Source organism: Martes martes (assembly GCF_963455335.1).
Source record: "Martes martes genome assembly, chromosome: 1".
Lineage (NCBI taxonomy): Eukaryota > Metazoa > Chordata > Mammalia > Carnivora > Mustelidae > Martes > Martes martes.
This window is the reverse complement of record NC_137888.1, coordinates 154,508,216-154,632,711: the sequence shown is the minus strand read 5'-3', so window position 1 is coordinate 154,632,711 and position 124,496 is coordinate 154,508,216. Positions and strand designations below refer to the sequence as shown.

Sequence of the window (124,496 nt, the reverse complement as noted above, 5' to 3'; positions counted from 1 at the left end):
CCTGGCTGCAGGCACAGGAAGTCCTGTGCACAAAACCTTTGGCTGAGACCTATTTGAGGTTCCCTTTCCCTTTCCTCCGCCCCTTGTATATAGTTTAAACTCTCCACACTAGGTCATTCAGGCCTGCAGTCACCAGAAAAAAGGAGTCACTGTTCGGGTGATGGCAGCCGATCAAGCGTGCAGACAGCTGTGATGAAGGATTAGTTGTGGGTTCTTCTCCGGCCTCGCTGCAAACTGGGATGCAGTTCCATGTGCAAACACTATTAAATGAGAATGTTTTCTCTGGCACTGGCCCACCTTTCCCCCACAGTTTCAGTATTGAATTAAAAAAAAAAAAAAACCGAAGTAGCTTAGGTTTATAGCTCACATTTAAAACTTAAAAACATTATTTCCATAAATGCTGGCAGAAACGGGCTGCTGTTTATCCCAACAGCAGTCATAATAAACCCTTCCCCGTTGACAATCTAACAGATCATTTTCTGTTCGCCACTGAGTTTGGTTCAATAAAACGTCTGTGCTCTTAAAACTCCCTTAGTCAGGACTCCTAAAAGCAGCATTTCCCAAGGCAGCCTTCGTGGCCAATGGACCGCTTGGGTCTCTGTGGTCCCAGAGGTGTGCACAATGGGTTAGTGGCAGTCATCAGGAAGGCTCAGAACCCAGAAGTCCCAGCACACTGAACATGGTGGTGTGTGAGACATTTCAATTAGTCCCTTTTACACCCGCGTCACACAAGCCTTCCCTTGGCGCTCCACTGCTAGCACAGACTGAACATTAACGGGGCCACAGTGGGTGGCCTCTGCACCCTTCCTGGTGGGTGTCCCATCACTGGCCGCCCAAGTGACAAGATGGCTGGACAGATCACTCCGTCCCCGCAGTGGCCTGCCTCCCTGCTGGGCTCCATGCAGATGGGTCAGAGGACAAGCAAGGCCGGGTCTGGAAATTCCCACAAAGCTTACAAATGTGTTTGTTTTTTCAAAAGACAGGCCCAATTCATGCTGAACCCATGAAGTCTCAATCCAGGAATCTTCTAGGCTCTTCCAAGAAACACGCTCAGGAGGTGCTGGGTTGAGGTCGTTGAGTGCAGCCTGTGTACTGGGTTTCATGGTAGGTGTGGAGGAATCAGCCCACCTTTTTTTTTTTTTAAGATTGGTTTGGTTTCCTTTGGAATAAAAAGATCGGTATCTGGGTTCTACAGCCTTCCATCAAAGCAAAGAGCTGACCATGTCGGCCATCCTGCTCTCAGGGCTTCTTCCAGGGGTATTGCTAGGACGGGGGTGGAGGTGCTTTTCGGCGTCCCCATAAAGAAGGGCCAAGGTCGGAGAGTGGATGAGGACCCCTCCCACCACAACCACCACCATTGCTCAACCCAGTGTGAAACCACATCACCCACTAAGAGCGTAGTCTAGGCTCAAGGAAGAGGACAAAATGGAAACTCTGCAGGGCACCCAGAGGTGGAGTGGGTCAGACAATCCCCCAGCCTGGTCCCCGTGGTGGTGTCCTTGGCTGTTCTCACACAGCTGGGAAGGACAGCTGCAGCCAAGAGCTCCCCAGGAAGCTAACCAGCTGCCAGGTGCACCGTCTCCACTGACTCGGGCATCCCGGGGCAGGGCGTCCACTCACTGGGGCCCCTCCACTTTAGAGTTCTGCCCTATGACTCTCCACCCCACTGACTTCAAAAGGAAGTTTCTCTGGTGGAGTGGAGGGCAGGGGGAGAGAAGGAGGACCCAGTGTTCCAGGGGCGGAAGCTGGTAGGATCTGACCCGTCTCTGGGCTGCAGGGTGCCCTGACTGGGGGCTGCTGGGGACACCAGTGTGGCCACCACAGTGCCAACTGCACAGGCTCCTTGGCCACACAGCCCCTGGGAGTGTGGGCTCTATAGGAGGGCAGGTGCAGCCAAAAAGAGTAAGTAGCAGCCAGTTGTGTTGAGTTGAGTGCCCCAGAAGGAGAACCTGGCAGAAGGATTCTTGTGCAGGTAAAGGAGGAAGTGGTCTTGGGATAAGGCAAGCAGAATGGCACTGAAGGACTAACAGAAGGGCCCAACTGTGTTCCCAGAGCTTGGAGTAGTGAGATAGGGGGTAGGAGGAAAGACAGGAGTTTTGCACCCCCAATTATTCTTTAAAGACCCCAAACTCTATCTCCCTTTGCTCCACACCACTGTAAGAAAAGTCCTGTCTCCCCAGTGCTGAGCCAGCCTCCTCCAGCCTCCATCCCCAGAGTCTCAACTCGACTGGGCAGCTTACTGGAGGAGGGAATAAGGTTGAAAAAAGAAACTCAGATTCCAAAACACCACTTTCCCGGGGTTCTCCAACCTCAAATGTGGCTCCTTCTCAGTGTCTTTGGTGGGTTTCTCATTTCCCAGAGAGCCCCAGAGCTCTGTCCTTGGCCCTTTTCTCTTGCTTCTCAATACATACACGCAGTCTGGGGGACCCCATCCGGGCTCGTGGTTTTCCATACCATGTACGTGCTGACGATTCAGCGGGGGCTTGGCGGTCCTCCCAACCCCCCTTCACAGAGCCAGGACCCACATCTCCGCTCCCAGCCCCTCACCGTGCCCATCCACTGCCAGTGGTCACCGTCCTTCCAGAGAACTGCCCTCAGCTGACCGAGCTTCTTGCCTTCAAAGGTACCCCGTGCCCCCTACAGGACAGTCAGTAACTATGCTTAATGGAGGCCTTCACAGGTTTCCTCTGAATGTACCCCCAAAAGAAGCCCATGCGTCTGAACCAGGCTCTTTGAAGACCTGATCTGAAGTTGCTCTCAGATTTTTATTTGCAGCCTGAACCTTCCATCCCAGCCTCAGAGAGCCTACTTTGCACCAAATTCCTTACTTACCGCGCGCAACCAACTTCCCTATGCTCAGTAATAGCAACTCCATCCTTCCCATCACTCGGGACCCTTTGAGGTCACTGTTAACCCCTCTTTCTCTTGTGCTCCATTATCCAGTCTGTCACCAAATCCTACAGGCCCAGCTTTCAAAATAAGTCCAAGTCTGACCACTTCTCACCATCTCCGTTGCGACGGCTCAGGTTCAAGCCAGCACTCCCTTTGCCTGGTGTCCCTGCATCTGTCACAATATGGCAGCCAAGGCACTCCTCTCCCCAAACCTTCCAGTGGTTCTCATCTCAGAGTAGGAGCCAGAGGCCTCACATGGGCCTAAGCCACCTGTCCTCTCTCCCACCTCCGTTACCTAATCTCCTTCCATTCTTCCCCTTGCCCATTCCTCTCCTTGGCCTCTTTGCTATTCCCCCACCACAGTGAGCATGTTCTCACGCATATGCTGTTCCCTCTGTCTGGAATGCTTTTCCCTGAGAACTGCTTCCTTAAAGTCTCTGCTCTAATGTCACCTTCCCAGTGAAGTTTTCCCTGACCATGCTATTTAAAACTGTAGCCTCATCCCCAGGCTTCCGTACCCATTTCCCTGCTTTATTTTTCTCCATAGCAATTAACACTGTTGATAGGTTGTATATATTTATTCTTATTTATTTGTTGTCTGTCTCTCCTTATAGAATGTAGGCTCCAGAGGGCAGGGTTTGGTTTTTTTTTTTTTTTTTTTTTTTTCCTGTCATTCTGTACAGCATTTCCAGTGCCCAGGTCAATCTCTAGCATGTAGGCAGGTGCTCAATAAATATTTATTGAAAGAATGAATGAAACTAGACCCCCTCTGCTTTCTTCCATTTGGAACTTTGAGACTTGTAACTGACTATAGTCCCCAAGGGGGACCGACCAACCATTGTAAGACTTCGGAGAGGCAGAAGTGTTGAGCAAAAGCCCTATTTCTGTAGCCTGCACTATCTACCCAAACTGTCTTTCAGTGGGGGCTGGAAATGGTGCAGGTCAGACCATGTGTAGGCTGTCAGGGGGCGAGGAGGAATTTGGCCTTTGTCGTCTGCTTATCTTTTCTAGATCAGGGCATGGGGATAAAGGAGGCCAGAATCTGGAAGAGCGAAAACCCAAAGTAGGTTTTCACAATTACTTAATTTTAGGAGTATTTTTCTTATTTAAAAAATAATAGTGATTTTCCGGGGGGAAAAAAATGGAAGACTGTCCTTCCAACGAAAATGGTGAGAAAGGCAGTTGTGAACATGGGCAAGGCAGGTTTGAAGATAGGGAGGGAGATAGGTGCGGATGTGGGCAGACCATGGGGAGGCAGACCATGGGGAGGCAGGCTCACCCCTTACTGTATGTAGTGAGAGCTGAGGCTTCCCTTTCACTTCACAGAGCAAAGAGAAGGCTTTGAGGTATCAACAACATGGGCTACTGGGGTAAGGAAGCTGAAGAATCTGGGTCTCCTGAACATCGAGGGGCATCTCTCCGCCGTGGACTAGCCAGTCTCCTCCAGCTCCAAGAGGTCATCCACATACTCCAGAACCTCTCCCTGTAAGAGACAATAGGACACTTGTGTTAGGTGGGCTACCTGACTTTAAAAGGGCCAGTAATGACGTGCCTGGGTGGCTCAGGCGTTAAGCATCTGCTTTCGGCTCAGGACATGATCCCAGCATCCTGGGATCGAGCCCCGCCTTGGGCTCCCTGCTCCGTGGGAAACCTGCTTCTCCTTCTCCCTCTGCCTGCTGCTTCCTCTACTCAGGCTCTCTCTCTCTGTGTCAAATAAATAAATAAACATCTTAAAAGTGCTGGTAAGCAGAGACTGTCTCTAAGATGCCCCTGCTGGCTGCCTGCGAGGGCTGGAGCAGCCCGTCCCCACTGCCCTTGCGCCCAGAGGACCTGACGTCCCCCTGGGAGGGACGTGGCCTCCCCTCCATGTGAAGGTGGAGTCACGAGCTCTGAAACCCCCGCAGATGGCCCGAAGGGAGGGGGCAATCCAGCCACCCTCTTAAAGACCTGCTTAGTGCCCCCTCTTCTGGGTACCCCCGAACCCTTAGCAGTTATTCCACAGGAGCATTCTCTATCTGTTCCCCTTCTGCCTTGATCAACAGACCATGAGTTTCTCCAGGACCAGCACCTGGGTTGCTTTTCTTCCCCGGAATGTGGCACCCAGAAGGTGGGAAACCTGCTAAAGGAAGAATGATGGAGAGTATTCGTGCACAGTGCTGGCGTGCTCAAGCAGTCACTCCCTTTACAAGACAGTCTCCTGGGTACAGTGGGACCCACTTGCCCACTGTCAGGACTGGGAGCCCACCTGCTCCCTCCTTCTGCAATCAGCCTTAAGCCTCAACCTGGAATAGCCCAGCATACTTTCTGATTTCCTTCTCCGCATTGATTTCTCTCCCACAACACACCTGGGCCCAGCTGATGACACCCATTCTCTTAACTGCCAAGAATGACTGAACCACCAAACAGGCCATGTCCTGCTCCCATGAGGGTCAGCCCCACTGATGCTAACCACCCCTGCTAAAGCTCGGCCTCCTTCACAGAAGTCAACCTCCCAGGCCACGAGCCTATTTGCTCTTTTTGGTATTTTAACACACTTCCCATTATAAAAATCTCAGCATCTGAGGATAGTTAGGAAATCTCCCAAGTATATGAGACACAAAAAGGGTCTTATTATTTTCACCAAATACATCTACCTTGTCATGCCTGAGATTAGAAACTGAAGTTATGGAAGTGGAAGACTACTGATTGAAAAAACGATGTTCTGGGGTGTCTGGTGGCTCAGTGGGTTAAGCGTCTGCCTTCAGGTCATGATCCCAGAGTCCTGGGATCGAGCCCTGTGTGAGGCTCCCTGCTCAGCGAGGAGCCTGCTTCTCCTTCCACCTGGCTCTCTTTCTCTCTCTCACTCACTCTACTCTCTCTCTAAAATAAATAAATAAAATCTTTAAAAAAAGAAAAAATGATGCTCTTCGGTTGCTTTCTGGATCCCAAAAGGAAAACACAGTGGAAGGATTATATGTATGGCCCTGACAGCTGTCTCCAGAGTTACTGTTTCCTGCTGTGTGGCTGCTGTGACATGGGGATGATGGTATTGTCTGCTCTTAGCTCACTAATAAGTACCCGAGACAATACAGATGGAAGAAACACAACCCCCTCTGTGGCTTGTTAGAATGGAGGCACCAAGAGCCTAGCTCAGATCTGCTTGGGGAATGCACCCATTCCCCAGCTGTTGGAAGTGTCGATTACTGACGGCTGATAGCTGCCCCTTTTCTGGACAACCGATCTTGAATAAAAGGAGCAGCCCCAGCAGGGAGCTTAGACACCAACCCCTCTGGGCTGCCAACAACCAAGGACAGAAGGATAAGATGCCTGTAAGATGCAGGAAGAGCTCTGTGGTACAATCCATGCTCCAGAACTCCCGTGGGATCAGGCTAAGCTTGACTCCAGCTGAGACCATACATCTTCGTGGCTCCTTCCCTTGCCCCTCGCTTCTCTCCTACCTGAGAGCGCTCCCTCAACAAATCACTCCTGTAAATTATAATCTATTTCTTTTAGACCTTCCCAAATCAAACAACCATCGGAACCCGAAACTTGAAGCACCTATTTCAGCCTGCTTTATAAAGTTTCTGAAACCGTAATAAGTGTCTGCAAATTTTTTAACCAGTGTGCGAACTTTCAGGAGCTCTTACAACACATTTCAACCCCAGGAAGATAATAATAAAGGCGAATGCCCTAACTTCAGTAGCTAAATCGTATTGATGTTTTGTTTCAATGTAGTATTTTGTCCTTTGGAAATTTTAAAGATTAAATTAGGAATTTTATTGTATTGATGATACTTTGTTTTAAATAATTACTTGCCATAATTTGATATCTAGAAAAGAAAATAGCTTGTTCGTTAGAGATGGATTAATTCTTTCACAATTCTAAAGCTTTGATTAATAAGTTAATTTCTCCCAGGACCTTTGATAGACTCCTTTTTTTATCTTGACTGTGTCAAGTCCAAGAATACTAGGAGTTTTAAAGCCCAGAATAAGCCTGGTGTTCAACGGGTGATTACTAACCAGCTGTGTAACTTTGACCAAGTCACTCCACCTTTCTGAATTTATCTCCTCATCTGTGACATGACAGAGCATTCCTGAATATCATAAAAATTCTCTTGTTCTAATATCTATGATTTTTTCTAAAGATATTGTCTTTGTACATCAAAAGCGTTCAAAACGTTCATAGTCCTAGACCCAGGAATTCCACCCATGGGAATTTATCCAAAGGAAATGACCAGAAAAGAAGTAACCAATTTAGTCATAGCTATGTTATTTGTGAGAGCAAAAAGTTGGAAGCAACCTAAAAGCCTGCAAAAACAAAAAGCTTCACTTAAAAAAAAATTGATACCATGGAATATTAGTCATTAAAAAGTCATGTTTAGGGGCGCCTGGGTGGCTCAGTGGGTTGAAGCCTCTGCCTTCAGCTCAGGTCATGATCCCAGAGTCCTGGGATCGAGCCCCGCATCGGGCTCTCTGCTCAGCAGGGAGCCTGCTTCCCTTCCTCTCTCTGTCTGCTTCTCTGCCTACTTGTGATCTCTGTCTGTCAAATAAATAAACAAAATCTTTAAAAAAAAAAAAAGTCATGTTTATAATAAACATTAACAAGGTTACAAAAAACACACAATCCTCTCAGTATGCGCAGAAGACAGCAAATGAAAAAATTCAACACCACTTCATGATAAAAACACTTGACAAATTAGGAAGAGAAGGGGAACTTTCTCAAACTGACAAAGGGCATCTACCAAAAAAACACACAGCTAGTAACATTCTTAATGGTAACACAGAATGTTTTTCTACTAAGACTGGGAACAAAACAAGGATGTCCACTCTCCCCATTTCTATTTGACATCTTAGTGGAGGTTTTAGTCAGGGAAATTAGCAAAGAAAAATAAACAAAAGTCATCCAGGTTGGAAAAGAAGAAGTAAAATCACCTCTATTCATAGCTAACATGAAACTCATGTTTCTTGCAGAAACTCCTAAGCAACACACAGTCACACACACACACACACAAACACACACACACACCTATTAGAATAAACAAGTTCAACAAATTTGCAGAATTGCAATATCGATATACAAAAATCAATTGTATTTCTACATACTAGCAATGAACAACTGAAAAGAAAAATTAGAAAAAATTCCATTTGCAACAGAATCAAGAATAATGAAAATTAAGAAAACATTATTGGAGGAAATTAAAAAAGACCTCCAGAAGTGGAAAGACATCCCATGTTAATGGATCAGAAGACTTAATACTGTTTAGATGTCAATACTATCTAAAGGATCAAAAAATAGATAAATAAAGGATCTTCAGGTTTAGCACAATTCCTACATAAAAATCCCGGCAGCCTTTTGCAGAAATTGGCAAGTGGGGGCGCCTGAGTGGTTCAGTCAGCTAAGCATCTGCCTTCAGCTCAGGTCATGATCCCAAGGTCATGGGATAAAGTCCCACATCTGGCTCCCTGCTCAGTGGGGAGCCTGCTTCTCCCTCTGCCTGCCACTGCTTCTGCTTGTGTTTTCTCTCTCTCTCTCTCTGTATCAAATAAATAAATAAAATCTTTTTTAAAAAGAGAAAGAAAGAAATTAGAAAGCTGATCCTATAATTCCTATGGAAATGCAAGGACCCAGAATAGCCAAAACAACCTAGAAGAAGAATGAAGTTGGAAGACTCACATTTTCAATTTCAAGATGTAGTACAAAAATACAGTATTCAAGATAGTCTGGTACTGGCATAAGGATAGAAATCTGGATCAATGGATTAGAATTGAGAGTCCAGATATAAACCCTTACATTTATGGTCAATTGATTTCCTACAAGGGTACCAAGACAATAAAATGGAAAAGAAAATCTTTCAACAAATGGTGCCGGGAAAACTGGATATCAATATGTAAAAGAATGAAATTGGACCCCTACCTCACATCATATGTAAAATGAAGTCAAAATAGATTGTAGAACTTAAGTTTTAAGTTATAAAAATCCTTCTCAAACTCAACACACACAAAACTGATAATCATAACAAAAAATGGGCAGAAGATATGAACAGACACTTCTCCAATGAAGACATACAAATGGCTATCAGACACATGAAAAAATGTTCATCATCACTAGCCATTAGGGAGATTCAAATTAAAACATCAAGATACCACCTTACACCAGTTAGAATGGCCAAAATTAGCAAGACAGGAAACAACGTGTGTTGGAGAGGATATGGAGAAAGGGGAACCCTCTTACACTGTTGGTGGGAATGCAAGTTGGTGCAGCCACTTTGGAGAACAGTGGGGAGATTCCTCAAGAAATTGAAAATAGAGCTTCCCTATGACCCTGCAATTTCATTACTGGGTATTTACCCCAAAGATACAGATGTAGTGAAAAGAAGGGCCATCTGTACCCCAATGTTTATAGCAGCAATGGCCACGGTCACCAAACTGTGGAAAGAACCAAGATACCCTTCAACGGATGAATGGATAAGGAAGATGTGGTCCATATACACTATGGAGTATTATGCCTCCATCAGAAAGGATGAATACCCAACTTTTGTAGCAACATGGATGGGACTGGAAGAGATTATGCTGAGTGAAATAAGTCAAGCAGAGAGAGCCAATTATCATATGGTTTCACTTATTTGTGGAGCATAACAAATAACATGGAGGACATGGGGAGATGGAGAGGAGAAGGGAGTTGAGGGAAATTGGAAGGGGAGGAGAACCATGAGAGACTATGGACACTGAAAAACAACCTGAGGGTTTTGAAGGGGCGGGGGGTGGGAGGTTGGGGGAACCAGGTGGTGGGTATTGGGGAGGGCTGGTACTGCATGGAGCACTGGGTGTGGTGCAAAAACAATGAATACTGTTACACTGAAAAGAAATTTTAAAAAAAAGTTATAAAAATCTTAAAAAATAGGAGTAAATTTTCATGATCTTGGATTGAGAGTTTCTTAGATATTGACACCAAAAACACAAGCAAAAAAGAAAAAAGAAATTGGCAAGCTGATACTGTAATTCATATGGAAATGCAAGGGACCCATAATAGCCAAAACAACCTAGAAGAATGAAGTTGGAAGACTTACATTTTCAATTTCAAGATGCAGTTTCAACCAGATACGTTGGATCTCATTAAAATTTAAAACGTTTATGCTTCAAGACACCATTAAGAAAATGAAAAAGACAACCCACAGACTGCAAGAAAATATTTGCAATTCATATATCTGATGGAGGGCTTATAACCAGAATATATAAAGAACACTTACAATTTAACAATAAAAAGACAAGTATCCCAGTTAAAAAATGGACAAAGAATCTGAATAGACTAGACATCTCTCTAAGGAAGATATACAAATGACTAATAAACTTATGAAAAAATGCCAACATCATTAGTCATTAGGGAAATTAAAATCAAAACCACCATGAAGTATTATTTCACACCCACTAGAATGGCTATAATAAAAAAGACAAACACCAAGAAGGGCTGACAAAGATGTGGCAAGTTGGAAATGTCATACACTGCTGGTGGGAATGTAAAATTGTGCACCCACTTCGGAAAACAGTCTGGGAACTCCTCAACAATTTAACCAACTACAGAGCTACTATCTGATCCAGCAATTCCACTTCCACATATATAAGAGAATTAAAAACTTTTGCCCAAACAAAAACATGTACACAAATGTTCATAGCATCAATATTCAAAATAGTCAAAAAGTGGAAACAACCCAGTGCAAATGTCCATCAACAGAGGAACACGTAAACAAAATGTGATATATCCACAAAGTGGTATATTATTCAGCCATAAAAAGGAATTTTACATGTAACACAACATATATTACAAGATGGTTGAACCTTGAAAACATTATGCTCAGTGAAAGAAGCCAATTGCAAAAGACCACCTACCATAAGATTCTATTTATATGAAATGTCCAGAACAGGTAAATCCATAGAGACAGAAAGTAGATTAGTGGTTGCCAGGGGCTAGGGACAGAGATGGGGGAGGGATGGTCAGAGGAGAAGGAATGGGAATGACTACTAACAGGTTTGGGATTTCTTTTGGGGGTAATGAAAATGCCCTAAAATTCTTAGTGATGGATACACAACTTTGCACATACACTAAAAACCACTATATTTCGTACTTTATGGTGTGTGAATAGTATCCCAATACAGGTGTTCTAGAAAAACATCACAAGGGGAACTTCTCATATTACAATTTCAAATGGAGAATCCATGATACCTATTACAGTTGGGTTTATTATAAATAGATAACAGAAAATATATAGAAAACATTGGAAGTACATATCTCAAAGTATCAAGAGTGGCTTGCTCTGGACCATTAGGAACTCAGCTCTTTCTTTTTCTAAATATATTTTTCTCCACTCTCCAAACTAGAGCATCCAACCTTTCTTGTGTGTAGCCAGCACTCCTTTCTTTGCAGTGTCCTTGTGACCTTATGTCAGGCTCTGCTTCTTAACACAACCTAGGACTCAGGACACAGTGATCACTTCCTACTCTATAAAGCCTTTCCACGTGCAGTGTGATACTTCATTTTCCCAAACCTGTGAGGTCAACATTGTTAGTCCCTTTTTATAGATGGAAAACCAGAGCTCTGGGGAATTTAGTGCCTGCCAGTGATGGGTCCACCCCATGCAAATTTGTGCATGGAAAGCAAATTCCATGATCATAACTTGTTTCAAAGTGCTCCACCAAAAACCAGGGCAGTGGAAAGAGAAGACCCGGAGGATCAGGGCCTCTGGGTCTGGCCAGGAGTTCACAGAACTTTCCTGTCCCCTGGCTCTTCGTCTATGAAGTGAAGGGTCAGGCCAGCAAGTCCCTCGCTGCCTTAGGAAGCATGTTCTGGTTTGTTTCAAACACATCTCTCTAAATACCCCCCATAATGAGGACTTTTCTGTGAGTAGGCTGCCCCACCCCAAAATGACTCTTCCATCAGCAGTGGAGTCTTCGTCAGCTGAGGGGCACCTGGCTGGCCCAGTCAGAGAGCATGTGACTCTTGATCTCGGGGTCATGAGTTCAAACCCCACACTGGGAATAGAGATTACTTAAATAAAAACTTATAAAAAAGAAAAAAAGGAGGCAGCTGAATGAGAATCAGGAATTTCAAGCAATCTCAGAGAACGAGAAAATGACTCACAGCAAGGACTGAATTTACAAAAAGAAAAAGAAGAAAAAAGATAATAATCATAACCCAGAAAAACTGGGATGAGGCTTTCCAAGTGTGTTTGGAGCGCTGAGTCATTGAAAATCCACTGCATTTTTATAAAGTTAAAAAATTATCACTGGATGACTTCAATGATAGGTTCCTCCATATTCACCTTCAGGAAATGTGGTGCTATGACCTGGGTTTCCTAGAAAGCTGTGTTCCCCCCTCCAATGCTCTTTCATTAAAATGCCCACAGAAATTGTATTTCTCAAGGTTCCCTTCTGTTTCAGGGATGGCTTGGCCTTCCAGTGATTTCTGCAAAGATGTGAGTAATATTTCCTCTTAGCCAGACATGCGCTCAACATGAAAACTTACCTCATCATCATCCATTATATTTTCCTTCGCAAAGTCATATAGCTCTTTCTGGAGTGTAGTCACGTTAAAGAACTGAACGGCTTCCTGTTCAGACACAAACACGGAACAGTTTCTATGACCAACCCTTTGATGTCAGAACTGGAGGGAGGGGGAGACAGGGTATGGACTTCTTTTGGGGGTGATGAAAATGTTTAAAATTGGACAATGGTCATGGTTGTAAAACTCTGTGACTCTACTAGAAACCACTAAACTGTATGTTTCAAAACATGAATTTTACTGTATATGAAACATATCTCAATTGAAAAAGAATGGCTAACCCCAAGTGAGTGAGAGAGTGAGACAGAAAGAGAGAGCGAGTGTGTGTGTGTGTGTGTGTGTGTGTGTGTGTGTGTGTTGGCAGGGGTGCGAGGTGTGTATGGCAAACTGGGACAGCATATAAAAATCCCAAGGAAAATACAAGTTAAGGGCAAAGACCAACTAGAAAAGATCTTTTAAAAGTAATATATAATCTGTGGAGTTCCCTGAAAACAAACACATGCAAAACTGAGCTTGTCCATCAAGTGAATTAAATGATGGTCCATCCATAAATGAATCTATCTTGGAGGTGTTAAAAAATAAGTAGGTGTGTGAGTGTGACATGGAAAACGTTCCTGATGAATTCTTGGAAAGACAAAGCAAGTTGCACAACAGCAGGTAAAGTGTGACCCTGTTTCTGTAAAAATAAATAAATACAATCTGTATATACTAGCAAATGCATAGCTATAAGGCAGAGGGTAAAGAAAAAGTGTGGGATTTTGAGGGAATTATATTTTCTAAGTAAAACTATTTTGTAATGTTTGAAATTTGTAGTTTTTACTGATTTAGGAATCAGAATAGAGCAGTAAAATGCTAAAAGACCAAAAAACCCCACAAAAACCCACCCAGAAAAAAGGGGCTCCCCTTCGTTTTTATAATAATGCTTTCCCCTAAGAGGCAGAGCAGTCCCCTAACGTGAGAAGGAAGAGGCCCGCGAACGTGGTGCCCCGCGCCCCGCCACCTACTGGTCTGGGCTGGAAATGCTCATCTGAGAGGCCCCACTTGTCCCTGTGGTACTGGTAATACACCAGGTTCTGCCGCATGACCTTGTCGTCGTGGTCAAAGAGCAGGTAGCTGACCGCGCAGGGGGCCGCGTTCTTCAGGTCGTTCACTGAGGCCGGGGAGAAAAGAGGCGCAGGAAATCAGCAAACCGTGCCCTGAAGTTCCCCTCAGCCGCACTGGCTTCCTAAAGAAATCATCCAAGGGCAAGCCCCTTCCCCACAGCCCCTCCTTGGGAAAGCCTGTGACCGGCCAGAACCATCCCTGGGTGGGCCGGGCACAGACTGGGTCTCCACAGCAGCCCGGGGAGTGGTTCTGAAACACGGAATTTGCTCGTTAGGTAGATGCCTTTGCCGAAATGTCTACTATGTTCTTATCGGGCTCCAGGGACCTGAGCGGGGACGGCTGGGTCCCCTGGACTGTCCTGGGGCTGAGGGATGTAGGGAGGAGATGCCCGGGTCCCATCTGGATGGCACCATAATCCCCAGATCCACGCAGCCCTCCTACAGCTAACCTAACCCTAGAAGACGCAAAGGATGGTGGGCCTTCCGGGCTGGAAGAGAGGTGAAGTCACCCGGTACCGACGTCTCCTTAGACTTGCCCCACCTATGACCGCACCTTCAGCACAGGGGATCTGCAGGCGTCGGGATTTGTTTTGGAGGTGGGGGCAAGGGGAAAGAGGTGATTAGCCGCAAGCCCTTGGGTATTTGTCCTGGCACATGACCCTCCGATTTACAACCCACTTCCTCTGCTAAAGCTCTAGTTAGCCCGAGTAACCAAAACGTGGGTATGAATAAATTGTGCCACCCAGTGGCTGTCTCCTGTAACAACAACCCTAAAAACCGAGGGCTTCAGGGCGCAGGTTATTCACAAGGTCTGCAAGGTGGGGAAAGGTACTTATAGCACGGCCTCCGGGGCTGGGCTTCAAGCATAAATAACACCTGCGCTCAAAAAATTGAGTGTGGTAGATAATCTCAAAAGAGTTCGCAACAGGGCTGACTTTCAAGAAGCTAGTTTCAAGAAGTATATCTTACTCATACTGTTTACCTATAAACCCAGAAAGCAAAGATCTCCCGTGGAGCTGAGGGTAGAGCTAGAGGTTTTGGTCCACGGGTATCTACAGGTCACAACCACCGTCTCTGATACGCAGGGCGATCTTCAGAGCGTGTGAGGATTCCAAGGACAAGTGTGCTGCCAGAGCCTGGATGTATCTGGAATGCTTCTAAAGGCCTAGTGCTCTGGCTTTGCGCAGGCAGAGCCATGCCCTGCTCAGAGGGCTAGAACACCTGCTGGATTCTTTCCCTTTCAGAGTCCAACACGGGCCTAGCTGGGAAGGTGCCAACACAGGTTTTCAGGGAAATGAAATAAAAACACCAGCTTATCAAACAACAACAGTAGCTTGTGTTTTCATCCACAGAAAACTTTTCTTTTTTTAAAAGATCTTATTTATCTGAGAGAGAATGAGCAGGGGGAGGGATAAAGGGAGGGAGAAGCTGACTCCCTGCTGAGCAGGGAGCCCAACGCTGGGCTCGATCCCAGGACCGGGGATCATGACCTGAGTCAAAGGCAGCTGCCTAACTGACTAAGCCACCCAGGCATCCCAAGAGAAAACTTTTAAACTGTAAATCCCAGACTGGCAAAGTGTTGACAAAAGTTCAAGTTGGGTGATGGGCATACTATACAGTTCATTATACCATCATCTCTAATGCACACTTTAAATTTTCCAGAGTAAGTTTTTAAAATATACATGACTTTCCATAATTCTCATTAAAACAGGGCTCTTCAAAGCGTGGATGAATATAAACACAGAGTTAATACTTAGTGGGGATAAGTAGGGGAGATGGGAATGGGTGCTCTGCTTTGGGTGTTTTTCTGTACATCTCTGAGATGCTCAGTTTTCTGTAACAAGCCTATACTACAAGTCTTTTCATAAGAAAGCACTGATCAATCACTTAGGCTGAAAAAGAGGGCTCTTCATAAGCAAAACACTGTCTAGGAGAAAACTGTCCCCCGGCATTAGAATGCAGCCAAATAAATATTTGCTAGGGACCCATCGTGAGCTTGGTGTGTCTCATGTGAAAGCTGCTGAAGGTTCCTAGATTATATAAAATAAGACTTGGGGCGCGTGGGTGGCTTGGTCTTTGGGCATCTGACTCTTGATTTCAGCTCATGTCATGATCTTGGGGTGGTAGGATCGAGCCCCATATCAGGCTCTGTGCTGACCATGGAGCCTGCTTAGGATTCTCTCTCCCTCTGCCCCACCCCCACCCCAGATCACTCTCTACACCCCACCCCACCCTCACCCAAAAGAATAAGACTATTGTCCTCTATGCTCAATAATCCTTTACCTAGTACCAGGATTACAGTGGCAAATAAAATGTCATCCCTGCCTCTGTGCACGGGAAAGGACACCTGCTGAAGACACACCTCACCCTCCTGTTGATCTGAGGAACGTCCCAACCAAGGGACACTTCAGGATATCTCATCGCATCCTTAGATGAGGTTCAGGCTGTCATACTAGCAGGTTCACTGCTGAAAGGGGCAAGTTCCCCTACTCACAAAGCTCTGCTGTAAATGACAGCTACAGGGCCTTCTCAGGAATAATCCTGATGAGCAAAATTAAATACACACACACACACACACAGAAGAAAATTTTTTTCTTTTTTTTTCTTTTTTGGTCCCTTTTTTAACCTTCAGCAGGCACATCTTTCAGTCCTGAAGAGGACAGGAAGGGAGATAAAAAGGCAGGTGGCTATTGCAAGAAGAGGAAACTCAACAAAGAACATAATAGCCACACTGGGGAAAGAGGGCTGTGGAAGTCAAGGTCGCTGGTCCCTTGACAGCATATCCCTGAGTCCCCGAGGACACCCATCCCTGAATGGGAAGGATCCTCTTGTGCTTGCCACCGCAAGGTTCCCACCACTCAGACAACATCAGTTATGGCGAGAGGAGGAAAGGGCAAAAAGACAGACTCTGAAGCCTGAACTCTGACGAACTTTCTCTTACATTTGTTTCCCTTCGACTCCTTGGAATGTTCTGATAGATTAACTCGAATTTCAGGCCCAAGAAGGACAGAGTGGAATAAAACTCAGTCTGGAAGGGAAGGCTGATGATAGGGAGGAGATAAGGCCATGTGCTAGTGTACAAATACCCTAAGAATTCCACACATATCGGCTCACAAGGTTAGAACAATTATCTCCAATTTACAGATGAGGAAACTGAGGCACGGAGAAGCTAGGAAGTGATAAAGTGGAAACATAAACCCAGGTGGTCTGGCTCCAGGGTCCATGCCCTGAATCACCAGGTCTTGCTGGCTGGCTTTCTGTGCAAAGCACGGCACCAGGGCTGTCAACGCGACCTTGACGAATTCTCTCAACAACCAGAGGTAAGTGTTGTTACCCCCGTTTTTACGGATGGGGAAGCTGAGTCTCAGGAGAATTAAGGACCTTGCCCAAGAGCTGGTAGAAGATAATTACTTACATTTATAATAAGCAAACTGCAAGTAATGATACATGGTAGCCACAAATTTCTCCACTGGGTAGCCTCCTATAACGGGCGTGAGGTTCTTTTCACACTGTAGTTTGCATTCCAGGACCTCGACGTAATGATCTGAAAGAAGCCACACAAATTCTCAGAGCAGCGCATTCATCAGCCTCTCAGTACTCCCTCTGCCCCCCTCGGTGATCCAGGTAAAAGGTAAAGATGATACGGGGAAAATACTTGCAACACTTATGATGAAAGGGCTAAAATCCTCAATACATAAACTTCCCTAAAACAGTAAGAAAAAAGACAAACACCCAATATAAAATGGCCAAAGGATGTTCACGGAAAAGAAATCATAAAAATGGCAAAGACACATTGTGAAAAGATAAACCTCATTTGCAATGAAGAAACACAATCCCACCTAAAATATTTTAAATTGCTAAATTTGCAGACAACAACAAAAGTCCTGTTTCGTTGAAGTAGGGTTGACACACACGTTACGTTAGTTTCAGGTATACAACATAGTGATTCAACAAGTCTATACGTTTTGTTTTGCTCCCCACCAGTGTAGCTACTGCCTGTCATTTAAATGGGCAAAATTTTAAAAAATTTGGTAACACCCAGTGTTAGGGAGAAGATGGTGAAACTTACACTCTCCTATTCTGTCGGTAGAAGCAAAATATGAACACATGTTTTGGAGAGCCATTTGGCGAAATGCATCAAAGGTTAAAATGCACATATCCGCTGGCCCAGCAGTCTACTTCTAGGAAAGTTTCTTTAGACACAGGCACATATAAGCACTGTTGCAACAACAAGCAGACCTGGAAATAACCTGAATGCCAATCAACAGGTGATTAATCAATTATGGTACAAACAAAGAGTAGGAATCTAAACAGCCATTAAAAGAGAATAGGTAGACCTAAATATAATAATAGAGAAAGACATCAAAGACTACATTTCCCAACCTCCCTTGCAGCTGGGTTGGCGCCCTATGATTAGTTGTGCCAATGAAATGTGGATCGCAACAACTAATGAAAGCTACCTCCACTGCTTTCAGGACTGGTCACTAAAATTCTCCCACATGAACCTCGGCCCCCTCCCTTTCCTCCTTTCGTGCAGCTACCAGCAAAAGACTCCAGAATGATGGTACACATTTTGTTGGCCAGACTGTAGACGACAGGTACTCTCACACATTTTTGCTAGGAAACAACATGATAACTTAAAATACTAAATAATTTACAAAGACATTTTCTCTTTGAACTACCAATCTGACTTATGTTGACTCTGAAAACACACCTCCACACTTAGCCAAAAAAAGAAAAAAAAAAAAAAAGCCTGAAGTTCTCCACTGAAGTATTACATGTAATAGTAAAAGATTGGCACAAACCAAATGTCCATCAGAGAGTTGAATAAACTGTGGTGCCTCATTCCCCCCACCCCTCAGTGGAGTAGTCAGCAACAACAAAAAAGAATGACTCTCTCTATGTGCTAGCCAGGATATATTGCTAAGTGGAAAAAACAAAGAACAGAACAGTGTATAAAGTATGGTACCTATTCAGTGTGAGAAAAGCAAACAAAAAAATACAGAGAAATAGAGGTACATATATACAACCTTTATAGAGAAAAAAGAAATCAGGCAAGAATCCTCAATATCTGCTCATTTGCTATGTGTATGGTCGTAGGGGAGGGGATGGAGACAATTAGATGAACAGCAAATTGTCCTCATCATGAAGTATTTTTTTTCCCAAATTATTTATTAGTATCAAAAGGAAAAATAGTATTGCTGAGAAGCTGGGAACTGGAAATTACCTTAACCAAATGCTTAAAAATCAGCGTCACCAGTAAGGGGCAAACAGGTACCATGTACATCTGAATGGGATACCCCGAGAAGCATACTTCTGTAATGTTCCAGCCCAACATGTACAACCTAAATGTAATAGGAACCCATATTGAGGAATATCCTATAAAGTGACTGGCCCATGTTCTTATCTATTTTTTTTAAAGATTTGACTTATTTATTTGACAGAGAGAGCACAAACAAGGGGAGCGGCAGTAGAGTGAGAGGGAGAAGCAGGCTCACTGCAGAGTAGGGAGTCCAGTGTGGGGCTCAATCCCAGAACTCTGGGAGCAGGACCTGAGCCGAGGGCAGATGCTTAACCGACTGAGCCACTCAGCCGCCCCTAGCCTATATTCTTAAAAAAATATGAATGGCATAAAAAAAATTAATGGCATAAAAAGAAAGGCCAAGGAACTTTTCCAGATTAAAGAACACTAAAGAAAAATGACAAATAAATAGGAAACATGATATTGGACTGGACTGTATCAGGAAAGAAAAAGTTGCTAGAGGGCATTTATGGAATAAGGGACAAAAGTGGAATATAAAGTATGGATTGGATAAAAGTATTGTCTCAATATTAAGTTGCCTGAATTTAATAACTGCATTGTGGATTTATACAGAATATTGTTATTCTTAGGAAATTTACTGAAGTATTATGGGGTAAAGGGTCATAATGTATGCAATATACTCTCAAGTGGTTCTGTAATAAAAATAACTACATACACATATCCAGAGAGAATGATGAAGTAAATGTGGCAAAATCAGTGTGAGAAATTGGTGAATCTGGATAAATAGTTTATGAGAGTTCTTTGTACTACTCTTTCTACTTCTTTATAGGTTTGGATTACTTAAAAATAAAAAATCAAAGTAAAACTGAAAATAAAAAACTTATTCTAAAATAAAATATAAAATTTTAAACAAAAAAAAATTTCTCAATTATCCATCTATCTACTTATAAAGATATAGAGATATACCTTCGGTAGATCAAAGATAAACTGATCTTTGCTTATTTTTGTAGGAAAAAAAACCTTATAGAGGTATAAGCTGGAAGGTAATAAAAATGGTTACCTTTGAGGTCAGTGGAATGGGTAGAAGAGATGTGGATAGAAGCCAGACTTCCTAATAACTGCCTGTAACTCCTTCCTCCCCTTCAGCCTAGGAGATAATAACTCCGCTATTAGTAGCCCGAGGGTACCATTTTCCCCCTTTGGGGTTCACCTTCACCCACATTTCTATGAACAAATCCATCTTGAGGTATCCTTGTGTATGTCCGCCATCTATCTCCAGTCAGGACCCCGACTATACAGAAGGAGACTTATTTTTTACAGTGTATCCTTCCGTGTTTTTCACTGTTTACACTATATGCATATATGTTACCTATTCTAAAAATATAATAAGGTTCCAGATTAAGTATAATGTAGGTGAGGTGAGACGATTTCACTGGGGTAAGACTCTAGTCAAGACTGCCTGGGTTCAAATCCCAGCCCTTCCCCAGAGAACAATAAGCACAGTACTTAACCTCGCTAGGCCTCGGCTTTCCCAGCTATAAAATGGGGAGAATGCTAGTACCTTTCTCATAGGATTGCAAACTCAAAGTAATACCCATATAGAGCATAGAACAGGGCCTGGCATCTAGTTAGAACATAATGTCACTTTTTCTAGCAACTGTATAGTCAAAACATGGTAACTCCAAGGAAGGTGCCCCTCCTTTGGTCTGAGTGTGGGGAGTACTTCCTGACATTATAGGCATGAAGGGATGTGGGAAAGGAACACGAGAACTGAGCACCAACTAGGAAGCTGTCTTGTGCCCCCACCTCCACAAAAAAAGAAAATCAACCCTGAGCCTGATCAAGCCTCACCATCCAGCTACCAAGTTATAAGAAATACAGGGAATAGAGGACCAAGGGGGTAGAGTCGGCAAAATCCAGACTATGGGAATCTCTCGGGGGCCAATGATCTCATTTTTTCAATAGCCAAGGGGAGAAAAAAGATGTAGAGGAAAAACCTCTAAGATGGCTAAGATGGACAGTGGTGGTAGGGGCACGTCAATGCGCATGCATTATACGCCACTGGAATGCACCCTTAAGGGGGGCTAAACTAGTAACATTTTATACAATGTGAGTCATGAATTGCTCTCAGACCCATTTTTATTTTTCCAAAAGCCTGCAGGAGATCTGTAACCGGGCAGGGCTGATCTGTGAGACCCCCTTTCCAAGCCTATGCTTGACTGAATACTGTACTCAGGGATTTTTTCCAGAAATCCCTGCTAAATCAAAGGCTGGACATGTGGGTTACATATTACCTCCCCAGCCACCATTCATACTGCAGCTCAACAGCTCCTCAGCGGGACACCTGGGTGGCTCAGTCAGTTAAGCGTCTGCCTTCAGCTCAGGTCATGATCCCGCGGTCCTGGGATCAAGTCCCATATTGGGCTCAGCGGGGAGTCTGCTTCTCCCTCTGCCTCTGTCTACCACTCAGCCTACTTGTGCTCTCTCTCTCTCTTTCAGATAAATAGATAAAATCTTAAAAAAAAAAAAAAAAGGGGGGGTCCTCGGAGTCCCTCAAGTCCCCAGGAAGGCACGCAGATGGCACAGGACAGCTGTCCCATTTACATGTGGAATACAGCCTGCCACCAACCTGCGATGGAAAGATAGAAATCCTTGAAGTCCTTGATCTCCCTGGAGCCCTCACAGGCAGCGAGACACTCGTAAAAGGCTTTGAAGAAATCGGGAAGGGCCAGCTCCATGTCCGTGACGGACGTCCTCCAGTTCTCGCCATTGTAGGCCCGCACGGCCCGGATGAACAGGCTCTGGAAAGCAAGGAGAGCGGGTGAAGCTCCCAGACATGAAGGAGCCAGGCCGTCCAACCGAGAGGAGTCAGACCATCGTGGAGCTCCGCTCTCACTAGTCCCCAAAAAACCACGCCGACCCTTAATTGAATAGGAAGCCGCCCAGGGACTGACTTATATCTAGCTTTTCTATCCTATGTGCAATGGTACGCTTCTTATTTGATTCAAGAAGTAGGAGGTGCTTGATAATAAAATCAAATTCAAGTCAAGAAAAAAAGAAAAACTATAGTGACAGAAATCAGGGCACTGGCCGCCAAAGGTCAGGGGTTGGGACAAAGGTGTGACAGGAAAGGGGCCTGAGGGAACATTTTAGGGGAGATGAAAATAGTCTATGATGTGACTGTGATGGTAGTTACACACTCGCATACCTTTACCAAAACTCATTGAATTATACACTTAAAATTAGTCAATAAATTTTAAATAAGTTCTATGTCAATAAAGCTGGTTTTTATAACTGAAGCACAGAAGAGATATACGCTTGACAGCAGGTGGCAGACACCCTTCCCCCAACAGTTAAGTATAAAATAGGAATGCCAAGCCTTAGTCCTAGTTCCTGGGGAGGGCGGGCACCTGCCAGATGGTGGAACGTGAAGACACTTCTGCTAATTGCTGACTGGACCAGATAAAAGAGGAATAACTGAGGCTGAGGAAGCCGCTGGGTCTCACGAGAAATGAGTAGAGACCTTGGGTACATGGACGACCCCGCTCACCTGGAGGGTCCTGCGGAAATAAGCACGGCATGCTCCACTTGGAGTTTGCGTTCAGCTGCTACAGAATGGGGTTGTCTAAGGACCACCCCTCAAACCTGAACCCCAAGCTTCAGGTGTCAGGTAGAGAGGCTGATCTCCCTGAACCTCTTGAGCATGCAGCATCCCCCGGAAATAAAGCAGGCAGAGAACCGAACCGCATGCCCAGAGGCCTGGAAAACGAGCGGCAAGTCCAGGCAGCTGGCTCTGCAGGGACCGCGGGGCGGCAGCAAGAAGAAAGCCACACCTGGAGGCGGAAGCCCTGGGCACACAGCCAGGCAGCCCCAGCCCACCCAGCAGGACTCCAAAGAGGGAGAGAATGGTCTAGCCCACCTGCAGTTAGACACAGTGCACTGACCACGAGCTCTCAGCTCTGCTCCCCAAGCCCAGTGAAGACCACAGTGAGAAAGGTACAAAGGCAGAAATCCTCTTCACTGAGAATGGAAAAGGAGCCAGCAGCAGACAGGACATTTCAACAACTTTGTAAGGACCGAAAGCCAAATTATCACAGAGGAGGGTCTGGGGGGAAGTGATCCCCCCACCCGCCCCCACCATGCACTACACTATGTCATACACCTGTTGGCATTTGCACGCACTAGCGACCACAGAGACTGGTGGTAGGCACAGAAGAGAAAGCAGGGCCAAAAGTCTGAACAGCATTGTTGGAGCCCTAGGTTTCCTTGCACACCCACCTGTCCACCCAAGGGATCATACCTCCCAAAGGCGCTCCTCACCAGAGACTGGTGATTTATTCTAGAGACTCCATCTATAAGGGCTGGCGGGTCAGGGATCAGGCATAGCAGAGTGGGGGTTGAGGCATGAGGCTAAGAACCAAGAAGCAGATAAAGTCTCTGACTCAGCTGTGAGGCCCCCACCGCTTTCCCCAGACTGGCTCTCAGACACAGGCAGACAAGCATGATATTTCACAAGTCCTGCAAGAGCCTGGAGAATGCTTCCCTGGAAAACTGATCAAGACTCTGTACTCTGTATCTGAGGGTCACCACCAATGACAAAGTGAGCTTGCAGTCTGGTCGCACGACAGGTGGCCCTAAAGTCAGTCCTTGGCTAGGATCTATCAGCTCCTCATGGATACTTCCAACACATCCCTCTGTTTTTCAACCGTGCCCTAAGCCTTCCCAGGTACCCATACCCCTGGCTACCAAACTCGATAGGTCTGAACAACAGTAAGTGCTCAAAGGAATTAGATGCTTCCTCATTCATTCCCATCAGACTCCCCTTCACAGATGCATAGATTTCAGTACCCTCTAATCTGTCAAGTCAGTCCTCCAAGCTCCTCGATTCCCTTTCCACCTCAATACATACGGGTGTGTGTGTGTATGTGTGTGTGTGTTTGTGTGTAAAAAGATGTGTCTTCTAGTTTCATCAGAAATGGAGACTTATGCTCCTGTTTCTTGTGGTTTTGGTCATTTTTGGATGATATCAAAGATATGTGTTTATTCCTCTATCTTAAAACTAAATGATCCAATGACCTGCTTAAAAAAAAAACAAAATAAAACAAACAAACAAAAAAAACACATCTCCCTCCTTAGAGAGGGAGAGAGAGTAGGAGTGGAAGAGGGCATAGAGGGAGAGGGAGAATCCCAACCAGACTCCCCATTGAGAGAGAAGTCTGACCTGGGGCTCAATCTCACAACCCTGAGATCATGACCACAGCAGAAATCAAGAGTCAGACACTTAACTGAGCCACCTAGGTGCCCCCAAATGACCTTATTTCTAAAATACAGCATTTAGGGGCACCTGGGTGGCTCCGTGGGTTGGGCCTCTGCCTTCGGCTCGGGTCATGATCTCAGGGTCCTGGGATGGAGCCACGAGTCGGGCTCTCTGCTCGGCGGGGAGCCTGCTTCCCTCCTCTCTCTCTGTGCCTGCCTCTCTGCCTACTTGTGACCTCTGTCTGTCAAATAAATGAATAAAAAAAAAAATCTTTAAAAAAATACAGCATTTAAAGGAAATGTGGCTTTAAGTGCATCATAGAATGTAAAATCTCATTCTCAAATGGGTCAATTGTGCTAAAAAGTCAATCATTTCCATTGTCATAAAACTCAACAGCACCACCAAAAATCATTAGAGGTCCTTGGATGTCAATAGCTATTCATCAAGACCCGCTTCTGCAGCCACTCACACTGCAACTGGCTGGCTGTGTAAAAACCCAAATATACCTCATATGACTTTGTTTCCAAGTCCTTAATGTAGTCCTCAGCATCGGGCAAGCTCTTGTAATACGCCATGTTTCTCTTCATCATTTCGTCATCGGGGTGCTTCAGTAGAAAGGTGTGAGCGGCAGCAATGGCTTTTGGGAGATTATTCGCCTGAGTATGACAAAGAAAGGGGAGATCTGCTCAATGGAGGATGAGCAGTGATTTTTGCAAAACCTTCAAGTAACTCTGTTTCAACACGATGCTTCCCGCTGAGGGTTCCGTGACTTCCATGGCCCATCCAGACTTGCACTCTCTTGCCCTCCAGCTTCCAGTGGGGTTCACCAGTGAGAAGCCCCCGTGGGAGCCTGAAGGAAGGCAAGAGGGTAAAGTTGGGTTACTTACCTCCTCGCTCCCTCCCTTCAGTCCTCTTGGGCCACTACTGGCCCTTATCTGAAGGTCACAGCTCTTCTCGAGATGGCCTTCTCCCTCCTTCCTGCTTCCTGGAACTGTCCTCTCCTGAGCCTTTTTTGGCCCCGGGGCGGGGTGTCACCCCCCACCATTACTAGCCTTTGTAAATAACCACTTTCCACATTCCTCCAATTACCCAGTGGGACTACACCACACCTTTTCTGCTGGAAAAATATTCTAATATTTTCCAACATATAAATATATTGGAAATATATATATAATATATAAATATATATAATATATAAATATAAATATATAGAAAATATATAAATATATAAACAAATATATATAAATAAATATGTATAAATATATCATATATAATATATAAATATACAAATTTATGTTTAAATTTTTTATTTAAATTATTTATTATTTATTTATTCACTTATTTATTATTTATTCACTTCAACTTGGGCCCTGCCCTCTGGAACATGGAGCTACATCTTGGCAGCTAAGCCTCCGACAGAAACCCAGGCAGGTTTTGGAGAAAGCGACTACCCTCCCAGGTGCTCTTGAGAGACAGTCACCTACATGAGAGGACCCCAGCCACCTACCAAATGAGCCACTCCTAAATCAGCCTCAGTGTGTGGCAGAAGCAGACAGCTTTGTCTCCCACACCAGCCTCCAGACTGTAGGTGCTAGGGGGGTGTATATGCATGCCTCCAATCACGTCCTCCCCCACCCCATACACCGAGATTGACAAGAGAAACATCGTTAAGGAAAAAATAATCCACACAGTAACATCACCTCAAATCACTTCTTCAGTGACTTTCTGTTGAAGCAACTAAGTGAAGATCCTGGCTTCCTAATAAAATCTTGAAACTTTCCTGTCCTTTGGGAGATCTCAAAATACCAAGACAGATGGTATTTCACCGACTTCTAAGTAAGTGATTGTATCAAGACCTGTGAAAGGTTTTTTGTTGTTGTTGTTGTTGTTTTAGAATGATCAGTTGACTTCTTTTAGTCTCAGTTTCATGGAAGATAGAGATCACAAGTAGAGGCAGGCAGAGAAAGAGAGAGAGAGAGGAGGAAGCAGGCTCCCTGCTGAGCAGAGAGCCCGATGTGGGGCTCGATCCCAGATCCTGGGATCTTGACCCGAGTCAAAGGCAGAGGCTTTACCCACTGAGCCACCCAGGCACCCCGACATGTGAAAGGTTTTGAAGAATAGGTGTGACCATCCTGACCTTTGAGGCCACCATCATGAAGGAGAAAACCTTTGCCTTCCAGTCACATTAAGTAAAATACTCTTCCCCTTCCCTCTATATCACTTGTTTCAAATTCATCTGTAGATGAATCAGCTTCTACTAGTCTCCACTTTTAAAAATAAAACATTTCCCCCTTGATTATATGACTCAAATTTGGTTCAGACTGTATCTGGCAAAAACTAGGCAAAAAAGAGAGAATTAAAGGAGTCACTTTTGTTAAAACATAGTCCTTTAAGAGCCAGCCATCATTTTTCAATGTCCTGGAGCTTTATTAATCTTATCCCCCGGTTCTATTTTAAACTATTTTTTTATTTCCAGGACAAACATTTACAAAAGTGATACTTTATATAAAAATATGAACACAGAAATAACTCAGTTTTTCACCTATTTGGGGTTTTGTGCTATTTTACTGTTCTTATGAATGCAACCTAAGGTGGCTCTGTTTCAGAAATATGAAAAACAAATCTTGCAATCCAAAGACTCAAAGCAAAGTTTCAAAACAAAACAAAACAACTTCTACCTCCAGAGTCTGGAATGCGCCCTGAATCTATTTTTGTAGTCATGAAAATGAATGCAATATATTCCCTTAAAAATCATTTTCAATTAGCTAAAGTAGAAACTGGACTTTGAGAGGACTTTCTTGGCAAAAACTGGTAACGACCCGCGAAGTTAAAGTCGCTTTATCCAGTTACGGCATTCAGCCCATTCTTAAAACTTGCGGGTCCCCAGAGAAAAGACTCCAAGGATCAAGAACTGCCATTTGTGGCTATTTTTAGCCAGCAATCACAGAGTCTAAGCAGCCACAGAGGAGTATGACGACTGTGTTAAATTCTAGATCAAAGGGCCGAGAGCGCCAACCTTGATGAGTCACAGCGCACAGTTCTGCTCGTCTAGGCCGGGGTGTGCGCTCCCGAAGAGCCCTTGCCCTGGCCAGGCCTCAACTTCCTTTTCTTTAAAAGGAACTAGTCGGCACCTCAGGTCCTCTTCCCCTCTGTTACTGAAAGTCGCCACTTACTTGAGAAAAGGGGGTTTTAACGGTATGCACAGAAAAGAGGAGTCTGTCTTCAAATAACAGGTAACATTTATCAGGCACTGTTGGGTGGCTAGACGCTCTGTGTACGTATTCTCTGCCCCAGAATAACCCTTCTAGATAAGTATTTCATCCCTATTTAAGATGAAGAAGCGGGGACAGGATTTGGAGGCGTCCTTTGGCAACGCTGGGTGGGAGCAGGCTGCACGGGGGAAGGCGGTGCGAGGCCACCCCAGGCGGAGGGGCGAGGCCGGGCCTGGGGGCGGGGCCGGGCGGGCTGACTTGCCTTGAAGTAGGCGAACTGCAGGAACTTGTAGGGCTCGCGGCGCTGGAAGTCGGCCAGCACTTCGCGGCTGGGCTGGGACTGGCGGAAGGCTGGCAGGCCCTGCTTGCAGCGCTTGAGGCAGTGCGCGCGGCGCAGCAGGCCCCCGAAGAGGCGCAGCTCGGGGTAGTGGGCGAGGCCGGCGGCGGGCTCGGGCTGGGGCACCGCGCTGCAGTTGCGGTGGCAGAAGGCCTCGCTGTCGCGTAGCAGGCGGTGCAGCCGCAGGCTGATCTCCAGGTAGCCCACGCTCTCCGCCCAGTGCTCGCCGCTGTACTGGTCCAGCGCGTGCCGGTAGGCCGACTCGAGCGGCATCAGCTCGTCCCGCGGGAAGCTGCGGAAGCTGTAGCGCTCGTACTGGGCGCGCCCGCAGCGCGGCACACAGCCGGCGCACAGCAGCGCCAGCAGCGCCGCGGCCGCGCGGCTGCCCTGCTCCATCGCGCCCGGCGGAAGGAAGGAAGGAGGGAGGGAAGGAAGGAAGGGGACGAGAAGGCAAGGAAGGCGGAGAACTGCGCTACGCGGCGAGCCCCAGGCTTGGGAGGCGGGGATACCAGCCTCCGGCCCGCCCCGTCCTGCTGGCCGCCCCCACCCAGCGGGGGGTCCGGGAGAAGCTCCCGGCTCCGGGAGGGGGCCGAGGGGGTGCTGCGCTGCCCTCTGGTTCTGCACCGTCTAGCCCGAGCTCCCGGGCTCCCCTGTTCATTTGTTTGGAGCTGGCGGTCTGCAAGCCAGGCGCGGCGCTAACGGGTCACAGCGCAACTTAAACTTTCTCATCACTCTGAAGACTCGTGGAAGCACAGATTTCTGGGCGATGCTTTCGGAGTTTTTGACTCTGCAAGTCTGAGGTGAGGGTCTGAGGATTTGCGTTTCTAACCGGCACCCTGGTGAGGCTGCTGCTGAGGGCCTCAGGCCTGCACTTTGATAACACTGCCAACGACCTTACGTTTCAGTGAGAGGAAGAAAAAATAAAATTAATAAGGATGCCAGTGGCACTTTGTAAGCTATTTAGCCGATCAAGTTGAAGATGCACACACCTGGAGTCTGCGAGTTTACCCTTCAGAATATGATCAAGAAACTTGTATGTGTGCCTCAAAAGATACAGATGGAGTGTTACAACAGAGCTGTTATTTTCCTAATTCTTTATACTTTTATTTTCAAATAATTTGCAGAAAAGTTGCAAGGATAGTGCAACTCCTATGTATCCATGATCCACATTCACAAATAGCTAATATTACGCCAGTTCCTTTCTTTATATTTTTTCCTGAATCATTTGCGAGGAGGTTGCGTATATTAAGCCCATGTGACCCTTAATCTTTCAGTTTGCAGGTCCTAAAAACAAAACTAGACAATGATCAAATCCAGGAAATTTCATGTTAATAGAAGAATTTAATCTAAATTCCCTATTCCAGTTTTGTCAACTGTCCTAATAATGTCTTCTATGTACATTTTCCACCCCTCTGGACAGGATGCTGTCCAGGGACATATATTGTATCAATTTGTCTCCTCAATGTAGTGGTCTCTAATCTTTTAGCTTTTCTGTTCTTCAGGTTTTCTCATTATGCCATTGACACTTTTCAAGAATATAGTTCAAAACAATGCCAGCCACTATACAACTAGTAGAATGGCCAAAATCCAAAATACTGAGAACGCCAAATGCTGACGAGGATGTGGAGCAAGAGGAACTCTTACTCACTGCTGGTGGGAATGCAGAATGGTGCAGACACTCTGAAAGACAGTTTGACAGTCTTACCAAACCCAGCATACTCTTACCACACCATCCAACAATCAATTGCACTTGTTAGTATCTATTGAAATGAATGCAAAATTTATGTCCACACAAAGACCTGCACAGAAATGTTGACAGCAGCTTTATTCATAACCACCAAGACTTGGAAGCAAACAAGATGTCCTTCAGTAAGTGAATGGATAAACAAACTGTATAATTTATCCAGACAATGGAACATTATTCAGCATTAACGAGAAATTAGCTATCCTACCATAAACAGACATAGAGGAAACGTAAATGCATTTTACTAAGTGAAAGAAGGCAATATGAAAAGGCTACATACTCTATGATTCCAACTGTATGATCTTCTGGAAAAGGTAAAACTCTGAAGGTGGGCGCTGAAACGGTCGATGATTGCCAGGCACTGGGGGGACACAGGGATTAATAGGCACAGCACAGATGACTTTTAGGGTAGAGAAACTATAATGGTGGATGAGTGTTATCATACATTTGTCAAAACTCATGCAATGTACAACACCAGGAGTGAGCCCTAATGTAAGCTGTGGACTTTGGGTGATGATGTGTTAATGTAGCTTCACTGATTGTGACAAATGTGCCTTCTGGTGCAGAATTTTGATATTGGGGAATGCTGTGCATATGCGGTGGCAGGGGTGTTGGGGGAGGTCCTCAAAAAACGTGACTGCCTGTTAGCCTGTGAGTTGAACGCAGAAGGTGACTCACTCACTCCCTTCTCTTGCCTCTTCTGCTCCCGGAAGAGACTCCAAGGACACAGCCTTGAGATAGTGATGTGGTTGGTGTTGAGAATACCTCTACAGTATACTTGACTAAGCCCATGGTAGACCTCTTTATAAACTTAAGACATGGCAGGCAAGTGTGGAGATCCAATGAGGCTGCCCAAGACAATCACTTGTATGTAAGTTCCCTTTGCTGTTAAAACTGCTGCCCACCAATGGAGAGGCCCGCTTCTTTCTTCCATCTCTCCCTGCCCCCTCCCCTTGCATTCAGTGTCAGATTTCACTCAAGAAGCTCCCGAGAGGGTTGTGAACCAAGGGGGGACTGGGCAGCATATGGAAAATCTCCCTACCTTCTACTCCATGTTGCTGCAGATTGAAAACTGCTCTAAAAATAAAGTCTATTTTTAAAAAGAATACAGGCCAGTTATTTTATAAAAGGTCTTTCACTGGTGTTTCTCTGATGTTTCCTCAGGATTAGAAACATACTAAGTGCTTTTGACTTGAACACCACAGAAGCAATATTGTCACATGGAAGGAACACAATGTCTGCCTTTATCAGCGATGTGAATTTTGATTACTTTGCTAGGGTTGCGTCCATTTTTCCACTTCATTTTTTTTTTTAAGTAATAAGTGGTTTTGGTAAGATACAGCAGCTAGCAGAAAGCAGAAATAACCTATCCAATAAACAGAAGAGTAGATTTTTTTTCAAGTATGTGCTCATAGAAGAATATTTTACAGCAGAAAAATATGAAGGAATCAGAGTTACACCATTCAATTTAAACAATCTCTAACAAACAAATGCTAAGTGATTCCATTTGTCTAGAATTTAAAAATACGCTGACGTACCCAAAATATTCTTTAGGAATGCAAAGAATATAGTCTGGTTCATACAAACACACAGAGAAAGGAACCGTAAACCAAGCCTTTGGAAAGTGGTTTCCTGTAAGGTGGAAGGAAGGGCATGGAATTGGGAGAGAGTCCCATGGGGATGAGGGGATGGGAATGACTATGAGGATGCCCACTGTGTTGTTTTTTTATGCCACATACTTTTTAAGATATTATTTTATAGTTACTTGTTATTTGAAAAAAAAAAAATGTGAACTATCCCTTCTGAATGGAGAGAAAGAGGCTGTGGAGAGAGCTGAGCTGGGAGTGGAGTTTGCCCGGTCCCTTGGGGGCTGCCTCCCATTAAGTCCAATGGATGCTGTGACCTCTGCTGAAACATTGTTTGGTCCTGGTTGGTCACCATTGAGGAGTCATTTCTTGTTACCCTTGCCTAATCCCCTCCAAGTCCGGCAGCTCTATGCCACTTCCAGACCACTCTGCTTTGACAGTGGGGTTTGGAAAATCTTTGGGAGCCACTTGGATCCCAAGGCTACTCCCACATATTGCAAGCCAACCCACCAGGCCCAAAGAAGGTAAGTCTACGGGAGGAGCCACGAAGGGTATGAAAGACTGAAAAAAGGCCACCTGGGGCTTGAGTATGAAGAGTGAGGGGAAGGGAGTGTGGAACAGTAAAGGTTCAGTGCCTTTGAGAAGCGAGATTGTGTGTGGGCAGGTGGAGGGAACAGTTGCTTCCCATAATAATTCAACACAACTTGTAGAAGGAAATGAAACTGGACAGTTTTGTGTGGCTGACCACAGCTTATGGGGCTGTTCAGCCTCAGCAGACCTATGTCTAACAGTGTCTCCTCATTAAGAGCCAATGTTCCCCCATGTGACTTTAATGACAAATTCTCTTTTGTATCACGAATTTATTCATTCTTTCAAAGCACCATTCAGCATCTACTCTATAGCAGGTCCTGCCCTTGGTGCTGGAATGCAAAGTTGAATCATATATACATCCTTGACAATGAAGAACTTCAAGTTGAGTAGAGATAAGACATCTATTGTTTTTTATTTGTTACATAAACCTATAGTGAACTGTTGCATGCTAGGTACCTATTAGAGAAACGATTATCAACTTTTCCCTCAGAGAACTCAAAGGCTGGAGAAGACAGAGAAGTAAGCCTTCAATGACCCTCCCATTAGAGCTGGAGTGGAGATATGGACAGAGTGCTGTGTGGGCTCTGAAGAGGGCCGGGTAACCATCTTAAACTGTTCTGGCTGCTATAACAAAAAAAATGCCACAGAATGGGTAGCTTATAAACACAGGAATTTATTTCTCACAGTTCTGGGAGCTGAGAAGTTCAACATTAAGGTGCTAGCAGATTCGGTTCTGGTGAGAGCCCACTTTCTGGTTCGTGGATGGCCAGCGGCTCACTGTGTCCTCACATGGTGCAAGGGACCAGGGAGCTCTCTGAAGTCTCTTCTGTAAGGGCATGAATCACATTCATGAGAGCTCTGTTCTCGTGATCTAATCATGCAAATGACCAGAGAGTCTCCACCTGCTAATACCATCACATGATGGAATATCTTCCAACACAGGACTTTGGGGGTGGGGACACCGACATTCAGTCTATGGCACTAATCTAGTCTACAGCAGGCAGCCCAGGGCTCAGGAGACTGGTGGTTGGTGAATCTCTGGTGTCACTTAGATGGGTTTGATAACAGCAGTTATAATAGATCGTGATCACATTACCGCTGATATTCTCTGACCTAGGAGTTACAAATGAAATATCTCATGGGGATGTTCAGTTATATCAAAAGTGAAGTGAACCAGATGGATGGAGATTGTTGCCTACTAGAGGGGCCAGGCCTGCCTAAAGAATGTCCCAATGCCGGGCACCTGGGTGACTCAGTCGGTTAAGCATCTGCCTTTGGCTCGGGTCATGATCCCAGAGTCCTGGGATTGAGCCCCGCATCAGGCTCCCTGCTCAGTGGAGAACCTGCTTCTCTCTCTCCCTCTGCGTGCCACTCTTCCTACTTGTGCGCTCTCTCTCTCTGTCAAATAAATAAATAAAATCTAAAAAAAAAAAAAAGTTCCAATGCATATCTCTGACTACCGTTACCCTGAAGGGGCCCAAGGATCTGGTGTCATGAGACCTTCTGATCTTTGAAGAGAAACTGGAAATCCAGATTACACAAATTCTCCTGATTAAAGGTTGACAGCTCTAGCAATAATACAAAATGTAAGACACTTTATAGACCAGCCATTTTGGCCATTGCTGGTTGCAACCTTTAATTGAGCTAGCAAATGACTCTGATCTTTCAGAGAAATGAGCCACAGCCACAGATCAGAGACGGTGGGCTGACTCCACCGTCCCCTGAAGAAGAAACAACAGGCTTAGAGCAAACAGGAGAGGGAAAGAAACACCCCGAAAAGTGCAGCTGAGACATCATGGGGAAGCAGATGCTGTTGACAGTAAGGCGACAGAAAGAAGATGGGAGAATGGAGTGTCTAAAACAAAGTCATCAAAATAAATTAAATTAAATTAAATTAAATTAAACAAAGTCATCAATTTTTCCCCCTGAAGTCAGGTCTCACTTGGGACATTTTGTTTTTAGACATCTCAAACTCCCAAAAGGAGGATAAGGGACATGGGGACATGGGAGAAGGGGATGTGGGGACAAGGATATCCTAACACTTATGACTGCCATATAGCATGATCCGGTTCCTGATACACAGTTGCTGACTTTTATTGGAACTGTGGACAAACTGTTGGCCAATTATTTCACAATTTTATCTTTTTATTGTTTCATAACCGTACCCATCAGTTGGTTGCACAATCCAGCCCCAGGATACAAGTCTCAGGACTTTTTATGTCAGAAAACTCAAAGACATGGGAAAGATAAGGATTTGCTGCAAATTAGAACTATCTACATCTGTAGGCTGGAGACTTTATTTTTCTATTTTTTAAATAACTTTGTATTTTGACATAGAATTCCTGGATGCCCTATACCTAATTCATCAATAGTTAACATTTTGCCTTATTTGTTCCATAATTTGCTATTTGCTCTCTCATCATGGACATGTAAATGTATACATTATGTATAACATATAATTATATATATAAATAGATACACATTATTATTACCATTTGAGAGTAAGTTATGTATCTTTACCCCTAAATGTTTCAGTGTATTTCCTAAGAACATAGCCATTATCAAAATTAGGTATTTTAATATTGAAAGTACCATTATCAAAATTAGGAATTTTAAATATTGATATAATATTATTATTTTAATCCATAGTCTATATTCAACTTTGGTTAATATTCAACTTTGGTCCCAATAATGTCTTGTTTAGTGCTCCCCCACCCCCCGCCTTGGTCCGAGATCATGCATTGTACTTAGGTGTCATGTCTTTTCAGTGGAGGCTTTGTTTTTTCCTTGCCTTTAGCACATATCATTTAAAACTCCTAAAAGCTATTCCAAATTACAAGTATTATATTTTTTATTTTTATTTTTTTCAAGATTTTATTTATTTATTTGACAAAGACAGAAAGAGCACAAGCAGGGGGAGCTGCAGACAGAGGGAGAAGAAGGCTCCCTGCTAAGCAGGGGGCCTGATGCAGGGCTGGATCCCAGGATCCTGAGATCATGACCTGAGCCAAAGGCAGACACTTAATTGACTGAGCCACACAGGTACCCCCCAAATTACAAGAATTTTAATAGAATTTTCTAAGTACTAGAAAAGTAGGGGCGTCTGGGTGGCTCAGTGGGTTAAAGCCTCTGCCTTCGGCTCAGGTCATGATCCCCGGGTCCTGGGATCAAGCCCCGCATTGGGCAATCTGTTCAGCAGGGAGCCTGCTTCCCCCTCACCCCCTGCCTGCCTCTCCACCTACTTGTGATCTCTGTCTGTCAAATAAATAAAATCTTTTAATAAATAAATAAATAAATAAATACTAGAAAAGTGAAGTTTGTTAAATTTTTATGCTGAAATACAGGTCAGAACTGAAATAGAGGCTTGAAATTTGCTGAATAGCAAAGCTTTGTTAAGACCATAAGGGGAACTAGATTGGTCAAAGGGGTTGAGATTGATTCTCTTGTGCACGAAGCCCTGTTAACATAGAAAAACAGGGTTTTCATCGTTTTACCTGGCCACACATCCCTCCTTCATTGTTCTCAGGCTACAGATGAGGCCTCTGTACTTCTCAAACTACCTTTGGTGAAGGATCAGTTTTCTGTGGCTATCAGTACTTTTCCCCATGTTTCAAGTATTGATCCTGACATAAAAATCCAATAAAAATAAATAAGAAAGGACATAAAATAGTCTTACAAAATTCACATCTTCTTTTTTCATTATTTGATTCACCTGACAAAGTTCCTCAAGGTTTCTAAAGACGTACTTTGAATTTCTGAACGTACTTCATGCCACTGGTACTTGGACCACACTGAGAGCTCTGGTCTATATTAGAGCATGCACTATATTTCTTTTTTATTTTTATTTTTTAAAAGATTTTATTTATTTATTGGACAGACAGAGATCACAAGTAGGCAGAGAGGCAGGAAGAGAGAGAGAGGAAGGGAAGCAGGCTCCCCGCTGAGCAGAGAGCCCAATGTGGGGCTCGATCCCAGGACCCTGGGATCATGACCTGAGCCGAAGGCAGAGGCTTTAACCCACTGAGCCACCCAGGTGCCCCTATATTTCTTTTTTAAAGATTTTATGTATTTATTTGTGAGAGAGAGTGAGCACAAACAAGGGGAGAAGCAGAATCCCTGCTAAGCAGGGAGCCCGATGTGGGACTCAGGATCCCAGGAGTCCGACTCAGGACTCCATCCCAGGACCCTGGGATCATGACCTGAGCCAAAGGCAGAGGCTTAACTGACTGAGCCACCCAGGTGTCCCTAGCATGTACTGTATTTAATTGTGTATGTGAACATCTTTCCCACTGGAGACGAGTCCCTATCTACAGGGCAACAGCCTTCTCGTGGTCATTTCATATCCTCCACAACCTGGAGCAGGAGGCTTTATACCCCAGCAAACACTATGTGCACACTTGGACAGGAACTGAAAAATAAAGTATAGGCAGAAGCCTGTCTTTGTTAAAATAACTCATGCTCTAACGTCAGCCAGTATGACTTTTTAGAGCCTCCATTTCCTTCTAGCTCTGCAGTGAGTCATTTAACTCGTCTGTGCCTCAGTTTTCTCTTCCGTGAAATGTGGATAATAGTATGCAACTTGGATTATGAGGCAGAAATGTAACGCTGCTGACAAAGCATTCAGCTCAACTACAAAACAAAGGCAAGTTCTCAAATCTCAGAGACAAACTACAATCCATACGCTTCGGGCAAGTTTTTATGGTAAAGTGCCAGATAAAAAATATTTTAGGTTTTGTGGGCCTTAAGGTCTGTGTTTCAATGACTCCTCTCTGCCAGTATGCAAAAGCAGTTACACACAAAGCGCGGAGGATAGGAAGTGGCTGTGTTCGAATACAATTTTATTTGTGGACACTGACATTAGAATCTCATGTTGTTTTTGAATGTCACAAAATACCATTCTTCTTTTGATTTTTTTCCTCCAACTATTTGAACATATAAACTTAATTCTGAACAAACAGGCCATACAACAATAGGCAGCAGGCCAGATCTGGGTGGCTGGTCTTTGTCAATCCCTGGGCCTCAGTTCAGTTAAGAATGCCTGCTGTGCATTATCACTTTGGGTCTATAGCTGGGAAAGTGGGAAAAACTTGATCTGCCATGTGCTAAGGATTTAAAAAAATTTTAAACTTCATTTTGCAATAACTCAGACTTAGAAAAAAGTTGAAAAAAAAAAACAGTACAAAGAATTCTTTGTTGAGTCCCCAAATGTCAACACTTTACTGTATTTGTTTTATTGTTTTGCATGTACGTAAATACTCATTTTTTCCCTGAACTGTCTGAGAGTTGTAAAGGTGATGCCCTTTTGTTTCCTAAAAACGAAGACACTCTCTTATGTAACCATAGTGCGAGTATCCAAATCAATGTTAATACAAAGTATTATTTAATCTTCAGACTTTGTACCCTTATCAAACTCAAGAAATTAACTTACAGGCCTAATTCTGACTCCATCGACTGTCCTACTAACGTTCTGTATGTGCCAAATGTCTTGCAGTCATCACCTCTGCTAACTTCCCCAACTACCCAGTGAGTTTGATATTATTTTACAAATGAAGTAAAATGATTTACCAATTTACCAATGAAGGAACTAAAGGCTTGGAGAAGTTAACTAAGGTACTCACAGTCACACAGATATTAAGTGGCATAGCTGGAATTTTAATTCAGGTGTGTCCACTTCCAAAGCCCTTGCTTTTCCGTACCGGTTGAGGGTTGCAGAGTTTGAAAAGGACTTCACCAAACAAGGGGAAGCAGTTGGTGTTTCAGGCATGAGAAGAACCTGAGAAGGGAGAGCCAGCGACTATTTCTCAGTTTCTCAAGGAAATGCCCAGTGGGAAAAGAGAAAGGTATGAACAAATGGAACTTCAGCTATTTTGTTACATAATAGAAAAGGTTTTTGACATTTTTTAAAGTAAAATGTAACTTTAAAAAAATTTTTTTTTTTAATTTATTTATTTGTTAGAGAGAGAACGAGCGAGCACAGGCAGACAGAGTGGTAGGCAGAGGCAGAGGGAGAAGCAGGCTCCCCGCTGAGCAAGGAGCCCGATGTGGGACTCGATTCCAGGACGCTGGGATCATGACCTGAGCCGAAGGCAGCTGCTTAACCAACTGAGCCACCCAGGCGTCCCTAAAATGTAACTTTTTAACTTATTTTAAAAATACAGAAAGTGACACAAAATACATGACTTAATGAGTTATGTATTTGGAGAAAACCCTTGTAACCACCAGTTCAAGAAACAAAACGCTCTTGCCTCCCAACGCCCCAAAGCTGCCGTGCATGGGCTGAATCCCAATCTCAGCTCCCCACCCATAAGTAACCACTATTTTTGACTTTTTTTTTAAAGACTTTATTTATTTATTTGACAGAGATCACAAGTAGGCAGGCAGGCAGAGAGAGAGGAGGAAGCAGGCTCCCTGCTGAGCAGAGAGTCCCATGTGGGACTCGATCCCAGGACCCTGGGATCATGACCTGAACCGAAAGCAGAGGCTTTAACCCACTGAGCCACCCAGGTTCCCTATTTTTGACTTTTATAGTCATTTCTCCCAGCATTTAAAGACCAAATTGAGGTTTTTTTTTTTTTTTTTTTTTTTTTTTTTTTTTAAGGATCCACACGTTGTACAAAATAGTGTTAAAGGAAAAATTATTCTGACACTTGTTAAAATGGTAAGGAAGACTTCCTTCAGGATGTTGTAATGGAGGGGGCAACTGGATGGCTCAGTGTGAAGCGTCTGGGTTTGGCTCAGGTCATGATCTCAGGGTCCTGGGATCCGGGATGGAGCCATGTGTCAGGCTCCCTGCTCAGGGGGGAATCTGCTTCTCCCTCTGCCCCTCGAACGCACATGCTCTCTTTCTCATAAATAAATAAAACCTTAAAAAAAAAAAAGAAAATATGTAATAGGGGAGAGAGATAGGTTTCTTTTCTTTTCTTTTTTTTTTTTTTTAGGTTTCAATTTTAAGTAGAGAAAAGACAAGGACAGCTGGGGATTTACTCAGCAGAGTAAGGGGGTTGTGGATAGAAAATTACAACAGAAAATTCTTGCTAAGGGCAGGTCAAGGACTTAGAAGTCAAAGTTAGGGGATGAGGAACTTGATCCAGTGTCAAGAGTCGAGGAATTTTCCCTAAACTGACTTAGCAGGATTCTTTGCTAAGACCAGACAATGCAGACCAGGCAAGGACAGGAAGAGCCTAACTAAAGTTTAGCTCAGAAGGGAATCTGTTAATAGCATAATTTAACCTTACATTTTATTTTTCAAAATAAGGAATTAACAAAATAAAATATTTAAAAGAAATGAATTTTGTGCTCTCAGTTATAACTAATAAAGCTGGAAAAATTAAATATATGTATATATTTAAAAGTTATATATATATATATATATATATATATATATACACATATATATAGAAAGCAAAATAGAACTAACTTATGATCCAGCAACTGCACTCTTGGGTATGTACGTACGTACTCAAGAATACAAGAACAGTGATTCAAAGGGATACATGTACCCTTATGTTTGTACAGCATTATTTACAATCCAAGATGTGGAAACAGCCCAAGTGTCCATCAATTGATAAAGAAGAGGTCATATATATATATATATATATGATGTGTATATATATATATGGCTGAATAATATTCATATATATGTATATATACACATATATACATATACATATATGTATATATACATATATATGTATATATACATCATATATATGAATATTATTCAGCCATAATAAAGAATGAAATCTTGCCATTTGCAATGACATGGATGAAGCTAGAGAGTATAATGATAAGCAAAATATGTCAGTCAGAGAAAGACAAATATATAATTTCACTCCTGTGGAATTTATTAAACAAAACAAGCAAAGGGGGAAAAAAAAACCCAAGAGAGACAAAGCAAGAAACAGACTCTTAACTATAGAGAACAATCTGACAGTTACCAGAGGGGAGAAGGTGGGGATTAGGAGCTCACTTGTAGGGATGAGCCCAGGGTGATGTATGAAGTGCTGAATCACTATACTACACACCCAAACTAACATAACACTATGTTAACTAACTGGAATTTAAGTAAAAACTTTAAATAGGTAAATAAACTGGAAAAAAAAAAAACCCAACCAGAAGTGATTTCCCTCTGAAACTCAGTTTCCATTAGACCTGAGACCCTTACAAGTGTCAGTGAAGGGAAGTGGGATTTTCAGAGCTCCTGGGGAACCAGCCAGGCAGCCAGGAAAGGATTCTGTTAACTGAGGCTGCAGAGACTTTTTCTTTCCAAGTGTAAAAAGATATAATACTATTTCACACCCATTTGACAGGTTCCCTGCATTGCAAGGATGCTGGTGTTGCTTCTCTTACCTCTCAAAACCCAACCACGAAGCAGAAATTCTGCAAACTTGGGTACTTTGCGGGTTGGTATTCAAAACTGATTTTGTCACAGCTGAACCATACCTCTAAAACTATCAGTAACCTAGCACAATGGTTCTCACATTTTAGCACGCACTGGAATAACCCGGAACATTTGTAAAAATGCAGATTTCTGGATCCCATTCCGAGAGTTTCTGATTGAGACTTTCTGGGTGATGCCCTGGAACTTTCATTTCTGACAAGTACCGGGTATACAGTTGGTTCCAGGGGCCACACTGCGGAGCCCTGGATTAGTTTTGCGGACAGCCAGGGACGCAGGGCTAGCATTCTATCTCCTCCACTTAGGTGTACCTGGTCTCAACTTCCCCTTCTGGGCCCTCAAGGAAGCAGGGGAGCCAAAACGACCCTTGTTAAAGTCCAACCCCGGGGCGCGTTATCAAGCTGCTGACAGTCAGGCCTTCTGACTGCCTGTCCAAAGGGTCGCGCCGCGAGGCAGCTGCAAGCAAATTCCAGATAACGCTATCCGGGAGTCACGCGACCGCCCGCGGCCCCCCGGCTCGCCCAGGCCCCTCCCCGCCCCCGCCCGCGGCCCTGAGGTCGCCGGGCGGAGCGAGGGGCGGAACAGCCGTGCGGCTGGCGGCAGGGCCGGTAAGGGGCGGTGCCAGGCCACGGGTCCTCAGTCAAGTGACGCGGAGCGGCTGGCCCGCGCGCCGACTGCGGAGCGGAGAGGCCGGAGGATGGGCTTGTGGGGGGTGCTTCGCATTCTCTCTCTACTGCTGCTGCCGCTGCTGCCGGGTTCCGCGTGCGGCCTGCGCGTAAGTCCACGAGACCCCGCGCGGGGGTGCACTGAGAGGGGGCAGGCTGGCGAGCCGGGCTGGGGCTGCGGCCGCCCTCCGGGGTCCTGCAGGGCGTGGGCCTGGGACCCCGGCCTGTGCCCGGGCAGGTGGGCCGCTGGAGGAGCGCAGGCAGTGGACCGGCCCTCCCGTCGGGGGCGGGCCGGGCGGGGCGCGCGTCCTTCCCGGTAAGCTCTGTCGGTCGCGTGCTCAGCCCCGGTCGCCCCTTCCGCTTGGACCCACTTCCCGGTTGGTGCAAGACGGGGTGAGAGAAGGTGCGCCCAAACCTTTCCAGCTTTGCAGTTTTCCGGGAGGGGGATTCCAAGGAGCGCGCGGCATTGGAGGGCGCCTTGGGCTGTGGCTTGAGGCGCCCTCCCTTGCCCAGTTCGGGTGCTGCGGAGCGCTCCGGAAGGAGAAAAATGGGGTCAGGAGAGGCCCCGGCGATGGGAATGTTGGGTTGATTTCCTTCGAGGGGTTCTCCTTTCAAACAGCTCGTCCCTTTCCCGCCACTCCCTGCTGCTGCCCACTTTTTTTGGCTTGAATTTTCCCGATCTTCAGTGTTTGGCGGTGCAGGCCAGGGGTGGGCAAGAGATAGGCTGCAGGTGGCAGCCAGCGTTGCTGGAGGTCCGGCCGAACAAGTGGGTGAGGTGGGGGCCGGGGGGCAGTGCAGGATCGGCAGGAGGATAGCCTCAAATAGAGCTAAAGCATGGGCCGGAGGGGCCTCCATACCGCTGCCTAGGGAGGTCAGCATCACAGCCGCGGAAAGATTGGGGGGCGGGGGGAGGGCCGGGCAGGTAATTGAAATGGGCACCTGGCCCTCCGCACGTTTAGCGAACTAACTGTGGCTCCCCCCAAAGTTTAGGTGGGCTGCTTGATGCTAGGGCGTGTTTTCAATAGAAGGAGAGGAAATTTGGGCCCATTTACTTGTAAATTGCATCTCTTGATGAAAAGCTTTCGGTAAGTGCTTAGGCAGAGAAGTCATACATTAATTTAAAATCAAGGTTGGAAATCTTAAGTAGTTGAAAAACAGTTGCTGAAAATAGTTTAATTTGGGGTTCTAGGGAAAGGTCACCTTAAATTGAGTGCTAACTTCTGTCTGCCTACGTCTCTGGGTTCCCTGCTCGTGTGTGTGTGCGCGCGCGCGTATGTGTAGGTAGGAGCCCTGAGTGAGAGCTACCCAGCGCTGAGAACCACTGGCCAGGGTGGAGCCAGGGTGGAGTTGGGGAACCATTGCAGGGAACAGTGGCAGAGAAAATGGGGGGGGGGGTGGCAGTGTGGGAGGAGAGAGATCAGGGTTTAGGGTTGAGGAGCTGGTGGAAAGGGCAGCCCCCTGGGGAACGTTGTGCCCCATCGTCCTGCAGGGGGGTGCCCAGAGCCTACACAGGGAGCCCGGCTTCACCCCAGGAATTCTTATGTCAGGTGTGTAGGTGTCCTTCCTGGCCTGCAGCTTCAGAAAGATACCAGCAAACTAGCTTTCCATGATTTCCTTGTTTAGTCGTATGTAGAACTGCGGTTCTCAGACTTTAACTGTCCTAGAAATTAAAATAGAAACTTTAAAAATATTTATTAACTTATTTAAGAAATAATAAATCATTACATGTTAACAAACTATATCTTTTGAAAAATAACAGTATTTCTCCCCAAACTTGAGCGGGAGGAGTGGCACAGTTCTACGTTTTTGCAAACCTCTTTCGCGCCTGTCGTAATAGATGATAGCTGGGTACGTTCCGTTTTGCGGTATCACATGTCATGGAGCCCCTGGAAAACTCCACCATACGCTCATGAGAGAATGAGAATGCAAAAGGCCGTTATAGCTTAGTAGTATTAGGAATATAATTCTGAGTAAATGTGCCTCCTGAAAGGGTCTCCCCGGACCACACTTTGAGAACCGCTAATTTAAAATAACATTTTTTTAATCATTAAAAAAAAAAGTTGATATGCTTTGTGGAAAAACTTTTAAATATTCAGAAAACTGTAAGTAAGAACATGAGAACTGCCCACCACGTTACAATCCACTATGTTTGTATTTTAATAATAAAGTGTAGCAACTGACTGGTATTTGAGTGGCTTGGATTCGAGGCAGGCTGGGTAGATGTGAGTGGCCTTCAGGTTTTGAATGGGGACAAGGAAGCTCTAATATCCCACAAAGCTGACGCCGGTTCCTGGTTGCAGGCGGAGCTGACCTGGAAACTTCTGCTTGGCCACTGTCCTTTCTAAGGAACTCACCTTCCAGAGCCCGCCCACACAGAACTGGCAGGGGACCCTCTTAGGAGCAGAGACAATGGCGATCTTCAGGCAGCTGTCCCTGGGTGCAAAGGCTGCCCTGGCTGCAGGCACTGTCTTCGTGTCCATGATTGTGTCCCGCTCCTATCTGGCGGGGAGCCTTGAGCTCAGGGCCTGGCGTTGGCTGTTCCGCCTGCAGCTGGCCCTGTTTGCCAACTCGCTCATGCTCATTGGCTCCCTCTACATCTGGCGTAGCGCAGTCAGCAACCTCAGCCACTCCCCAGCCGCAGAGTCCACCTGTTTCCAGCTTTGGAAGATGGCTGTTGCGGCATTTCTCGCCCTGGCCCATTCCAGTTTCTTCACCATGCTCTTTTTAGTGGCGGAGGAGCCCTATCTCTTTTCCTTGGCAGCCTACTCTTGCCTCGGGGCCTACATCATCATGGTCTTCTTCCTCTGTACCCTCAGTGGCATGGAGCAGGCCTACCAGCTCTTGGCCTGGCGCAGTGGTAGGGTTGTGGGCAGCCTTGACAAGACAAGGAAGCTGGCGGTCAGGCCGGCCCTGGCCGTGGCAGTGACTGCCGTGCTCAGCGTGGCTGGGCTCCTGAATGCCGCTCAGCCTCCAGCTGTGAGAACCGTGGAGGTGCCCATCCATCAGCTGCCTCCCTCGATGGACAGCCTCAAGATCGTGCTCCTCTCAGACATTCACTTGGGCCCCACAGTGGGCAGGACCAAGATGGAGATGTTCGTGAGCATGGTGAACATGCTGGAACCAGACGTCACAGTGATCGTGGGTGACCTCTGTGATTCAGAAGCCTCCATCCTCCGAACAGCCGTGGCTCCTTTGGGCCAGCTCCACTCCCGCCTCGGCACCTACTTCGTCACGGGGAATCACGAGTACTACACGTCAGACGTCAGCAACTGGTTTGCGCTGCTGGAATCCCTGAATGTCAAGCCCCTTCACAACGAGAACGTGAAGATTTCCGCCACAGGGGCCCAGCACGGGGCTGGTGAGGGGGAGGACTGGATCTGCTTGGCTGGGGTGGACGATATCGAAGCAGACATCCTGCACTACTCCGGCCACGGCATGGATCTCGTCAAGGCCCTGGGGGGCTGCAGCCCAGACCACACCACCATCTTGCTAGCTCACCAGCCACTGGCGGCCAAGAGAGCCCTGCAGGCTCGGCCAGATATTAACCTGATTCTCTCTGGGCACACGCATGCTGGGCAGATCTTCCCCTTGAACGTGGCCGCCTATCTCTTGAACCCCTTCTTTGCTGGCCTCTACCAAGTGGCCCAGACTACATTTGTATATGTCAGCCCAGGCACGGCCTACTATGGGATACCCATGAGATTGGGTAGCCGGGCGGAAATTACAGAGCTTGTCCTGAAGCGGGCTCCCTGAACCTGGCCCTGCCTCATATGCCTTTTCAGTGCCCTTGCCCATCACCATCCATCCCTCCTTAGAGTGGGTTGCCTGCTTTCCCCCCTCAGCCTCTCCTGCCCAGCCCTGCCAACACACGCTTGGTCACAAGCCTGGCTTGAACAGTGATGTGTGCTGGGGCTGCCTGGCAAGTCCAGGCTGGTTTACTCTGTAGGTGACCAGTGGCTTCTTTATATGTATCTGTGAGACTACTCAAGTCACATGTAAGAACGAGCATCTATTTTCCATGTGACGGGAAGTAAGCTCTCCTCCGCAGAGCTCAGAAGGCTGAATGGAAACATGGGGTTGCTTGAAAGGGATACCTCTCGAAAGCGGAACAGAGAGGAACACTGGCGTTTTTAAAACCCCTTTAGGACTTAGGCAGTTCTCAGGATCATTGATCCAGAGCTTTCTGGGGAAGGGGCCGTGTTGCTAGGTGATCTGGCAGAACAGGCAGGAGGGAGGCCCCGTCTGGCTGCTGGAGAAGAATGTTTCCTTTTGCCTCTTGGTTCTGTCAGAGTCCCCTTTATTGAGGGCATCAGCCAAACCCTCGGGGACGCAGGGCTCTGGCTATTCCGGGCCTCCAGTGCTGCTCTTTTATCGCTTGTGCTCCTGGGCCTTGGGCTGGATAAAAACAGGAGCACAGTGGTAGGCATTGGTAATGCACTGCTGCTTAGGAATTCACAGGGGCGGGGGGGGGGGGGGGTTTGCCTCCCTGGGCTCCTTTAATCCAGTACTTGGGCGAGGTAATTAAGGATAGGCTACCTTTCCCTCCTCGAAGGTGAGAAAACAGGCAGCGAGAAGCAGGGCACTGGCAACATGACAGGGTATGGAGGAGACCCTTGGCCAGAAGCCAGGCCTTCTGCCTCCCTGTCCACGGTCTGGCGCTTAAGGAGCGGCATCTGAGACCAGTGAGTGCAGAGCTCAAACACATGCCGCTGTGCCAAAAGAATGAACAAGGCTCGAGAACCTGAGGGTCTCTCAGGGCCTAGAAGGGGTTTGGCTCGATTGAGCATAGGCTGTCTGTGACATTGGCAGAAGAGTCGAGAAAGTAGACTCCCTCCCCCCACCCACCCACCAGCTCCCAGATTTGGGTCTGTGTTTTGTGAGAAACTGAGGCTCGCTCTCTACCAGGGGAAGTTGAGTTTGCAGGGGGAAGGGGCACAGTTTTGTGCTGTGGCAGGGCCGAGAGACGTTCCCTCCCCCTGGGCCCTGGCTGTGGAATGCCGGGACTGTCTTCCCTGCTGGGTGGCTTCCACGCCAGCACCCTCCTGTCCATCTCTCACCCTGTCCTGACCCCATCAGCGTTGTCCTAGGGCTTGGCCATAGAACCATAGCGCCATGCTGCTGGGCTCTGGACCCTGGAGTGCCCGCTCCCTGCTGGCCAAGCCTCTTGTGCCAGAGGCCAGAGACCCTTCAGCCCTGAGGTAGCAGTAAGTAAGCTCTCCTGTTGGAAAAGGCGTCACTGAGAAGCCAGGGGACCTCGGCTCAGCACTGACTTTTTGTAACCGACAGTCTCTCCAACGGGGAACAGAAAGCCCACTCGGCCTGGAGAAGCTCACCCTGCTGTTCATTGGTCAGGTAGCATCAGGGGAATGACTTGACCTCACCAAGCCTCAGTTTCCCTCACCCTAAAATGAGGATAATTCTGTCTACCTCAGTATTGTTCCACGGGGCTGGTATTAAGACGTGTAGTGAGGTACCTGTGGCCCAGGCGCACAGGAAGCGCTTGGTGGCGTTAATATTTAACCATCACAGGGGCTGGGCTAGGGAGCTGCGCTGGGCCGGGGTGCCCAGAGAACCAATGGAGTGGCCGAGCCTGGGGAATGCTGCCTGCGGCCAGGGTCCGGTGAGGTGTCAAGGCAGCACCTGCTGGGGGTCTGTTTTTCTTGGCCTGTGCTACAGTATCCTTGCACACACTGTGGCCTCAGGGAGTTCCTTATATTTTCCTCCTGTCTTCCTGGTGTGTAACAGAATCCTAGGCGCTCCTGGAGACCCCCTTTCTCATTGGCAGGCAGATGAGGTACTAACAGTGAGCCTTCCAGGCAAATTTAAAATCTGTCTTTGAGTTGGGATTTCAGCGGTTTCTTTATTTTGTATCCCCTTGTGCTTCATCGTCCTTGCAGCCAGGAGTAAGTTTCTGAACCCTCTCCTCCCTCCCTTGTGACCCCATCCCGTTTTCTGGATCATTCCAGTTGACTTTCCTGCTCTCTGTTGCTTAGATCTCACCAGTCTCCTTGCTGCCGTTTATCTTCCAGCCTCAGGTGCAGCTGGTGGCAGTTGACCTTTCTGGATGTTCTTCGTCTGTGTTCTGAGCTTCCTGAGATTAGCTTCCTTCTTTGCTGTTTATCTTGCATCTCTGTCTCCTCTTCTCCTGAGCGCTGTCGTTTTGCGGTCTTGTGTGCCCTCATCCTTGTGCTGAAGTCCTTGCTTACCTGATTGTTTTCCACTCCCAGAAGTAAGACAGGTCCATCCCGGGTGTCTCAGCAAGACTGAGCAGCACCTTCTCGTGCATGGTTTAGATCCCGTGATGAGCTGGAATTCTGCCCCAGCGGAAGCTGCTCCATTACTGTGCACGTGTGGCCCTGGTGGGCGGCTCTCCACGGCACCCTTTGCTTCTGTTCCCTCTTCCTTGCTCACTCACCTCTTTGTTTTGTTCGTTTATGGCTGGGGGAGGTGGTGAGGAACATACACTTGAAGCTTGGGAAGTCTTTCAGTTTCCTTTTAGTTTTTCTTTTAATTTGTTAAACTCAAATTAAAATGAAGCATCATGCTTTTTAAAAATTAGCAGCAGCTGTAGTTTGGGTCTAGGTTTTGTGAGAAATTTGTTATAAAATCTTAATAAGTTAATGCTGAAATATACAACAGTATATTTCACATATGTCTGTTTTTATGCCAATACTGCACTGTATTGATTACTGTAGCCTTGTGATATTTTCTGGAATCAGGAATTGTGAGTCTTCCGACTTTGTTCTTTTTCAAGATTGTCTTGGCTACTTGGGGTTCCTTGAAATTCCATATGAATTTTTCTATTTCTGCAAAAAAAATGCAGTGAAATTTTTTTTTTAAGATTTTATTTATTTATTTGATAGACAGAGATTACAAGTAGTCAGAGAGGCAGGCAGAGAGAGAGGAGGAAGCAGGTTCCCCGCTGAGCAGAGAGCCTGATGCAGGGCTCGATTCGATCCCAGGACCCTGAGACCATGACCTGAGCCGAAGGCAGAGGCTTTAACCCACTGAGCCACCCGGGTGCCCCAGTGCAGTGGAATTTTGATAGAGATTGTATTGAATCTAAGATCGCATTGGGTAGAATGGACATCTTAATAGTCAGTCTTCTAAGGTGTGAACACAGGATATCTTTCCATTAATTTAGTTCTTTCGGCAGTGTTTTGTCATTTTCAGCATATGAGTCTCATCTCCTTGGTTAGATTTATTAAGTATTTTATTCTTTTTGATGCTATTGTAAATGAAACTGTTTTCTTAATTTCCTTTTCAGATTGTTTATTCTCAGTGTATAGAAATGCAGCTGATTTTTATATGTTGATTTTGTGTTCTGCAGTTTTGCTGAATTTGTTTATTAGTCATAGTCATTTTTGGTATATGGTATCTTTTATTTCTTTTTCTTGCTTTGTTGCTCTGGCTAAGACTTCCAAAACTACGCTGAATAGAGGTGGTAAGAGTGGGCATTCTTGCCGTATTTCTGATCATAGAGAAAAAGCTTGTGGTCTTTCATCATTGAATATGATGTTAACTGGACTTTCATATATGGCCTTTATTATGTTGAGGTGATTTCCTTCTAGTTTGTTGAGTGTTGTACTATATTGTTATTGAGTGTTGAACCTTGTCATATCTGTTTTCTGCCTCAATTAAGATGGGCATGTGGTTTTTGTCCTTTATTCTGTTAACATGGTGTATTATAATTACTGATTTTATATGTTGAACTATCCTTGCATTACAGGAATAAATCTCACTTGGTCATGGTGTACTATCCCTTTAATGTGTTGTTGAATTCAGTTTGCTCGTACTTTGTTGAGGATATTTGCGTCAATATTCATCAGACATATTGGCCTGTAGTTTTCTTGTTATGTCTTGTCTTGCCTAGGTATTAAGGTAATGTTAGCCTCATAGAATGAGTTTAGAAGCCTTTCTCCTCTTTCATTTTTTGGCAAAGTTTCAAGAAAACTGGTGTTAATTCTTCTTTAAATGTTTGGTAGAATTCTCTAGTGAAGTCATCTGGTCCTGGGTTTTTCTCTGTGATTTTCAGTTACTGATTATTTTCTTTCCAGTTATTGGTCTCCTCAGATTTTCTGTTTCTTCATGATTCAGTCTTGGTAGTTTTAAGTTTCTAGGAACTTTTTCATTTGTTCTAGATTACCCAGTTTATTGGCATACAGTTGTTCATAGCAGTATCTTGTAATCTTGTTTATTTCTGTGGCATCAGTTGTAGTATCTCCTTTTTCATTTCTGATTTTAGTTATTGAGTCTTCTCTCTTAATTAGTTCATCTAGCTAAAGCTTTGTCAGTTTTGTTGATCTTTAAGAAAAAACCCAATTCTCAGTTTCATTGATTTTTTTTTCTTTCCTGTTATTTTTATTGTTGTTGTTCTGTCTTTCATTTATCTCTGCTCTGATTTTTATTATTTCCTTCTTTCTGCTAGCTTTGGGTTTAGTTTGTTCTTTGGTTCCTTGAGGAATTATGTCTCTTATAGTTCCTTTGTTTGAATCAGGATCTAAAAATAAAAACCATATATTCTATATGATGTATTTCTTAAATCTAAGTCTAGAAAACATCTTCCCTCTTTATTTGTTCAAGTTATCTTAGTATTTCCTACATTTCGGAATTGTGGTGGTTAATGTGTTGTACTATCCCTCATGTTGTCAGTGAGCTAGTAGAGCTAGAGATCTGTAAAAGTTACAGCTAGAGGCTGGATAGTTTCAGGTTCGCCATTTTTCTTTTTTGGGCAGGAAGACTTCATTGCTTTCAGTGATGCTAACACTGACCCACAGGTCTAGTGTTGTGAGCTTGATCTGTCCACTAGAAAGTTCCTCATCATCTTTTTTTTTTTTTTAAGATTTTATTTATTTATTTGACAGAAATCATAAGTAGGCAGAGAGGCGGGGGTGGGGGACAGGGAGAAGCAGGCTTCCTGCTAAGCAGAGAGCCCAATGTGGGGCTCAATCCTAGGACCCTGGGATCATGACCTGAGCCCAAGGCAGAGGCTTTAACCCACTGAGCCACCCAGGCGCCCCCCTCATCATCTTTTCGTCTAATGTTTTAGCAGTCATTGATGATTATGCCTTTTTTTAAAGATTTTATTTATTTATTCGACAGACAAAGATCACAAGTAGGCAGAGAGGCAGGCAGAGAGAGGACAAAGCAGGCCCCCTGCGAAGCAGAGAGCCTGATGCGGGGCTTGATCCCAGGACCCTGGGATAATGACCTGAGCCGAAAGCAGAGGCTTTAACACACTGAGCTACTCAGGCACCCCTATGCCTTTTTTTTAAAGTTTGCTACATTTATTACAGAATTTAGTGAGCCAGAGCACTAAAAAGGCTTTCCAGGAATAGTTAGTTAATTACCTTTTATATATTCAAGAGATAATGGTATCTTCCTTTATCTCTGTTCTGAATTCTGAAGGAGTTTTTGGAGTACTCAGAAATGTAATCCTGCCATCAGCTCCCAAAATAGTGATTTTTTAATTGTATAATTTCTTCTGTATTTACTAACTATGGTTCTTTTACAAAGAACTCTCCTCATCAATTGGGTACTGTGAAAAAGGCTATAACAAAGGCAAGACGGATGCTGGACTCTTCCCTTTTATTCATCAATTGTCAGAATAAAGAGTTGATGCACCAGCATATTCCAAGGATGTCCAGTAAGCTCTTTGGGGTGGGAGGAAGTAACATGAATTTGGCTCTTTTCTTATATCTGGTGTGCTTCAGTCTACTGAAGTGATTTTTTTTTTTTTAGATTTATTTATTTATTTGAGAGAGAGAGAGATTGAACAGAGGGCTAGTGAGAGGGAGAAGCAGACACCCCAGTGAGCAGAGAGCCCTATGCCAGGCTTGATACCAGGACTCTGAGATCATGACCTGAGCTGAAGGCAGACGCCTAACTGACTGAGCCACCCAGGCACACACCCCTGCGTGATAAATCTTTTGATGCTCAAAATCTCCCACCTTTGAGCAGTGGGAGCCCTGCTTCTCTATCATTTTGTTGTGACCGTAATGGTTTGTGATAGTTTTAGGGCTATTTTGTACATATTCTGGCCTAGACTTGGACTAAGTGATTTCCTGAAGGAGCTCTGGTTCCTTTTAGTGGGAAATACTTAGAGACCATAATTTAAGTGCTAGGGGAGCTAGTGTCATTTCTAAGCCGTTTCAGTGTTTATTGCTAGGAAATAAATATTTTTTTAAGAAAGAAAAAAATTATATTAGTATTTCCAATTTAAATGTCAAGTTATGAGCTTTTTTGAAAAATAAACTTTATTTTTTAGAGCACAGCAGACTTGAATGGAAGGTACAGAGATTTCTCACAGAACCCTGGTTATAGGGTTTTTACTTAACTTTCTCTGATTTTATGTTTGTTTCCATTTTACACTGAAAATTTTGGTTCCTAACAACCAGTGTAATTATTTATTTACTTTATCCTACCTACATATATTATGGATTCAAAATAGCAATAAACTATTATTACTAGGATGAAATCTACTGGATACAGTTTTGTTTGTTCATTTGTTTGACCTGAATGCAGCTTAAGATATATTTTTATCCTTAGGCTAAATATCATCAAAATCCTCTTTCAAATTCACTTGAAACGATTCTTTCCTGTGTGGAAAGAAACTTAGGTTTGATATTAACTTTGGAGAACTGTTTTATAATTTTAAGACTCATTATTATTATTATTATTATTTTTAAGACTATGTACTTACCTTTTCTCTGAGCTGAGGAGGCAGAATTAAATCTGTAACTGCCTGTGAGTCCTGGAGGATTTGGGAGCTGGTCTCAAGCTGTGTTCATTTCTCCTCCATTCTGCCATTCTCCTTCCTCTCCCCTTGTAATTTGTGTTCCATTGTCATTGACGCTCTTCCTCTGCTGCCTCTTGGAACACTGCACAAAATCTTTGCGGAACCAGAGAGACAAACGTACATGACAACACTGATAAAAATAGGACGCATAAGCCAGAACGGGTCATCCACAACTTCCTTCCGATCTGTATTGGTTGTCACCCTTCCCTGTGGCTGTTTTGCTTCTTCAACCTGTCTCATGTCTGCTGCTTCCCTGACACTGGGTGTTTGAAAGGCTCTTAGCTCTGGCACAATCAAAGTTTGTTGTATAATCATTGGAAATACCCCTGTCTTTCTGTTCTGTGAGCTGAGGGGTCTGGGAAGCCCATGTGTATAAACACCCTTCTATCGCCATCTTCTCCACTCCCCTTCATCCCTTGTCCCTCAACCCTAGGGCATTGGCAGCCTAGGAGGGTTGGGTCTTTGCCACTCCGGAGCTGAGCAGCTCCTGTCAGGAATTCTCCAGGCTCTTGGGCCCCGGGGGTGAGTAAAAGGGCATACAGGGTGCTGGGGTTACAGATCCATTGAACAGGTGCTTTACCAGGGTCCTACTGAAGGGCTGGAAGATGTAGTTTCTCCGTATAGTCAACATGACCCCTAACTTGTGATGTCACTGAGCACCTTGTATTTCTTTGGTTGTGTTGTGGAATGTGCGGAATGTAATGCTAATATAATGATTTTTAGTCCTGAGTATTAAAAACTTGGGCGATGTTCACCTTGCCTGGTGACATAAATATTGGTATTGTGTTGAGTTTTCTTAAAGAGATGCTTATTTAGCACTGAAATAATCTAAACAGAATAACTTTCAAAATGTTATGTCGGACAGTATTAGGTCTCTGCTGTATAATTGGTTCAAGGGTATTTTGTCTGTACTGCTGTCTTTTTTCTCTAGTATTATATGCATTATACACAGGGGTCTTGGGAAGGTGTGTGGTTTGCCTTGCTTGCAATTGCTTTTTCTTTTCTAAGTTTCTGTGACCTCATGTATTGTAAACACTGATGCTGCCACAGCCCTGCACGTGTGAAATAAAATGATGGCTCTTCAGTATTCCGTTCCTGTGCCAATTAATTTAGAAGGCGTGGAATCTGACCACAGGTCATGTTTTTTGTTCTTTTGTATTTGGGGGGGACTAAGCTCTGAAGGCAGCTTTCCTCTTTCCTTCTCCCCCACCATTTCTCGATTGCCTTACTTCTATCAGAGGTACCACAGCCTAAAGACGTTAAGGAGGCCGGCCCTTTTAGACCAGATCCCCTCAGGTCCTTCAATGTTGAGAGGAGTCACTTTGGAGCTTTGAAACGGATTTTCCCTATTGACCTTGGCCATGACAGCCACCATTTGGAAGCTGTCTCTTAGGTGATGTGGCTTCTGTGGCTGTCCCCATCATTCCACTGTGTGCTACTCTTCCAAGCCTCAGTTTCAGGGACTTGGCACAGTTCCTTGGGTCCAAATAACATGATGTTGTTTATCTATCAGATCAGCGTGACATCCCATGAGATGTGCTGATGACCGGGTTCTCTCGTGGGAGAGAGTGGGGCAGTGGGGGGGGTGGCTGGGACTAGAGAGAGAATGTGTACTGCTATCCTGCCCACTTACAAACAAACCACTCTTGATCCTTTCTACTGAGAGTTTTGAAAAGAATAGAACATTAGCCACAAACACAAACCCTGGGTTTTCCACTTGGCTCTTCCCTCCATAATGCCTCTGACTTGTGTGGGTTCAGGGTCTGTTAAGTAAAGCCATCCCAGTTTGCACTCAGGACCAGGGAAATCACTGTAGGATAGGCGCTCCTTGTTGGACCCACATAGAAGGGCCTGGGTGGGCCGTGGCTCCCTTTCTCCCCAGTCTCCTAAAGAGCGGTAAATGCCATCGCATTTCGGGACACCTGGTATGTCCGCTCAGGTGTATCAGGCCATCCCCAGGTACCCCAGTCCTACTGGGGAAGGCATCACAGTGTTCTTCCTCGAGAGATCCATGCAACCCTCCCTTCGGTCAGTTGGCTGTTGTTGGAGAGGCTGCCCCAGAGCTGGGAACTGGAGGAAGGAATCACAACTTAGCATTGCAGTGGCTGATGTCAGCCTTTTGCTCAGGAGTTCTTGATTTTTTTTTCCTTGTTAGACATGTCAGGCAGCACCCTAGCTGGTTCCACAATCGTCCCACCCACTGGAAATGCTGTGGTCTGTTGCACTCTCGCCTAGCTGGTCGTTGTGGTGCTTATGTGGTCCCTCACTGGGCTTCTCAGGGTTACCAGGGCCCTCCTCAGCATGGCGTTCCTTCCTGGCGGGAGCGTACTCTAGCCTGTCCTGGGGGATATAGTCAGATGGTGGGTTGTCTGGTCAACCATGTTTACATTCCCATCTCTTTGAGGCATCTCACAGTTCCTCAGGATGCCAAGCCCATCCTGGCATGTCCACCTCATTTCCCGTAGGCCAGCATCATGCCCAGGTTCCAAGGAGCTGGATTCCAACAGCATCACTACTAGGTTACGGTACCTTTATCCAGATGGTAACTCACAGGTCATGGGACAGTGCACTGTAAGAGTAAACTTCCCTCTAGCCGGCCTTAAAGTCTGTCCCTCAGGGTCCTCTCCCAGGGTGCGCACATGGTTAAGTCCTGAGCCTTACCCTTCTAGCTGGAGACAATAGTCTCTTTAACGATGGCCATAGAAGCCTCTGGCATCACAGAATGCCTGCAGTGGATATTGATCCCATCTGGCAATCTTTCTTCAAAGCCTCCAACTCTGTGAATAAAAATCAGCCAACCTCACAATCCTTTAATTACCAGTACCTCCCACCACCCCATGCCATTCCAGGGGTAGAGCTAATGCAGATGCCAATTCCTCCCCCTCTGCCAGTCGCTTCTCTCAATCCAGCACAGGTGAGGACCTAGAATTCGTATTTGCATAATGTGGGGTGTCCCCACACACTTAACACCAGCCTGTAGGGTTCTTGTGGCTGTCTGACAGATACAGATCCAGGTCTAGGTTTACAGCCTGAGGATCTGCTCTTGAGGCCAATCCTGGTACCACTGCCTTAATTTGGGTTCTTTAGAAGCAAAACATGAAGCAAGGGCTTGAGTGCAGGTGATCTGATAAGTGATCTGAGAATGCAGGCATGAAGCACAGGTGGAAAGAAACAGGTCTGTAGGAGGTTGTGTCATGGTTCTCGCTGTGGGCAGTAGGGCCAGGGTTCTGTCAGCATCTCCTGGAAGGTACACAGAACATCTCCAGCATTGTCTGCCTACAAGATGCAGCTGTCCACCCCATTGGCTGAGGGTTGGCCCGAGGAGAATGGGCACCCCACCACTCCTGCATCCCTGGGCGAGCAGGGTGTGGGTCTGAGCTGAGACACTGTCAACACGGAGCATACTGAGGTTACTCATGACTGGCCACGGGCTGCAGCTGACGTAGGTATGCTTTAAAAGAGCCTTTCTCGGGGCGCCTGGGTGGCTCAGTGGGTTAAAGCCTCTGCCTTCGGCTCAGGTCATGATCCCAGGGTCCTGGGATCGAGCCCTGCGTCAGGCTCTCTGCTTGGCGGGGAGCCTGCTTCCCCCCCTCTCTCTGCCTACTTGTAACTCTGTCTGTCACGTAAATAAATAAAATCTTTAAAAAAAAAAAAAAAAAGCCCTTCTCAGCCTTCTCTTCTTACTCTTGATGTATTGAAGATCTTTCTGCAAGGGCAAGAGCATCTCGTCAGTCTCAGAAGCCACATTATGCTCCGTCATGCACGTATGCGTGTCTGCTTCACATTCACGGTCAAGGCTCTTACCGTAGAAACCATCATTTATTTCATAAGGACACTTTTTTTTTTTTAAAGATTTATTTATTTAGGGGCACCTGGGTGGCTCAGTGGGTTAAAGCCTCTGCCTTCAGCTCAGGTCATGATCCCAGGGTTCTGGGATCGAGCCCTGCGTCGGGCTCTCTGCTCAGCAGGGAGCCTGCTTCCACTTCTCTCTCTCTCTCTCTGCCTGCCTCTCTGCCTACTTGTGATCTCTGCCTGTCAAATAAATAATAAAATTAAAAATCTTTAAAAAAAAAGATTTATTTATTTGTTTGTTTGTTTGGAGAGAGCGTTCTCCCGCGCACGGGCACAAGCAGGGGGAGAGGCAGAGGGAAAGGGAGAGAATCTTAAGCAGACACACGCTGGGCATGGAGCCTGACAGAGGGCTCAATCTCATGATCCTGAAATCATGCCCAGAGCTGAAATGAAGTCTCTCGCTCAGCCCACAGTGCCACCCAGGCGCCCTTCATCAGGGCAACTTTTTAATTTTATTTATATTTATTTTTCCAGTTTTACTGACAAATGACTCTCCTCACTGTACAGCATGATTTTATTTACATATACTGTGATCACCGCAGTAGCTAATGTCAGTCTTCTCATGTCGACACAATGGAAAGGAAAGAAAGAAAAAAGGAAGAAAGGAAAAAGTTTTCTCTTTGCCATAGGATTTGTAGGATTTACCCTCCTTTTTTTTTTTAATCTAAGATTTTATTGGTTATGAAGCGTGCCTGGGTAGCTCAGTCAGTTAAGCAGCCTACTCTGGGTTTTGGCTCAGGTCATGATCTCAGGGTCCTGGGGTCGAGCCCCACATCAGGCTCCTTGCTCAGTGGGGAGCCTGCTTCTCCCTCTCCCCCTGCTCATGCACATGCTCACTCACTCGCTCACTCTCAAATAAATAAAATATTTTTAAAATTTATTTATTTTGGGGGAATAGGGAGAGGAAGAGGGATAGAGACAAGCAGACTCCGTACTTAGTGCTGAGCCTTATGGAGCTCAATACCAGGACCCCAATATCGCAACCTGAGCCAAAATCAAGAGTTGGACATTCAACCAACTGAGCCACCCAGGCATCCCTAGGATTTACCCTCTTAACAGCTTTCCTGTATATCACACAGCAATGTCAACTAGAGTCACCAATGTTGTGCATTTTGTCTCTAGTGTTTATTTATCTTTTAGCTGGAAGTTTGTATCTTTTGAACTCCTTTCTCCAATCCCCCCCTTTTTAAAATTGTGTCAACATTTTATTAGGAAAATTGTCACACGTAGAGTTGACGGAATTTTATGCTTACCATCCAAATTCTACCATTAACATATTACTGTCGATCTATCCATCCATCCGCCCATCAGTCCATCTTATTTTTTTAGATGCGTCCCAAAGTAAGTTGCAGGCATCAGTGTACTTTCCACTCCAAGCATGTTGCGTATCATTAATTAGAGGTGAATATTGTTTATAGCTCTTTTTCCCCCTTTAAGGTGAACTTTACAGACAATTAAATATACAAATCTAAGGGTACCCTTTGATGAGTATTGAGAAATGCACACCCTGTGTAATCTGAAATCCATATTCAGCTAGCTTACCATTACCCCAGGAAGTTCCCTCATGTTCCTTACCAAGCAGTCCATGCCTCCCCCTCCCAAAGGCAACAACTACCCCTGATTTTTTTCCCAGCATAGATTAGATTTGCCTGTTCTAGAACTTCATATAAATGGGCTCGTACAGTATGAACCTTTTGTGTAGGGCTCAAACTCAGCATGACAGTTTTGAGATTTACCCGTATTATTGGCCGTACCCGTCATTCTGCTTTATTGCTGAGAAGCATTCTATTGTATGAACACACCAAGCTGTGTTCCTCCCTCCTGCTGATGGACATTTGCTTACTTCTGGTTTTAGGCAATTATGAATGAAGCTGCTGTGAACATGTGTTACACGTCTTTTCATGAGCGTATGCTTTTGTTTTTCTTAGAACCAAAAAAAAGGCTTTATTTTGAGGTGCGATTTGGTTTTTGAACAGTGTGGCAATTAAAACAAACACACACAAAGAGAATACCATGTTTCCATCCCAGCTTCCACAGTGATCGGCTTGGCTCCGTGTGCCCTCTGCTCTTTAATTTGCTCTTTTTCTTTTTCATCTGTAGTAACCTCAGAGTTTGTGTCCTTCCACCCATAAAAACTTCTGTACATATGTCTAACTGATGAGAAGTTTTTCTTTTGTGTAATCAGCATGCTTTTGTTTTAGCCAACAGAATGAACAGTAATTCTTTTAATTCCACCTCATGCTGGACTTGTTCAGACTTTCCATGTCTCCACATTGGGTTTTTTGGAAGTTCATTAGAATCAGGATCCAAACCAGGTTCCCATGTTGCATTAGGTCATTATGCCTCTCAAGTTCTCTTTTATTTTCTAACAATATTCTCTTTATTTTGTCTGATTTTAATGTCATCAGTCTACTGAAGCAACTCTATCATTGGACTTCTAGAGTGTCCCACATTTTGGATTTGGCATATTTTACTTCCTTGAGCTATTGGTAGACTGAGGTTCAGCTGAGGTTCAAGTTCAGGAACGAGGACTGCTTCTAGGTGGGGCTGTACTTCCTGTTGAGTCATAGCGTGAGGGACATAATGTCTGCTTGTTCCATTTTTAAGAGGCTGACATGAGCCAAGGAATCATGTACCTGTAACTCACAGGGGTTAATATCTGTGCTGTCTTTAATTTCCCCTTTAACTTCCTCTTTTAAGTCTCTCTCCTTTTTTAAATGCCCCCAATTTTTCTACCTGAGACCAGCGGGAGCCTCTTCAGGTTAGCCCCTGTGTCCTACATCTAACCACCCCTTGGTCCTGGGGGTTCCTCCTGTCCACTGCCCACCTCACTGCCGCCACCAAGGTCCATGACTCTGCTTCCTTTTTGCTTCTCCAGGAAAAGGCCAGAGTGCGCAACATTTGAAAACACACACTTCCACCTGGCCTTCTGTATAAGTTGCTCTCCACAGTTCTTGGCGTGAAACCCAGGCCCACGAATGTGCATGTCAGGCGCGTTTAGTCTGGTCCCTGTCCGCCTTCAGTTCCCTGCTGTGCACTGCCTGTATTGAGGTTCTGGGGCCCCCTCTCAGCATCCCACACACTGTCTCCTCTGCCTGTGTCCTTCCCCTTGCCCGCATCTTCCTCATCCTGGGGCTTAGCTCAAGCCAATAGTTCCCAACGCTGTCTGCACATGACATCATCATCTGGGCAGTTTTAAGAAATGCCGATGCCTCCACCCAAGATCAATTAAAATCTGAATGTCTGGGGATGAGTCCTGACTTTGCTATTTTTAAAAGTTTGCACAGCTGATTCTGATGCGTGGCCAAGGTTGAGAAACAGAGTTCCTCCCTCTGAGAAATTTGTCCTCACGTCCCACTCCCAGGTTACATGCCATTTATTACCACTGCAGCATTCCACTCCAGCCCTGACCCCAGCTTTATTGAGGTATAAGTGATACTAATACCATGTAAGTTAAGGTGTGCAACGTGAACATCTTATCCTTTAGCATCTGGGCCTCACAATGTTGATACCTGGTCTAGAAAGAAGCTTCTTGTAGGTTGTGGCCACATCTGGGTGGCCCCTTATGATACTACTTATAAATGGACAGTAGGGAGATATTTGGGCTGGATTCTGGGGTTGTTTGAATGCAGGGATGGTGCTCCGCTGAGTGGGACAAAGGCCAGAGTCCATTGTCTGCTAAGATCACATCTTGGCAACCTCATGTGCTCCTCTGAGCCCTTTCCCCTAGACAAGCGGGCTGCAAACAGCCCCCTGCATTTCCCAGTGGCTTACCCCCTTTCTACCTGTCTAAAGAATTTCCCCACTTCATGTGCCACCTCTGTACTCACAGAATGGTAGGAAACCCTTTTTTGGCACCTAATTACCTACATGCTGTGAAAATGTTTTTAAAATCATCCATTGGGGCACCTGGTCTAAGAAGTAACTTCTATTTTTCGTGCATTTCTCCAGGAGTTTCTTGCCTTTACTAGAACAAAGTGATAAGTGATTGACGCTCTGGCCCTTTCTTTAGAAATGATTCTTTTTTTTTTTTTTTTAAAGAATTTATTTATTTATTTGACAGAGAAGAGAGGACAAGAGCGGGGAGCAGCAGGGAGAGGAAGAAGCAGGGAGAGAGAGAAGCAGGCTCCCATGGAGCAGAGAGCCTGACATGGGGCTCCATCCCAGAACCCTGGGATCATGACCTGAGCCAAAGGCAGATGCTTAACGGACTGAGCCACCCACACACCCGAGGAATGATTCTTAAATTAGCTATTTATTTACTTTTGGTTAGCTTTACTGAGATGAGCTCATGTATAGTACAGCTTTCCATTCGCCTCTGAGCGATTTACTCCAAGTTGTTTTACTTTCATCACAGTGCTTTAATTCGCTAGTTAGAATGTCTAGGACTTGGGGTCTTACAGTTGTTTCCAGATATGACTTCAAGGGAAGCCTTCAAAGCTGTCATGGACTGTGGTGCTGCTATGAAAAAAAGCTTTAAAAAAAAAAAAAAGCCTAAAGCTGCACAAGGAATCTTACCAACAATGAAGGAAAGCCATCAACTGGTTTCTTAGGGCCCTGGTCCTGTTGGCACCTGTGACCCCTCGCTGCCTTTTCCCGTCCACCAGAGGGCAGTGTTCTATTCTACCTAACTTGGCTTCCCTTTCACATCCTAGCATTTTAGCTTCTGAACAAGTCCCCAGTGTTTCTTGAAATTTAATTTGCCTAGATTTTTTGGTTTTGCTAGAAATACACCTTTCATTGCAACCCAGTGGAGACCTACATCAGGTGCAACTCTATATATGTATGTACAACAGAATCTTCATAAAATAATACTTGTCTTTACCAGGTGCAGTACACTGATATTTTCTGTTCTCTTTCATTTAAACAAGTGCCGATCAGAAAAAAGTTTTTTTAAGTGTCAGTTGTCACTCAAATTAGGTTGATGATTCACAAATTGGATTGCAGCCCATAATTTGAAACAGACTGCCTTCAAGTTCACTTAGTCTAACATCCTGCGTGTTTGTGGAAATGGAGATGTGGGGTTAGAGAGGGTGTTTGCCTCATCACTGCAGGACTTGGAGCCCTTGGAGCTGGGACGGTTGACTTCTCAGTGACATGACTGTCACGGTCCATCCAGTGCTCCAGCCGGTCACAGCCACAGGGAAGGAGGGTGTCTATGTATGTGGGCTTTGCTATACCAAGAAGAGACTCACCTTCAGCAGGGTTTTCTCTTTGGGAATATAATCTCTGAGTCTCAGCCGCCGATTGTCATGCTGGTGCTGGCCTCTGGAAGATAAACTCTTTGGAGTCCTGCCCATGGGTCCTCCCTGATGATTTCTGTTGCCTGGGTGCATTAGCCACGGGCTTAGTGATGCTCTGTTTTACAGCCCAGAACCCAGGCCTTAACTCCATCAGCAAATTCCGCAGATGAAAGAGGCAGGGGGCCACTTGCCATGGTCAGGGTGTCCGCCTCCAAAATGTGGAAGGTGGAGGTTCTCATGTGATCCCCTCCTTGCTCTGTAGAATGCTTCCCAGAGGACGTTCAAGATCGACTACCATCACAACCGCTTCCTGAAGGATGGCCGGCCCTTCCGCTACATCTCGGGGAGCATTCACTACTCCCGCGTGCCCCGCTTCTACTGGAAGGACCGGCTGCTGAAGATGAAGATGGCTGGGCTGAACGCCATCCAAACGTAAGTAGGAGGGCACCGGGTTCTCCCCGGGCCGAGACACCCACACCTGGACAGAGGTACAGCCCCATTCCCAGTGCAGCTAGCGATTTCGTTCCTTGGAATGGGACATGGCGTAATCTGGTGTTCTGGGAGGGGCTTGGCATGAGCTCAGCTAGCCCTTCTTTGGATAATTAACCACCTCTTCCCATCTTGAACTTTGCCCCTGGAAATCATAAAATGAACCTCAGCTTGTGAAGGCAAAGGGGAGTAATAGTGATTGAGCATTTGTCGTGTGGGGGGCACTTTCCGTGAAGGGCTCCATTTCTTCAGTCCCATCTGCAGCTGGTGAAAGTGGAATTTACCCAAGTGCGTCTTTTTGGCCAGAGGTCTCCCTCGCATTTAGAGATAACTGTGTTTGTAGGCAGCCACAGCTTCCCTGAGCTCTTGGGGGCATAGGCCACGGTAGGTAGATTCCTGAACCCAGTTTCCCTTTGTGGTTCTGCGGGGTAATTCTAGAGCCTCGAGTTACAGAATTACCCCAATAACTATCTCTCCTCATGTCTTCTGCTGTTGCATGGTGACTAACTGGGGGGAAAGTTCGGGTGGCTGGCCACTCTGGTTTTCACACTACTGATGAGGATTCCAGATAGCCTCTTCAAGATAAGGGGTGAGAAAAATGCAGAGGCAGATGCCTGGGCCTGGGGACCTACCTGCAGTTTAACACTTAGCTCTGGGGGACTAAGGCCACGGGATTGTGGGAAAAGGCCACAAGCCAGGGGTCATCCGAGAGACCTCTGTGATGGCAGCAGGTAGCTTCGTGATGCCGTTTGTGGCCTAGGCTGAAGGCAGCCAGGAGAACTGATGGAAGTTTTTGTCATGACTTCCTGCGTGCCGTTCCTGACAAAATCTTTTGCAGGAGGACAAAAGGGTCAGAGATTTGGGGGTTTTGTTGTTGTTTTTCCTTAAAAAGCATTTTCAAGAAAATAAGTATACCTCTTATTATCTTAGCATGGATATTTTCATTTTCCTTCGGACTTACACAGGCATAAATAATTTTTATATAGTAGTAATTCACGTTCATGTAATTCTGTGGTTTTTTTTTTTTTTTTAAGTCATTACACAGGAACGGGGCTTCCTCTTGGGTCATAAACATGTCCTCGCCACCAAGTGTGGTTCCATTGGGGGGCTGCTGGAGGGAGCTATGTGAGTGTCTGAGGGCTTACACTTATACTGACGGTTCAGAAATGCCCGGATTTCTGAGCTGTTTCCAGGAAGGGGCTGTGTGTGTCTTGGCAGGTACGTGCCCTGGAACTTTCACGAGCCACAGCCAGGACAGTACGAGTTTTCCGGGGAACAGGATGTGGAATATTTTATTAAGCTGGCCCATGAGCTGGGACTGCTGGTCATCCTGAGGCCTGGACCCTACATCTGTGCAGAGTGGGATATGGTGAGTACAGCTGGGCTGGGTTCTGCCTGGCTGGCATGCACCACCACCTGGGCTGGCGGCTGGAGATCTGGGGGACAGTGAGTGGGAGCGGTTTCAATAAGTCTCTAATTCCAGAGTGCAGTGAGCCTGTCCCTGTAGCCAGGACAGGTGTGTCCTTTACCTTGGAAGTACCTCGGCAGAGAGGGGCCGGTAAGGGTCAGAAAGCAGGCGTCCCCCTCTTGGTGCTCACTCACATGGCTCGGTTTCCCCATTGTAAAAAAACGGGTCATGGTATGGGCTCTGTCTCCCGCCCAAGGTAGTTGCGAAGCTAAGTGGATAATCTATACAAAGGCTTTGATTCTCCAAACACGGCATGTGTGTAAAGTCATCTGACTTTCACTCTTCTATTTCTAATTTCCTTGAAAGTTACAAATGAGAAAGCCCAGTTAATACCCCTTCTTCATGAAACTTTTTTTTCTTCACTGTTAAAATCACTTCTATCCCCTCCCCCATCCCCAGACCTTATAATGGCTTTTCTCTTTCTCTTTTCTCCTCCATCCTAGGGAGGATTACCTGCTTGGCTCTTATTAAAAGAATCTATTATTCTCCGTTCTTCAGATCCAGGTAAGTTGTTACAGATGTCTTGAGATTGCTTATGATATCTTTGGACATTTTATATCAAAAGTGCCCAGTATTTGGAAGGCTGGGGTACTTCTGTCCCTCTGAAAGCTTACTGGAAGTGTGAGGGTTAATCACTGTCCACTGCAGGCATCGCATGTGTGGGAAATAGGGCTCACTTGAACTATTTGACCAGATCTTGCTGATAAACTGGTAGCTTTGAACTGGCATTGGGTCCTGTTTGTGGTTTACCGACTCACTTCAATGCTTTCTCTGCCTACTTTCTCAATAAATTACACGGCCAGCGATAGCATCTAGCTAATCAAAATGGTCTCAGCTGCCAGCTCCAGGGTAATGAGGCGGACTTGTGTCTGTTTGCAGGAACAGGTATGGAGCGGAGTTAAACCTGTCTTGTTTTCCAGACTACCTTGCAGCCGTGGACAAGTGGCTGGGAGTCCTCCTGCCCAAGATGAAGCCTCTCCTCTATCAGAATGGAGGGCCAATCATAACGGTGCAGGTAACCTTGGAGATGAGCAAGGGCGGGCGGTGGGGATGGCTTTCATCCATCCACAGTATATGCAGAAGTGATGTGTCTCTGAGCCATACAGATCTGTTTCTTTGCGAGGCAATGCCACAGCTAGTGATTTTATTGAAGTTGCATTGTGGGGAGGCATTATCATTTTAAATGCCTGCCATAAACCAGGCTGACTTCCCTATAGGTGCTATTTAGTTATTCCAGCCACCATCTCTTTTAGTAGAAGAACTTCAGAGAGGTTGAAGGACTTAGCCAAGGTCACCCAGCTGGCAGGTGGCAGAATCTGGATGGCAGCCTGGGTCCCTTGGTCCACCGATCCTGTGGTCTCTTCCTCTAGTGTCTCTGGCTGCAGGGATGCAGGACAGACTGAATGCTCTGGTGTCTGTCCTGGTTCGGCTGTCAGTTCATGCTGGCATGGGAAGAGGAGGTGGTGAACTGGGGGGCCGCTCTATTTCCCTCCCACTTCCTGCCCTCACCCCCTTCTTCCATCTCTTCTTTGCTCTGCAAAGACTGTGATATTATGGAGTACATCATGTGCCAAGTATTTTCCTTGTTGAAAACAGGGACCCTTGAGCTGCGACACTTTGTGATGTTTGCAGAATTCCTTAGGTTAAAACATGAAAGTGTGTCTATTGGTCATTTGCCAAGGAATAAATGTGATGCTGGCTGCATCCTGAAGCAGTGGGGTGCAGCGTGATGCTCCCTACAGAAGTGTGGCCAAGATTTCCTGCTTACGGCCAATACCAGGGACGGTGGTAGGAACGTGTACTGTGGGAAGGGAGCATGGCCGCTCTTGGCCTGCAGGTGGAGGTCGAATGAGGCAGTGAGAAGGCGGACCTGGCCAGAGGGACCATGCCGACACTGCATGGTGAAGAGAGTCCAGGTTGCTGCTCCCGGAGGGATGACCAGGGAGCACCGAATGCCCCCCCGCCTGTCTTAAGTCTGTACTGGTTAAGTGTACAGGAGCCCATTTTTCTGTATGAGGACTTCAAGGCTGCAACTTGAGTGTGTCTTTGTGTGGCTGGGTCTTCTTCCTTTCTCTTAATCTCAGGTTTTCTGTAGTCTTCCTCGTTTTCTAGTCTCTGCTTCTTTCCAAGTCACTTTGAATTTTTGCTCACAACTTTTCTGTACCTTTTGGTTATCGAAATGCCACAAAAAGCATAATCGGATGTGAACCCTGCAGAGGAGAATGACGTTGGCTATGCTGGGGGCATTGCTCACAGCCTTGGATGGCCTGAACTTGACTTTGGGTCCTCCCCAGCCTCCTCCTCCTTTGCCTGTGACACCTCCACCTGCTTGACTGCCACCTAGTCTGTTTGCCCCTTGACCACTAACTAAGGAGTCAGTGTGGGAAGTACAGAGAAATATGAGAAAATAGAAAAACCCAAATTGTCACCTAAATGGCAGGAGCCAAAAGCAGAGCTCTTCGTATTTCAGGAAGATTTCCTTGAATTTTTTTCCCATGCCTTTAAAAAATTTCTTTTTACAGAGTAAGTTTGAACTGTGTGACCGGTTTCTTACCTGATTTTCCTTATTTTAGTCTAATTTCATAAGCATTTTTTCACATCATTAAAAATGCTTTGGTACGCCTGGGTGGCTCTATTGGTTGAGCATCTGACTTTGGTTCAAGGTCATGATCCCGGGGTCCTAGGATCAAATCCCACGTGGGGCTCTCTGCTCAGCGGGGAGTCTACTTCTCTCTCTCCTTCTCCCCTTTCTCATGTTCTCTCTCTCTTCCCCTCTTTCTCTCATAAAGAAAATCTAAAAAAAAAAAAAAAATTCTTCCTACTGTACACCAAATTCATGGTGGCCTCTTGTCATTTGAGGGCAGTCCTAGTAGGCACACTGTCTGGACGTCTGCCCAGTTGGCTTAGTTGGCATCCATGTGACTCTCAGAACCTCTGTTAGTGCCTCTGTTTGTGAGGTCCTTGTGGCAGTCTGTCTGTGTTCATCCCTGACCGCGGGCGTCTCCATTCTCTTCTGTATGTGACTGGCAGCTATGAGGTCACGCCACAGGTCGCTATTCCTCACATGCCCACCAACTGGCTCTAGAATGGAATAGAAAGCCAATGGGTTAGAAAATTGGCATTGCTTTGCAAAATTTTGGTATGCAAAAGTTTCTGTAAAAGCTGATTTCTGGGGACACCTGCATAGCTCAGTCAGTTAAGCATCTGCCTTCGGCTCAGGTCATGATCCAAGGGTCCTGGGATTGAGACCCACATTGGGCTCCCTGCCCAGTGGGATGCTGTTTCTCCCTCTCCTCTGCTGCTCGCCTTGCTTATGCTCTCTTGCTCTCTCTCTCTCTCTCTCTGTCGAATAAATAAATAAAATCTTATTTAAAAAAAAAACAAGCTGATTTCCATCTCTGTCTACATTCAGGCCATGGGGCAAAATGATAGCTTGACTCAGTTCACAGTGTTTGTGCTCTTGTCTGGGTGCCTGGAGAGTCCAAAGAGACCCCTGTTTATCTGCAGGCAGGGCAAAAATGAGGCTCTTGTCTGGAGGTGCAGCGAGCCAGCCTGGTCCTTTATTCATCCTAATGACCCAGCCATGTAGCGAGTGTTCTGTTCTGGAGGGATTAGCTAGTCCAGTGCCATCTAAGCTGGTTGGCCTGTGAGGATGTTTATCACAGTTTGTACCAAGACCACGCCTAAGGTAAGTAAAGCCACTGATGCCTATTAATAATACCCAAGGTGAAAATGATCAGGAGTGGGGCCCTTTCATGCACAACTTTGCTTCCTCTGGTGTACGGGGTATTCGTCGCCCTACTTCTACCTGATGTTGTGGAAGATCAGTGACTGTAAAGGTCCCCAGTGCCTTGTGGCTTCATTGAGGAGCTCACAGGATGAGCCTGTTACTCTTGATCGAACAAGGACTGCCATAGCCTGTTTTTGTAAACAAAGGTACGTCGGCACCCGGCCCCGCCCAGTTGTTCTTGTGTGGTCTGTGGCTGCTTTTGCACGTCAGTAGCAGAGTTCAGCGGTGCACAGAGACCTGTGGCCACAGATGCCAAAATACGTACCCTGTAGCCCTTGATTGAAAAGGTTGACTGACCCCTTGCTCTAGAAAAATCAGGCGTCCCTTTGAATCTCACCGTGACTTGTATATGTGTTTTTCCTCTCACCTTCCCTGTCTGCACACCACCCCTGTCTCTCTCTGGTTGATTCTAATGTCGAATATGAGTGTCCTCTGAGGAGCTCTGGGAGCCCTGACTGGGTGCCAAGTATTCATGAGATGACTCGGCTAATCCTCACGATGGCCCCACGAAGGGGACTCGTTGGCCTCTCGCCGACAATGCTGTTTCACAGGCAGAGCCCCGTGGGCAAGAGGTGGCACGGCTGACACTTGGGCGTGGACAGCTGGGCCTCCAACGCCCGTGCCCACAGCTCTGAGCTGCCTTGCAAACATGGACCTTTTTTTCTAATAATCTAGCCAAACTGTATTCATGCATTTATTATAAGACTGTTCATTTTAACGTACACTCCTGATAATAGTCATCACGATCCTGCATAGTCAAAGCTTGAAAAAATAAGTGACCTTAGGGGTGCCTGGGTGGCTCAGTGGGTTAAGCCTCTGCCTTTATCTCAGGTCATGGTCTCAGGGTCCTGGGATCGAGCCCCGCATCAGGCTCTCTGCTCAGCGGGGAGCCTGCTTCCTCCTCTCTTTCTCTCTGCCTGCCTCTCTGCCTACTTGTGATCTCTACCTGTCAAATAAATAAATAAATAAATAAAAGTGACCTTAAATGAGCTTTGGGCTGGGCTGTGGTGGTGGGCAGAGAGGAAGACGAAACGCCAAGGCTCTGGCCCACTTAGTTGCTCGAGCTAACCCTGAAGCTAGCTCTGAACTTGTCAATGGCCAAAGGACAAAGGAACACACAGCCATTTAAATAGATCGTGTTAAAAGAGGGGAGAAAAAGAAAATGAGGAAAGTATCTTGCCAGTATTTGCAAAGCTTTTCTTCAAGTGGCGCTCAGTTATTTCCAAAGGCACACCTGTAGGCTCAATCAAAGTGTCAGGAGCCCCAAGGAGGGGTTTCCTGCTCTGTGTGAGGAGCAAAGTCCTTTTCCAGGGTGGCTTCAGGACCAGTGAAGCTCTTGGCGCTGGGCATACTCACTGCAGTCTGAATCTGCAACATCAAAGTATTATCAGAGGGATCCGCTCTGTCTGGAGAGAGAGCCATTCATTGAACTGTTGGGGAAGCAGCCCTGTGCAGAGAATGGTGGTGGCATTCAGTTCATCTCTGTCCTTCACGGTCCCGTGCCTCTTCCCTGACTGTCCGCAGGCCACGCAAAGCTACTGGCCATCTAGCAGACAGGGAGTACTCGCTACCTATCTTCTTCCCTGAATAGTGCCTCTGCCCCTACAGCTCCCCTGGGCAGACCCTGCGGGGACTACCGGTCTCTCCCAGCCACCTCTCCTGGGGGTTCCCAGTTTCTTGTGCTTATGTTTAATGACTCTGGATCCCCAGGTTCACAATTTATTTTGCCTTAAGTGCAGGTTGAAATTGGATGGCCAGGTATTTTTCTCATTTTTTTAAGATTTTATTTATTTATTTGACAGAGAGAGAGAGATCACAAGTAGGCAGAGAAGCAGGAGGAGAGAAGGGGGAAGCAGGCTCCCCGCTGAGCAGAGAGCCTGATCCCAGGACCCTGAGATCATGACCTGAGCTGAAGGCAGAGGCTTAACCCACTGAGCCACCCAGGCACCCCTATTTTTCTCATTTTTGTAAAATTGTGAACTCGGACACCAGTGTGTGGTATAATGAAGTATTAGGATGGGAACCACCTAGTATGGGAAATAGCATGTGGCCAGCACCCAGGAAGTTTTCCTGGTGTCTTTTTCAAGGCCATTCGTTTCTTGGTGTTTCTATTTTTAACACCCGTGTATGTACCCAGAGTTACAGTTTGGTTGGGACTGTTGGAAGTCTCGGTGGGGGACATGCCGTCTGTATTGCTCCTCTCACTCAACGTTGCAGCTCTAAGACTCTTTCATGTATTGGGTGGAGCTGAAGGCCATTCATTTTATTGCTTTACAGCAATGTTTCTTCGCCTTTTTTTCACTGTAGCCCCTAAAGAGTCTCTTTAGACACTTTTGTCTAATTGCCACCCCCACGAAATTGTAATGCCTTCCATCTACTGTATAAGCGTATGTATATCTGTGCTTTACAGATAAAAAAGAGTAAGATGTTCTTTTCTTCTATAAGAATCCACTTTCACCTCTTTCGGGGTGCTGTCCACCCCCATCGAGAACTTGAGAAAGTGAAAATGCGTGGCGTGGGGCAGAGGCTTCTGCCCTCAGCACTATTGACCTTTTGCGCCTGATAATCCTTTGTTGTGGGCTGGCAGATGGGAGGTTTGGGAGCCTCCCATGGGCTCTACCCACTGGGGAAGCCAGCAGCACTCTCTCTCACCCCCTGCCACTTGTGATAACCCAAAAGAGCTGCAGACATTGTCATGTGTTCCCTGCGGGGGCGGCGGAAGAATAACTCCTGGTGGAAAACCACTGATGCCATTGAACACAGACTGAGCATTGGTGATGGAGTACAAAAAGGAGGACCGCCTGAATGTTTGGCAATAGATCAGGGAAATGATGGTACATCCTTAATCCAGCATTTGCCCTCGTGACTGCCACGGACATTTTGCATAGTGTGTTACAGTGCGGAACTAAGGTTACAAGTGGTGCAAGTAATAGGATACCAGTTCTGAGAACAGAGAACACTGACTGTATCGTGTATATTTGGGGTGCGTGTACGTGTGTCAATCTGGAAGGCTAAGCCGGAATGCTTATAGCACTTATCTCTAGCTAAAGAAATTAACACATGATTTTTCTATTTTCTTTGCATTACCCCCGCATTTTCTAATATTCTTCCATGGGGAGATCTTATTCGTGTAACATTTAAAATATCTATTATTTAGTATAGGCTAGAACATCACTCCAATTTGAAACCGACCTGGTGGTTTTTGTTTTTCTTTCTTTGGTGGAGTGGGAAGTAGTAGAAGGTAAGTTTTTATGCTGAGCTGCTCTTTGGAAAATGAGCTCTGAGGATCGAGATTAGGAAGTATTTTTGGCAATCGTTGGGCTTTGTCATCTCCCAGGTATTGTCTGCCAACCAAAGCTGGCGCTCAAATGAGTATATTGGGCTCTCCTGATTCCCCTGCCTCTTCTGTGACTGGTAGGTTGAAAACGAATATGGCAGCTACTTCACCTGTGATTACGACTACCTGCGCTTCCTGCAGAAGCTCTTCCACTACCACCTGGGCAAGGACGTGCTCCTGTTCACCACAGATGGGGCACTTGAGCCGTTCCTGCAGTGCGGGGCCCTGCAGGGGCTCTATGCCACAGTGGACTTCGGACCAGGTCAGTGTTTGTAATCACAGTCAAACCCAGCTCAGGCCATGCAGGCTGGACAGTGAACCCCACCAGTCGCTCAGGGCAGCTGTGTTTTAAGTGGGTACATTGAATGAGATCTCTCAGATTTTCCGTTACCAAGGAGCAGGTGAAACGGAAGAATGAATAAAGCAGCCTCCAGTGTACAGGTGATTTCATTTAAGCTGATTGGCCCTTTAGGTGCAAGAGCTCTGTTTTTAGCACTGGTAAGCACATCTGGAGCCCAGAGCCCAGAGCTCTGTTGTCTTAGGGACTGCTGCCAGGAGCTCTACCCCAAGCAGTCACCTTTCAGGGCTGTCCCTTCGGGCCTGTCCGCCCGGAGTGCTGGGAACTTCCCTGCCCTCCCGTTCTGAACTCAGTGCTATGAACAATGAGGGCCCACAGGTGGTCAGTAGATGCCCCACAGATTGTCTGCCCTGGCTCGGGAGGCTCTGGGGACGGCCAGCGTGGCTGGTGCGGGGCTCCTGGCTATCATAAATGTTAAGAGAGCAGCTTTCATGAAGGACCTGCCGCCGACAAGGTAGCGTGTACTCCCGAAAAGGCTCCCGGATTGGACTTGCTTGCTTTTACCTTTCTATGCTGTGAAGGACGTTATTGGGACAATCTAATTTTTTTGAATCAATTCTGTAGATTAGATAATAGGATTGTCTCCATGTTAATTTCCTGTTTTTTTTAATAATTTTATTGTGTTTATGTAAAGGATGCTCTTGCTCTTAGGGAACGTACACTGAAATATTTAGGGGTAAAGGGCCCTCCTGTGTGCAACTTACTGACAAATGTCTCAGAAAAAATAAGTGTGTTGAAAGAGAGAGACACTGGTAAAGCAAGCGTGGCAAAATATTAACAATTGGGGAATCTTGGTTCTTTGGGATTATGAGTTCTTTGCTCTAGTCTCACAACTCTTCCTTAAGTTTGAGATGATTTCAAAATAAGTGTTAACTCCCTTCCCATCTCCCCTAAAAAAAAAAAAAGTCCTGCTCTTCAAGTACCATGAAGACCCTACTGCCTTGCTGGCTGAGAGGTACGATAGCCCACCCATGTTCCACACGCAGCGCTGGCTCTCTCTCAAGACAGGTGTACAGAAGACTGAAGTTGAACTTTGATTTTATTTTTTTTTTAATTTTTATTTATTATTTATTATTTTTAAAATTTCCAGAATTCGTTGTTTATGCACCACACCCAGTGCTCCATGCAATACATGCCCTCCAGGGATGCCTGGGTGGCTCAGTCCGTTAAGCCGCTGCCTTCGGCTCAGGTCATGATCCTGGGGTCCTGGGATGGAGTCCTGCATCGGGACTCGGCGGGGAGCCTGCTTCTCCCTCTGCCTCTGTCTGCTTGTGCGCTCTCTCTCTCTCTGACAAATAAATAAATAATAAATAAAATCTTAAAAAAAAAGAAATACATGCCCTCCATAATACCCACCACCAGACTCCCCCAACCTCCCACCCCCCACCCCTCCAAAACCCTCAGATACTTCCTCAGTCTCTCATGGTTCATCACCCCCTTCAATTTCCCCCAACTCCCTTCTCCTCTCCATCTCCCCATGTCCTCCGTGTTATTCCTTATGCTCCACAAGTAAAGGAAACCATATGATAATTGACACTCTCTGCTTGATTTATCTCGCTCAGCATAATCTCTTCCAGTCCCATCCGTGTTGATACAAAAGTTGGGTATTCATCCTTTCTGATGGAGGCATCATACTCCATAGTATATATGGACCACATCTTCCTTATCCATTCATCTGTTGAAGGGCATCTTGGCTCTTTCCACAGTTTGGCGACCGTGGCCATTGCTGCTGTGAACATTGGGGTACAGATGGCCCTTCTTTTCACTTCATCTGTATCTTTGAGGTAAATACCCAGTAGTGCAATTGCAGGATCATAGGGAAGCTCTATTTTTCATTTCTTAAGGAATCTCCCCACTGTTCTCCAAAGTGGCTGCACCAACTTGCATTCCCACCAACAGTAGTTTTAAAGGCATTTCTCTACGTTAGCAAAAAAGAAAAGGACTACTAGCTTGAAGTGAATCTAGTGTTTCTAGACACAGGATGCATGGCAGCGGGCATTTGGTGATGAAATAACCCATCTACAAAGAGTGGCGGAGGAAGTGGCCCGCTGGTTTCCTCCCGCTTTGGCACTTTTCCCACCACGGTGATGAAGTGCAGTATCTTTCTGTTGGGAGAAACAATGGGAAGGTTATTCCGGGTTTGTTAGAAGCATTACGTGTGTGGGGTGATGGTGCAGTGGCTGTGGCTCTGGGATGAAGGACGGCCCTCTGGACGGCCCGTGGACTTGGGGCAGGTGGGGCTTATGGGGGCCTCATTCATGTGTGTGGGACGGGGGCAGTGCCAGGGTAAGGTCACAGGAGGAAGTGCATGAGAACAGAACTGAGAGATCCGGATGCCGCCCGACGCTTAATAGTGAGACATTCACAGCCATAAAGCAAAGAGGATTCCACTCTGGATGGGCACGTTCTCTCCTGAAACCTGGCCTTACAGAGAGCAAGGGGTTATTTGGAGGTCTTGGCTGCTGTAGTTTCCACTCTGGGCACTTGCTGTGGGAAGTGGATTGTGAAGTCTGGGGCCAGGGTGTCCCCGGCTTTGGCTTGAGAGACACCCTTTGTGGTTGCTCGGTCACTGAAGAAGGGCAGCCTGCCGCCTCTGTGGGGAGAGCTTCGTTCCCTTCAGAGGGGGAGGGACAGAGAAGACCCCAGGGGCAAGCTCACATGCAGGCATCTTAATGGGATATTTTAGAAGGAAAACTTAGGAGCACGTAGCCTGGGATGTCTGATGATGTACAAATTCAAAATCAGTGTATATGCCATGGTTCAGGCAGAAAGACCATATCCATCCCTTTGATTTGTTAATTACTGGGAAGATACCCATGGTACTATTATGTGTGTGATGCTATGGAGGTTGCAAGGAAGTAACTTCAAAGCAAGCCCATCGGGGCACCTGGATGGCTCAGTGGGTTAAGCCTCTGCCTTCGGCTCAGATTGTGATCTCAGGGTCCTGGGTTCAAGCCCTGCATCAGGCTCTCTGCTCAGCGGGAGTCTGCTTCTCCTTCTCCCTCTGCCTCTCCCCCTGCCTGTGCTCACTCTCTCAGATGAATGAATAAAATCTTTAAATAAAACAAAGCAAGCACATCCTATAGGGAGCATCTAGGTCAGACGTCTATGTGAAGAGAGAACACAAAACACATGAATAGGCCTTGGGGAAACTCACGACAAGCCTGTGATATGATCTCCTGAGGCGGTGCAGTCAGGAGAGGCCAAGGGGACTATTCAGAGAGGAAGCAGCATTCCGTGGTCCCCACATGTCCGGTGGGTGGATGGTCCGAGGCCAGCCTACAGCTGGCTGGGAGGTGTTCCAGGCCCACAGCGTGTGGCGAAGGGCGAGGCCTCAGGCTGAAGGTCTGTGAAGGGCTATTTTTACTTAACTTCTTATCGTTCCAATGACTAACCTTTCTTCTCTCTCTCATAATTTTCAGGTGCCAACATCACCGCTGCTTTCGAAATCCAGAGAAAGAGTGAGCCCAAAGGACCATTGGTAAGAATTGGGGGTGAGGTGTGGGTTGAGGTGAGGTGGCTTGCTACTGACTAGGGGGATGAGTCCTTGCTTTCCCTGGCCGTGGGGTCAGGCTGCCCCACCTGTGCACAGAGCCTCTGCTGCTCGGTGAGCCATGGAGAACCTGCATTCACAGACTCGGGGCGGGGTGGGGGGGATTTCCTAGACTCTGAGACAAGAAGGCCCCAGAAGACATCCAGACTTCTTTCTCCTTCTTGAGACAAAGGGCGTGGCAGGGTAATTGCTCAAGAGAAACATGAAGTGAGTGGGGCCCACCTGGCAGAATACTTGGATGAGTTCCCCTCACCTTACGTCAACCTGGGACTTAAAAATCTGGACTGACATAAAAGGCGAACTTAGATCGGATAATTTTATTAAAATATTTTGCCACCCAATTCTTTTGCCCAACAAACTTTCCTGCCTCATTTAAACTCAGGGTTGGCTGACAAAATTTTGTTGCAGGACAACTTTTCAGGAATATCTGTATTGTCGGCACCTGAAAACTGTATTTGGGCAGTGCTGTCATTGGAGCCCCCCTCCCCTGGTCTCCCAGCTCTGGGCTAAGCAGGACCTGTGACACGGTTCTCTACCTGTCCTTTAGTGGAGTAGAGAGGGTGAAGGGTACTGGGAGGTGCCAGGCTCCGAAGATCCTAAGCTCCATGTCTTCTTCTCCTTCTAGGTGAATTCTGAATTCTACACCGGCTGGTTAGACCACTGGGGCCAACCTCACTCAACAGTGAAGACTGAAGTGGTGGCTTCCTCCCTCCATGATATACTTGCCCGTGGGGCAAATGTGAACCTGTGAGTGTCCATTTCTGGAGGGCAGGGCCCCCTCCACAGCTGTGGGCTCACAGTGAAGTATGTCTATTCTCTTCTTTCCTTGTAGGTACATGTTTATAGGTGGGACCAATTTTGCCTATTGGAACGGTAAGAACAATCCTACAGGTTGTGGAAGCTTATGCTAGAAAGTTTCTTGTGCTTGATTTGGGGGTAGGGAGTACCTGCAGACAATTTTTATTTTCTATTTTTGTTTATTCCCAAATTTCCTGATATTATAAAAACTGCCTATCTAATTTTTTAAGTCATTAAAAAATTTTTTAAGGAACATGTGCACTTAGAAACCTTACTGTTTTGGGGTGCCTGGGTGGCTCAGTGGGTTAAAGCCTCTGCCTTCGGCTCAGGTCATGATCCCAGGGTCCTGGGATCGAGCCCCGCGTTGGGCTCTCTGCTCAGCGGGGAGCCTGCTTCCCTTCCTCTCTCTCTTTGCCTGCCTCTGCCTACTTGTGATCTCTGTCAAATAAATAAATAAAATCTTAAAAAAAAAAAAGAAACCTTACTGTTTTATTTTTTTCTAATTTTTTAAAGTTTACTTTTTTTTTAAAGTAATATCTATACCTAGTGTGGGGCTCAAATTCATCAACCCCGAGATAGAGAGTCACGTGCTCTTCCAGCTGAGCGAGCCAGATGCCCCAGCAGCCTTGTTGTTTTAAAACAAGTAGCTGGGCAATAGCGTACTTGCCCATGTATTCTGCTATGATCTTTTTCTTCTTCTTCTTTTTTTTTTAATGTTTTGTTGACATAGAATTCACACACCATAAAAATCACAATTTTAAAGTGTACCGTTTAGTGGTATTTAGTATATCACAAAGCTGTGCAACCATTACCACCATCCAATTCCAGAACGTTTTCACTACCCTAAAAAGAAACCCCTTACCCGAGAAGCTCCCTACTCTCCCTTCTCCCAGTCCTTAGCAACCACTCATCTGTACTCTCTGTCTTTATGGATTTGCCTATTATGGACATTTCTCATAAATAGAATTATACAATATGTGGTGTTTTGTATCTGGCTTCTTTCATTTAGCGTAATCTTTTCCAGGGCCATCCATTTTGTAGCGTAGGTCAGCACTTTATTTTTTTTACTGACAAATAATATTCTATTGTATCAATACACAGTGTTTTGTATATCCATTTGTCAGTTGATGGGTATTTGAGTTGTTTCCACTTTTTGACCATTATAAATAATGTTGCTATGAATGCTAAGACGGAAGTATTCATTTGAATCCTCGTTTGAGTTCTTTTGGGTGTATATACCTCAGTGCAGTTGCTGGGTCATGTGGTATAACTAACTCTGTGCTTAGTGTTTGAGGAACTGCTATGGTGTGTTCCAAAATGACTGTACCATACCATTTTTAATTCCTATAAGGTCTCTTTTTATTTATTTTTATGTTTAACATTATTTTTTTATTTATTTAAGACCTTTATTAACGGGTGCTTGCCTTTTGATGACTTTTTTGAAAAAATCAATTTGTAAACTTTTATTACAAGTTAAAAATGAGGTTCGGGAACCTGGGTGGCTCAGTGGTTTAAAGCCTCTGCTTTCTGCTTGGGTCATGATCCCAGGGTCCTGGGATGGAGGCCCCCATAGGGCTCTCTGCTCAGCAGGGAGCCTGCTTCCCCCCTCTCTCTGCCTGCCTCTCTGCCTACTTGTGATCTCTGTCTGTCAAATAAATAAATAAAATCTTAAAAAAAAAAACAAATTAAAAATGAGGTTCTTAAAAAATCTCAACTTGACCAGATACGAAACAATTTAAAACCCTTTAAAGGTGTATTGAGAAAAACCAGGCTTTTTTTTTTTTTTTTCTTAAAAAACACGTTTGTCATTACCAAAAAGGGATGTCTTTAGGTAAAAATAAAAAAAAACCCATGCTGCATAGACAATGCAGATAGTTCTATTTATCTGGTCAATGGGCAAAAAGCAAGCACTTAAGGTCTTCAGCTCCAATCTTCTGTTCATTTCTTATTGCTGGAATTTCATCTTCATTTCTTCGTGTTGGACGACTAAACCGGAGGATGGTAGAGATGGTAAGCCGGCGTCTACTCAGCCCCGCCCTGCTCAGCCGGTGGAGCTGCTTTTGTCTCTTTGCCATCTTGTGGTTTAGGGTTTTCTGGGCGTCTGCGTCGGTAATGGAAGTTGCGGCGGTACCGACGTTGAGGTGGCTGCTGACCGTGGGTCTCATCTCCTTGATTTTCCTTATCTTCCTCGTGGCCATCCTCTCTGGGCTGTCTTTGGCGAGGAGGCCCCCCGCGGAACCGTGGTCTATATATAACCCGATACATACTCTGTCTCACTGGTCTACCTTGTTCTCCTGCAGCCCGGTTGTCAGCGCCTTCCATCACTTCTCCCTGCACGGGTGGTCGACACCCATAGGGTCTCCGCATGTAGTAAGGTGGGAACCGTCGCCTGCGGTAGGGCGGCGCTTTGGGCCTGGCCTTCGGGAGCACTTTCCGAGCCCTCGCTCTCTTCCCCACGCTCGCTGTTCTGTCGCTGTTCTGGTAATTCTGCGGGTAAGTGCGTGGAGGAGCCCTGCGGGGTGGACAGCGTCTGCAGTGGTTCGGGTCTGCTGCGCGTTTGCTGCCTTGCGCAGGACCTCCACCAGGGCCTGTCACAGCTGCCGCCGCCGCACCCTTTTCTCCTTCCGCAACGTCCAGCTGCGCAGTCTCCATCTCCCACACTGCGAAGGCACTTCCTGGGGTTATTCTTCTTTATGGCAGTCTGGTGTGCAAATACGTCTTCCTGGGTGTCATTCCTGTTGACGAAACCATATCCGTTTCTTACATTGAACCATGTTACTGTTCCCAAAACCTTCGTTGCGATGCCCTTCTTGTCCCCGCCGGCAGGCGCCACCGATGTGAGGCCGCCGGGGCCACCGCCCCCTGCGCCGCTGCCAGTGGTGCCGGGCTTGGTGTCTGCAGCGCTGAGGACGGGGGCGGCGGGGGCGGTGGGCGGCTGCTGGGTCTCGGCCTCGCTCTCTGCTCATGGTTGCGGTGACGGTGACTGGGGCGGGCTGCGGCAGCTGCGGCTCCTCCTGGGCTGTGATGGTAACTAGGCCGGCGGCGGCGGCGGCAGCGGGGCTGCTCAGGGCTCTCTGGGGTCCGCTCTCCGCTCCCGCTACCGATCGAACTCAACATTATTGTTTTTTAAAGATTTATTTATTTAACAGAGAGAGACACAGAGAGGGAACACAAGCAGGAGGAGTGGGAGAGGGAAAAGCAAGCCCCCTGCCGAGCAGGGAGCCCAGTGTGGGGTTCAATCCCAGGACCCCGGGATCATGACCCGAGCCGAAGGCAGATGCTTAACGGCTGAGTCACCCAGGCGCCCGCTTTTTATTTTTTTTAGTAGGAAAAATTATGACAAAATTCTCTTCATTGCCCTCGATTTTTGCAGACAAACCAGGCTATGTTAGTTTTCCTTTCCCCCTCCGGCTCATTGCTCACCCCTCTCCACACCTGCATTTTTCTCTCTGAATCATTGAAGATGCCCCTCAATGCTGAGTTTTGGAAGCTTCATTTGGGCCTGAGTCTCCGGGGATCTGTAATTGGGTGGTACAGCTCCTGTGAACTGCTCTCTTTCGTGCAGGGTAGGAGGGGCTAGGAAAAGACTTTGCTTACAGGTGTTACTGATGTTACTACTATTACCTGAGCCAAGAAATGGAGATACTGCAAAACTCAAATGTCACTTCTTAAAAGATCATAGTACGCCAGGCTTGCTCATTGAAGTCTTAGATCATGTCTGTGTGTCCATGTTCTTATTAGAAACACTTAAGACTTTGTGATGCCTTTTTCATTCAGTAGATAAGGATTCCACCTACCTTCCATTCATGGAATTGTGCCAAGCATCCAGTCCAGGAATAAGGACTGATATTTTTGGGAAACTTTATAGTCCATGATACTATTTTTTTTAAATTTTGTATTATTTTACTTAAAATGATATATTCTTCTTTTTAAAAAAGTAAGATAAGAACAACCACTCAGGAAATGGAAGTTGTCCTTCCAGAAAAAGTCTGTTGCATTGCTCCCAACCCTGCCAGAAACCATAAAAGTCTCTTTTCCGCCTCTGTTTTCCATTTAGGCCTCATAGCAGTCTCATCTGTGCCAGAGATTATGGACCCATTTTACAGATTAGAAAAGCAGGGTACCAAAAAAAAGTTCATATGTTTCCCCTTCGGCTGGCAGGGGCTAGGGCTGGCCTCAGACCCGGGCCTTGAAAGCTGGTCATGGGCCTCGTATCACCTCCTGCATCCTGAAACCCCACACCAGCCCCAGTGCTTGGTCTCTGGGGACACGGAGGAGGGCCAGTCTGTGCTTCTTAACAGCTGCTCTTCAGGCCATATCCCCACAGAGAGCAGTGAGAGCAAAACCCCTGGCGGGGAGCTCCCTGCCCATTCTGCCCACAGTAGATACACCTGCTTATGCAGGCACATGCACCATACTCTGCCTGTGTGCGTCCCCGTCTGTAAGTTACATCGTTCAATTCAACTTGGTAACCACTGATTGAGCTCAGTGTGGGTCAATGAGGCCACACCCACCTCCAATGTTCAGGAAGCTAGTGTGGTGCCATGCATATGTGCATAGGAACTGGGGGCCCCCGGGGGGGGGGGCAAGATGACTGCCACATTAAAGCTAGAGGAGGGGCCGCCAAAGGGGTGAGCTCCTTGCAACAAGGGATGTGGTTTTATTTTCCTTTGCATCTCACAGCAAAGGATGTGCTTTAATGTATGTATCCCCACAGGCAGGTGGGCCTGTTGGCAGGCTGCTGCCTCTGATAATACAAAAGATGGGAAAGGTCATAGGACTGGGTCAGTTCAATTGCCTGAGTGGTCTAGGTCCTCCAGAAGTGTGGATTTTGCGCAGAGAACTGATGAAACCGTGAGCTGATCCTTAGCCTAGCTCATCTGTGAGCTGATCCTTAGCCTAGCTCATCTGTCAGCTTCCCCACCAGTAGGCTCACCCAAGACAGCTCCATCATTTGTGGGCTGGAGGATTGGTCGAAGGAACTTATTACTAAATCATAGGTGAACGATCAGATTTTGTTCCTCATTTCCTTAAAAATTAGCTTGGCTCTAAGATGATCCAAAAGCAGCTTTATTCTCATACCCTTGTGTTGTCAAACGCTCTCTGGAGTAGAAGAGAAAGGGCTGGCCCAGAGCCTTGCTGGTCCTCGGAGGGCAGCGTCAGCATCACCTGGGAGCCTGTTAGGAATGCAGAGTCCCAGGTCCCACCACAGACTTACCAACTCAGAATCTCAGGTGGGGTGGGGCTCAGGAATCTGGACAAGCTCTCCGTGTGGCACGGGTGAGTTTTGTAATAGGAGCAGAGGATCACTGCCTACTGTTGGACCCAATCTCCTACCTGTGAACGTCTGTGACAAGGGGAGGGGCATCTGCTCCAGGCTCTGCCGCTGGAACGATAATTGCCAAGCCATCTACCTTTCTCATCTTTTTCAGCATTAGTTCTCAGGCTCTGTTGTGGGTTTCATCTCCTGGGAGACAGACTGAGGGTGCCCAGCAGGAGGTTTATTGGGGCGCATTCCCAGGAGCAGCACCTTTTGAGAGTGTGGGTGGCAGACGTGGGCAGAGGAAGATGTTGAGCAATGACAGCTCTGAAGGTGGCTCAGCTGGTTCTAGAAGGAGCTCTACAGCTTGGACAGCCAGGGCCTGGGTTTTGCAGCACCCCCTTGGTCAGTCATTGGGTATGGGCTCTCCCCGGAGGGCCATAACCTAGGCAAGGCCACGCAGCAGAGGCCCGTGAGCAGAGGGACACATCTGAGAGCCAGCAGCAGCTAACCCTCCTGGCAGCTGGGGCCGTGAGGACTTGACTTGCTCCTGAAGGGGATATGAGAGGACACTGCAGTACCTCTGACTGCATATGTTACAAAGACCTTAGGGTTCCACTTGAATCTCGGGACCGATGTGTGTCTCAGTCATCTCCTATTTTGTGTGTTCTGATAACCCCTCGGTTGTATTCAACTGATCCTTGGTCCGAGGGCATGGAAAAGATCCTAGACTTCGGGGTTATCAGTGAGAGGTATGGGTCATGCTGGAAGCCCTGCCACTCCTGGTTGTGAGACATGGAGCTGGGTTCAGGGAGAGCTTCACCTTCCCTGCTGGTTCAAGGGTGGTGACATCCGCTGGGGTCTCTGCTAAGAGCTCTGGCTGAGAGAATGGGTGGGAACAGGGCCTTGTAGACTCTCAGGGGCTTGGTGAGGGCCACCTGCAGGAAGAAATGCATTTCTCTAAACCCTGACTCCTTAGGCCCCTCTCTATCGCTTGACAATTGGTTTTTGATGTGTCCTTTATTTTCTCTCTCCACGGCCCTGAGCCCGTAAATCCCAAAGAGCTTCTCCCAGAGGAAAGCCTAGTAACTAGCTAGTAACTAGCGGCGTATTTTTGTCTTCTAGGAGCCAACATGCCCTACAAAGCGCAGCCCACCAGCTACGACTATGACGCCCCACTGAGCGAGGCAGGGGACCTCACTGAGAAGTATTTTGCTCTGCGAGACGTCATTCGGAAGGTGGGTGCTTGGTGCGGGCTTGCTGTGGGCTGGTCTGGGACCGAGCCTGCTTTGGACCAGGCTGGTGACTACCTGGTGTTTAAAAGGGCCTATGAAGGGAGGCCTCAGATGGATTTGGCCTTGAGTCTTGGCCTCTACCTGATTCAGAGTGAGTCTGTGGGTGAGTTCCTCCACTAGTCTGTTCATCGTAAAACCGGAACAGTAGTGCCTTGGTTAGTTATCGGGATTAAAAGAACGGCCGTCGGGCATCCAGGATGGGCCCGGCATGTCTGTTGTGCACCAGGCAGTAGCCATTGCAGTTACCTGTACTGAAGGTGGGAAGGTGCGTGTCCACGCACAGAGCTGAGGCATGCAGGAGAGCAAATCCGGGCTTTTGTGAGGTGCCGTGCAAAGGGGAGCTGTCAGCAATACTCACTTTTTTCATTTGGGGCAAGTCATTTGCTGTTTCCTTTCGGCCTGCAAGCTTAACTGCTCAGTCCCACTAACGTTTTGACCTTTTGAGGCATCCAGAGCACCCAGGTGGGGTTTCCTGTCTCTGCTGTGGGTGAAAAAAAAAAAAAAAAAGAAAAAAAAAACCCACAATTTTTCTGCTCAGTCACCTGAGTTTTGAAGTTAAAAAACAAAGGTTTTCTGCCTATAAATGGTATGGACTTTTGTTTTAAGTATGCCTTAGTCTCAATTTAAGACTAAGTGTTAAAAATTATATTAAGGAGGGCATGGATTGCAGGGAGCACTGGGTGTTATACGCAAACAGTGAATCATGGAACACTACATCAAAAACTGATGATATACTGTATGGGGACTAACATCATAATCATAAAAAAATTACATGATGAAATATTTTAAGCATATTGAAAAACATGATCAATACATAACTACTCATAGAATTTGTCCATTTCATCTGGATTTTCAGATTTGTGGTTGAAATGTTGTGCACGCTAATTTTTACCATGGCTTTCGGCTCTGCACAATTTAGAGCGATGACTCCCAAATTCTCTCTTGTATGTTTGTTCTGTTTCAAGGCTCTCTGTTCCTATCTTTGGTGTTTCCTTCCTTTATCTGAAACTTTGTAACCCAGCCTTTCTTCTTCCCTCCTGTAAATATTTAACGTTATGTGTTTCTTTCAAGTACCTCTGTAGCTCCAATTCCTGTGTTGATATGTAGTATATTTATTACAGTTTGCTTCTAAAAATGCCTATTTGGATTTCTCTTTGGACCTGGAAATATTCAGAAGTAGTTCAAAAGTAGCAATTATTAAATATAAGTATTTTTTCTGGTTCACTGGTTTCTAACATATGTGCATTCTGGATAGAGAATGTGGTCTGTATGATACCAATCCCTTGAAAGGTGTTGAACCCAGTCCTAGAGCCTGGCGAGTGTCAAACTGAATCAGTGTTCCATGCGTTCTTGCAAAGACTGTATGTTCTATAATTGTTTGATAGAATCTATATATGTGTTCCTTAGATTGAGTTTATTCATAGTGCTGTTGATATCTTTAATGTCTTTCCTGGCTTTTTGTCCATTTAGTCTATGATTTATTGAAAGAATTGTGTTACATATTTCTCCTTATACTTGTGTCAGTTTTGGTTTATTTGGGTTTTTTTTAAAGATTTTATTTATTTATTTGAGAGAGCACAAGCAGGTCGGGGGGCAGAGGGAGAGGGAGAAGCAGACTCCCCGCTGAGCAGGAAGTCCAACATGGGGCTCGATCCCAGGGCCCTGAGATCATGACCTGAACCAAAGGCAAACACTTAGCTGACTGAGCCACCCAGGAGCCCCTAGTTGTGTCAGTTTTGAAGCCATGTTATTAGGTATGCAAACTGAGAATTAAATTTTCAGTATCATTTATATAGTATCATTACGTGGTAACCCTGTATCTCTGATAACGCCTTTTGTATTCAAGTCTTTTTTGTCTGATACTAATAAAGTTTACCTGCATTCTTTTGGTTAATATTTACCTGGTGTATCTTTCACAAGACTTTAATTTCAATCTTTTTTTTTTTTTTAAGATTTTATTTATTTATTTGTCTGGGTAAGGGGAGCAGCAGGCAGAGGGAAAAGCAGGCTCCCTACTGAGCAGGGAGCCCGATATGGGACTTGATCCCAGGACCCCAGGATCATGACTTGGGCTAGAGGCCGATGTTTAACCAACTGAGACACCCAAGCGTCCCGAATTTCAGTCTTTCAGTATCTTTTTTTTTTTTTTAACATGTCCCTCATTAACAAGATATAACTAGATTTTTGATAAATTTAGTTTGAGCATTTTTGTTTTCTAACTGGTGCATCTATTCATTCTCATTCATTATGATTCTTGATACACATTGATTATTTTCAACTGTCTTATTTTATAATAATCTATTTTTCTACCTTTTCCATTTTGTCTTCTCTTAATTACTTTCTGAGTCTTTTTTTTTTTTTTTTCTTATTTTATCCCTCCCCCATGCCCAGCATCCTCCTCCCAGTTTGGAAGTTATTCACTATATTTCTGTTCTTTTAGTGGTTACCTACTAAAGTGTAAATATGTACCCCCACCCCCAAAGCACAACTCATAAGTATCCCACTCAGTGAATTTATACAAGGTGGACACACCCCTGTAACCAACACATAGCGCCCCAGAGGCCATGTTCATGCTTCTCTCTAGTCATGAACCTTCCATCCCCAGAGCCAACCACTACCCTGATCTCTGTCACCATAGGTTAGTTTTGCCTGTTTTTTTGACTTTGTGTAAATGGGTTCATACAGTATGCCCGCCTTTATGTCTGACTCTCAAAACACTTTAACATTCAGTTTTAGCTTATAATAATTTAAAAACTAATCAGTACAACCATCCAACCAAAACTTTATCTCATATTAACCCCAGTTATATCCCTCTTGACTTATATGTTACTGATGTCATGCAGTTTAATTCTCTTGGGTTTAGAGTTAATGTATTTCAATTCTTTCTTGAAAAAACCCTGGAAGGCATTATTATAATTATTTCAGACACTAATTGACCTGACCCACATTATTTATTTATTCACAAGTAATTCCACAAATATTTAGCAAGTTCCCTCTATATCCCAGGCATGGTTTTAGCCACTCATTATATATGACACCTCCTTGCGGGTGAAGCAGGAGTGAAGACTTTAAGGTGGTAGGACAGCCATGTAGGACATCCAGGGTGAGAGTTCAAACAGAATGTCACCAGTAAGAGCGTGGGCATGCACCTGGCATTTTAAAGAACCAGCAAGGAGGCCAGTGTGGCTGGAGCCTAGTGAGCCAAGGGGAGAGTGGAAGGAGATGAGGTCAGAGACATAGCAGGCTGATCCCCTAGGGCCTTGTTGGCTCTTGGAGGATTTTGGCTTTGACTCTGAGTGAAATGGAGAGACACTGTAGAGCTGAACAGAGTCGTTAAAGGATTGCTCAGGCTGCTATATGGAGACTAGACTCTGGGAGGCAAGACAAGGATAGAACAGGAAAATCAGAGGTTTTTGCAGCCATTTAGGTGAGACGGGATTGGACCAGTTCAAAGATAGCCGTAGAAAACTTTCTCGAAATGGCATGGGGCAATGTTGCTTGCCTCTGACATTCTGATTGATACTACTAAATGGCCCTTCAATGAAATTGTACTTCCCCACACTTTTACCAATACTGTGAATTATCAGGCTTTCTGACCTTGCCATTTGATAGGTATAAAGGATCATTTTAAAAGAAAACACTGAATTTCTTTAGTGATGAGTACTAGAGTTGTACACCCTTTCATGCATAAATTGTCCATCCACGTTTCTTTTTCTGTGAACTACTTATTTCGGTTCTTTCACAATTTCTCTGTTTGCCTGTTTGTCTTCTCTGTAATTTGCAAGAGTTCTATTATTGTGGCATTTTTAACAGTTTGGGGGTTTCTTCATCTTTTTCTTTTCCTGTAAAAAACAATCCTGAATTTTTACCTAGTGAAATCTACCCCCTTCTCTCTTTCATGGCTGTTTCCCTAGTCTAGTAGTGTAAGTAAATTCCTGTGGAGCGCTTAAAATTTTTGTGATTTCATATTTTACGTGGAAATATTGATGTATATGGAATTGCTGTTTTTGCTGTTGGGAGTGAGGTAGGGATTTAACTTTATTCTTCTCTTAGATTATCAGATACCATTAACTGTCTCCAGGTCCATTTTGCTCCCTGATCTCTTTCCACTGTAAACCATCACCGCTATATTCTCTCCATAATAGGTGACATTATCACCAAGAACATTAATGCTATTGCATACACTCTGTTGAGGAACGTGGAGAAAGTGATGTATTCAGATACGCATTTCAGAAAGGGTGTTGGATAAGGCAACATTTATTGTTTTTAGTAATCTCTACACCCAACATGGGGCTCAAACTCACAACCCCAAGATCAAGAGTCTTATGCTCCCTTAATCGAGCCAGCCAGGCACCCCAAATGTATATTTAAATGAGTAAGAAAAATAATTACAAATTTAAAAACTTTAAAGTTTAAAATAATCACAAACATCACACAACTTAAAAAAACCACATTTTAGATTTATTAACTATTTAAAATATAACTGCTATCCTTCTTTCCTTAAATTCTTTTGGCTGCATACTATTTTTTGTCTCTGTTAGGTTTGTAATCTTTTCCTCTAGAGAAAATGGAAATCTTTCTCTTCACCATGGCTGATTGAACTTTGTCTTTTAATATGTATTGAAAGTTTAGAAAACAAAATTGGGGAAATCTCCAGTTCCTTCCTGAGCTGCAGTATTTGGAGGAAATTGCTGCAGACAGGCTCTGGCTCTATACATTTGAAACCCTGTGTTTCCTCCAGAACCCCCATACTTCTGAGGCTGGGTGCCTCAGGGCACCATCAAGTGATATGCAGGTGAGTCAGCATATTGGGTGTTAGGAATAATCTGTTACTGGTAATTTACCTATCCACAGAAGTGACAGTGAACTATGTAGATATATTTTACACCCAAGTTAAATAAATCTGCACCTCAGCTCTCCTTTGGTTGAATTCCAGAAATGCTTTAGCAGGGTCTCCTGACGTAAAAGGATTATGCGACACAGAGACGCTGGAGCAAAAGGAGACAAGGGTCTTAGCCTGTTGTAGTTAAATTATATTACTTCTGCAAATTTTATAAACACCGATGACCATGTGAACACACTTCCAGGATCCTCCCTGTGGACATTTCTGGAGGCAGAAGATGAGCTAGAAGGCTGTTGCCATAACCTAGGAATGACATGGTGGCAGGGGCAGCAGGGATTGGAGAGGAAGTCTCTAGATTTGAACAATGTTAAGGAGGTAAAATTAATAAGATTCAGCAACTGAACACCTGCAGGTGTGAGAAAGTATGAGAAGTCATTGATTTGTCCAGGTTACAGCTTTGGTTGGATAACTGGATGGGTATTACGGGCAGCAACCACTATAGAGGATTGCAGACAAGGCACAGGCTGGGAGGGGGAGAGGGAAGCAACTTCCATTCTGGACTTATGCAGCTCCAGATGTTTCTGGGGACATCCAGGTGGAGGTGTCTATCCAGCAAGTCCCTCTCTTAAGAGGAGAAACTCCAGAAGAAGTCATTAGGACAGGGTCCTCAGTGGAAGTAGAGGCTGATGTCCAGGAGAGGTGGGGATTGCCCATGGAGAGCTCAGTAAGAAGGGCAGGGCCAAGCAAAGGCAAACCCAGGGGATCCCAAGCATTTAACCAGTGGGCATAGTAAGATGAACCCATGAAGGAGAGAGTCTTCAGCAAGCTTTCCCTCTTCTTTTAGGTTTGGAAGAGAGAAATTTACTACTTTAAAAGTGGGCTCTTTCTTGGGACGCCTGGGTGGCTCAGTTGGTTGAGCGGCTGCCTTCGGCTCGGGTCATGATCCCAGCGTCCTGGGATCGAGTCCCACATCGGGCTCCTTGCTTGGTGGGGAGCCTGCTTCTCCCTCTGCCTCTGCCTACCACTCTGTCTGCCTGTGCTCGCTCGCTCTCTCTCTCTAACAAATAAATAAATTTTTAAAAAAAAGTGGGCTCTTTCTTAGGAGACTTTGTAGATGTTCAGTTGGGTGGTTTGTTAAATGATAGTCAAAATATTTGCTTGCATTAAGGAAAAGAATAAGATCATAAATAGCCCCATATATAGCTCTTCCTGTCTCTTCCTTCAGCAGAGACTTAAAAAGTAGAATGGGTCTCTTTTTTATATCTATTTCAAGAGCAAGTTGGGTGTCAGTAGACAATATCTTCCACTAACATGGACGCCCAGGGATAATTTCTCATCAGGCTGCGCAGACCTGTGCTCAGTGATAAAGGCTCCAGGTGGCCCTTTGCGTATGATTCTTTAAGGTATGACAAAGCTCACGACATTTGCATTTTCTAAGGTATTCTCTTTGGTGTGGGTAAAACTCAACCAGACATGGTTAACACTTTGACCTCGAGGATGAACCATAAAATGTAGGGCAGCAACCTCCTCCTCCCTACCAATCCCTGAGAGGGGCCTCACTCAGTGGTGAGTTTATTTTTGTATGCTTTTGAATGAATTTAAGACCCATTTTTGAGGAGTTTTGTTACACTTCTTCGTAAGGATTCTATTAAAGTTAAAAGTCCAGATGGCTTTTTGGACATGGTCATTTTACAGAAATTAATCAAGTTGTATGTTGAGGATCTTGATAATTGGAGCAAATCTTAGGATTCCTTGAGGTGGGCATTGGGGCTGGGTGGGGACTCAGAATGCTAAAATGACCACAGTGACTTTTAGTACTTCAAAGCTAAATGAAGCTTCATCAAAGCCTGGGTGACCCGCTCAGATAAGCGTTTACCTCTTGATCTCAGCTCAGGTCATAATCTCAGGGCTGTAAGATTGAGCCCCACATCAAGCTCCGTGCTTAGTGTGGAGTCTGCTTGAGATTCTCTCCCTCTCCCTCTACCCCTCCCCACCACTCACACAATCAATCAATCAATCAATCTTCCAAAAAAAGAAAACTTAATGAAGTTTGAAACTTGACCAAGGACCAGTCTACACTGGCTGATTGATTGTCCTTCTTGTTTCATGGATGGAATGACATTAGCTCAGTGAGTAGACACAAGCTGTCTCTTACTGATCCATGGTGCTGGTGGAAACATGGTGTTTTATGACTGACAATTAAGGATGACAAAATGAACATTACATAACAAATGGTAGATTTTTAAAGCATTGCCTACACTCTTGTGGCTCTAGTCTTTTCCTTTCCTACAAACTTGGGTTTTCTAGTCTGTCTTCCGGTCATTTCTCTAAAATGCTGATCTGATCAGGATGCCTTCCATGACTTGGCCCCCTATTACCCTCAAGCTTCATTTTTCAGTTCTCCCCTTCTTCTACCTACTTTAGGATGGAGGCATAATTCTCCATTGTATATATGGACCATATCCATTCATCTTTTGAAGGGCATCTTGGTTCTTTCCAGAGTTTGGCAACTGTGGCCATTGCTGCTATGAATATTGGGGTAGCGATGGCCTGTCTTTTCACTACATCTGTATCTTTGAGGTAAATACCCAGTAGTGCAATTGCAGGGTCATAGGGAAGCTCTATTTTTCATTTCTTAAGGAATCTCCACACTGTTTTCCAAAGTGGTTGCACCAACTTGCATTCCCACCAACAGTGAAAAAGGGTTCCCCTTTCTCCACATCCTCTCCAGCACATGTTGTTTACTGTCTTGTTAATTTTGGCCATTCTAACTGGTATAAGGTGACATCTCAGTGTGGTTTTTATTTGAATCTCCCTGATGGCTAATGATGATGAACACTATATATTTTTTAGAGATTTTATTTATTTATTTGAGAGAGAGTAAGAGAGCATGCGTAAGCCAGGGGAAAGGACAGAGGAAGAGGGATAAGCAGACTCCCCACTGAGCAGGGAGCCCAACGAAGGGCTTGATCCCAGGACTCTGCGATCATGACCTGAACCAAAGGCAGATGCTTAACTAACTGAACCAGCCAGGTGCCCCTCGGTATACACTAAATTAAGATTCATATAAAATGCTTGTATCATTTGACCTAGTAACTCCTCACTTGGGCCTCTATTTAAAAGATTTGGGGGGGGGGGTTCCAGGGTGGCTCAGTCGGTTGAACGTCTGCCTTTGGCTAGGGTCATGATCCACTGGTCCTGGGATTGAGCCCCACATCAGGCTACCTGCTCAGTGGAGAGCCTGATTCTCCCTCTCCCTCTGCTGCTTCCCCTGTTTGTGTTCTCTTTCTCTCTCTGTAAAATCATTAAATAAAATCTTTTTTTAAAAAAAGCATTTTTGGGGGGCACCTGGGTGGCTCAGTGGGTTAAAGCCTCTGCCTTCAGCTCAGGTCATGATCCCAGGGTCCTGGGATCGAGCCCCGCATCAGGCTCTCTGCTCAGCAGGGACCCTGCTTCCCCCTCTTTCTCTGCCTGCCTCTCTGCCTACTTGTGATCTCTCTCTCTGTCAAATAAATAAAATCTTTAAAAATATATATATTTTTTGATTGTTGACATTTCTTTTTTTTTTTTTTAAGATTGATTTATTGATTTGAGTGAGAGAGCATAAGCAAGGGGAACAGCAAAGGGACAGAGAGAAGCAGACTCCCCACTGAGTAGAGACTTAATCCCAAGACCTGTGGATCACTGGAAGAGAGCTCACATTTTGTCTGTCTGGGATCAACAGTAATAACTCCGTGGCCTTGCATTCATTTTAATACAAATCATGAAGATCATTGTAATGTACGCTTTGAAAAATTTCACAGAAGTATTGATTCATAGAGTATTAGAAATATAAAGGACTTCTAGTTCAAGATGGCTGACTGACCACATACTAATCTCTTCTACCTTTCAAATGTTATTAAATGATTAAAAAAAAATTTTTTTTTTAAATGAAACCAACAAGGGTGCCTGGGTGGCTTAAGCATCTGCCTTCAGCTCAGGTCATGATCTCAGGGTCCTGGGATTGAGCTTCTGCTCAGTGAGGAGTCTGCTTCTCCCACCACCCTTCCCCCCTGCTCATGCTCTCTCTCTCTCACTCTCTATATCTCAAATAAATAAGTAAAATCTTTAAAGTGAAGCCAACGAGAGGGAAGCTATCTATGCATGAGAGATTTTAGAAACTTTCTGGGAAACAAAAATAGGTGGAGGGGGCTGAGGAAGTAGCATGAGGAACTCTAGGTTCCCAGTGAGTGTGAGAGAGGGTTATAGAAACAGGTAATATTAGGAGTAGATTGTCCTTAAAGAACCCTGGAGAGGGCGCCTGGGTGGCTCAGTTGGTTAAGCAACTGCCTTCGGCTCCGGTCGCGATCCCGGAGTCCCAGAATTGAGTTCCGCATCGGGCTCCCAGCCCCACAGGGAGTCTGCTTCTCCCTCTGACCTACTCCCCTTTCTTGCTCTCTCTCAAATAAATAAATAAAATCTTTAAAAAGAGAAAAAAAAAAGAACCCTGGAGAGCCAGGATCCTAGAAGTGCAGGTGTGTCAAGAGACAGAATGAAACAGCTAAAACTAAGAAGGCTAATTTCCCATCAGGTCCTCCACTCTTCCACCCCTCTTTCAAACAGAATATCAGGGAAGTATCTTTTTAACAGTCAAAAAATCAGAATTTTTTAAAAAAGAGCAGCCTGAGAGCAAAGACCCTACATATTATGTCTGACTCCCTCCCAAATCATCCTAAAACAGAGTTCCCCACTGGACAAGCCTTGCTTCTGCACATAGGGCAGGACTGGCATAGAGAGGATGGTTATGCAAGTGCTGGTGCATTCATTTGCGTTACCATTAAATGTGGTGGGATGGCCAAGGGTGGCCAAATGTTTGAGGACATCCATAAAACCTGTAAAGGGAAAGAGAAAGACCAAAATGAAATAAGCAGAAAAATAGTATAAAGGCAACAGAAGGCTCAGGGACAGGAATGAAAGATCTTAAGCAAAACAAAACAGACCCTCTCAAATTTATATCTTTCAGAGACATATGAAAAGATGTTGTTTCCACAATATAAGAATGTGATGCTTTGTAAAAGCATATTTTTGTTCCCCCAAATAAAAAATAATCTCCTAGAAATTAGAACCGGAAGACAGAGATGGAAATAGTGAAAAGATGAGAGATCTAGAGGGACAATCTAGAATGTCTAATTTACCTTTAAGGGAAAAAGATGGAGAAAAAGAAAATATCAAAGAATTTTTTTCCAAAACAGAAAAGGATATTTGAGTTGCCCAGAATAATAAATTTAAAATACATATCCAAACACATCCTTGGAAAAATTTAAAACAGAGTAAAGCACTTACAAGCTTCTAGGGAGGAAAAAGCCAATCACCTTTGAAAGAACAACAAGCGTGGTATGAGTCGTACTGGATGATACAGGGAAGACACGTCTTCCTGTCTGAGGGAAGATGATTTTCAACATAGAATTCTATAGTCATCCAAATTATCAGCTAAATGTGCCATTTTCAGACATTCAAAGTTTTAAAAAAATTTCCTTTCACATACCGGTACTTGGGAAGTACTTGAGATTGCTCCAGTGAAATAAGGTAGTTATAAGATCCTAGAAACAGAAGCTAAAACCAGGAGAACAATGAAGAGAAGTCCCAGAATATCAAGCCTAAAGGAGAGTCAGTCGCTCGGTGTAAGAAGACGTGAGAGTTCCAATAGGGAGTTTCCTGGGGGGAAGAAGTGTTTGGAAAAACTTGATACCATCTTTGGAAATTTGGAACAACCTATAGAGGTGTTAACCTAAAGGCAGACAGGAAAAAAGAAATGCAATTAGAAACCCCAGGGGAGGTTGGGACACCTGGGTGGCTCAGTTGGTTGAGCGGCTGCCTTCGGCTCAGGTCATGATCCCATCATCCTGGGATCGAGTCCCACATCAGGTCCCTTGCTCGGCAGGGAGCCTGCTTCTCCCTCTGCCTCCGTCTGCCAGTGCTCGCTCGCTCTCTCTCTCTCTCTCTGACAAATAAATAAATAAAATCTTTAAAAAAAAAAAAAAAAAGAAACCCCAGGGGAGGAAAAAACACAAAAAGCTGAGCAAGATAGAACATGCCATCATGGTCTACAATACTTAATTTTGCAGAGAGTCATGTTTCTGTAATTATAATCATGTGAGCATGAGCACTATTGATTGATTTTGAAGTTAGACTCAAAATACAGGTGAAGGGAAGATGTATGGGTACAGGATAGACTGTTTTAACCTTGACAGTATAAAGGTATAGCTGATGGTTTGGGGTGGGAGTAGTGAAGAGAGCTCAGGGAAGGATGCAAATAGCCTTATCTTAAAAGGTATGGATACAAAAATAATCTTAACTGATGGAACTAAGAAATAAAGGTATATTATTTCAAGCTACAAAGATAACCAGTAGAGAAACTGAAAATGGTGATATAACCAAATTGTCAAGAAAGAGAGAGATCCAGAATAGTACAATGGAGCTAAGTTCTCATGTATTAAATCAATGATAATGTTTTAATAGATCTAAGAAGAAATCTCAGATAAGTATATTATTTAGAGACCAGAATAGTGAAAAATGGAACAACTAAATGAATTTAAAATGGTGTCCTCTGAAGAATAGAGCTGAGAATAGTGAGTCAAGGAGACTATTGCTTTTCATTATAATAGTCTCTTATCTTCCTTCTTAAATTACTTTTAAAAAGGGAAACTGAAAGGAAGAAAGGGAGGAAGAGAAGAAGAGAGGAGGAAAGAAATGTAAGGAGCCTGAAAGATCATAATGCAACCTACTTGGAGATGGACACAGACTTTTTTTTTCTTTTTTTTTTTAAGATTTTATTTATTTGTCAGAGAGAGAGAGAACACAAGCAGAGGGAGTAGCAGGCAGAGGGAGAAGCAGGCAGAAGGAGAAGCAGGCTCCCTGCTGAGCAAGGAGCCCGATTCGGGACTCGACCCCAGGACCCTGGGATCATGACCTGAGTCGAAGGCAGACGCTTAACCGACTGAGCCACCCAGGCGTCCCTGGACACAAACTTTTTTTTTTTTTTTTTTTTTTTTTTAGAATGGGAGAAATGGACTTCTTTTTTTTTTTAAGGAAATATTCTTTTTTTTTAAGATTTTATTTATTTATTTGACAGACAGAGATCGCAAGTAGGCAGAGAGGCAGGCAGAGAAGGGGTGGGGAGGAAGCAGGTTCCCTGATGAGCAGAGAGCCAGATGCGGGGCTCGATCCCAGAACCCTGGGATCATGACCTGAGCTGAAGGCAGAGGCTTAACCCACTGAGCCACCCAGGTGCCCCCCTGGACACAAACTTTTAAGACCTGGTACTTAGATCTTCTGACTCTAATGTAAATGTGTGTGTGTGTATTTAATATTTAATTTTTATTTGTATTTTAGTTTTTACTTTTTATTTAAGAATGATTTCAAAGTTAAAACCAAAGAGTTTTAAGAATAAAAGTAGTACAGGGGCACCTGGGTGGCTCAGTGGGTTAAAGCCTCTGCCTTTGGTTCAGGTCATGATCCCAGGGTCCCGGGATCAGGCCCTGCATCAGGCTCTCTGCTCAGCAGGGAGCCTGCTTCCCTTCCTCTCTCTCTGCCTGCTTCTCTGCCTACTTGTGATCTCTGTCAAATAAATAAATAAAATCTTAAAAAAAAAAAAAAAAGAATGAAAGTAGTACAAAGAGCACTCGAGTATCCCACACCCAGATTTACCCATGTCCACATTACACTCTGTTGCTTCATCATTTGCTCCTCACCACCTCCTTGGGTTTTCTAAACCACGGGAGGGTTGCATATGTCATGATCCTTTACCCCTAATACTTCAGTGTGTGTTTCATAATAGGTAGGAATATGCTCTTACATAAACCACAGGAGATTTAACACTGATACAAAACTTTAATCTACCAGTAAGATTTAACCTACAAACAACACTTCTCCCTACTAGGGCTACCTTCTTTCAGCTTCTGTCTTGCTGTGGGCCTGCTTCTTTTTCTCCCCCCACCCCACCTCATTTTCTCCCCTTGTTTTTGCTGTTTCGAAGTCTTTTGTTCTGTAATTATTTGAATGATTCCTGGAGCTTAAAATGCAGGCAAAATACACAGGCACACACTTAGAAGTACAACCTTTACCCGACCCTGTCGTGGAGAAAGTCTTTTGTTCCTTTGCCATTTTCAAGAATCGCTGGCACTATTGTTTGAGTCTTTGAGCCTCCTCTTGAAAAATGAATTGTATCGCTGTGTTTCTGAGGGTTTAACAGCTTTTTATCTTCTCTTTTTCCACCCCGGTTTATAGTTTGAAAAAGTACCAGAAGGTTTTATCCCTCCATCTACACCCAAGTTTGCATATGGAAAAGTTGCTCTGAGGAAGGTAAGAGGCACATAAACAGAGCTGTCAGAGAGTGGGGAAGTGGAACTCAGCAGTTGTGAGTGAAAGTGTTACTCTGGGGCATTGGTTCTATTTTTCTGTGAGTTTGTTTTCTGTGAGACTACTGGGGTAGGTGATGTTTCTGGGGAAATGGGGCCGTGAGAGGTGAGAGGGTATGTGCACAGGTTGACAAGGTGAGCACACAGGGCATGAGCAGGAGGAGGTGGGCATTCTTAGATCATGAGGTCATTTTGGTCCAATGATTAGTCATCCCAAGGAGCTTCAGGAGCCTTTGTGGGAACAACATGGCACCTTGTTATGGCTGGTGAGGCTCCTTTTCATAATTTACTTTTTTTCAGGGGTTCTCAAAAGTCACAGGCATTTTCATAGATCTTTGCACAATTCAGTATACTCCCTTCATCTCAAAATCATGTCCTAATTTTTGTGCCTTGTGGTTTATATGGTAAATGGGACATCAAGGGGAAAAGCTAAAAATTAATCATAAATAAGAGACATTTTATTCTAGGAAAGAAAAAGAGGAGAGATTTCGTTTCCTTCTCAGGAGTGACGTAAACCAAAATCAATTTGTTTTGACCATCTTTGTTTTCAGGATTTCCCCTTTTATAATCCCTAACTCCTACATCTGTTAACTCAAAAGAAAAAAAAAGAGCAGTTATATATTTCTTAAGAACCTTGATTCTAAAATAGTGTAAGTTTTTATCTTTAACCAAAATGCCAAACATGATGGTATAATTTTTCCGTTCCTAAAGCCCTTTGATATTATGGTTGGTTGAGCTCTCGTAACATTTTCCACCTAGTGTCAGATACGTGTGTTACATTCTACAAAGACTGTGGTCTGTCTGCCTGATACGAATCTTTATTTAGTTTAATCAGACTTTAATCACACTTGTAAAGGGAGCACCTTCTACTTTCTCAGTGCTGCTGCTACTTAAGGAAAAAGTTGATTTGTTTTGGAACTGTGAGAAATTTATTTTTATGCAACAGAAAATAACTGCAAATATTTAATACAGCAACATTGCGAAACAAAGGAAAACCAACCTTTTTTTTTTTAAGATTTTATTTATTTCTTTGACAGAGAGATCTCAAGTAGGCAGAGAGGCAGGCAGAGAGAGAGGGGGAAGCAGGCTCCCCGCCGAGCAGAGAGCCCAATGCGGGGCCCAATCCCAGGACCCTGGGATCATGACCTAAGCCAAAGGCAGAGGCTTAACCCACTGAGCCACCCAGGCACCCCCTCAAAACCAATCTTAATACCAAAAATGCATTCTGTTTACCATGAAGGAAATTGTGTAAGCAGAAAGTGCTTTTCATTATTAACTAAACATGTATAATTTCAGGTAGCAAGTTAGCATACAACTGAATTAAATTAACGTTGGACACGGTCGTGTAGGATAAAACCTTTTGCTGTGAGTTGAATTTCTTTAGCTGTCCAAATAGGAGCACACCCACGTGAGTAGCTGAATCGATGGAACTGCACTTCTGATTTTGTGTTCCTTGATCCCACACATCAGCAAGGCAAGGTGACCCTGAAAGTGTTTATGAAATTCGCGACCAGTATCACGCTGCAGGAAGTCTGGGGTCTGGAGCCAAACCTAACAGTGAGCCTCTCTGAGAACCTGTTTCCTCATCACTAATGTGGGGACAGCGAGGGCTGCCTCCCTGGGTGGCGTGAGCACTCCGTGAGGTGCGCATGTAGGGTGCTGTCACCTGGAGTTTAGCAGGCACTCAGTGCTCGGTAGCTGTTACCATCCTTGTTACTGCATCAGAATAAGCTTCTTGGGGGGCAAGAATACACAGCCATTTGGACTGAATATAATAAGTATTTACTGAGTGTATACTATGTGCTGGGTATTGGGGGACACCGTGCCATACAGACCCTGCCCTTATGGAGCTGACCGTCTGGCAAGGACGACAAAGGTAAGCGACTAGTCAGTGATGCAGGCGTAGAAAATACGCCCCAGACAAGTTCAGAGGAAGGCACAGCCGTGGTGACTTCCCACAAGGGTGCTGGGGAAGGCTTTACAGAGGAGGCAGCCTCAGAGCCTCGGTCTTCATTTTAAGGGCCTTCTATAAAAGGTTGCATTTGTGAATAGATATGCTTGAAACCTTATGAATACCCTCGGTTGTTTTTCATCCAGAGTCCCCTAACTCATGGATGGACGTGACTGAAGGTGACTGTGCAGCACTGAGCAGAATTTGAACCACTTAGATCTACTTAGGGATTTGGGCAAATCACTTCATCTTTTTGAGAATTTGCCAATGGGATTGCCCTCCACCCTGAGTACCAGGAAGGGGTGACACGGAGTGAGTGCTGCTTTTGTTTCTTTTCAGTTAAAGACAGTGGAGGACGCGCTGACCATTCTGTGTCCGCCCGGGCCCGTAAAAAGCCTTTATCCCTTGACGTTCATCCAGGTGAAACAGGTAGGCCTCTAGAGTTCCCCTCCTTACAGAAGTGTGCTTTCTGCACTGCCTTGCAGGGCCTGTCCTGAGCCCAGGGACCAGCCCAGGCTGGCTGATGTGATAAATCACATCCCAGGTAAATTCACCATTGATTTCCAGGCTCTCTTCAGCGTTAAGTACTGCATGCTGGACTGACCTTTCCTATCAGCCTACCTCCCTGTTGCTTATTATCACTCCAGTAAGCTCATAACTCAGCCTGATTCAACGTGATTCTGTAGTGCAAGCTATAAACTGAGCACATTTCTGATCTAATTATTATTTATTACTAAAGGAAAACCACACTGTAATACACAAGACAGTTTAATTATTTGTCCTTGTTAGCTCAAAGGTGTGGGACTGTGTTCTTTTTTTTTTTTTTTTAAGATTTATTTATTTGACAGAGAGAGACTACAAGCAGGCAGAGAGGCAGGCAGAGAGAGAGGGGGAGGCAGGCTCCCTGCTGAGCAGAGAGCCCAATGCGGGGCTCCATCCCAGGACCTGAGATCATGACCTGAGCCGAAGGCAGAGGCTTAACCCACTGAGATACCCAGGCGCCCCAGGACTGTGCTCTTAATAGATTAGGTTCTTGGAGAATCTCTTTCCTGCTTTTAAAGAGAACAGAGAGCAGAGCACGTGTGTGTGTGCGTGTCTGAGTGTGTGTGCATGCGTGTATGTGGTTAAGCCAGGCGCTGCCTCAGATTTTTTTAATTTTTATTTTCTTTAAGTAGGCTCCATGCCCATCATGGGGCTCAAACTCCTAACCTGAGATCAAGGTCACATGTTCTACTGACTGAGCCAGCCAGGCGCCCCCTCATATGTATTTAAAAATGTTTCCTTGATTTCTTATTTTAGAAATTTTCAAAGCTAAAAACGTTGCAAGAAAAGTATCACACACATACCGCTTTCACTTAGATTCACTAAGCACTAGCAGTTGCCTCGGAGCACACGTATGCAATCACCTGCCTTCTTTGAACCATTTGAGTTTGTGGTCCATATCCTGACGCTTCACCCCTAAATAATAGAGCCTATATCTTTTAAGAAAAAGGACATTCTTGGGGCGCCTGGGTGGCTCAGTGGGTTAAAGCCTCTGCCTTCGGCTCAGGTCGTGATCTCAGGGTCCTGGGATCGAGTCCCACGTCAGGCTCTCTGCTCCACGGGGAGCCTGCTTCCTCCTCTCTCTCTGCCTGCCTCTCTGCCTACTTGTGATCTCTGTCTGTCAAATAAATAAATAAAATCTTTAAAAAAAAAAAAAGAAAAAAGGACATTCTTCTGTATAATCACAATATAATGACCACACCTAAGACATTTGACATTGATATAATCTTATTATTTAATATGCATTCTGTGGTTAAGTATCCAGTAATGTCCTTCATGGCTAACTTTTTTCTAATCCAGTTTGCAATCTATGATCACGCATTGCATTTAGTTATAATGTCCCTCTAGTCTTCCTTCATCCGTAGCTATTCCTAAGTCCTGTCTTTCCTCTCTCTCTTTCTCGCAACGTGGACATTTCATTTCTGAAGAGTTTGGGCCCGTTGTTTTGTAGCCTGCCCCTGGCGGACTAGACTCAGTAACACATTTTTGGCATGAGCATGACAAAGGTGATGTGTCCTCCTCAGAGTGCCATGTCAGGATGCCTGAGAGGTTCCGTTTGTCCCTTTGTTATGATATGAAGTTTGAACACTTAGTTAGGAATTCAACCCCATTTTTTGAAATAATGGAAACTTATCTGGGTCCCCCTTTACTGACTCTCTGTGGAGATCTCCTTCTGGAGGGTGTCTGAACAATAAGGTGATAAAACAATGGCATATCCGATCTTAGTTCGGTGTATTTTGCCCCTGGTAACTCTTTTTACACTTGTGATTTTTATTCCAACAACTCTGTGATCAGTAAAAGGAGTAATGAACCCCCCTCTCATTAACACTGGGTAGAATTCTTGCTCTAGTTCCAGCCGGCACTGGCTGTGTGTCATCTCCGTCTAGAAAATGCAACCCGCCTTCACCTAGCAGGGGAGCACCTCGGACCAGACGTGGTCACTGGAGCATTTGGAACCTGGGAAGTGAGTTCCAGGTTAATGTATAGATGCTGCACTCATTGTTCTTGGCCAGCCCCTTGTGCTTGTGATCTCTGGCCGAGGCAGTGCTCTCTGACTGGGGGAGCTCCCTGGGCCCTGGCTGTTTCAGGTCTGGGGCAAGCCCGCTGAATGTTTATTTCCAGCGAAACCCATGGAGGGCACAGGTGCAGGGAGGAGGGTGTAGCCCTGCTCCCCCCGCCCCCGCCCCCCACTCCGGTGGCCTTAGTCCCCTTTGCAGGGAGGTCCGCGGCTTCCGCCCCCTTGTTGAACCCCGTCATGAAGTGTTCCTCAGCCTCTGAGTCAGGACTTACCACTCTGGTTACTTTGAAAAGGAAAAAAAGCCAAGAGATGGAGATTTGGGGTCTGGGGGGGAGGCGTCCTTGTGCCTGAAGCCTTGGGTGGTGGCCCCAGTGACATTTCTTGAGTTCAGCCCTTTCCTGCAACACAGGAACGTGGGTTAATGTGGGTTTTTTTTTCAGCTCCTCCAAATCACCTTTGCATTTGCCGAGATGCACTCCCTTGCTTTCTGGGCCCTAGACGGGAGGAGCTTTTCCTCTGCCCCATGTTGGACATCCGTTGGATGCTCTTGTGTGGCGGGGTCCGACCTGGCTCACCCTGGCCAGTGTCCACAGCAAGAGGGGCGCCAGCTGAGGCTGAGGTGCTGTTGCGGGCGGGGCTGGTAGTCTGGCACCTTCCTTTCGGACCAGGGACACCAGCCTCTCTACCACTGTTTTCTGACTTAGCGACAGCTACACCCCCACCTCTCACTATCTCTGTCCCCACCACCCCCGGCCCTGCACTTTAAATGGTTTCTGATTGACTCTTGTTTTGTATGTTAGAGCACATGTAACCCAAGAACCTGGAAAATGTTTTACCGAACATTCTTGGCTTTGTTGTTGTTGTTGTTTTAAGATTTTATTTTTAAGCAATCTCTATACCTGACCTCACGACCCCGAGATCAAGAGTCACATGCTCTACCTGCCAAGCCAGCCAGGCACCCCCATTTGTCTTTTTTGTTGTTGTGTTGTGTTGTGTCGTGTTTTTGAGATAACATCAATGACCTTTCAATGTATATGATAGGATCCCCTGCGAGATTCGGGGCACATCACGGAACATGTCCCAGAGTCCAGTCTCCTCGTGTGGGAAAGGGCTCTCCGATAAAATGTGGGTTTCTTGCTGTTACTGCTGTGCTAGTGTGTGATCTAAAGATGCCAGCCAGTTCCCTTCGTCCAGACTGAACTTTGGTGGGAGGCTGGGGAAACCTCTCACTCCGTATGATTTTAGACATGGCTTTCACACAGGTCGAGGTGACCACGTTATCTTTCAAAGACTGATATGTTTTTCTTGCATCTTTCACCAACCAGTATTTTGGGTTTGTGCTGTACCGGACGACACTTCCTCAAGACTGCAGCGACCTCACTCCCCTGTCGTCGCCCCTCAGCGGGGTCCACGACCGGGCCTATGTCGCCGTGGATGGGGTAAGAACTGCCTCTGAGCTGTGTGCCTGTCTGCCCCGACAGGCAACGTGTGGTCTGCATTTGGTAGCACGGCATTCAGGGCCGTTGCCCACCTTTCCAAACTCAGGCGGTGCGTCTCCTCTTGATGTCCCTTGGCTGTGTCCCCTTGCTTGCTGATGTGGTCTCACCCATGCTCCCTCTCTGCCTGGAGTACACCCCCTCACCCATCTGAACCTGGAGGGGAGTGCTCTCCCCAGTCTGCTCTCCCCAGTCCACGCCATCCTCTCTGCCAGCGGCAGAAGGTCTCCTTTGCTCCTTGAGGACAGGGTCCGAGTTGTACATGCCGGAGCAGTGATTCATTTAACCCTGCGCCTTCATCCCGCATGAAAAATCCTATTTTAAAGGACTGTTCCTGGTGATGGTAGCTACAATCCACACAGACCTTTGTCTCACAACACAGCAGAGAAACACTGGAGGGTTTCCATTTCTTCCACTGAAATAATCATGTGAAAGAACATGTGAAGAGATTTTTTCTAACAGTGGAAATTTGCTCAGAGAATTTTAAATTAAAGTGTTTCCATTCTGGGGGCACCTAGGTGGCTCAGTCTGTTAAGCCTCTGCCTTGGGCTCAGATCATGATCTCAGGGTCCTGGGATTGAGCCCCGCATTGAGCTCCCTGCTCAGCGGGGAGTCTGCTTATCTGTCTTCCTCTCCCTGTGCCCCTCTCTCCACTCCTGCTCTCTCTCAAAAAAAATAAATTAAAAAAAAAAATGTTTCCATTCTGTTGTGATCAAGGGCTTTCATTTCAGTGGGAGCAAGTTTCTAGAACATATGTGTATTTTGCCCACGTGTACACTGATGGCAGTCTCTTGAATTCCGTTTTAGGGGTTGTCTTAGCGAATTATAGTCAGTGTAACTTCAATTTTTTAAAAACCTCCCCTTTTAAAAAGTTAGGAGTATGTTGCTGCTTAAGTGTCTGTTGTTTTTCCTCACTCTGTTACATAATTTACGTGGTTAATGCGCCCCATCAGGTATCTTGAGGTGAGACTGCTCCACCTAACTCTGATTTTATCTCATTTATCTGATTTTGCCTCATTTCTCCACGTTGTTTAGAAGCCACTTTTTATGACTGCCTTTTGTGCTGTGAGAACACAAAGCAGCTCCTGTGGCAGGAATCCCCTCCTGGAATTTTTGCCCCCATTCCCTTCCTATTAAAAATAGACGTGCAGCAAAACATCCCAGAGCCAAGGAAGCCAGCCTAGACCTCCCCTTGCTCTGAGCCACATCTGGAGAGTTGCCTGGTTAGGAAGCAGTGTTTGGGGGAACTTGACCTCCCGGCCAGTGACTTGGGCAAAGGGGCCAGCAGAGCATGGCCTCCCGAGTCCAGTGACCCTTCAAGAAAGGAAAGTGAGTGTGACAGCTGAGTGAGCTGTTCTCTGCTGACCTTCTCACTCCAGTTAATTCCCACTGGACTCTAACCCGGCAGGTGCCGCAAGGAGTCCTGGAGCGAAGTGCTGTGACCTCTCTGAACATCACCGGGAAAGCGGGAGCCACTCTGGACCTTCTGGTGGAGAACATGGGGCGTGTGAACTATGGCAGATATATCAATGATTTTAAGGTAGGACCAGCCTCACTGTCAGGAGTCACGTTCAGAAGTTGACAGGACTGTGCCTGTGCTACCCAAGAAGGTTCTGGAAGGCCATTTAAAAACTCTCACATATGCATTCTTTTCCTCTAGCCCCCTTCACATAGAGGTGGTTTTTGAAAGCTTGCACACTCGGCCAAGTTTGGCGAGTGAACCTACTGTGATTTCTTTTGCAGCTTCAGAACTGGGTTAGTTTGAAGACCTGTTTTCCTCTGCAGGTGATGAGAACGTTGTGCTCTGCAGAGAGAACCCTCCCCTTGTGTTCAAGTTCAGTCACCTGGTAGAGAGAAACAGAAGGAGGAAGCTACTCCACCTCGCTGCTCCTTTGCTGAACAAACCCAGCTCGCTTTCGAAAGGCACTCGGGCGCCGACAAAGCCAGCCCAGCGTTTGGTCTGCTCTGTGTTCTGAGTGTGGATGATCTGTGACAAAGCCTTGAATCGTAGAAAGCCTTTTCCCTCAGTGCACGGCCTCTCACCCCTGCTGGTTACCCTGTGTCCAGGTGTCTAGCCCTAGCCCTAGCCCAGATGTTGTTCCTTGGGCAACATTTTTAAGAGCATCGTTCAGCCGACATTTGTTAAGCTCGTACTTCGTAAGAGGCTCCACAAGGTGCTTGGGTGGCTTCGGAGATGTCGAGATGCAGGCTTCCCCGCAGGTGGCTCACCGTCTGCTAGAGGAGAGAAGGCCCGCATCCAAGGACTGATGGTACCACCCCCTCTAGGACAGAACCGGTGTATGGGGCTGTTTCCTGACCCTCTCGTTGGCAGCACAGTAGCAAGGCAGTTACTCTCTTAGAGAACGGCCACGCAGGGCAACCTTTACCTCCAAGAGAAATGTCCCTGTTAAAGTCCTTGTGCTCAGGCTGCAGTTAGTGGCCTTCCTGCTTGGCTGTCACAGGCCATGTTGACACATGCTGTGACAGGCTTTCTTGTGTAGTCGCTGGGTCCCCAGTGCCCAGCAAAGAGCCTGGCACACGTCTGCCTGGTTCATGTTTATTGAGTTACTAAGTGGGCAATTGAGGCTCGGTACTGAGAGTTGTCCTGGGACAGATTTGGGATCCTACAGGGAATGGAGAAGTTTGCCACATGAGAGGCGGGGAAGAGGAAGCTAGCTGAGCCATGAGCTTAGGGTTCGATGAGGTGGCCGGTTCCATGGACACCTGACCTGCTGACCCCGCTGGACGAATGGCACAACTGTTTACCATCATCATCACTCCCTTTCTACTCTTTCACAGACATCAGTGTCCTCGTTTATGTCACCTCCCTGAGTCCCTCAGTGGGCACATGGACTCAGGTGTGATCATCCCATGAGGGCTGCTGAGGGGCTCAATGCCAGGACTCGCTCCTGGTTATATGAAGGGACAGAGTCTGTCCCTCCAACCCCCGTTGCAGTGACTAAATGTTCTTCTGCATTCCTGACTGCGTTCACTCTCCCATGCCTCAGATTTCATCATCCCGTCGATTCAGCGGTGGCTCTGAAGACTGGGGGCGTGGGGTCAGGAGCTCTGGCCTCCAGTCCAACATCACTTTGATGTACTCACGGTTTGAGTCTCACTTACTGTCGGTGTTTCATATCCCAGTGTGCTCTCCCCAAGGATTCAGGGCAGGGACACAGAGACACTTGAAGCCTTTTGCTTCCCACCCCAGCTCCTTGCTCTGTCTCTCCTTTACAGGGTCTTGTTTCTAACCTGACCCTCGGTTCCAAAATCCTCACGGACTGGATGATCTTCCCACTGGACACCGAGAATGCGGTGCGCAGACCCCTGCAAGACTGGAATGGCTATAACAAGCGCCACCATGAGAAAGCCTTGGCCCACACCTCATCTAACTACACTCTGCCGGCCTTTTATATGGGGAACTTCTCCATTCCCAGTGGGATCCCAGACTTGCCCCAGGACACCTTTATCCAGTTTCCTGGATGGACCAAGGTATGTGTCTCCGTGGAAAGCAATAAAGAGTCAAAAAGAGCTGCTAATGAGATGCTGTGTCACAGATTTCTGTGTTTACCCATTCCTCAGTAGGGGGACGTTGGCCAATCTTCAGAGACTCAATGGCCAGCTTGAATGTGCCCCATTCTCACTGACTGACAACTTCCTTGAGCAAATGATGGCTTCCCTGCTTCCTCTAAGAAAAGCTGTAACTCCTTGGGATACTGCTTATGAGGGACACTTTCTCTTTCTCTTGAAGAAAAGTTGGTCCAGGCAAAGGGGTGGATCACTGGGAGAACTTGTTTTTCTTTTGTCCATGTCTGCCTCTGTACCCCTGCAACACCCCACCTTCATGCAGCCCTACCCTTGGGGGCATCCACCTTGGGGGCATCTCCATGACCCTCAGCTCTTCTTTGGCCATTTTACTGCCTGGTCACCCTCCCCCATTTTATTGTCTGAAGATGTTCACATGACTTCCTTCAGTCCTATTTTCATCCTGGGTGACATTACCATGACTTAACTATTCATTCAGCAAGTATTTTCCAGTGGCCACTATGGGTCCAAGCTTTGTGCCAGGTGCTAAGGAGACAATGATGAACAAAACCAACTATGAGATTTGCCCTCATGGAACTTACACACTGGTTGGGGAGACAGACCCAAATCATATGATCACCCAGATTAAATGGGAAGACTACACCTGCAATGATTGCTAAAAAGGAATATGGGAGTTGATAATAATTGGGGCATTTGACCTTGTCGGGGAGGTCGGTGAAGGCTTCCCTGTGGGAGTGAAGCTTGACAGAGATATGAAGGATAAGAAAAAGTTAATGTGGCAAAAGGGAGAGGGAAACACGTTCCAGGCAGAGGAGATAGCATGTGCAAAGGCCATGTGGTTAGAGGGGAAATGAGAAGCATGAAGAACTGGTAAAGGACCCAGATATAGGGTTTGGGTGTGGAGTGTGTTTCAGAGAAGAGGCTAGAAAGTGGGTAGATAGGAGATTGAAATAGGCCAATTAAACCACATTAAAGTTTTGTCTTTGTGTTGAGAGCCTTTGAAGCATGAGGGCGCAACGGTGCCATGACATGATTATGATGGGACAAACCTCTCTGATCCCAGGGTGCAGAGAGGGTTGGGTGAAGGTGCCTGTGGATCTGAAGAAGCTATCTAGGTGGCTGGACCATAGTCTCAGTGAGAGACTAGGATGGTGGAGCCAAGATGGGGATGACATAAACTGTCTAAGAGACGTGTGAAGTTTAATCAATGAGATGTAATGATGGATTGGATATTAGGGTTTAAAGAGAAGGACGTATCCTGGATGACTCTTAGGTCCCAGGATGGTGACTGGGCAGATGGTACCATTTACTGAAAGAAATTTCAGAAGAAAACATGGACTAGGAGAGGGGAGATTGTGAGTTGTATTTGGACAGATTGAGTTTGAGAGGCCTTTGAGAACAGTGGAGAGAAGACACTGGAGGAGGGCTCTGGGGTCTGTGGATGGAGAAGTCGGAGGAGAGCTCTGGGCTGGGAATATATGTATCAGGTCATCTGTGTGTGGATGGTCATTGAAGGCATGGGACAGAGGAGATCCTCTAAGGAGAAAGGATGCAGAAGGAAGAAAAGAGGCACATATGTGATGGGCAGAGAGTGAGGAGGAAAACTGGCATTTGTGCTGCTGAGGGGATGTGTAAGAGGAAGACCAAAGCTCTTCTCCTGGATTTAGTAACAAGGAGCTCACTGGGCCCCTCAGGAAGCAAAGCATCCACGGGCTGCATTACCTGCTGCTGAGGAGTGTAAGGTAAAGAGACAACCTTGTGAACATAAATGTGAGACTTGAATATAAACATTCTTTTTGAGAATTTTGACTCTGAAGGAGAAGAGGAGAAAAATAAGTAAATTGCTAGAAGAGAAGAGGGTAAAAGTTACGCACATTTGTTTCAGGAATGCCTTTTGGGGGCTTCTGGGGGGTTCAGTCAGTTAAGCATCAGCTCTTGATTTTGGCTCAGGTCAGGATCTCAGGGTCTGCACTGGGCATGGAGCCTGCCTAAGATTCTCTCTCTCTCCCTCTCCCTCCCCTTTCCCCATCCTCTCTCTCTCCAAAAAAATAAGCTCATAGATTATTTAGAAATGTGTTATATAATTTCCATATATTTATGAGTTTATTTTTTCAGCATATCTTATTTTTATTGATTTCTAATTTAATTCCTCTATAAAACTCTTCTAAAAGAAGGAAGAAAGTCTTTATGACCTTCAGTTAGGCAAAGACTTTTTTTTAAAGATTTTGTTTATTTATTTATTTGACAGAAAGAGAGAGAGCGAGAGAGGGAACACATGCAGGGGGAGTGAGAGAGGGAGAAGCAGCCTTCCTGCTGAGCAGGGAGCCTGATGCGGGGTTTGATCCCAGGACCCTGGGATCGTGACCTAAGTGGAAGGCAGATGCTTAATGAATGAGCCACCCAGGTGCCCCCCCCCATTCTATCATTTAAACTTAAATGACTCCTAATGACTGAGCCATCCAGGCACCGCTAGGTAAACACTTTTTAGATTGGACACCTAAAGCATGATCCTTAAAGGAAAAAGTGATAAATTGAATTTTATCAAAATTAAAAATGTTTGCTCTTCAAAAGAAATCATTAAGAAAATGGATATCCAAGCCACAGACTGGGAGAAAATATTTTCAAATCATATGTCTAGCAAAGGATTTGTTTCTAGAATACATCAAGAATTCTTACAACTCAATAATAGGAAGATACACAACCCAGTCAAAAAAAAAATGCAAATTTCACCAAAGGAGATTACGAATGGCTGATACATACATGCATAATGCTCTCAACGGCATTAATCATTAGAAAAGTATGAATCAAAACCACAGTGAAATATGACTTCACACCCTCTAGAATGGCTATACTTAATAAAAGATGGACAATAACAAATGTTGGCGAGGATATAGAGAAATGAGAACCTTCCTGTGTCTCTTGTGGGAACATAAAATGGTACAAACACTTTGGAATGCAGTTCGGAGGTTTCTTCAAAGGTTAAACACAGAATTACCATAGGACTGAGGAGTTCCACTTCTGGGTGTATACCCAAAAGAAATGAAAACCTATGTCTACCCAAAGACTTATATGCAAATATTCAGAGCAGCATAATTCATAACAACCCCAAACTGGATATAATTCAAATGTCCAGCAACTGATGAACGGGTCAATAAAATGTGGCATATTAGTACAAAGGGATAGTGTCCCGTGTAAAACGGAACAGACTACTGATACAAGCTACAAGTGGATGAATCTGAAAAACATGCTAAGTAAAAGAAGCCAGACATAAAAGACCATTTGCTGTAGGATTGCATTTATATGGAGTGTTCAGAAAAGGCAAATCTGTAGAGAACAAAAAGGAGGTTGATGATTGTCTGGGGCTGATGGTGGGAATGGAGAGGGACTGCAGGTTATATGAGGTTTGCTTTTGGGGTGATGGAAATGTCCCAAAATTAAATCATGGTGATTGTTCCACGATCTTAAATTTATTGAAACTTGTTTCATGACCGAGCATATGCTGTATCTTGGTGAACATACCTCCAGAGTTTTAAGCTGTGATATCCGGTCTCTTGCTACATGTCTCTATCCCCCAAACTCTATCTCCCCAGCCTGCTCTTGGATCTTACTGATGATCTGAAACTCTCCAACATTAAGGCCACAGTTCTTCCCTATCCAGTCTAGACATCACCACTATTCTTTTTGAAAAGCCATCAGTCCACTGGTCCCCTTGACCTTCCACTCTGTCTCCTCGTTCATCCTCTATTTTGAGTGGGTCCACCATTGGCCTTTACTCCTTCATGAGTGACTGCGCACTGCCAGGGGCCTCTCCAGCGTGCTCGTCAGGGCTCCAATCCCCTCACTCTCTCCAGCCTCTGGAGGCCCCCAAGTTGCCCAGCAGTCTTTGGTCTCTTCCCCCCTCCCCAGCTGGTCTTTCTAACCTTCACCTCTCCCCCCGTACTCCTCCCCCACCCACTCACTCTCCTCGACTGCTATCAAGTGTAACTCCTTTGTTCCCTCAGCTTCCTGTCAGACTTATCTCTGCCTCTACCCTCACTTCCTGCCTGGTGGCCCTAGGAGGAAGTCTAAGCTCTGAATCTCCTCCCCACCTTCCTCCTCCAGGCCAGGATCCTGCTCTCATGCCTCCTGTCCTGCATTTTGTCAGCCTTTCAGTCCCCGCTGCCGGCTTCCAGGCTGCCGCCGAGAAGTGACATCTGGGGTCTCTAAGACCCAAAAACAAACTAAAACCCTCACTGGATCTTCCCATTTCGGCCGCAGGCTTGTCCTTCTTCCCTTGCTCCTTCCTCTCCTCCCCTCCTTCCTTGTCCCCTTTTCCCTCTTGGTGGCCTGCTGTGTCATAGATCTCCTTTGTTCATGCTTTTTCACTCCCTCACACTGCCCACCCAGCCGTCTCTATTCATCTGTCACCACCAGCCTTAACTCCTCCAAGAAACCTTCCTAGACCCCTAGTCCAGGAAAGGACAGGCCCACCACCCCATCTGTGCCCCACCCAGACTCCACACTTCGGCGAGCCCCTCGGTTTCACCCACTAGGCCATAAGCTTCAGAAGGGGCCTTTTTTTCAAAGCGCTCGGCTCCTTCATCATCCTGCTCGCCTCCTGGGGCCTGGCTGTAAATGCTCTAGGTGGAGGGGGCCCAGGTGGCTCTGCTGCTGAGCTCCCCCATCCCTGGCTGCCCCTCTCTCCCCCGGGAGAAGAAAGCAGGTGGAAGGAATGGAGGCCCTCAGGCAGCCCTGTTGGTGATGAGGGGCCTTGCAGGGCCAAGGCAGACGAGAAGACGAACACTGCTGCCCAGGTGGTGCCAGTTTTGTGCTTTAAGAAAGAGGACTTTGAGGAGATGCGAAGCAGAGAGAGAAGCTGTGCACGACAGGACCCATGAGAAGAGCAGGGTGGCTCGGGCGGAAGCAGACCTGACAGACGGACCACCCCTCACCAGAGTCAGAGGGAGTTTTGTGAGGGAGGGCATTTTAAGTGGAAGAACGGTAGAGGCCAAGGGGCAGACATGGAAAAGCACGAACATCTCTGGAAGTCAGAGGGGCTTCACCAGGTCCTGAAGGCATCCCACCCGAGAGTCCTAACCCAGACGTTGTGCTCCACACTTTGGAGACACGAGCTGCATCATGGCCAAGAGAGCAGGCATAGTACGATACCCTGTTGTTACCTCCAGTTTGCAGAGGAGTGGCTCGAGAGAGCCAGGGAACTTGCATGAGGAGCAGAAGTAGGTGGTAGCACAGCTCCCTGAGCCCCAGGTCCGTCCGACCTGCAGGCCCACATGGAAAGTCAGGCAGCAGTGTACAGAGCCTGGAAGGCCAATGAGGAGCTGGGCTAAGTGCGTAGACCGGAGCTCTGCACTAATCTTGTCAGTCCGATGGATGTTTTGCACCTTTTTGTTTGGAAGGCACATGGACACGTGATATTTACAAATGTGTCAGAAAGTTTGGAACCCCAGAAGCCCACCAAATGTTTATGTCTCCTCAAAAACTAGGACACAAATGGTCACAGCGGCATCACAGAATCAGCCAGCAGGTGGAAAAGCTCAAATATCCATCTACTGATGATATTAGATATTAGTCTATTAGATGTGTAGTAATGGAAAATAAATTTGCCATAAAATGAAGTAATCCTATATGTTACAACACGGATGAACCTTGAAAGCATGTTAAGTGAAGGGAACCAATCGCAAGCCATATATGTGAAAGGTTCCATTTATATGAAATGTCAGAATAGGCAAATCTACAGACTCAGAAAAATCAGTGGTTGCCTGGAGGAGGGAAAGAGGGCTGTTGGGAGGGAGGATGGAGAGTGAATACTAAAGGGTGCAGAGTTTCTGCTTGGAGTGATGTACATATTCTAAAATGGATCGCATAGCTCTGTAGTGTTCTCACAGCCGCTGAATTGTACGCTTGAGACGAGTGAGTTATATGGAGTGTGAGGTACATCTCAATAAAGCAGATGGGAAGGCCCATCCGTGGGATTCGTGGACCTGGGTTACGTGAGTCCAAAGGTCAGAGGACTTACACGTAAGACAATGCATACTGTTTTCTGTTCTTTTTTTTTTTTAAGATTTTATTTATTTATTTGAGAGAGAGAGGACACAAGCCAGAGGGAAGGGCATAGGGAGAGAGAGAAACAGATGATGCAGGGCTCCATCCCAGGACCCTAGGATCATGGCCTGAGCCAAAGGCAGCCACTTAACCAACTGAGACACCCAGGTGCCCCTCTGTTTTCTGTTATTTTCTGGTGACCAGTGGTCCCTCTTACTGAGGAAAGTCCCAGGCCAGTTCCTGAGGTCTTTGAAAGATCAGCAGATGCAGAACAGAACCCACCCCTCCACAAAGCACTGAGTTCTGACTTTTGGGAGCATGAACACTTTGGCAGATGTGGGGGTGGGGGGTGGGGGGGACCAAATGACACTTGAAGCCAGAGCCATTCCTTGGACCCTGCCTCTGGACACACTAACCCTCCTCCACCCTCCTCCATCAGGGAGGTCCTGTCCCAGCCTCTGGGCTTGTGCTGTTCGGTTGATACAAAGAGACTGCCTTGATTTAGTGAACAAAGTCACTGATAAGGGTGATTCACGAGATTTTTTAAAAATCCCTTCTGATTTGTATGTGGCTTTCTGGTTAAATGCCCAACTATCAAACTGGGATTACGGTGGGAAGTGGTCAGGCATGTTTTGCCCTTTCCAGGAGACACAGGCCTGCATCTGGTCTGCACAGAACTCTTATCTGACCACAACTTCCCTGAGATGGGCAGTGTGCTGGCTGTATCACGTGTGCTACCTATTGCTCAAGCGAGGTGTTCTCCCAGCGCATCGCGTCTCCACGCTTTCTGTCTCCTCCACGTGCTGTGCACGGTCCCAGAGCAGCATCTACCGCAGGCTTCCTGCCTTTATTAGCCTCTCAGGGTGGGTTCGGGTGGAGAACAGAGCAGGATGACGAGAGCATGCAGTCACGCCCTCCTTTCCTCAACCAGAATTATTATACTTCGAAAGCTAAGGTTGCAAATAGAATATTGACTAAAAGTAATTTTGTTTTTTAAAGGCAGATATAAAAAGTCACAAGATAAAAGAACTTCTAACAAAGGGCTAACAGGGCTCAGTCAGTTAAGCATCTACCTTCAGCTCAGGTCATGCACCCGGGGCCAGGGATCAAGCCTCAGGTCCAGGTCCCTGCTTAGTGGGGAGCCTGGTCTCCCTCTCCCTCTGCCGATCACCCTGCTTATGCTTGGTCTCTCGCTCTCTCTCTCTCTCAAATAAATTAAAAAAAAAAAAAAAGGCACTGACAAAGATCCCTTCATCTATTTAAATTATTTCTGCATCTTGCTTTTGAAATTTCCAATACCCTCATCATTTGACTTTCTGGTGCCAGTGGGGCCTGATCACCAGAAACACCAAGTGATCAAAGGATTGAAACTTTTGGCTCCACTCCTCAACCTCTGACTTCTTGGGGTAGGGATTGGGGGCTGGAGATGGAGCTTTGTAAAAACTCTAGAACTTCTGGGTGGGTGAACACATCTAGGTGCTGGCAGGTACACCTGGAGAGGGCAAATGTAAGTAAAATGTTTTCTTGCATTCTGTGCACCATTCTAGCAAATTATTGAACCTGAGGAGGAAGTTATGGGTACCCACAATTTGCAGCTGGTAGTTCAGAAATGTGGGTCAGAGCCCTTTTAACTGTGGGACCTGACCCCAGCTACAGATAGATGATGTCATCGTTGAATTGTTGGACATGCAGCTGGTGTCCAGAGAATTGGAGAATCAGTCGGTGTCACAGAAAACACCCTAGAAGGAGCCAGGAAGGGAGTGATAGCAAGTGCAGTGGGAAAGGTGGCTTTATGGCCTCATGTATCAAGGAATTTGGGTATTACCTTGAGACCTTTGTAGAACTAGGGGCAATTTTAAGCATCAAAGTGATATGATCGAATATGACAACAGTGTGTAGAAAGTACCAGAAACGATGAAGTACTTGGGGACTGGTATTCAGCATGTGAGCAGGCTAGGCAGGACGGTGCTACTGGGGAAGACATCATAAGTAAATGCTATGATCTCAGATAGTGGTGACAATTAGGAAGAAATTAAACATGACAATGTGATCTAAAGTAAGGTATGGGGTGAAGCTGTTGCTATCTTATATGGCATAATAGTTACCTATTGCTGTGTAACAAGTTTTACCCTTAAATTTAGTGGCTCAAAACTATGAGAAGCATTTATTAAGCTCACAGTTTCTCTGGGTCTGGAACTTGGGACCAGCTTGGCCTGGTGGTTTTGGATCAGGGTCTGTCATGAAGTTATAGTCGCTGCCAGGCTGGGGCTGGCTGTTGGCAGGGGGCCTCACTTCTTCCCCAGCAGGCCTCGCCATAGGTTGCTTGAGTGTCCTCCCGACATGGCAACTGGCTTTCCCCGGAGGGAGTGATCTAGGAAGGAGAGAGCCAGGCCGAAACTAGCCTTGGACGTCATGTAGCCTTTATCACATCCAGTTAGTTGAAAGAGAGCATTGAGTCCAGTCCCTGTTCTTGGGATAGAAATTAGGTTCTGCCTTTTGAAGGGAGAAGTGTTAAGAATGTATGGACTTCTTTTGAAGCCACCACATAAGGAGTGGTCAGGGGCACCTCTTGGAGAAGGTGGCCATTGAGGCCTGAAGAATGAGACCAAATCATTCACGTGAGGAGCCAGAGGAGGAACGTTCCAGAGCCAGGGAGCTGTGCGTGCTGAGGCCCAGAGAGAAAGATCCTGTGAGCAAGGGGGAGAGTGTGGGAGACGAGGGACTGGCTCAGGAGGTGGAGGTTTTGGCTTCTCCTCATTCTGGTGGTGGCATTAAGCAGAGAGTCAAAGAGCTGACTGGCTATTAAAGCTCCATTCTCAGTGGGAATGGATTATAGGAGAGCAAGGCTTGATGCACGAATTCCTGATGGGAAGCGAGTATGGCAATCCTACAAGAAACTGTGGGCTTGAGTGCTGGTGAAGACAAATGCAAGATTCATCCTGAAAAGAAAAGGCAGGGTTTGCTGACGGATCCTGTATGGTGTTCAAGAGAAAGTAGTCAAGGAGGACACCAGAGTTTGGGGGCCATGTAATGGGAGGGGAGGGTGTGGTTAGTTTCTGAGGTGGGAAGGCTGGAGCAGGGCAGGTGGGGTGCTGGCAGCAATCAGAAGCTCTGTTTTAAACATGTTCAGCCTCAAGTACTTACTAATCATCTAATCTCCAAGAGGAAGTGGCCAACAAGTCTGGAACATAGCAAGAATAAGTAAGTAAAGCTACATTCAATACAATGAAATAATGTTCTCTATGTTGCGAGACCTGATAGCCTATAGAAGAAGACTTGGGGGTCTTGGGTCTATAGAGAGAAGGCTCTACAAATCAGGATATGGGCTGCAATGCAAGTTAAAGGTATATATTCAGGGGCACCTGGGCGACTCATTCGGTTAAGCATCTTGATTTTGTCTCAGGTCGTGATCCGGGGTCATGAGATTGAGCCCTGCGCTCAGCACAGAGTCTGTTTGAGATTCTCTCTCTCTCTCTAACCCTCCCTCATCCTCCCTCCCAGCTCATGCTCGAAATAAATACGATCTCAAAAAAACCCCAAAAGATATCTATTCATATATTCAGTGCTTGTAATGGGAATGCAGAAGTGGGGTAACTGTCCCAGGTTTGGAGCTGCTGGGAAAGGACTCAGTCAGTAGAACTCACTCTGGAGTGGGGGCGAGGGTCCTACCGTGGGAAATTATGCCAGCAGCTGCATTGACTAGGAGTGCTCACTGCATGTTGCTGGGCTGCGTGCTCACGTGTGTCCTCCCACTTAGTCATTTACAACAACCCTGAGAGGGGCACACATGCCACCAGGCAGCCCTGACAGAATCTGGTGACTGTTTAGTAAAAGAGGAACTGAGTACTAGAAAATTACTCTACTGTTTTTAAATCAGGTTTATAAAGCTCATTTCCTTTACTGAAAAGTGGCACGCTAACGTGCCTTGAGGTGTATTGGTTAGCTTTTGCCGTATAACAAACCGTCAGACCCTCCTGGTTTTAAAGAAACAACAATTCATTCAGCTCATCATTTGGGGTGTTGGCAAACTGGGCCACTTTCAGCTGGGCATGCCTTTCTAGTCAGCGAGGAGGCTGTACTCACGGAAGTTAGCTGTCTGTCCACTGAGGTGACCAAGGAGTTGGGCCGTGTCTCTCTCACCATTCAGCTAGCTGTCCCAGACTCATTCGTGTGGTGACCGGCCGTGTTCAGGGGAAGACTGCCAACTTACAAGACTTCTTAAGTTCCAAGTCAGAAATCACAAGTCGCTTCTTCCATGTTCTTTGGCCGGAGCAAGGCCCTCGACCAGCCAGATTCACAGGAGGGAGGAACAGATTCCGTCCTTTGATGGGGGGCAGCTGCCGAGAACTGGGGCCATTTCTGTAGCCTGCCCCACGAGTCTTAGCCCTGTTGACCCTACTTTCATTCTGAATCTAAGATGCTTTTTAAACTTTTGGGTCCTGATTTATGGTTATTTTTACCCCCGACAAAGCCTACTATTTCCATCTAACTCATTGTTTCCTAGTCACAAGCCCTAGGAGCTGGGAAACTAGACAATCAAACCTCTTTTCAACGATATATATTAATTTGGGACCAAAACGGGGTGCCTGGCTGGCTCACTCCATAGAACATACAACTCTTGATCTCGGGGTTATGAGTTCAAGCCCCACATTGGGCATAGAGCTTACTTTTTAAAAAATAAAAATACAATGTAAAAATGTTTTAAAAATTTAGTAACAACCTTGTAAGAATTATGGGTAAACAGTAGCAAAGAGGCTCTGAGTTGAAGGGAGGTTGGAGGGGGGGTCTCCTGCAATTTTGAGTATGTGTTATTTTGTAGCAAATACAGAGCAGTTTTCACTCAGTGGTTGTAGCTTTGTTCCAGAAAGGCGAGGCAGCGTGATGCCCACTGTTAGGTGAGGTGCTCTTAAAAAGGTCAAGCAGTTCTGGAACTTTGGGGGCTGAAAAGAAAGGAATTTATGTGTGGGGTTTGAAAAAAAAGGAAGAAATGAATCATCTTTTATGTAACATTTTATGTTTTCATGGCTTTAATTCTAGTTGCATCTGTCATAAAATACAGGGAGGTCATAGGGTTATTTATCACTCCAAGACCAAGGAGGAAGCAGGGAATGTGGGCTGCATCAGCTGCAGACCCTTCTGGGTCTAGAGGAAGCGGAGAATTCATTTTCTCCCGAGCACTGAGATCTTCGCAGTGAGATCTCTTTACCATCTTATCTAAGCAACCTCCTCACTATTTTACCTTTTTTAAAAAAAATTCTTTTTCTTTTGTTTCTCCCAAATTAACATCGCAATTACTCATTAATTGTGTGTGGTGAGAGCCTTTTCACCTTGAGAAATGGACCTTGGTCTGTTCCACTGTAAGTCCTCCAGCTGTCTCCGTGACTTCTTTCAGAGTTTGACAGAGTCAGCGTTCAACCAGTTTCTCATTTTTGAAAGAACACCAGAGTACATTTGAAATTTTTAAACTGTGACTTAAAACAGCATCAAAATTTTTGCTTTAAGTTCTTAGGAGACGATTGTGTTTATCTGGAGAATCTAAAACAGACACACAATTTGTCTGATTAACAATGAAGCAGGTCACACATTTCTGGGAAGCTAACATTTATTGAACTATTATCACCTTGGTGATAATAGCAGAGTGGGGAGTCTGCCAGGGGTCAAGCCATGGTCAGAGAAAGTCAGACTTTGTCAGGAACTATTTTAGCTGGGACAGCCCCACGAAGCCCCAGAAGCCATTGGTATTCACTCTAGGGACACTGGGCCCCAGTGGGGCTCTCTGTAATTAAGAGTCTGCTTTTACTAACATGAGCATACTCTCCGCCTGCCCCCAGTAATTTCAGCATAACTTTTTTTTTTTTTTTTTTTTTTGACAGAGAGAGATCACGAGTAGGCAGAGAGGCAGGCAGTGGGGAGGGGGATGCAGGCTCCCTGCTGAGCAGAGAGCCTGATGCAGGGCTTGATCCCAGGACCCTGAGATCATGACCTGAGCTGAAGGCAGAGGCTTAACCCACTGAGCCGGCCAGGTGCCCCAAATTTCAGCATAACTTTTTAAAGAGAAAAATAATTAGAGTATGTATATTTTTAAATTGAATTTGTTTTAATTTGACTTTTTTTTTTTTAAGATTTTAATTATTTGACAAAGAGAGCACAAGCAAGGGGAGCTGCAGAGGCTGAGGGAGAAGCAGGCTCCCCACTGAGCAGGGAACCCAACACAGGCTTTGATCCCAGGGCCCTGGGATTATGACGTGAGCCACCCAGGTACCCCCCAAATTTGAGTCTTTTAAAGTAATTTTTTGCAACTAAAAATCGCAGTGCTAATCAAGAAGCAATGCAAATATTTTATTTTTCTTCCAGTGAACAGGATTCTCTCAAACTGTTAAGCTGGGAGCAGAGGAGCCTGGAATATTCTTTCAGTAGGACTTCATGTCACCCCTTCCCAGAATCTGTTCTCAGGCAGAATCATCAGCCAGTCTTCCCTAACAGGGGCTGCCAGGTATAGACTGAGTATCACTTTGCTGAGGACTGAGAGTCTCAGTGTGAGCAAGTGAACCAAGATTATTCCTTCATAGAATCTGTGCTAGAAATAGCTGATAAGCCAATAATCAAACAAATGATACAAATAGGAAACAATGACAATAACTAGAAAAAAAAGAAGAGCCTGAGGGGGTAGTGTGTGACCTGGACTGGAAGGCTGGGAGTTGAGGATGACCACAACTCCTGTCCCTGAGGCGCTGGTGGGGTTGAGATCTCTGTGCTCAGAAGGCTTAGGATCTGGGAGAACAGCCTTCTGGGTGGCAGAAACAGTTACTGCACAGGGGAAGGAGCTTGGTGTGTCCAGGTGACGGTGGGGGGAAAGTCCAGTGGGGATCTGAGTGGGCAGGTGTGGGGAGAGTGGCACAGACAGGGCAGGGAGGAAGCAGGCACTGGGTCCTCTGGGGCCCTTGGGAGGAGGTCAGAAGCAAGAATGAGCAAAAATCATCTGATTTTCATTATGCTGCTGGGGGGAACCTCGGTTCTAGAGCTAATGAAGCAGTCGGGGGACCTGTGAGGAGGCTGCAGGAGTCTGAGACAGCATCGATTACGACTTTCTCTAGAAGACGGCCATGAGGGTGGAGAGAAGTGCAGACGTTGTGGTCTGACAGTGTAATGCCAGGCACCTCACCGTTCCTCCACTGTGCTGGCCACACGTGGCTGTTTAGGTTTAAATGTGAGTTAATGAAAAGCGAAAACTCGAAAATTCGGCTCCTTCTCACAGTAGCCGCATTTCGAGCCCTCAGTAGCCATTGCTGAGTGCACGTAGCTGCTGTGTGGGGCAGTGTGGAGCATTCCATCGTTGCAGATGGTTCTGTTCAACCCGGTGCTTCAGAGCTATGGGCCTGGGACCCATTCTTTCCAAATTTCTTGTTTGTTCTTTCCAAATGCTTTATTCCTGTCCTGGCAGGGCAACCAGGCCACCCTAAACTTCATTTAATGCCCATTCTGTTAGGAGCAGAGTGGAGGGTCATTTTGTCCTGAAGAAATTCGTAGCTTTCTGGAATTAACCAAGGCCATGGAAGGTATAACCCTGAGTTTGGGGAATGTTAGGGGGATGTGCAAGGCACGATCTCTACACACTGGGGCGTCATCTGGGTGGGCCAGGAGGTAGAGTTCGTATGGAAGTGGATGGCCCATAGTGGGCCTCAGGTGATCATCTGGGGGAGAAAATGGGGGGCAGCTGGGTGGCTGTGTCCAGAATTAAGGAACCAGTTGGAGAAACATTGTATCAACTGTGATCAGCAACTAGGATCCACAGTTTGGGGTCTTGTCTGTCACAGTGCAGTCTGTGGAGATAATGAGTACTCCCTAGTAGGAGTGAGACCTCACACAAATGTGGGATGAGCCAGAAGAGTGAAAGTGGGAGAGGGGCCAGGAATCAAAGGCAGACGCACTAAGATCCCTGCCAGGCTGGTCAGGCCAGCCCCGGGGCTTTCCGAAGCAAGTCTAGCTGCCAGAGTAGTACTTTGAGGAGCTCACATGGAGGTCTTTGGGACTGTTGCCCTGTGAGGCTACTGCACAATTGGTTGGCAGAGCAGCATTTGGGGAGACGAGCCAGACAGGCAGCAGAGGACCAAGGACAGGCTGAACCTGTGGATGTCCCTGGTTCTGTCAGCCCTGTGTCTGAGATGACCACCCCCCACAAGAGCAATGGCCTCAGCTTGCCTTCCACGGGGCCAGTCTCAAACAGGGTCCTCTTTTGACCAACTTTAACCCAAAACCCTTTCCAGATGGACCTGCCCAATTCAGCACAAGGGATGTGAGGGACAGTCTCTTGGATCCTCACGAAAGGGAATTTCAGGTGAGAGGAGGCATCAGACCTCCACATTGTCTACCTCGTCACTGGGTTGGGAGTGGGCTTGGCTTTCGTTAGGACACTGTGAAGCCCGCATGCTGCTCATAGCCTCCCGCTGCTCTCCGTCGGAACCTGTCCCCCCCTCAGCCTCGAAAGTCAAGTGCTGCTCTTCTCTGCACTGCAGAAACAGGGCACCGGCAGATCCTCGTCTGATAAGAACCTGGTGAGGCTGTCACGGCCCATGCCTGGTAGGAAGGATTGAGACGGCATATCCCACGGTAAAAACAAGGGTAAAACAGTTCTGAGAACTGTGACACTGTCATCCTTTCTCTAAATGACTTAATTCAACAGACAGATGGCTTTCAATCACTGGCCTCCTTTGTAGACATGTGATCTGTTTTATGGTAGTGCGAGGAGCTCTGTCGCTCCCTGGGCTCTGCCCCTGGTGCCCGCCCCTGGACAGCAATGCTTCCTCCCGCTGTCCCCAGTCACCTGCCCTCCTGCCTGGCGGCCGGGAAGCAGCAGGGCTAAGACTGGAACTGGGGGAGGAAGTTCAGAGGCTAAAGGGAACACCTGGAGACTGGAAAATACCTAAAGGGAGCAGCTGAGTTGCTCTAGGGGAGCGGCTGCAGCTGGGTCATGAAGCCTGCAGGGACCAGGGCTCAGCGGGTGACAGCATGGCTGAGCCTTCTCCAGCGGCCCCAGTATATTTGGGCCACTGTGGATAGAAATTTCTTCACTTCTGCCTCCTTCCCTTCTATATTCCTTCCCTTTCTTCGTCTCCCATATATTCATTCTATGTGTGTCTCCCCTCCGCCCCCCCTTTCTCTGTAATAGAATGTTTCACTTATTCAGCCCCCTGTTAAGTCCTTCCCTGTGAGCAAACCCTAGCCCGTGCAGGTGTCGGGGGCAGTGTGGACTCACCCAAACTGGTCCCTATTCTTCAGGCATTTCTGTTCTCTCAGTTTTATAGGGGAGGGAGCTTCTACTCACAGAAATGGTCTTTGCAGCATGCAGAGCGAGCTGGGAGCAAGCGTGGCCTTCCTCATGTTTGAGGGTAGCTTTCGGGACCTGGGTTCCTGAGCTGCTGCAGACCGTGCTCATCCCATGCACAGAGACAGCGTGACTGAGCCCTGCCTCTGGGAGGGGAGCAGACAACTGGGGCGAGTCTCCTTGGGGGACAGCTCAGCAGTTCTCCTCTGCGGACAGAGAAGTCAGGGAGGGGCTGGCCTACAGGGGCAGCGGTCCCCCGGGGACCCAGGACAACATTCCAAAACCCTATGAAGCTGCCACAGTGCTGTCCAGTACCGCCAATACTGCCCAGACAGAGGAACCAAATGTGTGTCGTCCTGAGGCAGGAACGGGTGTTTGGGGCAATGTTTTGTTTTTTTCTGCCCTCCAGCCCCTGCCGCTTGGCTGGTCATCTCAGCAGGGTGCGGGAGCGGAGTCCGGTGTGGGCCTGGGTCTCAGCCCGGGTCTCTGTGGCTGGAAAACACCTTTGTGAGGGCGCTTCCTGCCTCTGCCGCTGCTGGCCCCGTGAGCCAGACTCCCCAGGGCTGAGGGTGCAGGTGGACCTGACGGTTCTCTCTCTCTCTCTCTCTCTCTCCAGGGACAGGTGTGGATTAATGGCTTTAACCTCGGGCGATACTGGCCTGCGCGGGGACCCCAGGTGACTCTGTTTGTGCCACGGCACATCCTGGTGACATCGGCCCCCAACACCATCGTGGTGCTGGAACTAGAGCGTGCGCCCTGCAGTGACAATGGCCCGGAGCTGTGCACCGTGGAGTTTGTGGACAGGCCGGTTATCAGTGCCACCCCAACCTCCGGTCATCCCCCTCCAGGCCTGCCTGACTAACCCTCGGGACTGGACTACATCTGATGGCTAAGCACTGTGACCCTTTGGAGTTTTGGCTTGCACATACCTCACCTATTTCCCCATGCAATGCCAGCACTCACTGGAAAGTGCGATTAGAAAGTAGGGTCAGCATGTGCATTTTCTCCAGAGGTTTCCAGGCAGCCCCATGGTGCCCAAGCCTCCACCGGAGTTGGGGGGTGCACCACGAATGCATGAGGAGCTTGGTGGCACAGGAAGGCGTGATGCGTCTGCCCGGTTGGAATGAAAGCTTTAAAGGTGTTCCTGATTTTTATCTTGAAGGAATCATGTTGTCTTTTTGTGAAATAAAATTTGTATTCAAATGCTGTTACTGTTTCTCACGTTGAGCGGCTATTAAATTATAAGTTCTGATTTAAATCATAACTAGACTTGAGTAGGTCGAATAAGCCACTTCACTAACTTGTGGTTCAAAGGAATGGAAAATCGTCTTGGTTTGATCTAGTGGACTGCTGCTTCTCTGATCCTCATCTGACTTCCTTTTTTGTTTCTGTGATGTCTACAAGGGGGCCCATAATACAACTCAAAACCATCCTGCGAACCACTGAAATGGTCAGCCACGGAGAGTGTATGTAACGTGGCGTCTGAACGTTGGGATGCCAGGGAGCCCCAAAAATGCTGACGTAGATCTGTAAGTGCGAACCCTTTCATGACCTGCTGTGTTCAAAAAGCTGATTACCTTAAAAATAGTTGCATTTAGTGTGTTTAGACATCAGAACGGCACATACCTGCACAACTCAGGCCCGAACGCAGGTCGGCAGACACAGACATGCATACCATGAGTGTGTGCACATACACAGGTTTGTGGGGATGTGGCATCTCAGAGAATGTGCGTCCTTCTCTGGGGCAGTCACTCTCATTTGCTGAGCGCTGGTCCAACACCACGTGCAGTTCCGAGCATGCTGTCTATTTCATTCACTCCTTCCTTGGGAGAACTGCAGAATGTGCTATCGTCCCCGATTTACCCAGCCACACAGCTGTTAATGGTAGAGACAGAGCTGGAAGCCGAGCCACCTTGGAGCAAGTGTCCAGGCACACACGGCACACATAATATATGAATACATGCTTGTGTTCCCACAGGAAAGGATTGGAACGACGGAAACCAAAATGTTACTAGATCATATCTGAGTGGTAAGGATTCGAGAGACAGTTTACTTTTTCTTTTTTGCTCACCCCTATTTTAAATCCTTTACAGGAAAGATGTAAACGTTTTTAAGGGAGGAAGAAAGGAAAGGTTTTCGATGCTAATCTACAATGTGTTTTCATGATAGAGTCATTTTCCCTGTCTTGTGGACATCAATAACGACTACAGCAGGGGGTACCGGAGCTCTGGTTGAGCCAGCTGAGGGAGGCATCCCTGGGTTGAGACAAACTGAGACTAGAACTTTATTTAGGACTGTTTTCTGTTGCATTTTTGCCTAAATGTCCTGCATGTGATGTTTGAGGCATAACTGCAGGGCGAAGGAAGGGCTGCATGGACTCGTGTTCTCATTACTTTGCTCCTCCTTTCACATACAGAATGGTACTCCAGAACTGTGCCCAGTTATAAGCTCCAGAAAGAAATGTGAGGCACTTCCTTGCAAAGCACCTGCACTGTCCCTGTCAGGGCTCCAGAAGACTCGGGCGGCAGAGCGGGGTCTCCTTGCGAGAGCGTGTGCTTGCTTTCTGGGCGCCCCATCTTCAGAGCCGCGATCAGGTAGGCAGCGGCAAGCCCGTCTGACACATGAAAATATGGAATGCTTCAGTGAGAGGCGGGACTGGATTGCAATCTGGTCTGTCTCCATCCAAAGCCAGTGTTTGGTCATCTCCTGTCCAGGGTGTCCTGTTCGGGAAAACCAGATCTTGCTACATAGATTGTGATTCCCTGGACTCCTCTCATCCCCCACCAGCTCTCCATACCGCCTCAGAGGGGCATAATGTCACCTATGGTGCCATTCTTAAAATGTGATTTGCCTTGGGGCGCCTGGGTGGCTCAGTTGGTTAAGCAGCCTAGTCTTCATAGGTCATGATGGGCCCTGGGATTGAGCCCCATATCGGGCTTCCTGCTCCACGGAGTCTGCTTGTTTCCCTCTGCCTCTGCCCCTCTCCCTGCTCTCTCAATCAATCAGTCAATCTTTAAAAACATGATGCGCCTTCAGGCCCTCCTGATTTCTCAACTCTGTGTTTGGATGCTGCCTCTGAAAATAATAAGAGGAGTGCCTTCATTGCCTGCTATGTAAATTTAATTTATCTTTAAGCTGATTTTAATATTCTGGGGCTTTCTGAGCTGACCATAACACCAGTGGTGTTAGAATATTAGCACATTCTCAGTCACCCTTGTGATGAACATTGTGAGCTTTTTTCCCTTTGTACCCTTATTTAGATGTACCCCAGATTTGTATGCCCTACAGAACATCTTGTTTTAAATAGCTTTAAATAGCTTGGGTGGCAGGGGTTGGGGGGGTGCACCTGGGTGGCTCAGTAAGTTAAATGTCTGCCTTCTGCTCAGGTCATGATCTCAGGGTACTGGACTAGAGCCCTGTGACAGGCTCCTTGCTCAGTGGGGAGTCTGCTTCTACCTCTCCCTCTACCTCTCCCTTTGCCCCGCTTGTACTTACACTCTCTCTCTCTCTAAAATAAATAAAATCTTTTAAAAAAACAAATTAATAGCTTTATTGGGGACACCTGGGTGGCTCAGTCAGTTAAGCACCTAACTTTGGTTCAGGTCATGATCTTGGGGTCTTGGGATTAAGCCCTGCATCTGACTCCCTGCTCAGCAGGAAGTCTGTTTCTCCCTCTGCAACCCCACCCCCTGTGTGCTCTCTCTCTCTCTCATTCAAATAAATAAAATTTTAAATAAATAAATAGCTTTGTTGAAAAGTAATTTACATACCAAAAAAATTCACCCATATGAAGGTACAGTTTGATGAGTTTTACTAAATTTATACAGCTGTGCAGCCATCACCAGTCTTAGAATACTTCACCCCAGAAAATTCTCTTGTGCAGGAAGTCTTCATTCCCACTCCCACAGTAGGCAACCGCTGACCCGTTTGCTGCCTCTGCAGTTGTGCTGTCACTGGGATCACAATAGGCAGGCTTTCGTGTCCGACTTCTCTCACGTGGCATCATGTGTTTGAGGTACAGCCATATTCTATGTAGCGTGTTCAGGAATCTGTTCCTTTTTATTGCTTAGGAGTATTCCATTGGGTGGACACAACACCTTTTGTTTATCCATTTTCCGATTGATGAGCATTTAAATTGTTTCAGGTATGGGACTATTCTGAATAGTGATGGTGTGAACATCCATATCCAATTCTTGGTGTGGTCATATGTTTTCATTTCCCCTGAGTAGAATTGTTTAGTCATGCAGTAAACATGTGCTTAACTTTTTGAGAAACTGCCAGACAATCTCAGAACATCATTTTTGAGGCCAGTAAGGACCGAAGAAGCAGCAGCGTGCGCTATGCAGGGTGCTGTCGGTCCGGAGTGGTCCTCTGTCCTCTCTTCTCCCTGCTCCGCCCCTGTGAGCGTCTCTCTTTTTGTGTCTGTTAACCCGTCAGTCTTTGTTTCTCAGCAATCTCAGTTTATTCAGAATGAGATTGCTTAGTGCTCATCTAAGTTTGGTTTTTTTTCGTTGTTTCCCCAACAAGCAACGTATCTTCTGTCAGATGACACAAATAGGAGATGATCTTGTGTGATCTTTGTTTCTTGCCTTAGGAGAAAAAAAAGTCATTTTCTGAAATCGCTTTTTTAGTCACTGTGAAGGATTCTGTCTGGTCTGTGGTAGACTAGATGGCTGATGTGAACCACTAACTCGTGGGCTGTGAGGAAAGTCCAGTCAGTGTCCAGACAACAAGAGGGGGTGGCTCTGGGTTTGAGCCCTGGCCCTGCTCTTGATCTGACTGAGCGCTGCATTCTGGGTCGTCCCTGGCCCTCCAGCCTTCTGGCGGTGGTTTGTTAACTGGACACCTGGCAGCCATGTAAATGCCCCATGAAGATTCTGAACAGATTCCCCACCACACAGTAGCTCTGCTTGCATCCCAAGGGGCTTTCCCACATGTGAGAAAGCCTCCCACAAGCTTCATTCCCCTGAACTCCCCACACAGAAGCACTGTGTCACCAGGTGAAACAGGACAGGCTCTGGAACAGAAACACAGGTTCCTGTTCCCACTTCATCACTTACCACTGGCATGGTCTCCAATAAGCAATTCCCTTATAAGCTTCAATTTCTTCATCTCCTACATGTGGTTCCCCACCTCATGGGGTTTTAAATCCAATGCAGTAATCATAAAACACTTCAGATGGCACTTGTCATGGAGTAGGTGCTTACTGAATGCTAGTTGGATCCTTTCCTCCACAGAAGTTGGTAAGCCACCATCTGGTAGCCTGAGAGACAAGGGGGAAGAAAGGCCACCTAGGAACCACCACCCTTACTGTATCCCTTTGTGTTCAGTTCAACGTGCTAGTTCTCCTGACCAGGCACTGTGCTTGGCTGAAGGATGCAAAGGGGAAGGAGACTGTCTGGTATAAAACATGGACACTGGGCACCTGGGTGGCTCAGTTGGTTAAGTGGATGCCTTTGGCTCAGGTTGTGATCGCGGGGTCCTGGGATTGAGCCCCACATCGGGCTCCTTGCTCAATGA

General features: G+C 46.1%; 3 protein-coding genes and 1 pseudogene across 5 annotated transcripts; 2 read left to right on the top strand and 2 right to left on the bottom strand.

Annotated features, from left to right (window-relative positions):
- Positions 1–3,454: 3,454 nt before the first annotated feature.
- On the bottom strand, positions 3,455–28,251 carry CRTAP (cartilage associated protein). The gene is made up of 7 exons (XM_080812588.1): positions 27,521–28,251; positions 24,553–24,702; positions 21,419–21,590; positions 16,942–17,070; positions 13,428–13,573; positions 12,388–12,471; positions 3,455–4,375 (listed from the first exon to the last, which is right to left on the bottom strand). The coding sequence occupies exons 1-7, from the start codon at positions 27,989–27,991 to the stop codon at positions 4,322–4,324; spliced, it is 1,206 nt and encodes a 401-aa protein (XP_080668714.1). The 5' UTR covers positions 27,992–28,251; the 3' UTR covers positions 3,455–4,321.
- Positions 28,252–40,537: 12,286 nt separating this feature from the next.
- GLB1 (galactosidase beta 1) lies at positions 40,538–120,187 on the top strand. 2 transcript variants are annotated; one of them, XM_080812055.1, is made up of 17 exons: positions 40,538–40,689; positions 60,735–60,904; positions 62,180–62,330; positions 62,873–62,933; positions 63,350–63,444; positions 69,638–69,818; positions 73,337–73,395; positions 74,093–74,214; positions 74,300–74,340; positions 80,651–80,763; positions 93,929–94,003; positions 96,350–96,439; positions 99,896–100,009; positions 101,475–101,606; positions 103,304–103,558; positions 117,919–117,989; positions 119,593–120,187. In XM_080812055.1, the coding sequence occupies exons 1-16, from the start codon at positions 40,612–40,614 to the stop codon at positions 117,949–117,951; spliced, it is 1,770 nt and encodes a 589-aa protein (XP_080668181.1). In that variant the 5' UTR covers positions 40,538–40,611; the 3' UTR covers positions 117,952–117,989; positions 119,593–120,187. The 2 variants fall into 2 exon arrangements, with proteins under 2 accessions (XP_080668181.1, XP_080668180.1); XM_080812054.1 differs by lacking the exon at positions 117,919–117,989.
- TMPPE (transmembrane protein with metallophosphoesterase domain) lies at positions 42,989–44,332 on the top strand (the record flags this gene model as incomplete). Its single annotated transcript, XM_080829716.1, has 1 exon — positions 42,989–44,332. The coding sequence occupies one exon, from the start codon at positions 42,989–42,991 to the stop codon at positions 44,330–44,332; it is 1,344 nt and encodes a 447-aa protein (XP_080685842.1).
- Positions 76,288–79,675, bottom strand: LOC308351237 (Y-box-binding protein 1-like; annotated as a pseudogene). The gene is made up of 2 exons: positions 79,603–79,675; positions 76,288–77,223 (listed from the first exon to the last, which is right to left on the bottom strand). The product of its transcript is annotated as a Y-box-binding protein 1-like (transcript).
- Positions 120,188–124,496: the final 4,309 nt, after the last annotated feature.

Excerpts from the sequence above, each read along its gene's own strand:
- GLB1 (XM_080812054.1), top strand. The coding sequence starts at position 40,612 with ATGGGCTTGTGGGGGGTGCTTCGCATTCTCTCTCTACTGCTGCTGCCG. Across the intron at positions 62,331-62,872 it reads TCTGTGCAGAGTGGGATATG|GGAGGATTACCTGCTTGGCT; the intron begins GTGAGTACAGCT and ends CCTCCATCCTAG. Across the intron at positions 101,607-103,303 it reads GATATATCAATGATTTTAAG|GGTCTTGTTTCTAACCTGAC; the intron begins GTAGGACCAGCC and ends TCTCCTTTACAG.
- CRTAP (XM_080812588.1), bottom strand. The coding sequence starts at position 27,991 with ATGGAGCAGGGCAGCCGCGCGGCCGCGGCGCTGCTGGCGCTGCTGTGC. Across the intron at positions 21,591-24,552 it reads TGGAAACAAAGTCATATGAG|AGCCTGTTCATCCGGGCCGT; the intron begins GTATATTTGGGT and ends CTTGCTTTCCAG. Across the intron at positions 4,376-12,387 it reads ATATAATGGATGATGATGAG|GGAGAGGTTCTGGAGTATGT; the intron begins GTAAGTTTTCAT and ends TGTCTCTTACAG.